Genomic DNA, 144,179 nt, shown 5'->3' with positions numbered 1-144,179 from the left:
ACGTAGATCATGCGTGGAAGTTTCCTAGAAATGATGAGAGCAGCAAACTTTCAGCGAAATAATTATATATTACTATATATAACTGCTGTGAACATTTCCCATGTCAGTCAATGAAATCGATTGATTGAAAAGCGCTGGATGATCAGAGTGTAAAACTTTCTCTATTCCACCTTGATTTCAGGAGACTTGCACACATCAGAAAATTCCGGGAATAATTAGGATGATGTTATTAAAGGCCCCTTTGTGAGTGAATCATTTGGCAACTGGAAAATTTCTAGTAAACTACATTGATCAGTTTTTTTTATAGATCTTTTAGCAGCGCAACTCGAAAGATACTATTTTTTGTGCACATCAGCAAATATTTCTTCTTTCCTCCCTGTTAAGAGAAGTGAATAGGCCAGAGTCAAATAATTTTTTGTTCATCCCATTGTTTTGTCAAGAACAATAAAAATTCAGAGTTAATATATTAACTGGACTGGTCATCCTATCAGCTTCCGCCTCCTATCCATGTTCCCCACAACAACAGATATTAGTCAAGGGACGCCTGACCACTCACAGCTCTCATAGAGGAGTCACTGGAGAGCCAGGAGGCTGGAAGTTTGGTGTGAGGGGTGGATGAGAAATGGGGAGGAGGGATGGAGGAAAAAGGTTAAATGATTGTTGCTCACTTAGCACTGTTGGATTGTTTCGCTCCTACTTGGGACGGTACCGATCTCGCGGAAATTTGTGAGAACCACGCGCAAAGAATAAGGACCTCTTGTTCGTGGCTTGTATTTTGTTGTCGTTCACCGAGGACGCGACAGCCAGAAGGCTTCAAGCACGAGGGAAATAATGAATAACAAGGCTGTTCACGCATGTGCTGAGCGAGTGATAGCTTTTTGAATTTTGCACTCACAGACTTAACGTGATTTTAATCGAATTCCTCCCCTTTCTCCTGGCCCTGCCTCAACTTCCTCACTCCTTTAAAAATGGCGGAGGGGCAAGGGGGAGGCGTGGGGTAGCCGAAAACGAGATCGAACCACCGGTGGTCCTGGAATGGCTTGCATGGGTGCTCGTATCTCCTGCTAGGCTCGTTCACCATTACAAAAATATCGGCATTTTTATGGCGGGGAAGGGGGAAGGATGCGACAGGATCAGCTCATTATCTTTTTCTTCGTCCTCAGCGGCACGCGCATCAAAATTTAAGATAAAGTATTCGCAAATTCCATTTTTATTAATATTCTTTTTGCGACTTAATTTGAACGTTTTTCCCCCAAGTCCCTTCTCTCCCGATTAGGGATCAAAACGTGGAAGACACGATTGTTAGGAGGTGTAGCATAAAGAATAACAGATAGACTGACTTTTTGACTTATAAGTTTACAGATGTACCGGTCCAAAGATCCAACCTTCATCTACAAACAGTACATATTGGTATGAGTTTTTTTTGTTTTTTTTAAAGGGGGATTTATCATAATGAAGGGTGAAATCGAGTGGGGGACAGAGATAAAGAAAGGGACAGGGATCAGAGAGAGAGAAGGGAGGTCAGCTAAGGGTGACAAAATAAGAAACACTTATGCAGAGCCTCGTTTGGACGCGACATGCGTACAGTGGCGCCCACTGGAAGCTTACATGTCCTGACGTTCTGGTATGCTGAGTAGGACTCCCTTGGCGACATGTCCCTCGTGACCAAACCGGCTTTCCTGTCTAGGATGGAAACATCTAGGCGCTGGTACGACAGGTTACAGTGTCACTCAAACTGGCTTGTGGGCCATGCTGCTGTGACGGAGAAAGAGAAAGAAAGAATGAAAGGACAGAAAAATAAAAACAGTTTAAAGAAAAATCGAAATCGTCTAAATCAGCAAGGAGATTAGATGACAACCCAAAGCTCCTTTTCACTAGAAGCAAGTGGAGTTAAGCGGGAAAAAGAAGGAAAAAAAAAAGTTTGGAACGCTTTATGAGAAAACTCAGTCACCCTGTACCCGACATTAAGATATTCGTAAAGAATATACCTGTTTGACTACGCATAATACGATGGACCGCGTGTGTAATCATAGAAAAGCAAAACGTAGAGGAAAATACGAGCCAAGCCTGAGTAATCAGAATGATGATGCTGACGAGGAGGAGGAGGAGGAGGAGACAGAAAAGAAAATACTAGGAGAGAGAGGGAGGAGATGTAGTCAAAGGTAAAGACTCGGGAACCGTGAGAAAGGCTGAAGTTCAACGTTGTGAAAGAACTGTCCAACCCGGGAAACGAACCGCTGTCACGTAGGGCCTAGCAGTTTCTGGACCGATACTTGTTATGGGACCGCCACTAATAATCTCGTTCCCTGCATCCTGCAAGACCACCACAACGAACTTTTCCTCGCCCACTGGATCATTTCACGCCACCGTCACTCGTTGTCTGGCTTCCCCGAGCTGGTAATTTGAGGCCCGTAATTAATAGCGACGCGACGGACCTTTGTTGGAACGGCTGCATTGCCATGTCGCCTTTCTCCCTCCTCCCCCTGCACCACTTTATGCACGATCAATTACGGAGCGCCATGCCGCAAGATGTCGCAGCACGACAGATCACGATGGCTGGAAGGTAGAGGGGTAGAGGGAAGGTGGCTGGGGGAAAATGCGCAAGAGAAACCTGCGTGGAAAGAAGGAAACCAACCGTGACATGTGATTCGTGTTATGGGAGAAACCTTTTGTTCTCTTGCGCGTTTGCACCTTGTTGCATCATTTTCTCTGGCTTGCCGGGGCACGTGTGCATGTCGACAAGTAAAAAAATAAAAAGTTTTATGCGGACATCAAAAAACTGTCAGCAGCAACCTCCCACATACACACACAAATGGCCAGGCTGTGGGGTGGGAGTAGAACTGGGAAGGAGAGAGAGAGAGGGAGGGGGAGTGGAATTTAAAAACCATAGTAAAAGAAAGGCAAGCCACTGTCGAGGCTGTGTGCTTTATGTAACGCAAAGGAAATTGCTTTCAACAGTTTTATAGACAGAATAAAGAAGTAATACTTTGCACTTAACAGATTATGTCATCTGTATATGTGTATTTTAATTATATAAATTTAACAATTAAATACGATGATGCTTCGAGCTACGCAAAAATGTTAAAAATCCCCAAGGCGCCTTATATTGCCTGATACACGAATTAACAGTTTTTCTTTTGGATGCATTTGAACAGGTAGATTATAAAATAAAGCATATAAGAGTTAGAGTTGTAGTGTGTGTGTGTGTAAATAACACACCTGTTCATCATAAGAATGTATTTTGTTACTTTTGGTTTTAATTTTTGGTACCTGTTTCCGCAATCTTGGTTTGTGGAGTAGGGGAGAGAGAGAGGGGGAGAAAGAGACTGGTTAAAAAGAAAGATACTTTCAGCTTACTTTTTTTTTACGTTAGAACACTTCGGTGGCCGAATAAAAAAAAAACTGTTTCACGCTCTCTGTCGTCATGGTGACGAATGTTACACATGGAGAAATGCAGCCTTGACAGTGTGTAGAAGATTGCGAGAAGCTGGACTGTGAAGAAGAGCAGATGTTGGCAAGTGACGTTGGCAGAAATTCTGTTGACGAGTACTTTGTGGTTAATAATAAAATAATTCATTAAAAACAAAACAATTGTAACATCCTGTGCCCCATTAAGTCACAGTTGCTTAATAATTTCTAATGTGATGTAGTACATTGCTTTTAAGACACTGATTTTACAACCTCAGTTCCAATCAGGGGCGGCCTTCGGGATGTACAAACTGCATGTGCACCTGCACAGAGCCGCCACGCCAATATATATTGAATATAAAACAGAAAGAGAAAATTACAACACAGCTGACAGCAATGTGGCCGAAAAACATTGTGTTTCTTGTTTATTAATATGCTTTATTTACTAATGTTGCTATAGTCGGATAGAGAAGTAAGCTATACTTAGTATTATAACGTTTGCGTAATGAGAATATCATGGGCTGCCACTTGGTTTTATAGACATTGGCGGGGGAAGAGGCACCGATTCTTTGCCCAGGGCTGCCCCTGCTCCCATCATCTACTCTCTGCGTATCAGGGTCATTATAATTAGAACGAGGAAGAGAGAGAAATTCGTGGTATAAGAGAAACAACTCTTAAGACGCAGTATTTTGTGCTGCGTTATTACTTCCCTTTTATGCTTCCTCCTAGCATTAGCTACCAAATATCCTTACAACAATTAAAGTGTTATGAAAAGGGAGTAGTCTCATTCTTGCCACATTAATCGGCGTGGTCTATTGGAATAAACATGAAACCCCAAATCTGTGGACTCCTAAAAGAATATTCGTGTCCTGAACGTATTTGCAAATGAAATACTTTGTTAGTCTTTCAGTGCACATTTCCTCCGATATCAAACTTGTAAAATTTCTTGAAATATCAGGCAATCTAAATTAAGTACTGTTGCATTTCACTGATCTGAAAAAAAAAAATTGTACAAAAATTTCTATTTCTAGTAGATAAAAACTTACTTATGAAAAGAAAAAAAATCCATGGTCCTTGAGAATTTATGGTATCTTGTTTTGCATCTATCCTGTCAAGTATCTAGCTCCAATAACCATTTAAATACTTAATCATTTGTGGCATACAGCTGTGTCACCATACAACTAACACGGAGAGCGAGAGAATACAAGCATTTTTGGGTCTCCCGGGAGAGATGTGATATGTGAATGACTTTGTCTGAATTTAGCCATTTATTTAAAAAGTCTCTAAAATAAAAATGGCTAAACCTATCATTTTTTACTAAATGCATTTCCTTCTATGTATATTCAGAACCCTTATTCTTACTTACAGTATACTAATGTGACATTCACTTTTAAAAATAAAGACACAAACATGATGCTAGTCAATACAATTTTCATTGTCAAAGCTAAAGAAACACAATCCATCATTGAGGATTTAAAATCATTCATTTTTATTTCATATTAGAAGATCCTCCCAATTACGAGAATCTCCATTTCTTACATTAAATATAAATGTAAGTTAAACAGGTAAAAAACAATGAACTTTCACCTTCATACATCACTTAGAAAAAGCCACAATTTACTGACAAGTACAGAACACAGTCCGACATCAATATGCAGTTACAAGCACCTTTTAGTCTTACAATGTGAAAAGCACAAATACATGCAACTACATTGAACGTGAAAGTAGCATGATTGCAACAAGGTCCCCCCACTCCCCCACCACAACACACAAGTCGTCATGAGCCTAGATAAGGAATTTTTACTGTATAAAATTCCTGGCCTCAGACTTGAATGTACATACTGTAAGCTTCTTATCATTTGGTTACAGCTACTAGAGACAGGACTAGGTTATAAACTTTTATGATAGCACCCTTTAGTCGCCCAGTGACTTCACTCATGACTATTGAAGCGTACTGAAATCAAGAGAATGAACATGCATCGTAAAAAGTTAAACAACTATTTTGAAATATGCAAGTAGGAGATACTTTCAATAACATTGGTTGCAAATTGTGTGTCTGGCATTGTATTACAAAAATGTAACCTTTAAATGTTTATTCTTCTTAATTCCTAAGCAAACAATCACAAATGTTAGCTCTTGGCAAAATATTTTTGTTGCTATGCCATCTGGTGTGCAATGTGAAAGTGTAGGTAAGGATGAGAAAGACTAACTTCATGATCATAGACATGGTCCAGAAAAACACCTTTAGCAACATCAGCTCAACAACAGAAACTGATCAACTAACCTGAATCTGAAAACTGCCTTAACGTTCATCTACGAAGCAATATATCCTAGAGATATTTATACATGCAGATTCTTAACTTCTGCAATCTTTCATTAAAAGGTAAGAAAGGATTGGTTTGTGAAGAACAATACCTGCTCAAGTGAATATTACTTCTAGCAAACAATATTCCTCAAAAGCACAATTCTGCCATGCATCTCTAAAATATTCATCAAAACCAAGAAAAGGAAAGTCAGAATCAATGATGGATCAAAATATTTGGCCCACAAGCAATATGCTATTGCCAACAAGGATTTAGAAGCCATTTATAATGATGTGATTTTAAAAATGAGGATGTTTGTGCGGAGGTATAAACAATTACAACCAATATTCCCTGTGATCTGTAGCAAGTTTGTAAGCAAAAAATTAGATTTTATGAGAAGCTCTGATCCAAAGCTATTAGACATCTTGTAACAAATTTATGATAAAGTTAACTAGTTATACGTCATCAAATGGCCACAGGAGAAAGAAAAGGACTGATGAATAAAGCTAAACCAACATTCACTTCCTTGGTCTTAACCCTTAAGCATTGTCCTAGAATTTTGTATGAACAGCTAATTCAGGGCAACCTGATTGCAGCATTAAGCCTGGGTAACATTTTGGGTTAACTGTTTTTACAGAAAATTTTGCACAAAGTAATGTTTATTATTAATGCCAATGAGTTTTATAAATGCTTCTTAATACTGAATTTTTTTACATGGTATGCAGCAAGCCCATGTTTTTCTCACAACTCAAGCACAAAATAGTGTGAATAAATACTTATGAATTAATAAAAAAAAAAAAAGTTTAACCTACTACTTTTCAAATAAATAACAATTAAAAATGAGGTAGAAGCAAACAGTGGCAAAATTATAATGACATTCATTCAATGACACTATGATCTGCTCCTCCTTTTTTCCCTGCAGCCACAAAAAAGTTATCATAAAAGCTAGCAATGCATTATTTCAGCTGACGAAAGAACATATTAATCAAGGTGGCAAGGACTAAACTCAGCATGTGCATGTATTATCTGTGCCTGTGGTTCACAATGTCAATATTCCGGCAGACACCAGGTGGCAACCTCTCCAATTTGAACACATCACAACTAAATATAAATTTTATCAAGAGCATCCTTGAGTGCAGGTGCCTGGTACTAAAGTCAGATTTTTTTGGCTCATGGAAGTGACAGGATTAAGACTCAGGGACGATCTGAAACAATCAGATTAAAAGTATTATATGATTATCCCTAATCCGCCTCCCCCTCACCAACCAAAAAAGTAAATCAAACAAAGACAACATGTCAGAGACAGAGAATACTAAGAAACAAAAAAAGAAACCCTTCACATTAACTCATTGTGGATGCTACGGCAAGCCACAGCCTGTGGCTGGCCTTGATTTAAGACGTCACACTATACACGTGTACAATGCTTTTATTATTTTTCTAAATTTGCGAGTGGTTAACAGTACAGGAACAAACAATAGCTCATATTAAAGCTAAATCATTTCTCTATAAGTTACATTCCCTTGCTTTGTATGACAGGACATTAAGTCTTTTTCAAATTTAAATTCTTTATGGCATAGAGAGAGAAATGTGATAGAATACATGAGTCGATGTTCCCCTGTTTTCTGTCAGTTTAGTTGGCAAAATAAACTGTATTCGTATGACTTTCCATGATAATGGATAATATATACATAAGGGATGAAAAAATTTTATGTGCATTAATAACTGGAACTTTTTACGTATATACTGTGCCTGCTCTACTTCCAAAATATGAATCTGAAAGGCAGTTTTGCGGATATGCCGATACATGTAAATTTTCTAGAAAAAAAAAACAAAAATTACCACTTCCTAAAGGTAAAACAGTTCATTTCTGCTAAATGTGATATTTAAAACTAATTCAAAATTATATTTTTGTGACAGTTATTTTTGCACCATTTTTTTTAAATAGCCAAAATATGGCAACTAATGGATACATCCAGTCTGAAAGGAAGGTGACTGTATTGAGTTGAGTATTTTTGCCTAAACTGGATTCTACCATAACAATCTGAGAAGTTAATGAATCCTGCGCTGCAATTTTCATGTTGAGGCTGAACGGTGACGGATAATGGTAGTCATACAAGAGGAGTGAGGCATCCAACACTTAAGCATCAATTCACCTGTTATGTCGAAGATGACTTTTTACTAGATGTCCAGCAGCCAGGGCTGACAAAAGAGACAGTTCACCAGCTAGGACTGTGGCGCACACAATTCGTGCTAACTGCTCTGCATTTGCACCAGGCCTCTCAGGATTGGAACCACGCACACCAAGCATCTGTACACAAATATTTGCACAATAATTCAAGCATATGTACATGTTTGAAAGCTCATCCTGAACAAGGTGTGCAAAATACTCTGTAGCATGCAGTCAACTGCAAGTTATACTTGAAATATGCACCAGCATCTTTATTTCCCTAGTAAGGGAAGTATAAATATAATATGTTTAATGATGAAGCATAACACTAAGTCAACCTTTATGTTAAGAAGTTTTCCTTCAGTCAACCAGTCTGTTTTTTTTTTTTTTTTTTTTTTTTAAAATCAGGCTTACCTCAAGACATGCACCCTGGGGAGACAGTACAGTTCCTCCTCCAACAGTGCCAAGTTCAAGTGATGGCATGGTGCAGGTAATATGCAAGTCTTCACCAGAAATACCTGCAGTCTCCATCAGCGTCATACAGTTGGAGCTGGCAATATTCTGAGCTGGATCCTGTCAGCAACATTAGTCATGCTTTACTGTAGGTGCTAACACAACATTCCATTGGCTGTTGTGAAGGTTGCTGGTGTCTATATTCTCATTCACCTAGGGTGATCTTACAGTAAATGAATTTACAGTTTAAAATAATAACACATTTTCTCAACTGTGAAAATTATTTTATCTGTATTTCAAAACAAATCTGTCTGGAGCCTGCCAATACAATCATGACAGAGAAAAAAAAATTCAAACCAGAAATAACTATGCACAAACTCTCAAGCTTCCACACCTCACAAGTGTGTAAAGAACTCCTGCAGATGTCTGAACACATGTAATATATGCATAGTGTGCTTAAGCGCACACACATACACAAGGAATCAACTGTATGCATCAAAATCCTAACATGTTTGTTCGTAAAAGCCCCTGTCTGGTCCTGAAGTCTTACCTGTCCAGTAGCAATGTAAATAGCAGTCACAATGTTGGCTGCATGAGCATTAAAGCCTCCAATGCTGCCTGCCATGGCAGAACCAACCAGATTTTTCTGGATGTTGAGATCAACCAAAGCTGCTGCTGATGTCTTCAGCACTGACTTGATAATGTGTCCAGAGACTGTTGCTTCGCACACAACAGATTTGCCCCTTCCTTCAATCCTTTGAAAATATATTTTAAGAGTGATTTTGCAGTTCAGAGTGAACAAAACACCTTTTTTTCAATAAATAAGAATGAATCTTGTATGCACATTAGTAATTATGCATTACTTTTGTGGACATATCCTTATCATGGTAAGGCTACTGATGACTTTAAGCAATGAGAATAAAAATAAAAATGTAAGATTATATACAATATAAAAGACCATAACCAACCAGTTTATTGCAGCTGGTTTTTTGTCTGTACAAAAGTTTCCACTGAGGCTTATAATTTCCATGTCTGGGAACTCCTTAGAAAGTTCTTTAAGTGCATTTTCTGATCCCTGAAATAAATGCACACACATGGATACCATGCTCAAGAATATCAAGACACACAGTTGACAAACAGCATTAATGAACCAGTGCTATCAGTTTTCTTTGATAGCCGTACTGAAAACTGCTGTACTTTTTTGTCATCGGACGCCTGGATGTCGCACTAAAAATGTAATTGCATAAGAACCAGATGAGCAGTTGTCTTTTTTAACATTTATGGAGCCAGAAAAACAAGAATATTGAAACTGATTTTACCCCCTATGGCCCATTTTAGGAACTTTAGCCACAGTCTCATTTGCCTGTAAATGAAATAATCTAACAAACCTTAGAAAGCATGTTCATCCCCATAGCATCACCAGTGGTAGACACAAAACGAATATATAGTTGACGACCAGCCAGTACAATGGTCAGATGCTGCAGTCGGGCAAATCTGAGTTTGAAGCACACAGCCAAAACAATTAAGGGGATTTGTCTTCTTTCATACAAGAACTTCATAATTTTAATCAGTTTTCAATTTCCCATCGGGCTGTCATTGTATTTACTGCCTAAAACATCACTTTATCACAGGTATTCATTATGGATACAAATTCCTTATTTATAAAATTATGATAAATTAGTCTTTCTTTTAAGTTATTTAAAATTTTATTAACAACTTTGTTTGGTTTATAACCGTGAAAAACTTATTACACTGACCTGCTTGTAACATCAAACCATTCCTTGACTTTATCAAAGTTGTCACTATCTTGTAACCACTGTTTGACTTCACTGAAACATTTCAAATTCAAAGAATCTATTATTAAGAAATGCAATCATTTAACAAAAGATAAATATATCTACAACACACACACATATAAATATACAAATGAGCATGCACATTTGCTCACACACACACAGAGAATAATAGATTTGATGAAGATTTTCTCCTCCAGGTAAAATGGTGCCTTTTTCTGTTTTCATCCTTCCAACATGAACCAGTAAACTGCCTGCTGCGTAATGCTTAAATACCTTGCTCGTTTTGCTGATGGGAAGCGAATCACAGGGGCTCGTGTCATGCCATCTCCAAACATACAACTTTGTACCCCACCACATTGCTGTCGAGATAAATAAAAGCATCGTAATTCTATGGGGTCTTCTTAAGCAAACAGATACAGCAGTAATAACACCTGGACAAATGTTTATATTTGTATTAACAGAAGCACATACACCAAATACACATAGAATATTTAAAATACTCATAAAAGTCTCAGCCACCTTGAAGATATGCTAGTTTATTTTCTTCTGCATCATACCCACACCCACAGACCCACATGGGTACCTACTCAATCCTGATACTATTCTCTGAAAGGAGACAAATGTAGGATTACCTCTAAAGCTCGACAGCCTCTGTTTGTGCTGGCCACCAAGCATCCCTCTGTTGTTGCCATGGGAACTGTGAATCGTTTGCCATCTAGCAAAAGTGGTCCAGCAAAACCAACAGGAACAGGCATATAGCCAATCACATTTTCACAACAAGCACCATCCACCTGAAATATTCATAATAAAATTGTCAGGAACGCTGTTTTTAAAATCACTCTTTCTCTCTCTACACGCACGCGTCCCCTTGCGTGTTCTTCCAATCACTTATCACCAAGATTTTGTCGTGGGAATCAAAACTTTAAATCCATTAACATTAACTAAATACAAAGTCCATAGGTCTTCCAGTTCCCCAAAACGGACAATCCACTCACTCTAGTTCGCTTCTGATCCTTTCTCCCAACCGTCTCTGTATCCACACGTACAGTTTCTCCCCAACCGTCTCTGTATCCACACGTACAGTTTCTCCCAACAGTCTCTGTATCCACACGTACAGTTTCTCCGCTCCCGTTTTCACTCTTCATCCATTCTTCACTCTCCCCTCCCCCTCTAAAACTACGTCATAAAAATGAAAAACTACGTCATAAAAATGACGTCGGGTTCTGACGCAAAACCATGACGCCGCAAAAAACACTCATATACTGACTGGTAAGCGCAATAATCTCTGAAATCTCTAAACAAAAGACAGAGGCAACAACCCCCTGTTCCTAACAAAAATTTAATGCATCATATAATAGTCTTCACATTTTTGAGTCCATTTTCAATTAAGCAAACAGCTGGCTATGCCCCCAGCAGCTTTGTCTTCTATCCACTAAATGAAATCAAAGTCTTATTAAACAAAATTTAGCCATAGCTCAATACGAAAAGAGCTTCCACACAGGCTGGGTCAGGCTATTGTAAACGTCATGTATTGTAGCATGGTTTGTTTTTTATGCCATGCCAGCGACTAAGGCTGTAACATGGCTATTGTAGCGTGGACAGGTAATGCACACTCACACAAATGAACTTTACCATGTTTACAAATTTATGTTAATTTACTGCTGTCAGCAAGCCAAGATGGGTTTAAAAAAAGAAAAAAGGCTGGACCAGTCTACTTACTAAGCTGTAGTCATAATTAATATAGGGGAGATGATCCAAAACTGATCTGGATGGAAGCTGAAGAAGCAGCATCTGTCGTCTGCAAGAAGAAACTACTTTGGAGTTTAAGTGCAACTTGCATTAATGCTACATTTCTTGACCTAGCTGTAGCCATTCGTATCCCTTTCACTAGCTTAATATCATTTTGTGGAAACTTAATCGCTGACCTGTGATCTAATACTTTGTCTGCATTCTTGTTTTGAATTCAAAACCTTTCCTGCATCCCTTCTTTTCAGATGCTTCCAAGATACTGGTATTCTAGGGTTATTTCATTTATCATAAGCAATTTATTTTCCATGTTGTGCATTAGCTACTTTTCAACTGGAAAACTGTCAAACTCACAACCATTATCATTAAACAGAGACTAAGAAATAACTGCAAATAAGATTTAAAATAAATGGATATGAATCAACAGCAATTAAGAAAACAGTTTCATAGCATACCTAATATGGACACCTCTCTCATAGCTGTTCAGAACCTTTTCTAGTTTATATGATGGTATATGCTTCTTTTGAACCAGCAGCATAACTTCCTCATCTGTTAGTGCTCCAGCTCCCTCCTACATTGCAAGCAACAGACAGCAAAATTACTAGCCAATTAATTTCGATTTTTTTTTTAATACTTTGTTGCAAAATGTACATATAAATTTGAAAGAATATAAAACTCATCAATTTCAGAAATAAAAACTGCAGGGAAAACATTCACTTTTCCAATTATTTCTATGAAAACAAGGATCTTTATAATTAAAACAATAGCCTAGTGAGATAAAAATCAGAATATCTCTTCACAGATTTTTTTAAGTAACCTGCTTTCTGTTACCCAGGTCCCACTACAGAATGAAAAGAAAAAAAATCAACCAAAAACCCTAATATTCAAATTCTGATTTACTGCAAAAGAGAAAATGTTTATTTTGTCAGGCGTTATATTAACTTAAAATCTTGATAAAATCTGTCAATGGTTTCCCAGAACAAGTCAGATCCATTATCATCCACCAACTTCTTTCTGTTTTATGAGTGCTGATCACAGTTTTCTAAAATACATATGGTGTACTACCATTTTGGGGAATCCCACTCAAGCAGTTTAGACTGAAGGAGGAAGGAGTGAGAAACTACAACCCTTACAAAGCAACTCACATCAGAGTTCAATATTTCCAGGCATGTTTCCAAACTGCGGCACACTGATGCTTTGGTGTCCTGCAGGATAGAAGGTGCAATATAACCTTTTGTTTTCTCAGATGATATAGCTGAGTTCTCTGTCTGTACTGCCTTTTCAGCAACGCTCTTCGTATCCTCACCATCACTGTCATCAAGAGTGAACATAGGGGACTTTGTCACAGCAGCTGGTGAAGGGCATACTTCCCTCTTTCCTGTAAAAAATGTTTGTGCTACTTTTGAGGAAAGCAAGACATTGCAATAAAATATCATGACAAAAATATAAAGGCACCGAAAAAAAAAAAAGGTGTGGAAAGTTAGAGATACCAGCCATATATGGTTATGTGGTTGTTTCTTCAAAGAATATGTTCCAAATGCTGCATCATGTCCCAGAAAGCAAACAAATAAAAATCACAGTAACAGCAGTATGGGATTTTTAGTTTATGGTAGGGAGGTTGAAATTATAACTTGCAGATCCTGCGGTGTGAATTCTTTGATACGTAGCATAATCCACTAGCAAGATCAGCCCGTGTATGCACAAACACACGCATAATATTGCAAACCATTCCACGCTGGAGAAGCTCAACTCACCAACATCAAGTGACTGCGGTGAAGGCAAACTGTCTATTTGCTGGTCCACATCATTATCATAGTAAATGTACTTGAGGGTAAGTGCTAGAGCCACAGCCAATGTTATGAAATAGTCAAAGTTTTCATTCAGCATCCTGTCAAGAAAAAAAAAAAAAACATTATCAAATTCACAAATGAAAGGTAATAAAGACACAAAACATAGTCACAAATGAAAGACACAAAAATAAACTTTCTGTCTAGCTTATTCCTTGTTACTCCTTAAGGAGCATAGGGCCGCAACATCTTGCCAGCGGACCTGGTTTTGGGCAGCCCCCCTAATATGGGCCCATGTGATTCTGATGTCTTTTGCCTAACTCTCTACTGTTCTTTTCCAATTCTGCTTTGGTCTCCCAACTCTCCTCTTTTCCTGAGGGTTCCAGTCAAGTGCCTGCTGTACAATGGTGTCAGCTGGTTTGTGCAGGGTGTGTCCTATCCAGCCCCATTTGCGCTTTTAGTGTCTTGGCTAGTGGCATTCTGGTTCTTTTCCACAGGCTGCTGTTGGAGATCTTTTCAGGCCATCTTATTCCCAGAATATGGAATAGACATAGGCATTGGTTGCTAAAGCTAGACCTAACATTTTTAACAGCTACCAACTGTCCATGTTGGATGAGGTATGATTCAAACTAAGTGCTGTGCCCTGAACCCCTAAATTCAATGTGAGTCAGTTGTATGGTTGATCATATCAAATCCCATTGTCAGATGCAATTATGAGATCTTTCACCACTCATTCTAAAGCTGTCCGTGCTGTATGGCTTATATTAGGCTGCCTGGCAAGGTTTGAGATCATTAGCCTCTGCATAACTCATGAGCTGCTGCAGGACAATGCATTCCTTACTATGCAGTATGCATTTCTTATGTTTCCTCTCAGCCTGAAAACCCAGTGCTTGTACACATATGCTTGATTATTTTCATATACATCATATGCAATGCTATCAACTTTATACATGTGTGTGTATATATACTGTTCATGTAGGAAGATGATTATCTATGATATAATTTGTACTCTCTAGATATGTACTCATGAGTTGTGGGCTTAATACCATTGGGTTTTATATACGTGTGGATGGAATGTGCTTGAAGGGACTAACTTTTTAATTAAAAGTTATTTAAGTGCATGCGTGTGAGTTTGGAATGTATGATGAGTGAAGATAAGTGTACAGATGTACAAGTCTATGCCTGTATGTGCAGTACATGTAATTGGTGACAGGATTCTCTGATATGTCCAAGTGCCTGAAATAAGGGTGTGGAGGGTTTTTTGGATGCATTCTTTATTTATTATAATTTTTATGTACAAATGACCAGACGTGACATAATATACTGTAATGTGTGAAATAAATGTTCTAAAAAATTTATTTATTCCAAATTTTCATTCAGAAGCAAACCAATCATTATTTATGCAGAGCAATAAAGACTTGGTCGTAGTTAACTTGCAGCTGTCAGTTCTTACATAATTTACAAATTCTTCTTCTTGTTCCTATTTGCCCCCAGTGGAGCATAGGGCAGCAAATTTACAAATACCTACCCAAAAACATTGCCATGCCAAGATTCCATGTGTTTCTTAGGTTGGTCCTGAGGGTGATCAGGAACAAGTAGCATCCTATCTGAACTTCCCTTTTCAGTGCCCTGTCCTCCCTCGGTGACCAGAAGATTCCGAGCATGAACCAAAAACAAACCTGCTGACTATGTGACACACACAGACAGAGCTTATGAATTAAAAAAAAAATGTTTCATCAGCAATCAAAAACCAATGTTACAAAACTAGTTAATCATTTATTATCACCCATTTTATTTCCCTCTCCCAGCCCTACCACCATCTCAGCTTAAAATTGGTTGTAGAATCAAACCAGATATTTATACATCATCCCTTAAAAATTTATAAACCAGGAATTATCTAGTGTCTAGCCATCAATATAAAATCTGTTTACAATATCAAACCATATTTTCAGCAGTATTTCCTTTATCTAACACATGCAAATTTATACATGCACACAATTGGACATTCCCATTATACACATCCCTCCTCCACACATGCTACGATCCAACAAAAAGCACTAAATAGTGCAGTGGAAACAACGATAAAGGAGATGTTATTTAATTACCATGATTATTTTGACATATTGGTTGACTGGGTTTGGCTTTTCTTCCCGCTCCTCGCTCTGTTGGATGCCTGCTAACTTCTGAAGGTGCTTTAAGGGCTTGCCTTGGTTGCGCTCCCGCAAAATCTATTTCAAGAAAATCAGCAAGGGGGGGGGGGAGGAAGGAGGGACTTTTAACAGCACATTTGTTCTTTTAGAGTATTCAGGAGTGTTTAACACACACACAAAGAGAAAACACCTAGATCTAAGTCAAACTTAACATTCCTATTGGTGCTCTACCCAGTCAGCACGGGGGGAGGGGTGGGAGCCCCAACCATTCCTGATTTATGCTGCTTTACTTTATATAATGCATACCTCCAAGGCAAGTGCCAAAGATGCTGGGTATAGAGTCATGAATGCCAGATAGTAAGCAATGATTGCCAAGCACCCATAGTAACAGAGGACCTCCAGTTGTTTCACACCTATCAGGGAAATGAAAGTAAATGAAAACTGCCAAAGGTACATGTAAAATTGCTGTGTAGTTGTTTCTTCTAAAAACTAGGCAGCAGCTATAATATATGCTATGTCTGATGGAAAGATAATACATTTGTCAAGTTAACTCTCTTCAACAGTCTGAAATGCTGCAATTACATCAGTAATGTTTATGCTGAAAAATATATTCAAACAAAAAGAAGTTAAACATTACAAGTACATTAATTCTAAGGACTGCTTTCATATACATGTATAAATGGTGCATGTGCACACGCACACCTTTTACCACCTTGTTCGTAATCTTAATTCTAGTCCAAGAATTAAGACTACCACCTAACTGGATCCCCAATTTATGGCACATGCAGGCTCTCTCACACACACACACACACTCTCTCACTAAATGCCAATATCCCCTTCATGATAGATGTGTGAACATGTTCATCTCGATCCAAAATTGAAGTGAAAATATGAAGTTTACGTATTAAAAAAAAATCATCATAAAATGTCTTAAAGAAAGGAACAAACAACTTCCTACTACATGCCCTTTTCAATCCAAAGCCCCATGTGCTCAGAAAATATGGACTGAAATGTCAGATCACAATGATGAATAATAATAATAGGCACAAGGTGGCATGATGAAGTCTGGAGTAAAGTACAGGTAAACCCAATCAGCTATGGAACATCTGACTGCATCAAGCCAGGCTAGCTATTTTTGAAGAAATCACACCACTACAGTGGCGGTCCCTATCAAGGCCAAGGCAAAAGAGGGCAAACTACCAAATGTATCTGTTGGACTGATTCTAAGCTCTGTGTCAGCTCCAATATCTGATAAGAATGTCTGATAAAATGGCCAAGAATAGTTTATGCCAACTAATATGTCTATAATATGGACTAGTGAATATTGAATAATATGCACATAGTAAAAATGGATCAAGCATAGTTATTTCCCATAGAAAAAGCTGCTAAAATTGTCTAGCTCTGATCCTTTGCTTACCAGGTTTCTACATTTCTAGCCTTCAGATGTGCTGTTTAGTTTGTAACCAGTTTCAGATCTAGTCATAGCTGTACTTGCTGTCACAATCTTATACCACCATTTCCTGACTTCTTTTTTACATACACATAAGCATTCTCTCCCTCACACACACTGCAAGCTATTTTAAAACTGTGGAGTAATAAGAACACAAACCTGAAAGTGTGCCCACACCAATAAGCAGTGTTTCAACAATAGCATCAAGTGTAATGGCTGGGCCAATCACAGCCATAGCGTGAGCAATATTGGCCTTCACCTCATCCTGTGTTTCTGATCTGAGAGTACAACGAAGGAGAGCACTGGCCCTCCCAACATCCACCAGTAAAAGAAAGACCGTCAATGCTTCACTGTAGGGGAAGGAAAGATGAATTATGTTTTCAATTTAAGATGTAGTGATGCAGTTAATTTCGACACAGCAGACACAAAACTATTCAAAATACAAGAATGGTGTCAGAATGATAATGTGTTAAGACTAGATAACAAGATTTAACATCAGCCTTGGCAGTTAGTTTAAATGTCCTTATCTCAAAACAGGAATGTTCAACAGGTTGCAAGCAACTTCTCTAAATTTTAGTTATATTCTACTTCATGCACTCATTTAGCATTGTCAATGAGATTTTAACATGATTTTGGCAAACTGTTCACCTTAGTCCCCTCAGTTCACTTCCTACCAGCTTCATGAATGCAACACTGAACATGAAACTTGCCAAAATGGTGAACACTCCTACAATACCTGCAAACCAACAAAGGTACTTAATATATACTTATAATCAACTGTGACTGGACAAGTGTAGACATGATTGCCTGCTCATTATTTGAGCATGCTATTCATCTATCATTTTTTAAAAAGAAAATACTAATTATCAATCATTAACAGAAATACTGGTGTAAACTTCCTTAAGCTACAGCCTTTCCGCGCAATTTATTGCTTAAATTGTATAAATATTCTGTCACCTCCATCTTTAGATGGTACAATTTGCATATTCATGATTAATTAGTTGCCCTAATATTTCAGTTTCTATGAATGGCAGCCAACAAGAATCTATCAAAATAAGTATTAAGACTCAAGCATGACATCCATCTTTAAGTCTAATGCATGATTCTGTAATAAAGTTTAACGGTTTTCAACTTTCCCCCATCAGGCAGGACTATTAAAACTGGTATTTCTCTGTGCCTTCACTGTGTTGACATTAAACAATTTCTCGTGGGTGAATAAAAACATGCTACACATTAAATTTTAAATATGTCTGTTAATTAAAAAGCCTAAATATAATTATTCCTTTTTTTCATGATCATTTTTTTTCTTGATAGATAGCTAAACCGTGAAAGTAAACAGAATAGGTAATAACAAAGATTCATGGACCAGACAACATGCAAGTCAAGAAGATTGAAAATACTCAAACCTAGATGTCAAGATTAAGGAAGAAAAAAAGAATTACCTAAAAGGTATTTTGACCCAGGACGTTGCAGATTTCTAAAGTGTAGATAGATGTATAGAACTGCCAGGCATCGTATTACAGTCAATATAACGTTAAAGTTTTGTATTTCCTGAAAAATATAACCAGTGCGCCAGTTTAAATTTGATATTGGGGATTGGGTGGTTGTCAACAGCAGAGGGCACATTTGACTTACACTGCAGTACCAATACTGGGCAGGGATATGGAAATGAGTGATGATATTTTTATACATAAATCATGTAAATGATTTTATTATACAGGCAGTCCTTGACTTACGACGTTGCTCCATTCCTATGTTGCGCTGTAAACCAATTTTTGCTGTAAGTTGGAACATACGTACATACTATACCTAAATAGCATATTGTAAGCACTTATCCTAACACCTATCCTAACACAGAAATTATCAAAAACCACATATAAAATACATTTAATTCTTCACCAAACATGAAGTTTGCGTTACGATGTTTAAGTGGAACCAAGGCTTTATACAGTAAATGGGAGATGTGTTGTAATCACAAAACATTGTAACTTGGGGCTGACGTAACCTGAGGAACGCCTGTACTACTTTGCAATGAGTGGATAATGCAAAGTTGTCTGCTCTTGGAAGATGGAAGCGCATAGAAGCTGTTAAACATTACACAAAAAAAGTGAATTCATTGCATGGTATGTTAACCCTTAAAGGATTTATTTTGAATGAAAAGGCAATGAGACTACGTCTTACTGTCATGGAGGTATCTTTTTAGTTTTCGTGATTGTTGACTAAGTTTGACTAAAAAAAGTGAACAGTTAACCCTTTAACAGGGAGCTAATTGAAAAATTAATCAATTGGAAAAAGCTCCATGGTTTAAAGCTGGGAATAAAAGTTGCAGCGTATAATCTTAAATTTACAGTAATTACATGGACAACATTCTTTTGACTGTTAAGCAATTTACAATTACTAAACAGTAACATGCACAGAAATGTCTATTGGGAAAAGTGAAAGCAAAATTCTAACCTCAGCATTTTCACATACATGGTTCCACCCACATATCTTGTCAATTTCAGGACTAGGGTAAGCACTCACTGACACCAGACTGAGCATGACAGTGAGAGAGATGATGATCACCTCCCACGGGTGAGTTGCACATATTTTTCCATATTCACGGAAAAGCCGTGACAGCACCATGCTGTTATGCGTCAAATATGGAAGAGGAATCAACTGAAAACCAATAAACTTTATAAACAATAAAGCCAAACACTTCCTTAGTATTTTATAGATACATATATACACAAAACTTACACTGACACAAACTGGAAACCATAATCCTTGAAAACACTTTGTCCTTCATTATTCACTGTTACTTAAGAATTTTTTTAAAGTCGGTCAAATTATGAAACCCAAGTGGGTATCAGTGCTACTAAAATTATTTTAAAACTCTTTTCTAGCGAGAAGTAAACTCCAACGTGGCTGGATTTTGTAATAGTTTACCATCCGTTGACTATAATAAACTTTTATAGGTATAGTTAAACATTTAATAAATTAAAAAAACAGTCCTATTTAAGCACACAGTAAGCATACCGAATTAGAAGGCAAATATCTTTAACATACTTTCGCTTAACATAGAAGGCGTTCACTGCGTGTTTATCACCGAGCATCGCCATGTTGATGTTGACTACATCGATGTCAAGTCACCTTACATCAAAGTGACTACACGAGCATGTCTATCAAACATGCTTTTTCGTAACATATATAAGTTTTATGTAAGTGTTTTAAGATTCTTCCATTAAAAAGTTGACAGAAGTATAAAAATTTCGAAACCTCACTATATTAACTCAGCCTTAGCAAGGACGTCATTGGCGGTAGCGGTAAAAATCTAAAAATAGCACATTACTGGAGAGGAACAGTCAGCGGGTTCATTACATATTCCTTTGTTATAACAACTTTCTTGACTTCAGTTAAAAAACGGCGACTGAAATAATTAAACATCTTTTCTTTGAGTTGTTAATGGTAATAACTGTGGAAAACTATGCAACCATGCAGTCAGCTCAAAAGCTAGCTCGCGATGGCACGACGCCGGTTCAAAACCTCATTGGCTGATTTGCTCAGACGACTTCGTGCCCAGCCCTTCGATGTACCATTGTTGACATTTTAAAAACTAGCTTGCTTTATTTTGATTTAGAGGTTTAAGTCAACGTTCCTCGTTGTTGCTGTCATCCTCAATAAAGATAATTTTGCATTAGAACTTCGGTATAGTTCTAGTGATGTCTGTTTTGGTGAAACAGATATTTGACGATGAATAATTAAGATGTGCCGGCTTACATTAGTATCCTGACAAAAGCAGAAAATATATTACCAGAAGTACGCATTCTCAGAAAATACATGTGTATGCACTACTAAGTTGCTTAATAATAAAATTAATCATATACTGAAGTGATAGCCTTTGATCTCTGATCTGTCACTGATTTGGAAATCTGACTAACAGAGATAGCAAAATCTGACCGAACAAGGAAAAAACCTTACCTTGTCGCCTTGAAACATGATTTTCTTGTTATTCACAGACGAATATGAAAACAAGTTGACAACAACGAAAAAGATCTTTACACAAAACTCCTATATCACAAAATCACTATCTCAACACGACTGCTCTATCGTCTGCTTAAATATGCCGAACAAGCTCGAGTTCTCTCCTCTTTATGAAAAAACCTAAAGGGCACGGCCTTGAACCCGTGGATGCAGAAGTGACGATCGAAAGACAGATCGTTGGCCTTAGTCACAGACCCGCCGACCTAAAAAAAAAGGTTTGCTGCTTATTTTAAATGTTTACAGCGTCTTTTTTCTCTTTTCATACGTATAAAGCGGTATAATTTCAAGAGTTAATAATTATTTTCCAGGTGCAAGCAACAAAAAATAAAATAATCAGAATTATATACTGCAAGTTGTAAGACAACCATGAGTTAGCGAAATTTCCTGTAATATTGTCATTGAATATTTCAACTGCATTTGTGATTTTCTATACTTCCACTGCTGTTGTTATCATTATCATTATTTCATCGACTTCAGCAGGGGTCGGGCTGGGCACGCCGCCTTCCTCGAAACTTGGACTCGGCCGCCTGCAGGAGCACGCACCGGCTGTGTGGGTCGTGGTATGGGCGATCAGGCCAGCCGGTGGCGTGATAAACGCTTCAGTTTACCTAAGGACAAGTCGCCTTTACTGTAATTCCTCGACTGAAAATAAGCAACTGTGCAGGTGACACATTTACAGGGGCGTAGAATGACGTCGCTTTAAATGGCGTGATTCTCATGCGTTACTATTGTGAGAAACAACAGCTTATACATTTTTTTTTTTTTTTTTTTTTTTTTTTGAGGAGCAGCATGCGAAAACATGCACTGTTGGAAATTAATAGGTTTCATGCAGCTATTTCTGCTGAGAGGGTAAAAATTAGTTGAAAGGAATCGCAGAATCGCAATACGTTGATTTCAGACGAATTACAATCGGCACTCGCAGGTTTCACTTTTGCGGCTATGATTCTTTGCAGGTTTGCAATCAATAGTTAAACTGGCGGGAAGGGCGGGGTCTTGGAGGGAGGATAGTGGTGTAGTTGAGTTGCTGCCCGTTGGGGAAAACTGCTATAAAAAGCCATGCACAAAGTGTAAGCACCAAAAAAATGCATCGGGGCAAATATTAGTGTCTTGTAACACGAGGCATGTGTTCAGTATTTGTAGTTTAAAAGAAAACCCAACTCATTTGTTGTGTGATTTGTATACGTTGTGAAACTTTATTACTTAAAAAAAGATGCACTTGTATGTAGGCGTAATAAAGTATAAATACATACATCGGATTATAATAGTGTATGTGTGGCATTTACTGCAATATGTCAGTACTTCAAGACAGGGGAGGGGAACCTTTTTGGTGCCAAGGGTCATTTGGAAATTTATAAATCATTCGCAGGCCACAGAAAATTATCAACCTTAAAATTAGCCTGCTAATTTTAGTGCTAACTGAAAGATTAAAAAAATATGGCATCCATCTTACAATCAGTGAGTTCTCTAAATAGTTTTTAAGAATTTAAGTAGTGGGGGACCAACTTAGGACAACAGTTGAAACGTGATTTTGACAGCTTTAAATAAAATGTGAGGACTTCAGTCAATAAGAAATTTAAATCAAAGTTTAGCACATCTGGAATAACTTGTACACATGTGAATGGCTCAAAAATCAAAAGTACTTAAAACATAAATCATAATTTGACATAAAACGTGTAGCACGTGTCAGACCAATTAAAATCAAATCGTCGAGAGTTCTTGGCTAAGTGCGTTAAAAGTCACCAATGCTGATGAGTCAGAAGTACTCTTTTTGCAAAACTTGACGGAAATTCGGGCTAACATCTCGCATGAATGTGCTCGCAAGTCCTTCAGGGCCAGCAGCCATAGAAGAGCCAGGACAAATGGCATCATGCTGATTATACATAAGAGGGTGGCTGATGTGACAATCTCTATCTCGTGTGACGAAAAGAGATTTATTATGAAAGTGTCAAGACCTTTGGCCACAGACACAATGATACAGATTATTGCAGCAGCCACATGCACAGAGGGACCTTCGAGCGTTGTATTCTGGTCTGTAGGACCGCCAATCACTGTCTGTCTTCTGTACACGATGAGGGTAAGTATAACCAAGACGATCATGAGCACGACAGGAATAAATACGATAAAAATACTCAACGTGAATTCGGCCCAACGTTCCATGAAAAAAATACAGAATGAATTGTACCAATAATTATCCATTAGCCTTTGAGGTATCCCACTCAAAGCGATGGAAAAAGTCAGAGGAATCGCTATTATCCACGGTAAAAGCACGAACAGCAGAGAGGCCACGTATTTCTTTGTGCGCGAAGACATGCGCAGAAAGAATGCTGGACCACCGTACGATTTTAGGCGGCAAAGGTAGGAGACGACCAGCAAAACCAACCCCAAGACAATGATGCAGTTATTTGTGTAACGCGAAAACACAGTGTGGGACACAAGAGGGTAACATTCATGAATCCAATCTTGTTTTGTGAATAAATCAACAATAGAAGGAATGTTGAAGATGCCTTCTGTGAGATTTGAGACCGCCATGCTGATCAGCAGTTGGTTGCGAAGGCGACTCCGTAGTGCCGACTTGGAGAGGATGACAACGAGCAGGAAAAGGTTTGTTGCGACGATGAGGACTGCTTGCAAGGAAAGTATTATTTGCAAACTGTTGTATACTGCTCCTCTGAAAGATTCGTACTCGTTTTCTAAGTCCGTGTCGTATTGATATGCTTGGTCAAAGATATTTGTGGAGACTGGGGAGGAGATTAAAGGGTAGTCTGACACCGACATAGCTAAAGTTCAGCGACGATTGTTGTTTCAAGCTGTTTTACAGACGGTCTCTAGTGACCAGCTCAATCCAGTAATCACTTGTTCACAATGTGACTTGAGAAACCGTGAAGTGAACTTCTGTGTGGTGACAACAATCCTGCACTTAAGTTCTTCTCTTTGTTGGTTTTCGATTTTGACTCTTCTGCAAAATCATCTGTAGCCCCTCTGCAAGTACACATGGATCGGAAAATGTTTTCATTGAATCAAAAAATTGTGTGTGAATTTGTCAATGTATATAATGAAATAATAAAAGCTGACTTACGGTAGTATGCTACACCAAATAATAGAAATAATCTCATTTATAGATTTGATGGTCAATACATGAGTTTATCAATATTTAATTTTATAACAAATCCTTAATTTGATGTTGAATTTATATTTTTGTATATTCAAATTACTTTTAATAACTATAGTCTCCTGCTCTATCACACGAGTAAGACTGCCTTGCCTAGTTTGCGAGTGTTTTTAATAAACAAACTTTATACGTGCTATTTAATTATGCTCTATCCTAAGCATGAAAGAAAGAAGAAGAAAAGCTTCGGTAAAGTACAGGGGAGATTTCGAACACGTTTAAACACAATCACGCCCGCACACACGCACGCACACACAGTTTCTTAATTTGTATAAGTGAGTTTCGCCATTAACTTAGTTCTCTGTATCTATATTCCATAGTTCTCTCGCTCTTGTTGTGTTTAGCTTTCCGAACTACAACAGACGGTTTCTCCTAACTACAATATACATTAATGTACATCATACTAAATGTATGACAATATCAATTCTACTAAATACAACAATCGTCACACTCACGAAGTTCAGAAAGCTGCGACCATCACGACTCCGCGAGTGGAATGAACTTGTGGCTGTGTGGCGCTCACGTCGTCGACCTCACTGAAGACGATGTAAGAGAGGAGTTTGTCACTTCAGGAATGCGAAGGTCTAATAAAGGGGCGTAAGAGTACATAGCAAAAAAAAAAAAAAGTAATTGCTATGTAAGAACAAAAACGTGATCCCAATATATCAGTTTCTTTGCGTTAATTGTGGGCGTTGCTGTGCACTCTTCGTTATCCACTTCGTACAAGCGAGTGGAAATAAACAGTGTATTCTAAACGGCTATAGATATTTAAAAGTACAGTATAGAAAGGGTAATGGAAGTGGTTGCTGCCATATGTGAAGAGGAATATTAAAATCATTTTAAGGGTTTTTATTCCTTTAACTTTTTGTAATTTTTATGTTTTTATAAAAAGGTAGTAAGTACTGAAGCTTTCTACCTGATTGGATTTTCCCTAATTGATACGGATTAAGGTGCATTTTCTGTAATCAAAACTACAATTCTTTTTATCATGACAATAAAAAAAGACAGCTGAATGAAAGAAGCAAAAATTAAGTCACTATGTTGTACAAACAGCTAACAAAGCAGGGAGACAACACCAGCAATCGGCAGCTTTGAATCGTTTGCATCAGTACAATTATGACAACTGATAGTTGTCCTCCACTCTCTAAGAAACCAAATGAGAGAAATAATATAAGCTAAGTCCATAAACACTTTAAAACTCTATAGACTGAATAGGAGGGCAAAAGTCTATAAACTACTAAATAATTGAAAACGTAAAAAATACATATGTCAAAGCAGGGCCGGCGCTAGGCTGTGTTGCGCCCTAGGCGAAAGAAAAATTCTGCGCCCCCCCCCCCCCACCTCACAAAAAGTGAACCATGTTATATCATTTATTTTGCAATTTATTTAGTCCTGGTCATGAACTTGATGCTTATAACCTCACTTTTCTTGCTTTTTGCTGAGCAAAACGAGTTATCAGTTCCTTCAGATTGAGTGCATTTGCCAAGTCATGCTCAATAGATATGGTGGCCAGCCCAGTCAGTCTCTCTTGCAACATTGTTGATCTCATATAGTTTTTAATTATTTTTAATTTTGAGAAACTCCGTTCTGCACTGGCAACAGAAATTGGAAGGATCAATAAAATTCTGAGAGACACTACAACATTCGGCACAATATCAAATAGCTTATGTTGGATTATGAATGTTAAGACTTCTTTAGGGTTCATTTTAGGTTTGAGAAGTCTTCTAGCCACAACCTGTAGTTCAGAACAGAGTTCCTCCGCGTCAGTGTCTTTGCTGTCTCTGTGCATTAGTGCCTTTGCCAAGACCTCGCAAGATAGTAGAATGTCGTTCCTTGGTTTTTCAGAAATGCTTTGGATATCATAAAGAAATCCAAATAATGCACTGTGCTGCTGAATCTGTTTAAATCTGTCTTCAATGGACGCAGTTCAAACAAGAAAGCTAGGCTTAAGTATCACCAGTAATGGTTGCGGCGGTTTGTCTCAGAACTCAAAGCGATTGTGATGTGCTAAAGACCACCAGACTGTCACGACCCGTTTGTGCAATCATGAACGTAGATCCCTATCTACGTCCATGGTGCAATGAAAAGTTTTGCAAAAAGTGACACCACCGCTATCGCAACCCGTTGCATCCACACAATCAAAATAAGCACTATAAGAAATAAGGAAATGAAATTAATGTAAAGAAACACATAAATCGTGTTAATAAGATATATACAGCTATGTCACAGTGTATAAAATTCATGCGAACTTATCTGTACAAACTCTCATGAAGTGGCTGTAGACAGTAGCACTGTTCAGTCTGGCACGGCTAAATGCAGTTCACAACCTTTACTGATTCAGCTGTGGAAGGATGATAGCTCCAAGCACCCAAACAAAGTCAATTCAAACAGCAAAACGAGATGTCTGCAGCCGCTCAGAAAAGTGAGGTTTTCACATCGTCCTGTGGGTTTTAAGTTCAAAGTTCAAACTACCTCTTCCCCACTCTGGCTGTCCAGCCCTGGTAATGTGATCTGACTTTCTTTAAAGTGGTAGAGATTTATCTCTACCCTTCTCCACTAAGCTACCCCACTGAGGTCCTTTCAATCTTTCTCTCTTCTCTCTTTCTCATCTCACGGACAACTATCAAGTAACATCGCACCACCTTCTTTGTCCAGTCTTCTAGTCTGATCCTACTGGTCATTAACTGTGACAGATTTATCGCTACCTGTGGGCCTGTCATCGGCAAGTCCTTTCAATCGTTCTCTTCTTTCTCATCTTACAGACGAACTAACAAGTAAAACCGAACTGACTACATGTTTGCTGCTTAAAAATAGTAGAAAAGTGGTTTTCTACACGAACTCATTACGACCAGAGGCGTTAGAACCCAGAAGTGTCAAAGAATGGCTTATAAAATTAAATCTTTTTCGAGAATTTGCTGCAGATTTGATTAATAACTTATAAGTAAGAACTACTTTTTGTCAAGAAAAAAGTACGTCTGTTTTTCAATTGCAGGCGTGCATCATACACACATGGATGCTTGCATGCCTCCCAAATCAGACCTACACTTATGAGTAGGGGATTTCAAACACTCCTGTAAAAGGTTTGATGGAGTGCACACTGATGGAGACAAGAAATGTGTAGCACCTTGCTCTGGTCTTATTTTGCTGTGTGGTCTAAACTCAAGCTATCACAGCTTCCAGCATCTAGACCACCCTGATAGCAGCTACTTTGTTCCCATCCAAAGTCACACCTCACAGGTGGGCGGGGAGCAAGGTCTGTCAAGAGAGAGTCTTCTGGACACTAACAATGCAAAGTTGTAAATCATGGTGTCAGGGCAGCTCCCCAAACACAGTCCAGTGATCAACACTGCGTGGTGTCCAGCATAGGGTTTGTTGAAAACAAGAGAAGTATATAGACTGTAGGTCTTAGTACGCATTATCTCTTAATAACCAATTTCAAATATTCTGTCAATGGAGCATAACAACAAGCTAGCCATTCAAACTGTAGACAAACAGATGCACTCTTAGATAATTAAAATAAACATTACAAATTGACAACTAAATTAAGCCTAAAACACCAATCGAACAGAAATTTAATAATAAGAAAGTTAAATATTCACGACCATGAGTCACAACAGTAAGTACAAGACTATAGGTCATCAGTGTCAGTAAATAGATATGCTAAAAACTTCAAATGGCTCTACCTTGATGTTTGTCTGCTACAGACTTTAATACTCTTATTAACTAAGAACTCGTTGGTGACATTAGGTAAGTTCCTTCGGGTTGAAAGTTCGTAAGTGTAAACAATATTGAGCATAAAACAGTTGTCATAACCACAGAGAAACTCGCGTAGCAAACTCAAGTCAGTGTTGTTGTCCCTGATCTCAGCTGCAGTGTTTTCAATGCATAAGTGTGGAACCTCTTCAATAGTAAGATAGAAGAAAGAAAGGTGAGCTTGGTATTAGTGGAATGTGGTCCACGTAGGGGTCCGCACTGACCAGGCCCCATCCACCAACCCGCCCCTCTGCTGTCTATTCTCCGCCCTCTTCTTCCCCTCTGGTTAGCTCGTCACTTCAAGTGCGCCCTGTAATAATGGGTTTTCCTGTACTACATCACTACATGAACTGAGAAACTCGGTGGTGAAGTCAACCTACAAGCTGAGGAAAAGGTGCCTTCCACCTTTGTCTTCCACCAACGCCGCCCCTCTCAGCGCCCCTCTCCCGCCCCATCCGCCGTCTACTTGCCTACTGGTTAGCTGTGGTCACTGCAAGTGCGCCCTGGGATAATGCGATAATGGGGTTTTCCTGTCATACATGTACTGAGAAACTAGCGTGGTGGTCAGTCGACAAGCAGAGGAAAGGTGTCCTGCTAATATCATTTTGTGAAAATGACATTTTTCCCTAAAATTATTCATTAAAAAAAAAAGCAGGCCATTTTTTCCGCCCCCCTCGGTCGCTGCGCCCTAGGCGATTGCCTAGTTCGCCTAATAGGTAGAACCGGGCCTGTGTCAAAGACCTCTTCAGAGCCAAAACCAATTTCAATGAATTCAATTATCAAAAACCCAAAGGTCCCCCTCCCTCAAGGTTACTGATGTTCCATTACAGGAATCTAATGCAACAGAAGTGGAATCCTGGCCTAAACCTTACATGTACATGCTAACATGTCCTTCGGGACAGACAGCCACAGAAGGTACAGGACGAAGGTGTTCATGTCGCTTGTACAGAAAAGAGACGAAGCTGTCACAAAACAAATACTAATTGAAGCTGCCGAATTACAAAGTAAAGGCAGATGTCTTTGATAATTAACTGAAGTATATACACAGAAAGACAGCTGTAAGATTTTAGGCGGCAAAAAGGAAGTTGAGTAGTAGCACAACTATGCCCAAAACGAAGACACGGTTATGAGTTTAACCAATGGCGTATTTACACTACTTGGCGCCTCTTGGCACCTTTGATGCCGCCGCCCCCTCCTCCAGCTGGGAGGTCTAGGGGAGCGCTTTAAGCTGTCCATATTGTCCGTTAACCTCACCTGCATCCATCTATTCCTTCACCCACCTTCTTTGCAATTATTGTAACCTATTACAAACCAGTTAACTCGTGGCACGCTGGCTTTATAAACAAAACAAAACAAAACAAAACAAAACAAAACAAAACAAATCCCCCGTGCAGTTCTGCCCCCTACCGCACCCAAGGAGTGCCCAGTGTGCCTATTGGGAAATACGCCTCTGAGTGTAACACGATAGTAAAGTGGGTGTTAAGAAGAGGTCAGGTCAGAGAAGCTGTAAACAGGTTTTGCTGCGTCTAGTCATCAAGCAGTTTTGCCACATTACACAAGGTTCATCTCGCTGTCGACATGCACAAACATGAAACTGGACTAAGAGGAATCAGGCGTCAAAAAGAAGGGAATGTTGGTCAACGGATCAGCTTAAGTTGTACAAGTGAATAAAAAAATCAGAATCACAAAACATAGTCCAGCACAATCATTAAGATCACAACAGGTCAAACGATGGACTCCAAAATAAAAAAAATGTCAAATATGGTGCAATGGGTTGACAGGGTAATTGTTTAAACTTTCACTAAAGGTTTCACTATTTCTCATTTTTTTCAGAGTGCTTACTGAAAGGTTTAAAAAATGTGGCATCCATCTTACAATCAGTGAGTTCTCTGAATAGCCTTTAAGAATTTAAGTAGAGGGGGACCAACGTAGGACAACAGTTGAAACGTGATTTTGACAGCTTTAAATAAAATGTGAGGACTTTAGTCAATAAGAAATTCAAAAAAAGTTCAGCACATCTGGAATACCTTGTACACATGTGAATGGCTCAAAAATCAAAAGTACTTAAAACATAAATCATAATTTGTCATAAAACGTGTAGCACGTGTCAGACCAATTAAAATCAAATCGTCAGACTTCTTGGCTAAGTGCGTTAAAAGTCACCAATGCTGATGAGTCAGAAGTACTCTTTTTGCAAAACTTGACGGAAATTCGGGCTAAGATCTCGCATGAATGTGCTCGCAAGTCCTTCAGGGCCAGCAGCCATAGAAGAGCCAGGACCAATGGCATCATGCTGCTTATACAAAAGAGGGTGACCAATGTGACAAAAATCTCATGTGACGGGAAGAGATTTATTATGTAAGTGTCAAGATTTTTGGCCACAGACATAATGATACAGATTATTGCAGCAGCCACATGCACAGAGGGACCTTCGAGCGTTGTATTCTGGTCTGTAGGACCGCCAATCACTGTCTGTCTTCTGTACACGATGAGGGTAAGTATAACCAAGACGATCATGAGCACGGCAGGTATGACTACGATAAAAATACTCAACGTGTATTCGGCCCAACGTTCCACTATAAAGATACATAATGAATTGTACCAATAATCCTTTAGCCTTTGAGGTATCCCACTCAAAGCGATGGAAAAAGTCAGAGGAATCGCTATTATCCACGGTAAAAGCACGAACAGCAGAGAAGCCACGTATTTCTTTGTGCGCGAAGACATGCGCAGAAACAATGCTGGACCACCGTACGATTTTAGGCGGCAAAGGTAGGAGACGACCAGCAAAACCAAACCCCAGACAATGATGCAGTTATTTGTGTAATGCCAAAACACAGAGTGGGCCACAAAAAGGTAACATCCATGAATCCAACGTCGTTTTGAGATTAAATCAACAATAAAAGGAATGTTGAAGATGCCGTCTGTGAGATTTGAGGCCGCCATGCTGATCAGCAGTTGGTTGTGAAGGCGACTCCGTAGTGCCGACTTGGAGAGGATGACAACGAGCAGGAAAAGGTTTGTTGCGACGATGAGGACTGCTTGCAAGGAAAGTATTATTTGCAAACTGTTGAATACTGCTCTTCTGAAAGACTCGTGCTCTTTTTCTAAGTCCGTGTCATATGTATATGTTTGGTCAAAGATATTTGTGGAGACTGGGGAGGAGATTAAAGGGTAGTCTGACACCGACATAGCTAAAGTTCAGCGACGATTGTTGTTTAAAGCTGTTTTACAGACGGTCTCTAGTGACCAGCTCAATCCAGTAATCACTTGTTCACCATGTGACTTGAGAAACCGTGAAGTGAACTTCTGTGTGGTGACGACAATCCTGCACTTAAGTTCTTCTCTTTGTTGGTTTTCGATTTTGATTCTTCTGCAAAATCATCTGTAGCCCCACTGCAAGTACACATGGATCGGAAAATGTTTTCATTGAAAGAAAAAATTATATGTGAATTTATCAATATATATATATGTACATACTGAAATAATAAAAGTTGACTTACGGTAGTATGTTACACCAAATAATAGAAAAATCTCATTTATAGATTTTATGGTCAATACATGAGTTTATCAATATTTAATTTTAGAACAAATCCTTAAGTTGATGTTGAATTTTTATTTTTGTATATTCAAATTACTTTTAATAACTATAGTCTCCTGCTCTATCACACGAGTAAGATTGCCTAGGCTAGTTTGCGAGTGTTTTTAATAAATAAACTTTATACTTGCTATTTAATTATGCTCTATCCTAAGCATGAAAGAAAGAAGAAGAAAAGCTTCGGTAAAGTACAGGGGAGATCTCGAACACGTTTAAACACAATCACCCTCGCACACACGCACACACACAGTTTCTTAATTTGTATAAGTGAGTTTCGCCATTAACTTACAGTGATACCTCGGTTCTCGAACGCCTTGACTTTCGACCAAATCGGTATTCGACCAGGAAATTCGAGAAAATTTTGTCTTGGAATCCGAACAAATATTTGGAACTCGAACATCCGAACGTCCGAGTTGAGCCGAGTTGAGCCGAATGGCGTTCATTTCGGCCCAGCGCGCCTTGCTTGCGTCATCAGTGTGAGTGCAGAGGAGAAAAAACAGCAAACAATTGACAAATTCTTCCGTAAAGAAATCAGACAAGCAACTGCAGAGCAAGATTCTGATTCTCCTCAGCAAAAGATACAGAGAACAGAAACACCCGAAGAGCAGTTACCTCTGTTTTTATTGAAGAGGACTCCCTTCAAAACAATAACATCCTCTTCCTCCTCCCTCACATTCATTCCCTCCTGCCATAAAGTTTGGTACAGGTACAGTAAATGAAACACAATTTACTGTACTGTACAGTACATTTTTTTATTTTTTTGTTTTAATAAATACACTTTTATTTCTTATTTCTTGTTGAGACTCAAGTTTTTCTACATATTATATACAAATTAGGCCAGTAACTAGGCATTTTCTGGGGCTTGGAACGAATTAATCCAGTTTCCATTATTTCCTATGGGTTTCATTGCTTCGGTTCTCGAACAATTTGGTTCTCGACCGTCCTCCCGGAACGAATTATGTTCGAGAACCGAGGTATCACTGTATTTCTCTGTATCTATATTCTATAATTCTCTCTTTCTCTTGTGTTTAGCTTTCCGAACTACAACAGACGGTTTCTCCTAACTACAATATACATTAATGTACATCATACTAAATGTATGACAATATCAATTCTACTAAATACAACAATCGTCACTCACGAAGTTCAGAAAGCTGCGACCATCACGACTCCGCGAGTGGAATGAACTTGTGGCTGTGTGGCGCTCACGTCGTCGACCTCACTGAAGACGATGTAAGAGAGGAGTTTGTCACTTCAGGATGCGAAGGTCTAATAAGGGGGCGTAAGAGTACATAGCAAAAAAAAAAGTGTAATTTCTATGTAAGACCAAACACATGATCCCAATATATCAGTTTATTTGCGTTGATTGTGGGCGTTGCTGTGCACTCTTCGTTATCCACTTCGTACAAGCGAGTGGAAATAAACAGTGTATACTAAACGGCTATAGATATCTAAAAGTACAGTATAGAAAGGGTAATGGAAATGGTTGCTGCTGCATGTGAAGATGAATATTAAAATCATTTCAAGGGTTTTTATTCCTATAACTTTTTGTAACTTTTATGTTTTTATAAAAAGGTAGTAAGTATTGAAGCTTCCTACCTGATTGGATTTTCCCTAATTGATACGGATTAAGGTGCATTTTCTGTAATCAAAACTACAATTCTTTTTATCATGACAATAAAAAAAATGACAGCTGAATAGAAGAAGCAAAAATTAAGTAACTATGTTGTACAAACAGCTAAAATAGCAGGGAGACAACACCAGCAATCGGCAGCTTTGAATCGTTTGCATCAGTATAATTATGACAACTGATAGTTGTCCTCCACTCTCTAAGAAACCAAATGAGAGAAATAATATAAGCTAAGTCCATAAACACTTTAAAACTCTGCAGACTGAATAGGAGGGCAAAAGTCTATGAACTACTAAACAATTGAAAACGTAAAAAATACCTTTTTCAAAGACCTCTTCAGAGCCAAAACCAATTTCAATGAATTCCATTATCAAAGACCCAAAGCTCACCATCCCTCAAGGTTATGGATGTTCCATTACAGGAATCTAATGCAACAGAAGTGGAATCCTGGCCTAAACCTTACATGTACATGCTAACATGTTCTTCTGGAAAGACAGCCACAGAAGGTCCAGGACGAAGGTGTTCATGTCGCTTGTACAGAATAGAGACGAAGCTGTCACAAAACAAACACCAATTGAAGCTGCCGCATTACAAAGTAAAGGCAGATGTCTTTGATAATTAACTGAAGTATATACACAGAAAGACAGCTGTACGATTTTAGGCGGCAAAGGAAGTTGAGTAGTAGCACAACCATGCCCACAACGAAGACACGGTTATGAGTGTAACCAATGGCGTATTTACACTAATTGGCGCCTCTTGGCACCTTTGATGCCGCCGCCCACTCCTTCAGCTGGGAGGTCTAGAGGAGCGCTTTAAGCTGTCCATATTGTCCGTTAACCTCCCCTGCATCGATCTGTTCTTTCACCCACCTTATTTGCAATTATTGTAACCTATTACAAACCAGTTAACTCGTGGCACGCTGGCTTTATAAACAAAACAAAACAAAACAAAACAAAATAAAACCCCGTGCAGTTCTGCCCCCTACCCCACCCAAGGAGTGCCTAGTGTGCCTATTGGGAAATACGCCTCTGAGTGTAACACGATAGTAAAGTGGGTGTTAAGAAGAGGTCAAAGCCAGGAATCCACTGTTCTCCTATGATAAAGTCAATGGCGAAAGGACCGCAGAAGATGGCCTCCATGAGGTTTTACACCGCCATGCTGATGAGTAGATGGTTCCAAAGGCAAATCCGTAGTGACGACTTGGAGAGGAGATCGACGAACAAGAAGGGTTTGTGACGATGATGAAAACTGCTTGCAAGGATATTAGTATTTTGAAATTAATAAATGTATCTCTTATAAAATATTTTTACCATTTTGTAGGTCATATTTGGTAGAGAAATGTAGAAGAGATAACAGTGGAGGGTAACATCAACATAGCTAAAGTTCACTGAAAGTTTACTGATTTGTCATTGTATTTGACAGTCTGTGATGGGGGCCTGTGTGGTGATAGTAATCCTTCAGTTAAGCACGTCTGTTGTTTTGTTCTATATTCTAACTCTTTTGCAAAATCATGTGCTGCCTATCTGCAGACATACAGGTTTAATTTGTCTTTCTCTAATGAAAAGAGTTGTTTTTGTGAGATTTTGCTGTTGTGTGATTTGTTTACGTTGTGAAGCTTTATTACTTAAAAAAAATAACGATACACTTGTATGTATACGCGTACTAAAGTATAAATACACACATCGGATTATAATAGTGTGTGTGTGTGTGCCATTTACTGCTATGACAGTACTTTAAGACAGGGTGGGGAACCATTTTAGTGCTAAGGGCCATTTGGAAATTTATAAATCATTCGCGGGGTCACACAAAATTATCAACTTTAAAATTAGCCTGCATTTTTGTTCAAGCCATAGTTTTACCAGAGTGTGTTAACACATTTGCAACATTTACATTTCTAGCCTACCTGGAATGACTATCTTCTGATTTACCGCAGTGAAGGCAGAGGGACCACGTGATTTGTCTCGGTCATGTAATCTTCTGTGTCCTGTCTGTCCCATAATGGAGTTTCTTGCTTGTCCCTCGAAATTTACGTTATTAATATTATTCATTTAATATACATTGAAGTTGTTTTGAAAAAAAGATTTATCGAATTTCGTGTCCTGCTTGCGGTTGTCTTGACTTGGCCAGACCAAATGATTTCGCGGGACTTACACGGCCTAAGTGCCGGACGTTTCCCATGATTGTTTTTCAAGATAAATACTTGTAATACTGTTCAAAGTAAATGCACTGAAGTTGTTGACATCACCCATATTTCACTTTCGCCTTATGGGATAATGTTCAAATGTAAAATGTAGAACAATACATGCAGTGTGGGATTTATATTTTTGTGTCAAACGACAATTCAAGAAAATCATATACTTCCCACAACTGTCTTCTATTTTATAGCAAACATCCTCATACACATAACACAGTACAAGTAGTACAAAATTGGTAAAACTGGAAAAGTATAGTCGGAAAGCACTTTTTACAAGAATATATGCAATACAGAAAAGACACGATAGATGGTGTTACAGAAAACAAAAGTTAAAAATTTATATAGATGCATTTATCATGGCACTCTATAAAGAAAATAAATTAACAAACAGTTGGTGAAAAGTTACTCACACATTTGTAAAAAGTACTTTAAAAAAATTATAAACACACACACACGAGAAAAAGTGCCAAAGCAATAGCAAGCTGTCTCCAGTCATCAGTATTTTAATTAATATCCAATTACCGTGATGTACGGGATTGTCGGTATTGTTATGTACGGGATTATAAGAAATTGTGGTGTGCTAAATTTTCAGTATGGTGTACAGGATTTAGTATCACGATGTAATGATTATCAGTATAGCGATGTACAGGATTATCAATAAAGTGATGCACGCGATTATCAGTATTGTGATGTACAAGAACTCTTAGAATAAACCTTTCTGCAGGTCAAAGAAGCTGTAAACAGGTTTTGCTGCGTCTAGTCATCAAGCAGTTTTGCCACATTACACAAGGTTCATCTCGCTGTCGACATGCACAAACATGAAACTGGACTAAGAGGAATCTGGCGTCAAAAAGAAGGGAATGTTGGTTAACGGAAGCTTAAGTTGTACAAGTGAATACAAGTATCAAAATCACAAAACACAGTCCAGCACAATCATTAAGATCCCAACAGGTCAAACGATGGACACCAAAATAAAAAATGTCAAATATGGTGCAATGTGATGACAGGGTAATTGTTTAAACTCTGATTAAAGGTTTAACTATTTATAATTTTGTTCAGAGGGCTAACTGAAAGATTAAAAAAATATGGCATCCATCTTACAATCAGTGAGTTCTCTAAATAGTTTTTAAGAATTTAAGTAGTGGGGGACCAACTTAGGACAACAGTTGAAACGTGATTTTGACAGCTTTAAATAAAATGTGAGGACTTCAGTCAGTAAGAAATTTAAATCAAAGTTTAGCACATCTGGAATACCTTGTACACATGTGAATGGCTCAAAAATCAAAAGTACTTAAAACATAAATCATAATTTATCAAAAACGTGTAGCACGTGTCAGACCAATTAAAATCAAATCGTCGAGAGTTCTTCGCTATGTGCGTTAAAAGTCACCAATGCTGATGAGTCAGAAGTACTCTTTTTGCAAAACTTGACGGAAATTCGGGCTAAGATCTCGCATGAATGTGCTCGCAAGTCCTTCAGGGCCAGCAGCCATAGAAGAGCCAGGACAAATGGCATCATGCTGGTTATACATAAGATGGTGACCGATGTGACAATCTCTATCTCGTGTGACCGGAAGAGATTTATTATGAAAGTGTCAAGACCTTTGGCCACAGACACAATGATACAGATTATTGCAGCAGCCACATGCACAGAGGGACCTTCCAGCGTTGTATTCTGGTCTGTAGGACCGCGAATCACTGTCTGTCTTCTGTACACGATGAGGGTAAGTATAACCAAGACGATCATGAGCACGATAGGAATGAATACGATAAAAATACTCAACGTGAATTCGGCCCAACGTTCTAGGAACAAAAAACATAATGAATTGTTCCAATAATCATCCGTTAGCCAATGAGGTATCCCACTCAGACCGATGGAAAAAGTCAGAGGAATCGCTATTATCCACGGTAAAAGCACGAACAGCAGAGAGGCCACGTATTTCTTTGTGCGCGAAGACATGCGCAGAAAGAATGCTGGACCACCGTACGATTTTAGGCGGCAAAGGTAGGAGACGACCAGCAAAACCAACCCAAAGACAATGATGAAATTATTCGTGTAACGCGAAAACACAATGTGGGCCACAAGAACGTAACATCCATGAATCCAATCTTCTTTTGTGACTAAATCAACAATTAAAGGAATGTTGAAGATGCCGTCTGTGAGATTTGAGGCCGCCATGCTGATCAGCAGTTGGTTGCGAAGGCGACTCCGTAGTGCCGACTTGGAAAGGATGACAACGAGCAGGAAAAGGTTTGTTGTGACGATGAGGACTGCTTGCAAGGAAAGTATTATTTGCAAACTGGTGTGTACTGCTCTTTTGAAAGACTCGTACTCTTTTTCTAAGTCCGTGTCGTATTGATATGTTTGGTCAAAGATATTTGTGGAGACTGGGGAGGAGATTAAAGGGTAGTCTGACACCGACATAGCTAAAGTTCAGCGACGATTGTTGTTCAAAGCTGTTTTACAGACGGTCTCTAATGACCAGCTCAATCCAGTAATCACTTGTTCACCATGTGACTTGAGAAACCATGAAGTGAACTTCTGTGTGGTGACAACAATCCTGCACTTAAGTTCTTCTCTTTGTTGGTTTTCGATTTTGACTCTTCTGCAAAATCATCTGTAGCCCCTCTGCAAGTACACATGGATCGGAAAATGCTTTCATTGAATGAAAACATTTGTGTGTTAATTTGTCAATATATATACTGAAATAATAAAAGTTGACTTACGGTAGTATGTTACACGAAATAATAAAAATAATCTCATTTATAGATATGATGGTCAATACATGAGTTTCTCAATATTTATATTTAGAACGAATCCTTAATTTGATGTTAAATTTTTATTTTTATATATTCAAATCACTTTTAATAACTATAGTCTCCTGCTCTATCACACGAGTAAGATTGCCTTGGCTAGATTGCGAGTGTTTTTAATAAACAAACTTTATACTTGCTATTTAATTATGCTCTATCCTAAGCATGAAAGAAAGAAGAAGAAGAATAGTTTCGGTAAAGTACAGGGGAGATCTCGAACACGTTTAAACACAATCACGCACGCACACACACAGTTTCTTAATTTGTATAAGTGAGTTTCGCCATTAACTTAGTTCTCTGTATCTATATTCCATAGTTCTCTCGCCCTTGTTGTGTTTAGCTTTCCGAACTACAACAGACGGTTTCTCCTAACTACAATATACATTAATGTACCTCATACTAACGACAATATCAATCCTACTAAATACAACAATCGTCACACTCACGAAGTTCAGAAAGCTTCGACCATCACGACTCCGCGAGTGGAATGAACTTGTGGCTGTGTGGCGCTCACGTCGTCGACCTCACTGAGGACGATGTAAGAGAGGAGTTTGTCACTTCAGGATGCGAAGATCTAATAAAGGGGCGTAAGAGTACATAGCAAAAAAAAGTGTAATTTCTATGTAAGACCAAACACATGATCCCAATATATCAGTTTCTTTGCGTTAATTGTGGGCGGTGCTGTGCACTCTTCGTTATCCACTTCGTACAAGCGAGTGGAAATAAACAGTGGATACTAAACGGCTATAGATATTTAAAAGTACATTATAGAGAAGATAATGGAAATGGTTGCTGCCATATGTGAAGATGAATATTAAAATCATTTCTAGGGTTTTTATTTCTATAACTTTTTTGTAACTTTTATGTTTTTATAAAAAGTTTGTAAGTACTAAAGCTTCCTACCTGATTGGATTTTCCCTAATTGATACGGATTAAGGTGCATTTTCTGTAATCAAAACTACAATTCTTTTTATCAGGACAATTTAAAAAAAAGACTACTGAATAGAAGAAGCAAAAATTAAGTAACTAACAAAACAAAACAAAACAAAACAAAACAAAACAAAACAAAACAAAACAAAACAAAACAAAACAAAACAAAACAAAACAAAACAAAACAAAAAAAACAAAACAAAAACAAAACAAAACAAAACAAAACAAAACAAAACAAAACAAAACAAAACAAAACAAAACAAAACAAAACAAAACAAAACAAAACAAAACAAAACAAAACAAAACAAAACAAAACAAAACAAAACAAAACAAAACAAAACAAAACCCGCGCAGTTCTGCCCCCTACCCCACCCAAGGAGTGCCTAGTGTGCCTATTGGGAAATACGCCTCTGAGTGTAACACGATAGTAAAGTGGGTGTTAAGAAGAGGTCAAAGCCAGGAATCCACTGTTCTCTTATGATAAAGTCAATGGTGAAAGGACCGCGGAAGATGCCCTCCATGAGGTTTTACACCGCCATGCTGGTCAGTAGTTGGTTGCAAAGGCAAATCCGTAGAGACGACTTGGAGAGGAGATCGACAAACAAGAAAAGGTTTGTGACGATGATGAAAACTGCTTTCAAGGATATTAGTATTTTCTAATTAATAAATGTATCTCTTATAAAATATTTTTACCATTTTGTAGGTCATATTTGGTAGAGTAATGTAGAAGAGATAACAGTGGAGGGTAACATCGACATAGCTAAAGTTCACTGAAAGTTTACTGATTTGTCATTGTATTTGACAGTCTGTGATGGGGGCCTTTGTGGTTATAGTAATCCTTCAGTTAAGCACGTCTGTTGTTTTGTTCTATATTCTGACTCTTTTGCAAAATCATGTGCTGCCTATCTGCAGACATACAGGTTTAATTTGTCTTTCTCTAATGAAAACAGTTGTTTTTGTGGGATTTTGTTGTTGTGTGATTTGTTTACGTTGTGAAGCTTTATTACTTAAAAAATAACGATACACTTGTATGTATACGCGTACTAAAGTATAAATACACACATCGGATTATAATAGTGTGTGTGTGTGCCATTTACTGCTATGACAGTACTTTAAGAAAGGGTGGGGAACCATTTTAGTGCGAAGGGCCATTTGAAATTTATAAATCATTCGCGGGTCACACAAAATTATCAACTTTAAAATTAACCTGCATTTTTGTTCAAGCCATAGTTTTACCAGAGTGTGTTAACACATTTGCAACATTTACATTTCTAGCCTACCTGGAAATGACTATCTTGTGATTTACCGCAGTGAAGGAAGAGGGACCACGTGATTTGTCTGGGTCATGTAATCTATGTGTCCTGTCTCTCCCATAATGGAGTTTCTTACTTGTCCCTCGAAATTTACGTTATTAATATGATTCATTTAATATATATTGAAGTTGTTTTGAAAAAAAGATTTATCGAATTTCGAGTCCTGCTTGCGGTTGTCTTGACTTGGCCAGACCAAATGATTCGCGGGACTTACACGGCCTAAGTGCCGGACGTTTGCGGTTTGCCATGATTGTTTTTCAAGATAAATACTTGTAATACTGTTCAAAGTAAATGCATAAATAATGTTACTTTGTTTCCTCCGAACTTGTACAGATCAAAATTAATCTTTATCAATTAACTGAAGTTGGCACTTTGGCTGCTACTCGGGTCACTGAAGTTGTTGACATCACCCATATTTCACTTTCGCCTTATGGGATAATGTTCAAATGTAAAATGTAGAAGAATGCATGCAGTGTGGGATTTATATTTTTGTGTCAAACGACAATTCAAGAAAATCATATACTTCCCACAACTCTCTTCTACTTTATAGCAAACATCATCATACACATAACACAGTACAAGTAGTACAAAATTGGTAAAACTGGAAACGTATAGTCAGAAAGCACTTTTTACAACAATGTTTGCAATACAGACAAGACACGATAGATGGTGTTATAGAAAACAAAAGTAAAAAATTTATATAGAAGCATTTATCATGGCACTCTATAAAGAAAATAAATTAACAAACAGTTGGTGAAAAGTTACTCACACATTTGTAAAAAAGTACTTTAAAAAAATTATAAACACACACACGAGAAAAAGTGCCAAAGCAATAGCAAGCTGTCTCCAGTCATCAGTATATTAATTAATATCCAATTACCGTGATGCACGGGATTGTCGGTATTGTTATGTACGGAATTATAAGAAACTGTGATGTGCTAAATTTTCAGTATGGTGTACAGGATTAAGTATCGCGATGTAATGATTATCAGTATAGCGATGTACAGGATTAGCAATAAAGTGATGCACGCGATTATCAGTATTGTGATGTACAAGAACGCTTAGAATAAACCTTTCTGCGGGTCAGAAAAACTGTAAACAGGTTTTGCTGCGTCTAGTCATCAAGCAGTTTTGCCACATTACACAAGGTTCATCTCGCTGTCGACATGCACAAACATGAAACTGGACTAAGAGGAATCTGGCGTCAAAAAGAAGGGAATGTTGGTCAACGCATCAGCTTAAGTTGTACAAGTCAATAAAAATATCAGAACCACAAAAAATAGTCCAGCAAAATCATTACGATCACAACAGGTCAAACGATGGACTCCAAAATAAATAATGTCAAATATGGTACAATGTGATGACAGGGTAATTGTTTAAACTTTGATTAAAGGTTTAACTATTTCAAATTTTGTTCAGAGTGCTAACTGAAAGATTTTTAAAAAAATGTGGCATCCATCTTACAATCAGTGAGTTCTCTGAATAGTTTTTAAGAATTTAAGTAGTGGGGGACCAACTATGGACAACAGTTAGAACGTGATTTTGACAGCTTTAAATAAAATGCGAGGACTTCAGTCAATAAGAAATTTAACAACATTCTTTTGACTGCTAAGAAGTTTACAATTACTAAACAATAACATGCACAGAAACGTCTACTGGGAAAAGTGAACGCAAAATTCTAACCTCAGCATTTTCACATACATGGTTCCACCCACATATCTTGTCAATTTCAGGACTTTCAGCACATCTGGAATACCTTGTACACATGTGAATGGCTCAAAAATCAAAAGTACTTAAAACATAAATCATACTTTATCAAAAAAACTTGTAGCACGTGTCAGACCAATTAAAATCAAATCGTCAGACTTCTTGGCTAAGTGCGTTAAAAGTCACCAATGCTGATGAGTCAGAAGTACTCTTTTTGCAAAACTTGACGGAAATTCGGGCTAAGATCTCGCATGAATGTGCTCGCAAGTCCTTCAGGGCCAGCAGCCATAGAAAAGCCAGGACAAATGGCATCATGCTGATTATACATAAGAGGGTGGCCGATGTGACAATCTCTATCTCGTGTGACGGGATAAGATTTATTATGAAAGTGTCAAGACCTTTGGCCACAGACACAATGATACAGATTATTGCAGCAGCCACATGCACAGAGGGACCTTCGAGCGTTGTATTCTGGTCTGTAGGACCGCGAATCACTGTCTGTCTTCTGTACACGATGAGTGTAAGTATAACCAAGACGATCATGAGCACGATAGGAATGAATACGATAAAAATACTCAACGTGAATTCGGCCCAACGTTCCATGAAAAAAATACAGAATGAATTGTACCAATAATTATCCATTAGTCTTTGAGGTATCCCACTCAAAGCGATGGAAAAAGTCAGAGGAATCGCTATTATCCACGGTAAAAGCACGAACAGCAGAGAGGCCACGTATTTCTTTGTGCGCGAAGACATGCGCAGAAACAATGCTGGACCACCGTACGATTTTAGGCGGCAAAGGTAGGAGACGACCAGCAAAACCAACCCCAAGACAATGATGCAGTTATTCGTGTAACGCGAAAACACAGAGTGGGCCACAAGAAGGTAACATTCATGAATCCAATCTTGTTTTGTGAATAAATCAACAAGTAAAGGAATGTTGAAGATGCCGTCTGTGAGATTTGAGGCCGCCATGCTGATCAGCAGTTGGTTGCGAAGGCGACTCCGTAGTGCCGACTTGGAGAGGATGACAACGAGCAGGAAAAGGTTTGTTGCGACGATGAGGACTGCTTGCAAGGAAAGTATTATTTGCAAACTGTTGAATACTGCTCTTCTGAAAGACTCGTACTCGTTTTCTAAGTCCGTGTCGTATTGATATGTTTGGTCAAAGATATTTGTGGAGACTGGGGAGGAGATTAAAGGGTAGTCTGACACCGACATAGCTAAAGTTCAGCGACGATTGTTGTTCAAAGCTGTTTTACAGACGGTCTCTAGTGACCAGCTCAATCCAGTAATCACTTGTTCACCATGTGACTTGAGAAACCGTGAAGTGAACTTCTGTGTGGTGACAACGATCCTGCACTTAAGTTCTTCTCTTTGTTGGTTTTCGATTTTGGCTCTTCTGCAAAATCATCTGTAGCCCCACTGCAAGTACACATGGATCGGAAAATGTTTTCATTGAATGCAAAATATGTGTGTGAATTTGTCAATGTATATAATGAAATAATAAAAGTTGACTTACGGTAGTATGCTACACAAAATAATAGAAATAATATCATTTATAGATTTTATGGTCAATACATGAGTTTATCAATATTTAATTCTATAACAAATCCTTAATTTGATGTTAAATTTTTATTTTTGTATATTCAAATTACTTTTAATAACTATAGTCTCCTGCTCTATCACACGAGTAAGACTGCCTAGGCTAGTTTGCGAGTGTTTTTTAATAAATAAACTTTATAGGTGCTATTTAATTATGCTCTATCCTAAGCATGAAAGAAAGAAGAAGAAGAAAAATTTCGGTAAAGTACAGGGGAGATCTCGAACACGTTTAAGCACAATCACGCACGCACACACACACGCACACAGTTTCTTAATTTGTATAAGTGAGTTCCACCATTAACTTATTTCTCTGTATCTATATTCTAGAATTCTCTCGCTCTTGTTGTGTTTAGCTTTCCGAACTACAACAGACGGTTTCTCCTAACTACAATATACATCAATGTACATCATACTAATGACAATATCAATCCTACTAAATACAACAATCGTCACACTCACGAAGTTCAGAAAGCTGCGACCATCACGACTCCGCGAGTGGAATGAACTTGTGGCTGTGTGGCGCTCACGTCGTCGACCTCACTGAAGACGATGTAAGAGAGGAGTTTGTCACTTCAGGATGCGAAGGTCTAATAAAGGGACGTAAGAGTACATAGCAAAAAAAAAAGTGTAATGTCTATGTAAGAACTAAAACGTGATCCCAATATATCAGTTTCTTTGCGTTAATTGTGGGCGTTGCTGTGCACTCTTCGTGATCCACTTCGTACAAGCGAGTGGAAATAAACAGTGGATACTAAATGGCTATAGATATTTAAAAGTACATTATAGAGAAGATAATGGAAATGGTTGCTGCCATATGTGAAGATGAATATTAAAATCATTTCTAGGGTTTTTATTTCTATAACTTTTTTGTAACTTTTAAGCTTTTATAAAAAGGTAGTAAGTACTAAAGCTTTCTACCTGATTGGATTTTACCTAATTGATACGGATTAAGGTGCATTTTCTGTAATCAAAACTACAATTCTTTTTATCATGACAATAAAAAAAGTGACAGCTGAATGAAAGAAGCAAAAATTAAGTAATTATGTTGTACAAACGGCTAAAAAAGCAGGGAGACAACACCAGCAATCGGCAGCTTTGAATCGTTTGCATCAGTATAATTATGACAACGGATAGTTGTCCTCCACTGTCTAAGAAACCAAATGAGAGAAATAATATAAGCTAAGTCCATAAACACTTTAAAACTCTGCAGACTGAATAGGAGGGCAAAAGTCTATAAACTACTAAACAATTGAAAACGTAAAAAATACATTTGTCAAAGACCTCTTCAGAGCCCAAACCAATTTCAATGAATTCCATTATCAAAGACCCAAAGGTCCCCCTCCCTCAAGGTTACTGATGTTCCATTACAGGAATCTAATGCAACAGAAGTGGAATCCTGGCCTAAACCTTACATGTACATGCTAACATGTCCTTCGGGACAGACAGCCACAGAAGGTCCAGGACGAAGGTGTTCATGTCGCTTGTACACAATAGAGACGAAGCTGTCACAAAACAAACACCAATTGAAGCTGCCGCATTACAAAGTAAAGGCAGATGTCTTTGATAATTAACTGAAGTATATACACAGAAAGACAGCTGTAAGATTTTAGGCGGCAAAGGAAGTTGAGTAGTAGCACAACAATGCCCACAACGAAGACACGGTTATGAGTGTAACCAATGGCGTATTTACACTAATTGGCACCTGTTGGCACATGTGATGCAGCCGCCCCATCCTCCAGCTGAGAGGTCTAGAAGAGTGCTTTAAGCTGTCCATATTGTCCATTAACCTCCCCTGCATCCATCTGTTCTTTCACCCACATTCTTTGCAATAATTGTAACCTATTAAAAACCAGTTAACTCGTGGCACGCTGGCTTTATAAACAAAACAAAACAAAACAAAACAAAACAAAACAAAACAAAACAAAACAAAACAAAACAAAACAAAACAAAACTCCAGCGCAGTTCTGCCCCCTACACCACCCAAGGAGTGCCTAGTGTGCCTATTGGGAAATACGTCTCAGAGTGTAACACGATAGTAAAGAGGGTGTTAAGAAGAGGTCAGGTCAGAGAAGCTGTAAACAGGTTTTGCTGCGTCTAGTCATCAAGCAGTTTTGCCACATTACACAAGGTTCATCTCGCTGTCGACATGCACAAACATGGACTTGGACTAAGAGGAATCTGGCGTCAAAAAGAAGGGAATGTTGGTCAACGGATCAGCTTAAGTTGTACAAGTGAATAAAAATATCAAAATCACAAAACACAGTCCAGCACAATCATTAAGATCACAACAGGTCAAACGATGGACTCCAAAATAAAAAATGTCAAATATGGTGCACTTTGATGACAGGGTAATTGTTTAAACTTTGATTAAAGGTTTAACTATTTCAAATTTTGTTCAGAGTGCTTACTGAAAGATTTAAAAAATGTGGCATCCATCTTACAATCAGTGAGTTCTCTGAATAGATTTTAAGACTTTAAGTAGTGGGGGACCAACTTAGAACAACAGTTGAAACGTGATTTTGACAGCTTTAAATAAAATGTGAGGACTTTAGTCAATAAGAAATTTTTAAAAAGTTCAGCACATCTGGAATACCTTGTACACATGTCAATGGCTCAAAAATCAAAAGTACTTAAAACATTAATCATAATTTGTCATAAAACGTGTAGCACGTGTCAGACCAATTAAAATCAAATCGTCGAGAGTTCTTGGCTATGTGCGTTAAAAGTCACCAATGCTGATGAGTCAGAAGTACTCTTTTTGCAAAACTTGACGGAAATTCGGGCTAAGATCTCGCATGAATGTGCTCGCAAGTCCTTCAGGGCCAGCAGCCATAGAAGAGCTAGGACCAATGGCATCATGCTGCTTATACAAAAGAGGGTGACCAATGTGACAAAAATCTCATGTGACGGGAAGAGATTTATTATGTAAGTGTCAAGATTTTTGGCCACAGACACAATGACACAGATTATTACAGCAGCCACATGCACAGAGGGACCTTCGAGCGTTGTATTCTGGTCTGTAGGACCGCGAATCACTGTCTGTCGTTTGTACACGATGAGGGTAAGTATAACCAAGACGATCATGAGCACGGCAGGAATGACTACGATCAAAATACTCAACGTGAATTCGGCCCAACGTTCCACTATAAAGATACATACTGCATTGTACCAATAATCCTTTATCCTTTGAGGTATCCCACTCAAAGCGATGGAAAAAGTCAGAGGAATCGCTATTATCCACGGTAAAAGCACGAACAGCAGAGAGGCCACATATTTTTTTGTGCGCGAAGACATGCGCAGAAACAATGCTGGACCACCGTACGATTTTAGGCGGCAAAGGTAGGAGACGACCAGCAAAACCAAACCCCAGACAATGATGCAGTTATTCGTGTAATGCCAAAACACTGAGTGGGCCACAAAAAGGTAACATCCATGAATCCAACGTCGTTTTGAGATTAAATCAACAATAAAGGGAATGTTGAAGATGCCGTCTGTGAGATTTGAGACCGCCATGCTGATCAGCAGTTGGTTGCGAAGGCGACTCCGTAGTGCCGACTTGGAAAGGATGACAACGAGCAGGAAAAGGTTTGTTGCGACGATGAGGACTGCTTGCAAGGAAAGTATTATTTGCAAACTGTTGAATACTGCTCTTCTGAAGGACTCGTGCTCTTTTTCTAAGTCCGTGTCATATGTATACGTTTGGTCAAAGATATTTGTGGAGACTGGGGAGGAGATTAAAGGGTAGTCTGACACCGACATAGCTAAAGTTCAGCGACGATTGTTGTTCAAAGCTGTTTTACAGACGGTCTCTAATGACCAGCTCAATCTAGTAATCACTTGTTCACCATGTGACTTGAGAAATCATGAAGTGAACTTCTGTGTGGTGACAACGATCCTTCACTTAAGTTCTTCTCTTTGTTGGTTTTCGATTTTGATTCTCCTGCAAAATCATCTGTAGCCCCACTGCAAGTACACATGGATCGGAAAATGCTTTCATTGAATGAAAAATTTGAGTGTGAATTTATCAATATATATACTGAAATAATAAAAGTTGACTTATGGTAGTGTTACAGCAAATAATAGAAATAATCTCATTTATAGATTTGATGGTCAATACATGAGTTTATCAATATTTAATTTTATAACAAATCCTTAATTTGATGTTAAACTTTTAGTTTTGTATATTCAATTCACTTTTAATAACTATATATTCTCCTGCTCTATCACACGAGTAAGATTGCCTTGGCTAGTTTGCATGTGTTTTTAATAAATAATCTTTATAGGTGCTATTTAATTATGCTCTATCCTAAGCATGAAAGAAAGAAGAAGAAGAAAAGTTTCGGTAAAGTACAGGGGAGATCTCGAACACGTTTAAACACAATCAGCACACACGCACGCACACACAGTTTCTTAATTTGTATAAGTGAGTTCCGCCATTAACTTTTTTCTCTGTATCTATATTCTATAGTTCTCTCGCTCTTGTGTTTAGCTTTCCGAACTACAATATACATTAATGTACATCATACTAACGACAATATCAATCCTACTAAATACAACAATCGTCACACTCACGAAGTTCAGAAAGCTGCGACCATCACGACTCCGCGAGTGGAATGAACTTGTGGCTGCGTGGCGCTCACGTCGTCGACCTCACTGAAGACGATGTAAGAGAGGAGTTTGTCACTTCAGGAATGCGAAGATCTAATAAAGTGGCGTAAGAGTACATAGCAAAAAAAAAAAAAAAAAAGTAATTTCTATGTAAGAACAAAAACGTGATCCCAATATATCAGTTTCTTTGCGTTAATTGTGGGCGTTGCTGTGCACTCTTCGTTATCCACTTCGTACAAGCGAGTGGAAATAAACAGTGTATTCTAAACGGCTATAGATATTTAAAAGTACAGTTTAGAAAGGGTAATGGAAGTGGTTGCTGTCATAAGTGAAGAGGAATATTAAAATCATTTCAAGGGTTCTTATTCCTTTAACTTTTTGTAACTTTTATGTTTTTATAAAAAGGTAGTAATTACTGAAGCTTTCTAGCTGATTGGATTTTCCCTAATTGATACGGATTAAGGTGCATTTTCTGTAATCAAAACTACAATTCTTTTTATCATGACAAGAAAAAAAAAAAAAGACAGCTGAATGCAAGAAGCAAAAATTAAGTAACTATTTTGTACAAACAGCTAAAATAGCAGGGAGACAACACCAGCAATCGGCAGCTTTGAATCGTTTGCATCAGTATAATTATGACAACTGATAGTTGTCCTCCACTCTCTAAGAAACCAAATGAGAGAAAAATATAAGCTAAGTCCATAAACACTTTAAAACTCTACAGACTGAATAGGAGGGCAAAAGTTCATGAACCACTAAACAATTGGAAACGGAAAAAATACATATGTCAAAGACCTCTTCAGAGCCACAACCAATTTCAATGAATTCCATTATCAAAGACCCAAAGGTCCCCCTCCCTCAAGGTTACTGATGTTCCATTACAGGAATCTAATGCAACAGAAGTGGAATCCTGGCCTAAACCTTACATGTACATGCTAACATGTCCTTCTGGACAGACATCCACAGAAGGTCCAGGACGAAGGTGTTCATGTCGCTTGTACAGAATAGAGACGAAGCTGTCACAAAACAAATACTAATTGAAGCTGCCGAATTACAAAGTAAAGGCAGATGTCTTTGATAATTAACTGAAGTATGTACACAGAAAGACAGCTGTAAGATTTTAGGCGGCAAAGGAAGTTGAGTAGTAGCACAACCATTCCCACAACGAAGACACGGTTATGAGTGTAACCAATGGCGTATTTACACTAATTGGCACCTTTGATGCCGCCGCCCCCTCCTCCAGCTGGGAGGTCTAGGGGAGCGCTTTAAGTCCGTTAACCTCCCCTGCATCCATCTGTTCTTTCACCCACCTTCTTTGCAATAATTGTAACCTATTAAAAACCAGTTAACTCGTGGCACGCTGGCTTTATAAACAAAACAAAACAAAACAAAACAAAACAAAACAAAACAAAACAAAACAAAACAAAACAAAACAAAACAAAACAAAACAAAACAAAACAAAACAAAACAAAACAAAACCCCGCGCAGTTCTGCCCCCTACCCCACCCAAGGAGTGCCTTGTGTGCCTATTGGGAAATACGCCTCTGATTGTAACACGATAGTAAAGTGGGTGTTAAGAAGAGGTCAAAGCCAGGATTCCACTGTTCTCTTATGATAAAGTCAATGGCGAAAGTACCGCGGAAGATGGCCTCCATGAGGTTTTACACTGCCATGCTGGTCAGTAGATGGTTCCAAAGGCAAATCCGTAGTGACGACTTCGAGAGGAGATCGACGAATAAGAAGGGGTTTGTGACGATGATGAAAACTGATTGCAAGGATATTAGTATTTTGAAATTAATAAATGCATTTCTTGTAAAAGATTTTTACCATTTTGTAGGTCATATTTGGTAGAGAAATGTAGAAGAGATAACAGTGGAGGGTAACATCGACATAGCTAAAGTTCACTGAAAGTTTACTCATTTGTCATTGTATTTGACAGTCCGTGATGAGGGCCTTTGTGGTGATAGTAATCCTTCAGTTAAGCACGTCTGTTGTTTTGTTCTATATTTTGACTCTTTTGCAAAATCATGTGCTGCCTATCTGCAGACATACAGGTTTAATTTGTCTTTCTCTAATGAAAAGAGTTGTTTTTGTGGGATTTTGCTGTTGTGTGATTTATTTACGTTGTGAAGCTTTATTACTTAAAAAAATAACGATACACTTGTATGTACGCGTACTAAAGTATAAATACACACATCGGATTATAATAGTGTGTGTGTGTGTGCCATTTACTGCAATATGACAGTACATCAAGACAGGGGTGGGGAACCATTTTAGTGCCAAGGGCCATTTGGAAATTTATCAATCATTCGCGGGTCACACAAAATTATCAACTTTAAAATTAACCTGCATTTTTGTTCAAGCCATAGTTTTACAAGAGTGTGTTAACACATTTGCAACATGTACATTTCTAGCCTACCGGGACATGACTATCTTCTGATTTACCGCAGTGAAGGCAGAGGGACCACGTGATTTGTCTCGGTCATGTAATCTTATGTGTCCTGTCTGTCCCATAATGGAGTTTCTTGATTGTCCCTCGAAATTTACCGTATTAATATGATTCATTTAAATTACATTGACGTTGTTTTGAAAAAAAAGATTTTTTGAATTTCGAGTCCTGCTTGCGGTTGTCTTGACCGGGCCAGACCAAATGATTCGCGGGACTTACACGGCCTAAGTGCCGGACGTTTCCCATGATTGTTTTTCAAGATAAATACTTGTAATACAGTTCAAAGTAAATGCAATGAAGTTGTTGACATCACACATATTTCACTTTCGCCTTATGGGAAAATGTTCAAATGTGAAATGTAGAACAATGCATGCAGTGTGGGATTTATATTTTTGTGTCAAACGACAATTCAAGAAAATCTTATACTTCCCACAACTCTCTTCTACTTTATAGCAAACATCTTCATACACAGAACACAGTACAAGTAGTACAAAATTGGTAAAACTGGAAAAGTATAGTCGGAAAGCACTTTTTACAAGAATATATGCAATACAGAAAAGACACGATAGATGGTGTTATAGAAAACAAAAGTTAAAAATGTATATAGAAGCATTTATAACGGTACTCTATAAAGAAAATTAATTAACAAACAGTTGGTGAAAAGTTACTCGCACATTTATAAAAAGTACTTTAAAAAAATTATAAACACACACACACGAGAAAAAGTGCCAAAGCAATAGCAAGCTCTCTCCACTCATCAGCATTTTAATTAATATCCAATTACCGTGATGCACGGGATTGTCGGTATTGTTGTGTACGGGATTATAAGAAACTGTGGTGAGCTAAATTTTCAGTATGGTGTACAGGATTCAGTATCCCGATGTAAAGATGATCAGTATAGCGATGTACATGATTATCAATAAAGTGATGCACGCGATTATCAGTATTGTGATGTACAAGAACGCTTAGAATAAACCTTTCTGCAGGTTAGAGAAGCTGTAAACATGTTTTGCTGCGTCTAGTCATCAAGCAGTTTTGCCATATTACACAAGGTTCATCTCGCTGTCGACATGCACAAACATGAAACTGGACTAAAAGGAATCTGCCGTCAAAAAGAAGGGAATGTTGGTCAACGGATCAGCTTAAGTTGCACAAGTCAATACAAGTATCAAAATCACAAAACATAGTCCAGCACAATCATTAAGATCACAACAGGTCAAACGATGGACTCCAAAATAAAAAATGTCAAATATGGTGCAATGTGATGACAGAGTAATTGTTTAAACTTTTATTTAAGGTTTAACTATTTATAATTTTGTTCAGAGGGCTAACTGAAAGATTAAATAAATATGGCATCCATCTTACAATCAGTGAGTTCTCGAAATAGTTTTTAAGAATTTAAGTAGTGGGGAACCAACTTAGGACAACAGTTAAAACGTGATTTTGACAGCTTTAAATAAAATGCGAGGACTTCAGTCAGTAAGAAATTTAAATCAAAGTTCCGCACATCTGGAATACCTTGTACACATGTGAATGGCTCAAAAATCAAAAGTACTTAAAACATAAATCATAATTTATCAAAAACTTGTAGCACGTGTCAGACCAATTAAAATCAAATCGTCAGACTTCTTGGCTAAGTGCGTTAAAAGTCACCAATGCTGATGTGTCAGAAGTACTCTTTTTGCAAAACTTGACGGAAATTCGGGCTAAGATCTCGCATGAATGTGCTCGCAAGTCCTTCAGGGCCAGCAGCCATAGAAGAGCCAGGACAAATGGCATCATGCTGGTTATACATAAGATGGTGACCGATGTGACAATCTCTATCTCGTGTGACCGGAAGAGATTTATTATGAAAGTGTCAAGACCTTTGGCCACAGACACAATGATACAGATTATTGCAGCAGCCACATGCACAGAGGGACCTTCGGGCGTTGTATTCTGGTCTGTAGGACCGCCAATCACTGTCTGTCTTCTGTACACGATGAGGGTAAGTATAACCAAGACGATCATGAGCACGATAGGAATGAATACGATCAAAATACTCAACGTGAATTCGGCCCAACGTTCTAGGAACAAAAAACATAATGAATTGTTCCAATAATCATCGGTTAGCCAATGAGGTATCCCACTCAGACCGATGGAAAAAGTCAGAGGAATCGCTATTATCCACGGTAAAAGCACGAACAGCAGAGAGGCCACGTATTTCTTTGTGCGCGAAGACATGCGCAGAAAGAATGCTGGACCACCCGTACGATTTTAGGCGGCAAAGGTAGGAGACGACCAGCAAACCAACCCAAAGACAATGTAATGAAATTATTCGTGTAACGCGAAAACACAATGTGGACCACAAGAAACGTAACATCCATGAATCCAATCTTCTTTTGTGACTAAATCAACAATTAAAGGAATGTTGAAGATGCCGTCTGTTGAGATTTGAGGCCGCCATGCTGATTCAGCAGTTGGTTGCGAAGGCGACTCCGTAGTGCCGACTTGGAGAGGGATGACAACGAAGCAGGAAAAGGTTTGTTGTGAACGATGAGGACTGCTTGCAAGGAAAGTATTATTTGCCAAACTGGTGTGTAACTGCTCTTTGAAAGACTCGTACTCTTTTTCTAAGTCCGTGTCGTATTGATATGTTTTGGTCAAAAGATATTTGTGGAGACTGGGGAGGAGATTAAAGGGTAGTCTGACACCGACATATGCTAAAGTTCAGAGACGATTGTTGTTCAAAGCTGTTTTACAGACGGTCTCTAATGACCAGCTCAATCTTGTAATCACTTGTTCACCATGTGACTTGAGAAACCGTGAAGTGATCTTCTGTGTGGTGACAACGATCCTTCACTTAAGTTCTTCTCTTTGTTGGTTTTCGATTTTGACTCTTCTGCAAAAGCCCCACTGCAAGTACACATGGATCGGAAAATGTTTTCATTGAATGAAAAAATTCTATGTGAATTTATCAATATATATACTGAAATAATAAAAGTTGACTTACGGTAGTATGCTACACCAAATAATAGAAAAATCTCATTTATAGATTTTATGGTCAATACATCAGTTTATCAATATTTAATTTTATAACAAATTCCTTAATTTGATGTTGAACATTTTTTATTTTGTATATTCAAATTACTTTTAATAACTATAGTCTCCTGCTCTATCACACGAGTAAGACTGCCTTGGCTAGTTTGCGAGTGTTTTTAATAAATAAACATTATACTTGCTATTTAATTATGCTCTATCCTAAGCATGAAAGAAAGAAGAAGAAAAGCTTCGGTAAAGTACAGGGGAGATCTCGAACACGTTTAAACACACTCACGCACTCACACACGCACGCACACACGCACGCACACACAGTTTCTTACTTTGTATAAGTGAGTTTCGCCATTAACTTATTTCTCTGTATCTATATTCTATAGTTCTTGGTCTCTTGTGTTTAGCTTTCCGAACTACAACAGACGGTTTCTCCTAACTACAATATACATCAATGTACATCATACTAACGACAATATCAATCCTACTAAATACAACAATCGTCACACTCACGAAGTTCAGAAAGCTGCCCATCACGACTCCGCGAGTGGAACCACTTGAACTTGTGGCTGTGTGGCGCTCACGATCGATCGACCTCACTGAAGCGTGTAAGAGAGGAGTTTTGTCCACTTCAGGATGCGAAGGTCTAATAAAGAGGGCGTAGAGTACATAGCAAAAAAAAAAAAAAAAAAAAGAGTGTAATTTCTATGTACAGACCAAAACACATGATCCCAATATATCAGTTTCTTTGCGTTAATTGTGGAGGTGCTGTGCACTCTTTGTTATCCACTTCGTAACAAGCGAGTGGAAATCAACAGTGGATACTAAACGGCTATAGATTTAAAAGTACAGTTTTAGAAAGGGTAATGGGAAGTGGTTGCTGCCATATGTGAAGAGGATATTCAAAATCATTTCAAGGGTTCTTATTCCTTTACTTTTTGTAAACTTTTATGATTTTATGAAAAGGTAGAGTAACTACCTAAAGCTTACTACCTGATTGGATTTTCCATAATTGATACGGATTAATGTGCATTTTCTGTAATCAAAACTACAATTCTTTTTATCATGACAATTAAAAAAAAGACAGCTGAATAGAAGAAGCAAAAACTAAGTAACTAACAAAACAAAACCAAACCCGCGCAGTTCTGCCCCCTACCCCACCAAGGAGTGCCTAGTGCATGCCCCTATTCGGGAAATACGCCTCTGAGCTGTAACACGATAGTTAAGTGGGTGGAGAAGAGGTCAAAGCCAGAATCCACTTTTCTTTTATGATAAAGTCAATGGCGAAAGGACGCGGAAGATGCCTCCATGGGTTTTACACCCATGCTGGTCAGTAGTTGGTTGGCAAAAGCGCAAATCCGGTTAGCTGACGACTTGGAGAGGAGATCGGCGCCGACGAACAAGAAGAGGTTTGTGCACGATGATGAAAACTGCTTGCAAGATATTAGTATTTTCAAATTATCACACTGGCAAGTCTTATTATACAATTCCTTTACCGAATTGCGTGTAGTCATATATTTGGTTAGAGCAATGTAGAAGAGAATCATAAACGTTCGAAGGAGCGTAACATCGACATAGCTAAAGTTCACTGAAAGTTTACTGATTTGTCATTGTATTTGACGTCTGTGGTGGGGGCCGTGTGTGGTTGATAGTAATCCTTCAGTTAAGCCGGTCTGTTGTTTTTGTTCTACTATTCTGACTCTTTTGCAAATCAGGTGCTGCCTATCTGCAAATATAGAGGTTTAATCTGTCTTTCTCTTATGAAAAAAGTTGTATTTGTGAGATTTTGCCAATGTACTTATTGCCTAACCTTATTGTAGCACTTTGCATACATCTACGATATCCAGTCAGTGGTTTAATTTCCATAAATAAATGGACTTGTTGATCTGATAGTAATGTAAATGGCAGTCGATAATCATGTTTACACTTAATTTCTAATTTAATGATAGATTTTGAACTCCCTTTCACTCTGTGTGTGTGTGTGTCACAGTGTGTGTGTGTGTGTGTGAGAGAGAGAGAGAGAGAGAGAGAGAGAGAGAAATTGAAGATGATATATTCTTTGATCATATAGCAAAGGGAAGAATAAAGAAAATGTAGAAACAACTAGAACTGTCTACCAAGCAGACACGGTGTGTCGACCAGAGAGCATAGATCATTTAAGAAAGTCACGGTGGCTTTCTTGTTTTGTTTGTTCCTTTATGTTGTTGGTGTTTTTTTTCCCTCTCTCGCCACCTGAGACTGCTAATTTATTCAACGACTATTTGGTATGTCCGTGTATGCGTCCGTGACAGACAAACGGACTTTGTAGGCAGTGAACTGTAACGGCCTACTGTGACTTGGAGGAATCTTGTCTACATAGATATCCATTGCTGCTGAGAGGGTGGGGAAGTGAACGTTTTGCAAGTAACAGGCCTGATTTAACCTCAAAAATGCTACATTCATATATTTTGAGGCTTTGCACCCTAGATAAAATTCAACATAAAACACACACACGTGCACGCGCACACACTCATACAAAGACACACATTTAGTACAGCTGAATTCGAAAGAAAACAAGACACTTCAAAAATTTTATTACTGGCTAACTTATATGTATCATGAGTCACACACTGTAGATTATTTTACAGTTTATCTTCTACATAATAAATTTTCTTCCATGGATTACCCTTACCAAGACAAATGGATAACGCGCTGGCTGTGGAGACGGCTATGAGAGAAGTCCACTAAAAATACAGCGGGGCTAGTATTGTTGCCTTATAACATGATACATTGTTACTATTCGTAGTTGAAAATAAAAACTACATCCCTTTATGTGTAATTTTATACACTGTGAAGTCTTTATTATTCTTTTGATAAAGACACACATGTGTTGTATGCGTACAAAAGTGTGAATACACACGTTGAATGAGAATAGTCTGCATATAAATATCATTTACAGCTATGCTAATGCTTTAAGATATGATGGGAAACCGTTTTACTGCCAAGGGGTTTTTGGAAAATAATAATATAGTTTTCGGGACATACCAAATTATCAACTCAAAAATTAGCCGCCAAGAATCATACGTATCTCTTTGGGTCATGACACCGCATATGCTGCTGCTGCTGCTGCTGCTGCTGCTGCTGCTGCTGCTGCTGATGATGATGATGATGATGATGATGATGATGATGATGATGATGATGATGATGATGATGATGATTACCAGACTTAAAGTTTGGAGAAAAGATGCTTAACCACATGTGCACACTAGAGCGGTAGCTATGGAACAAAGTCCAGACTTAGAATTCAGGTTTTCTGCTGATCTCCTTCTCCTGCACCCGGCTGCAGTCAGATAATAATCTTTACTTCCAGTTCATAATTGTAGCCTCGTTCAGAGAGCAACACTATTGTCAGGTGGTACATCAGCCTCGTAAACAGCCACCTGTCTATACTTTTAACTCCACTAGGTCCAAGTGATGTAAGATAAAAGAGGAAACTTAATCATCCGAAAGATTTGTGTAGGCTACCGACACTTCAATCGGGGGTTCCGGTTCGACTCTCATTACTTTATTTCGACACGACTTTATCAAATGCCTCGCTTGCTCTTTTATGTCGGAAAACATAAACAGCCACAGAAAAGGTAACACCGTGGACTTCATGTCGACCCAGAACGAGAATGGTCATGACCAAGATGACAAAGACGTCGATGCTCACGTCAATGCTGTTTTGCCCCATGATGAAAGCATGTTTGGCGCCCATCATTACTATAGTAACGAAAGAGGCCACGATGTATGGGCTCAGCGGCTCCTGGTCCGACTCCATGTGCTGGCTTCGTCTTGCCCTTGCTGTTGTTGGTGATGACGTGGAAGTGTCGAGGTCTGATGGCATTGACAGCGTCGGGGGAGCGAATGATAACAGTCCCATCCTTCTGCGGCGACGAATGAGGCAGATGATAGCGATGGTGACGAAAATGACAACGAGAATGCTGATAGGCAGAATGAAGAATAACACGTTGACGAACCTTTCGGCCCATTCAGAAAGATGGATGAAGCAGATTTCATCTGGTTTCATATCTTTCAAGGACACACGTAAACCTACAACGAAGATTGGCACCACGGCTACAATGGACAACAACCATGGCAAAAGCCACCACCAGGACCTTCAAGCGCGAGCTGTAGCCTCCTCGTCCACACGGTCGAGGTCACAACCGACGTCACAACCGCCGTCAGCGGCGAACTGCGCGCAATGCGCACGAGGAGCAAAGCGTCGATGCCGATAATGCCCCAGAGAGACATGAAGCTGAAAGCTACGGCGTTCAAGAACTGGAGGAACAGGAAGAAGTAACAGCCGTGGGCCCAGTTTGGCCGAAAGGAGATGTCGACAGCAAATGGCTGGCATAGGACGTCCACCAAAAAGTCGGCGATGGCCAAGGTTTGCAATCAGCACATTACGCATGTCGTTGCGCAGCTTGCCGGAAGTCAGGATGACCAGGAGCAGAAAAGCGTTTGCCAGGGAACCAATCAAGGTATCCAGAAGTCCGAACGTGGCCTGCACGGTGAGGACGGTGTTGACATCGAAGTTACTTTTTCTGATGTCGCTGAAGTTGACACTTAAGTTGCTATTCAGAACACTGAAGTTGATGAAATCACCCATGTTTCGCTTTCCTTAACCCTGAGAAGTACAACATGAGTTAACTTTTAAATGTAAAATTTAGAACAATGCATTCATGTAACAAGAATATAAATTTTTTAAAATGATATTCTATATATAGAAACATTTTTAAAGGTATTCTAGAGAAAAAAATTGGCAAACAGTGCGTGAAACTCTACTCACAATTTTCGACAACATATATAGTGTAAAACTAAAACATACACACAGAGTAAATCATAACAATGTTAAACTGTTTCAAGTCATCAATATTTGAGTTATTATCCCCAACACCAGTATCAGGAGGTACATGTACAGTGGAACCTCGGTTAACGAACTTAATCCGTTCTGGAAAGCTGTTCATTATTCAATTTTTTTCCATAAGAAATAAAGGAAATAGATTTAAAGCCCCTGTTGACTCGCTAATATTGAAAGTTACTGGCTTTGTAATGAGAACAGTTATAATGCAATATAAATGGAGTTAAATAAACATAAAACATTAACCAAAGCATTTAAAACATAGAAAACTTGCCGTTTTGACGGCGTGGTTGGAAGCAGGTGTGGGGAGGAAGGGGTGGAATACTGCTTTGATTCCCCCTCCATGAGCACACGTGACATTATAAAATCGGGGTTGACTTCCCTTTTTTATAGCTTTGAGGTTAAAGGAAAAAACGTGTCCAGTGTCTGCTCCTTCTGCCTTTCTTTGTAAAACTCTGCGGTAATACGACATCACATATCCGACAGACGCATGCCATCTTCATACTTTGAAATCATTTCCTTTTTCAATTCATTTGCTGGCCGCTTCCTTGTCATTACCTCACTTCTATTGCTCTTAATCTTGTTTGGAGCCATTATTGGGATTATCTTACTAAAATAAAGCACAAAAATCACTAAATAAGAAAGATGCGCATAGATAAGGAACGACCGATCGTAACTGATCGAATGATGACATGCTGGTCGGTCACGTGTTGTTCACGTGGCTGTTCGTTATCCGAAATTTTGTTCGCTATCCGAGACAAACTTTTAACGAAATTCTTGTTCGTTAACCGAAATATTCGCTATCCGAGGCGTTCGCTAACCGAGGTTCCACTGTATTACCAAGTCTGAAGAGACTGGTGTCTGCAAGTATGTACAGTAGGGTGTAGTGATGTCAGCGATTTTTACGCACATTTCAGGTTTTGTGCATTTCACTATCCTGATTTCAAATATGAAAAAAAGATTTTGTTCTGCGATAACATTTTATTTCTACTGCCACGTCAGCGCCATCTTGTTATAACTTACATTTAAATATGTGTATCAGCCGGGTTTCTACAATTGCTCCAGAAAGTTGATGGTGAGCTGTGGCAACAAGCTTTGTGCACAGTAAATGCAGGTGTGATAGACTGACAGTGTGCATCTCTCTGAAATTAGTTTGTGAACAAACTGCAATATATAAATATACTAACTACAACATGTGTCACACTTACGAGGTTTAGAAAGCTGTAGAGTCACGACTGTGCGAGTGGAGGGAACTTGTGGCTGTGTGGTGTTTGCTTTGTCGACCTCACTGAAGGCGTTTGGCAGTTTGTCGACTCGAGAGGCACAGATCGTATGAAGGGGCGTAGCTCGCAAGAGCTCTTTCTTTTTCATTTGTTAAACGAGTGGACTTGGCTGTGTAGGCTCTGGTGACCGTGCGATTACATTTCTCTCAACCCGGCATGGAGTGCGAAGAAAAGATAATAGACCCAGCGCCTGATAATAACGGCTAATTTACCAGGGAGGGTATTGCCGATAGGAAGAGTACATAGAAAAAAAAGCAAAACGTGTAATTGCTTTGGAAGACACGAAAACATGAGCGCAAAATATCAACTATTTTGTTACATATCCCTGTGTTGATTGTAGCACTCACAATGATCCACCAGAAAGATGAAAAGCTGGTTAGGAGAACCACTAATTATATTTTAGAACTACACGAGAAAAGGATGATCTAAAAGAAGTCAGTACATTAATGTGTTCATTAATGTTAAAAAATTTAAATTTTTTAATCCTCCTTTTTATTACATTCTGATAAAGATAGGAAGGCTGAAAAAATGTTACATCAAGATTTTTATTTTGTTGCTATTATATGCTGATGATACTTTGATGTGTCCTAAAAAATTACAGGATTTTATAATACTTTATTTGAATATTTTAATTAATCGATGCTAACATTTAATGTTAAATAAGGGAAGTAGTTTTTTATGTAAAGGGCAAGGAAAGGAGTTTCCTTACGTTTACTTTTGATGGTCTCAACGTAGATGCTGTATTTGGCTCTCAAAAACAGATATTTATTTTAATAAATTTAATATTTCACGCAAGAAATTTAATGACAAAGCTATGTTTGCACTTGTTCAAGGCTGTTATAAATCGATGTAACTACGAGACCTGAATATCTAATTATTTTATCAAATGTCCTTATTCTTTAAAGGGTTATGAAATGCGTTACGCTTCTATCTCTAAGGTGATTTCTAAACTGCAATAGAGATTCCTCAAAATAATTTTTTCGAACTACCACCACAAGTATGATATAGGGAAAACTTAGACATCTTCACATCAGAGATTTAAGAAAAAGGCTGAATGCTCAATTACTGATTAAAATTAATCCAGCAGGATAAGATTAACAAATTTTGTATGTATGTATCGGTTTCTGTTGGACCTTTCTGCCAGCCGGGTAATATCATGACCTACTTGAAAAGTTGTTTTTTGTTGTTGTTTTGTAAGTTAGGTGGAGTTGTTCGATTTTGTCCTGGTGTATGTTGTAGTCGCTCGTCCCCAGCAGCACCATGTTTACAGTCAGAGATTTTAGATAGCAATAAGAATTGACTGATGCATGTTTATTGGGAAATTATTTTTAACATTTATTGTGTATTTTTGTTGATTAAATATAGTTAATATCATTAAATGTATACAGACCTGCAAGAAAAGGCAGAGTTGTTTTGTGAAGAAAAGAATTCGCAAATGTGTACACGAGTGTCTGCGACACTTTCCCATAAAACAAAGTATAAAAACATATGATCTGTTACAGAGGCATCACTCATAAAGGAACTTGGTAAGTGCATTCATTAGTCTTACCTTTTGCTCATTACAGTAACACGTTGCCTCAAAGATACACAACACTGGCCACGAAATATTGAAATTTGCATGATATTTATTACAATTACATATTGTACAAAATGTTTCAAAAATAAGCGATATCTGTTTTGTTAAACAAATTATTTAAAATGTCTCAATTTAGAATCTTGAATCATAAAATATCCATTCAGACTGAGGATTTCAAATATGCCACGCGATGAAAGGTTGTGAAGTCTGTTTGATAATCATGAAATAATAGATGAAGTTGATAATATGTTACAATATAAATATTTTGTCAGTATTAGAAATATTTATATTTCCAGCTATTTCAGTAGAAGCCCAAATATTGAACAAAAATTTTGAATCAATTAAATACTTTCATGCGTGTTATACTGAAAGGAATTAAGTGAAATATTTTCGTTTCATTTCAGGGATTTAAAATAAAACATTTCGTTCTATTTGTTGTGTTTTGTTGTTGTTCTTTTTTTTTTTTTTTTTTTTTGTTCTTCTTGTCTTCCTTAACAAATATGACATCATTTGTCGTTCGGTGGGCAACTGTTGAAATGGACAGGAGGTAAATAAATGTTTTTATACAGATATATACTATAACAAACATCACATTCAGTTGAAACTATTTGCTTCAAAAACAAGCAGCATGAGGTTGTTTTACCGGAATCTATGGTATACTATGATTTAAATTTTACATGTCGACATTTTCTTTTTGTAAATTGAATAGGAAAGCCTTTGTGGAAGGTGATTTTTAAAACCAAATTAATCTTTTTCACCTATTTACAAGGTCAGTCACACCATGGACGAGATGCCCTTGAAGAAGACTTGAGAAACAAGAATGTTTAATTTTAAACTTCTTGTCTTTCTGTGGTACAGTTTGTAATAACTCTAGAAATAACCACCATCTAGCATTTTCCTTGAAAAGGTAGCAAATACACGGGAACTGTTCAGTCATCTTCTCTTTCTTAGCCTTTGCTTTGACATTCAATATGGCGAACGACGAGCACACGATTTTTTGTGATATCATGTTTGTACACTATTCCAGCTTAAGGTAAAAAGCAGTAACTATTAGTCAATGATTAAATCTACGAAGTGTGACATTAAGATAAGACGGTATATCAAAATAACTGATAAAATAAGGGAAAATGTGACTGCATAAAACTCTCATACAGCTTTCACAAACAATCCCAACGTGATGTGAACGTGGTGAATCTGTGAAGTGTACTATATATTACAGAATCTTCTGGTCTCTAACCTTTACTTTCCCGTCCAGTAATGTGGACATGTGTTCATATCCCACATTTGACAAAATGTAGAATAAACCTGGGTGATGATAGCATGTCTATATGTGTAAGTATTTAAACCAAGACACTCAAATCACATCCTACGGAATCACAGGTAACACAAAGTGAATAAATCAAACAAATGTTAATATAGTCACGCGGGGATACAACATTATGCGATTACTCCATATTATTTGCACAGTATTGTCTGTACATTTTAATCCTCTTCACGCAAAGTTTTGAATGTCACTGAAGTTGTGTTAGCTGGGGAGGACTCTCTGGAGGTGTTGACCCTGCAATGCATGACGGGAACCATGGCCAAAATCTCGAGTGCTCGGGCTCGCACGTCCTTCAGAGCCAGCAACCACAGAAGGGCAAGGACAAAGGTGAGAAGATCAGCCAAGGACGACATCGCTTCGAAGATAGCCACACTTCTCTGCCACGAGCCCGAAGAATATTTCAGCGCGTACTTCCCTATTTCCTCGCCAGCCATCATAATTATGCACAATAATGCTGCAGCCACATGCACCCAGGGTCTTTCAGGAACAGGACTCCTGTCGTCCAGGTCATTTCTCGTCTCGGCGTCTCCCAGGATCGTTCCGCTCGCGCTGCGGGTTAACGTCTGCCGTCTGTACACGACGAGGACGACAGCGAGGACGACGACGAGGAGAATGGCAGGCAGTGCAAAAATGATGACTGACATGGTGACCGTGGCCCATGGCTCCAGAAAAATTGGACACCAATTGTTATTCCAACTCTTCAGAACCAAGCGGTGAAGTCCGATTCCCGTCATTGCCCCCGTCAACGAGATCGCGATGATCCAAGGTAAAAGTACGAAGAGGATGGTAACGCATGTTTGCACGCGTGGGGGGAGGCGCAGCAGGACGGCTGGACCGGTATAAGATTTCAGGCGGCAGAGGTAGTTGACGAGCAGCAGGATCATCCCCCACACGACCACGAAATTTTGAACGTACTTTGTCAGAGCAGTGTGGATTATGTGGTAAGAACAGGAGTGCACCCACCGACGTGTCCTGGCGAAGTCCGCGCTTACTGGACAGCCCAGGAGACCGACGATAAGGTTTGAGACCACCAAACTGACCAACAGACGGTTTCGTAGGCAACTCCTGAATGACGGCTTCGACAGAAGAACGACAAGCAGCACGAGGTTCGTGGAGATGATGAGGACTGCTAGCAAAGAATCTACTACTAAGATGCTTGTGACGAGAGCATTTATGAACCTGGCTCCGTCCTGTGGTTCGAAGGGGTCTGATAGTCGAGTTGCGAAAGTACCATTGAAGACATTACCGAAGGTGGTGTTAGTTGAGGATGACATGGCTGATGTGCTTACACAGATAATGTGTTGCCGAAACCAAACTATTTTGTTGGCTGTATGAGTATTAACCTTTGTACCTCACAGCGATATTATTCCATGAATTACATACGATGTAAAGTGAGGGGCTGCAACGGTGCACTGTTCCTTTCCTTCCTCATTGAGGCTGCTCTTGCAAAATTATTTGCTTTGGTATGGTGACAAAACCTGAATTACTGCTTTGCATCCGCAATCTACCTGAAAACACATACGTAGGAAAGTTCACCCAGTACATCAGCTGATTCAGACTTTTTCGCGCGCATTTCTCACGTGATGAGAGGGTTCTTAAGGAAATGAAATGTCGGAAGCTGTCGATGGTCATTTGTTGCTAGCTTTCAGAAGACAAAAGCTTTGTCATCCATATTTTTAAGAGTTGTTTACAAATGCGTGTTTTAAGTTGGCCATGTACGTATGGTGATTAATGTACTGCCATTTAATCAACTGCTGTAAAATTATACTTATATATTAGTATGTATTGTGAAATTTCAATGTTACTGATAAGTGCTACTAATGAAATCATTGCAATATATATATATACTTTCTATATAATCTAGGCAGTAAAGAGGTCAGCAGAAACAAAAGGGTTTGCAATTTTAAGACCACTATGTAGATGTGTGTTAAATATCTAATGTGTGTTTCCCTTGTCTGAACCACAAACATGCCATCTCTTATTCAATACCACTGCATACTCACCGATTTTTCAAAGATGTATAGAAAGTCGGTGATCAGATCGGAGCCTGCGTGACCCTCGTACTCGCAGACGATGCAAGTGCGACAGTTTGTCGATGTCGAGGTAGAAATCTGAAAAGGGGCGTACTCACACCATCGCTTTCTTTCGCTCAGAAGACGAGGCCGATAACATTGGATCACATTTCTGACACCACCAGGCTCCGAGGGGACAACAGACAGCGCATGATAATGCATTTCTAGATTACTGTGAGTTCCCTGTAGTTGGTCTTTTGAGTTCGACTAAAGTCGAACCAAGCAGAATGCAAAATCCCCTTCACCAGTGTTAGAGTGCTTGGCCTCTTTTACAGGAGAAAAAAATTCAAATGTATGCTACGCGCCCCACAAAACAGGCCACAGAGAAGGAAAGAGATTTTTTTCTACAATCTGAGACTGATAGATAAAACACCACAAAAAGACATTCTCATGGTAATGGTGGAATTCAGACGTGAAGGTAGGAGCATACATGTATAGGTTATGAATCCTGCATAGGGAAAAGAGGGAGAGAGAAAGCAATGGACAAATTCGTGTTAATCAGACATTTCTTTGGACAAACATGACGTCATGGATTTGGTGCCTGATGATGCTCGTAGGTTTGTATATTGAGAACTGAAGACCCAGGTTTACTAATAAAATTTTGTCTTATATAGCGCAGTATCTCAGCCTTATTAGTAAGCTCATTGCCCCTTTAAAAATCGCAGTAATAACAGTTGACAAATACAAGACCCTGGACGAATGTTGAATCTATCTGACTTCAGTCCTTTCAATCTTCTTTTTATTTTTACGGACAAGCTGTCAAGTGTCCCGCGCCGAGGCCTTTGCGCGTTAAAGTAGAAAATTTTCTGCAGCTTCTTTGTCCAGTCCTGATAATCTGATCGACTGGTCATTAACTGTGATCCATTTATCGCTACTCTTTCCAGCTAGTACATCGGCAAGTACTTTCAATCGTTCTCTTATCTCTTTCTCATCTTACAGAAGAACCACGAATTTGTTACTGGACAGCTGACAGACGAATTTTGTTTCCAGTTAACTACTAAAACGAGGCAGTTGTGTACAAAGCTTCCGGTTTAGTCATAGTCATTGTTTAGGCTCGCCGAGAATTTTCTCTGTCAAGTCGATTACACACTGATGCAGAAAGAAATCCGCATCACCTTTCTCTAGTAGTATTTTGCTGTTTGGAGTAAAACTCAAGCTATAAAGCTTCTAGCATCTAGACCACCCTTATCGCAGTGCTCCTTGCCGTCCCAAGAGTTACACCTGACAGGTGGGCGGGCGATACGAGGGAAACTTTTCGAGGCGCTAACAATACAAAGAGTCGTAAAGTAAATCGTGGTGTCCAGGTGCAGCCCAAGCAATTTCCAATAGCACTGCTCGCTCATCGTGTCCGGCCTAAGAGTTTGTGGAAAACTAGAGAACTATATAGTCTATATATATATATCTTAAGTATACGCATTCTCTTAATAACCAGTTTCAAATATTATGTCAATATAGAGCATTACAACAAGCTATCCGTTAAAACTGTATGCAAACAAACGCACTTATCATAATCAAAATGAATCAAAATAAACAAACATTACAATTGACAAATAAAGAGTAGTACACCCATTGAACCGAAAATAATACATTTAATAATTAATCAAGAAAGTGAAATACTCACGACATGAGTCACATTGCACTACACAGGTGATAATCTTAATTAGCTTATTGCAATTAAATACATTGTTGCATTGTTAGAATTTGATGCAATTGTAGTAGAAAAAATATCTGTGATATCTTTTCATAATTTTTAATGTTTTAAACTGGTAAAGAGAATATTTACAGCTGTATCTCTAAGTCTATAAAAGACAAAAGTCAAAATCAAAGCAAGAATTTAGCAATTTACACCTTTGTCCTGCCAAGTCATTGCCAAAGAATGGATGGAAACTTAAAGAGTCGGTCCACAGCAAGGCGGAGGCAGCTGGCATGACATGGTCTCAACTGGAAAAGGACGCACAGAAACGGGCCTGAAGACTGGTGTAGTTGTGGCCCTATGCTCCACTGGGGGTGATTAGGAACAAGAAGATATTGTAGGTTCATTGTTCTAGAATACACTGTGCAGAATGTCAGCTCAATTTTTCAAGGGCATTACTAAAAAACATCAAGTCATTGAGTTGTTTTAGGCCAAGTTCGTCCTTGAGGTAGTTAAAGAAGAACTCTGGAGCCTGTATCACAAACATAAAAACATCAAATGTATTGAATATTTATGACAGCATTGATAAAATCAGTTAAAAACCCTTAGTTATCAAACAACCCAACTAGACTTGGGTTGATGGAGCCCAAGTAAACACAGAAATACAATCCTAAGACTAAAAGCCTGAGGACTGTGCTCAACAGCTTTAATCTGGACATCTACCTCCTGGATTATCTCTTAATTAATAATAAAGTGTCAAACAGATGTCAAAGCAGTATGAAATCAATCCATGATATAAGTAATCTGTGTGTGTGCATGCATGTAATTATAACACAGCAAACACAAGCTTTCTGATCTTTGCAACTCACTCTCGGCTGAGCTTGTAAAGGAATTTGAGGTTTGCTCCACTGAGATTTTGTAGACCTTTTCCTAGCCTAGAACACAATGGACACACATTTTCACTGTAACATCTGAATAGTTTTTACAGATCTACCAGGTGCATGACCAGGTCCAGTATTACTAAAAGACAGAATTGTTTAGAGTAGTAAACTGTTTTTTTCAATATTGAAATATTCTCATAAAATTAGCCATTAGTCATTAAAAAGAGGATGTATTTGTAATGCACGCAAAGTTTTTCAATAAAGTTTAGACCCCAAAATGTAATACTCCTTGCAGGAGGGGAGTATAGTTATTTTACTAATTTACAGTTTATAAATTCATCTGAACATGAATCTTTGTGAGAGATTCGAATGAACATCCTTTACAAGATATAAAAGAATTCATTTACTTGCCAAGTGACAGTACACTAGGTATTTGACTTGATGACGGTTGCCACTTATTTGACATACCAATCACACTTGCACCCATACTTGCAGATGCTATGCCTCACACTGTTGTTTATATACTCCCTGAAATTTCCTCCACATATATATGCATGTACATATACACATTCTCTCTCTTTCTCACTTGCTATCTCTTCCTCACTCCTTTCTTTCACATACACATACACTGCCCACTTTGAATTAGCATTACCCACACATTTCAGAATTGCCATAAATACCAAAATACTTATGTGAGTAGGCACACATCGATGCTTACTCGTCCACTTGCACTGAAATGACCCCCACGGCTGCAATTGGACATATTCAACTATTATTTGTTCTGATATGAGCTATGGTGGAGCCCAGGAAGGCTATTTCTTCAGCAAAGAAACTGTTTCTCAATTGGGAATGTCTGTCCTGGACATTTCTATACCTGCCCCCTAGGGCATGAGAAAGAACACGCCAGTGGGTGGGATGCATCATCTCCAATCTTGCATGCCCTGCAGAGACTGTGCTGGGCATAGATTGTGCCCACATGGGGAAGTGTTTTGCTATAAACACTGAAAGCAAAGGATATAATAATCACTACAAAGTTGTGTCAAAATGTTTCACATTTTCCTCTTACCCTTCCAGATGGTTTTTCTTAAGCCAGTTCAAAACATCATTTTGTGACAAGTAGCGACATCTTTTGAAGGGGCACCAGCAAAAACTTGAGAATGTTTGACTGCAACAATCTGGGAATCTACCTCCTGGGTTTTGAAAATAAAATATGTAAAGCAGTAAAATACTTTTAATCCATGTAATAAATCGACAGAGAGTTAATAAACAGACAAAATCATTATCATATCATTTTCATCTGCAGAAGGTTTTAAACAACACACTGCATGTGTTTGCACTTAGACAACAAAATGCATGCAAATAAGGATAATAAGTTTTTGATTTTTATAAATTTATGCTAATTAGAATTAATGAAACTTGCATCTGGTGCTGTGGGTGCTTTCCCTTTATCTCCAAGTTCACGAACAAGCTCCTCAAACTTTCTTGCTAGTGGGTACTTGCCACTGAAGTCAAAGAATAGCTTGGAACCTTTGATAATGCCTAGCCAACCATCAGGTTTGTAGCCACCCTCCATAAGCAAAGGAATGATAGGTTTTCCCAGTTCAAAAGCATACTCAGCTTCTGCAATCATTTGAAAGGTCCAAAACAGTGCTATTTCTCGAACACAGGCATATGAAATTTGAGAAACATGGCAGAAGCTCAAAAGCTTAGAACATAATAATGAAGTAAAACTCCAATGAACTAGTTTTAAGTTTTTTGAACTTAATAATTTATAATATCTTTGTTTGCACTGTACAGCAGTACAATTTTTTGCACATCTTAGTTATACATACAACTGCTGATGAAATTGGCTTGAGCAGCAATGAAATTGTCTTGGAAGATGCTTAAAAATCTCAATAATATCAAATATAACTGAGATTAAATGATAATGATAGATAACTTATAACTAACGAACACATCTAAATAATAATAATCTAAGATGTAAAAAGCAGACACAAAGAAATGTTTTATTTACAAAAAACATTAATAATTAGAACATCCACTTCTTCAGTGATTTTCATATCTGACCCAGGTCTTCTTTTTCTAATATGCATTCATAACAAATAACAAAAATATCGAAGCAGGAATGAGAAAGGGGCAAGCATGGGAGCTGTTTGACCCCTATACCCTCTACAAAAACAAAGAAATACTTAGTTCACTACTAATTAAAGTGCTACACTAGCATAATTCCTCTTATCTGTATTTATTTGATTCATCAATGGCAAAATGCAACACACAACATACAGAGGCATTATGTGAAAGTTATTCAGTGGAAATAGTTTACCTGTTCTGCAGTTTGTACTCTCTTTATAACGCTGTGACATGCATATGAGTACAACAGCAGCTTTTTCAATAGCATCTGCCATAGCTTCTAGGGTTGAACCTTTCATGTTATCAACATCCATCCATACTTGATATTCTCTTTGGCGCAGCATTTCTCGTATCTGTAAGGCATGTTTGGATTGAATATTTTAAAGTTTATTTGCTGCTTATCTTTAAAGAGTTATTTTCTTATTTGCTGCATTAGGTATGATGAAATTTTGTGATACATACAAACAAGTTAATTATATCAAACTAAAACAACACTCTTTTGGTAAAGGTAATGAAAAATAATACTATTCCACTCATTAAACATCTAAAGTTCAAAGCTGATTTTGACTATTTAAATTTGCAAATTACTTTTTTAATGATTTGATAATTCAGAAATAATGATATATTACGACAAACATATTTTTGAGATATGGGAAACAAGTGCTTCTGACTACATAATATTTCAAAACAACTAAGCGATGCAGCTTTTCATACCTGTAGCAAAGTTGATTGGTTGCCCCACTGATAGCTGATCATGATATGGACTGAGGAGGCTTGTGGTTGGGCAAGTGAAATTGAAGGAGGAGAAGGAAGCGCTCCAGAAGTGGTTTGAGGTGGTGGTGGTGGTGGTGGGGGAAAAGGGATATTCTGCATTGATTCTTAAATTCAGAATAAGCAAAAAAATATGATGGTAAAATAATTATGCAATATTTCAACTGATCAAAAACCATAACAAAACACTGCTCAGATAATTATTGTTTCTCAAGAACAATAAAAGAAGTTATTTTCATATATACTGTATTGTATTTTCACTCCTGTCTATTTTGCATTGTCACAGTTTAATTGTCTTCTACTTTGACTCCTTCTATCCTGCATCATAATTTATGAAATGGTCTAAGCATTTAATGTATAAATCTACAAATCAGTACAAAGGGGAAAAACTGCAAGAATCAACTTACTCTATACCCTTAAAAAATGGCTGGGAAAACTAATTGCTGACCTTTCGACACCTTCTTGTCCATTGCAAGCACCCATAATGCTCCAAGTGCACATTCTGCAGTTCCAGATGTTGAAGAGGTTTTTAGTTTCTCCAAAAGCTGCATGATTTCTGAGTCCCCCTGGAAGTCACATGGAAAATTTATGTGATATTTATTTATTAGCACATTTGTCAAATATTTGGTCTTAAATTCATGACATAGTTCTTTTTGAGAAATATTTTCAACCTTTTATAGAAAATTGATTATTATATTTTGCGAAAATATTACTTTTCTGTTTTTATAAATGATCAATCTGAACAAAGTACCAAGCATTAAATGAACCTTAGAAAACTTGTAAATGCATACAGACATCACTCTCTTTGTGTGTGTGTGTTTGCATGCATGTGTATTGTAATACTTTCTCTGTGTCCATGCATGCATGCTGGCAGCTATGCAAAAATTGTTTGATTTGTGTGTCATCATGCAATCATGTTTTAATTTGTATCATCATATTGCTGTCATACTGATAGAACCAGAAAAATTGATGACACCTGAATTTCTTGTCTGTTGTCTTTATCAAATGAGAGTTCCCAAACTATCTTTAATGCTTCCTCTTTTTCTAAGGTTTCTCCATTCTTTAAGATTGGCTTCAGATGATCTAGAACACCTAAAAAAACAAACAATTTTGTTATATATACTTTTATAAAAGTTTCATGTACATATCATACATGCATGCATATACTTATAAAAATACATAAAATAATGAATAATCATAAATAATGAAATAAACATCTACATATATAAATATGTTTAAATATATTTACATGTATACATGTGTGCTACTGATGACAATGTGTCTGTATTTCTAAAATGTGCTTTTTGATTGTTTCCCCCATAACATGTAGTGTTAATGAATAGGTGCAAGTCTTACTGATTCTAATTAAATACTGATTAAATACTGATTATACCTCAAATTTGCACAAGACATACTAATACAAGTGGACTGACTTTTAATGTCTTCTTTAAAATCATGTCGATCAGAAGCATCTAATAACTGTACAAGGAAGTCAAAATATCAAAATTAGAAAAACCAACTGCTTTTCCTACAAGGCCTGTAAAACAGATGCGATGTCTTTAATTTTGTTGACCGAAAGAAAAAAAAAATTTTTTTTGTTAACTGTAGGCTGTGATCTAGTTGCTCTTCAAGATAACAGAAATCTGCTGATTAATCTGAAAATTGAGACAAATGATGACTTCACCTTTCCTCATAAGAAGTTTTTTGTTGACATCATTTTGAGCAAGGTTGCTCAGTCCCTTGAGCAGCTCCCACAAGGAATAACCCTCAAATGTACGATGATCCTCCTCCTCCCAAGCTTCTTCCACCATACTCAGTAGAAACTCAAAGTCAGAGCCATCAGCCAGGAGGAGCTCATTTTCATTTTCGTTAATGATGTATGACAGCGTCAACAGTGTCAAAAGTTTTATGTCTGTTTTATAGATTTAAAAAAAACAAACTTGTATTATATGCCATGTTAGAGAGAGAGGAGGTATATAGAGAAAGAGAGAGAGCTAGAGACTTAACAACAGAGAAGATTGAAAGTGAAAGACATATAATGACACAGAACAAAAGAGAGACAGTAGGCAAACAGTTTTTGGACATGGCAACTTGACCACAGATATAGACCAATATGAAATAGTACATAAATAGACAAATAAATGAGTAGATATAAAATTGTAATGGAAAAAAGATCTAGATTTGTTTTTAAAGATCACCGTATAGCTATTAAACTATCATTACAAACACCTTTATCTGATTCACCTGAAATGATGCTATTTCTCAGTACTTTTATCCTGCAAAGATTCTGACTAAAATCCTTTATTTTTAACTGTAAGAGTCTTAAAACTTACCCCTCTTCTTAGAAAGAAATGGTGTAAGAAGCTGAACCACAGCACTGTCACGGAATCTTTGCTGTAGTTGTTTGTGTCTGGCACTGTTATGAATTATGGTGACTGATGTGTCATAGATAGATGCTTCTATTTTATCTTCCTAACCAAAATGAAGAAAAAGGAACACAATATTATGATCCAAAAACTTATATATTAAGCATAATTACAAAAGTATTATAAGTTAATAAGATGTAATATAAATAGAATATCTTCAAGAAGAACCATATGCTTGATAGATTTGGGAGAATATCAAATGAACTAGTGGTCCAATAAAAGGTTTACTTTAAAATTTAAAATAAGTGAAAGAATATATTCTCTTGAAAATGTTTCATAAATGAATTATTTCTTTGGCAACTAAGAAACAAAATATAGCAAATTTGAAACAAAAGTATCATTCTTATTTGCTTTGACTGCAGTGAAATATTAACTGTTAATGTGTGATCCTTAAGCCTCCTTTATAAAACAAATGCTTTGTGGTGCTATAATTAGTTTAGTTTAGTTTAGTCCTTGTTACTCTTCAAGGACCATAGGGCCACAACAACACCTCGCCAGTGGACCCGGTTTTGGGCAGCCCCCCTCCTCAGTTGGGCCCATATGGTTCCGATGTCCTTTGCCTCGCTTTTTACTGTTCTTTTCCAAGTCTGCTTTGGTCTCTCAACTCTCTAGTGTGTCTCTAGGAGTAGTGTGTCCTATCCAGCCCCATTTGCGCTTTCTGATGTCTTGGCTAGTGGCATTCTGGTTGGTTCTTTTCCACAGGCTGCTGTTGGAGATCTTTTCAGGCCATCTTCATTTCCAGAATATGGCCTAGGCATCGGTTGGTAAAGGTCTGGAGCTTGTTGTTGATGGTGTTTGTCGCTCTCCAGGTTTCAGAATCATACAGTAGGACTGCATTCACATTGGTGTTGAAGATGTGGGTCTAACTGTGGAAGGATAATGCTTGGGAGTTACCAGATGGGGCACAGGCTGTTGAAAACATGCCTGGCCTTGTTGATGCAGCTTTTGATGTCATTGTCTGCTCCACCGTCTTTGTTGACATCCTCAGATACACTAGATACATGAAGCAGTCTGTTTCCTGGATGTTCTCTGCTTGATTGTTGTTGATTCTCATCACTTCGTCTTCTTTCTGTTGACCTTTAAGCCAGTCTTCTCTGGTTCCTCTGTTAGCTTGTACAGTTTGGTTTGTGCATGTTGTTGCTGATGAGATAGGAAACTAATGGCATCTGTAAACTCTAGGTCTTCTAGCTGTTTGATGAAGGTCCACTGGATACAGGTGTTGTTGTTTTGGGTTGTCTTGAGCATAATTCAGTCTATGACCATCAGGAAGATGCTATAATTAGTGTACGGTATTTTGAACAAAACAACAAAGTCCCTGAATGAGTGAAACACATTCAAATAAAGGAAATCATAAGTACCTCATCTTTATTTAGATGTTTTACATCTTCCACTAAGAACTGCAGGAGACCACTCTCCATAAGGCTCATGCAAAAATGCTCGCTGGCATCACTGGCATCAACCCAGTAATGTCGTAACCCACAGATAACTTCAAATGCCTTTATTTTTTCATTTGAAGTGGTTGTATTGCTATTTCTGTCTTCATCTTCATCCTCATTTAGTTCATCATCTGGATTCCAATAAGATTGCAGAAGTTCTCTGGAAATGTAACTGACTCCTAGCTTTTCCATTGCATCAACATATATCACTACAGTTGCTGCTGCACCACCTGTCAGTGCCAAAAAATCTGAAATTACTTTTCTATCATGCTCATTATCCTGACTTCTCAGCTTTGCAACGTACATTGCATACATCTTGGACTGAAAGAGACTCATGAGCTCTATGATGTTTGTGAACTGTCCCTGAAGATCTGGGTGCTTTTTCACAATACTTAATGCTTCTTCAGCATCAAAAGACATCAAAGATGCTGCTGTCTGTATTTTTTCTTCAAGCATATTGACTCTCTCTTTCTTTCCTGGAATAAATTTAGCCCCTGTAAAGATAATAAGCAACAATTAAAAAAAGTATGTGTATAGTTTTCACATTATTTTGCTATTATCTTTGTTGTCTTTATCACCACCCACTGCCTCCATAAAAGCCAGCCCCTTCTGCCTGCCACTATCACAACCACCACCACCACCATAATTTTTTTCACCTCACTTTCCACATTCTTAGCTTTTTAAGATCTTCCACTCCTTGTAGGCAAGGTCAATATATTTTTATTTTTATGTTTAATACTGTTACCACTTCCTGGAAGTAAAATACTGAAGGAAGTATATACAAATGCAGATATCAACACTGTTGTTGTTTTGTCTGTCTACCTGATCTCACCTGCATCATAGAGACTAGTATAAGACTCAGCTCTAGTCAACCTGGACATGATAGCTGCTGGATTGCTTTTGTCTAAAGTCCCTTTATGAGATGGAACTGGCAGTTGTTCAATAAGGGCTTTGCTTGTTCCACATCCCATAACTTGAAACTCCACATATCTTGATGTTCTTGAAGTCTATGTTAATTAACAATGTGAATCTTAGAATGCTATCTTTTTTTCATCAGAATACTGCATCGTTGTCTCAAATATTTAATTAAATAATGGGCTTATTAATGGTGACTACAAAAAGCCGTAAATTCATGTCATTATGTAACATTTTGGTTGCTGAACTGTTATGGAAGAAATTAATTGATCTTGGATATAAATATGGGACTTTTTGGGCATAAATTTACAAGGAAGGAAAGTACTTTAATAATTCAACGGTTTAGGAAAATTTATATTCATATAATTTATACTTCAGATAACAAAAAATTACATATTGGTGGTATTGTAAAAACATATCGCTTGAGCAAAATGATAATGCTGTACTGGGCCACACTAATGAGCTATATATTTATATGCATATACAGTAGAATGAATATTATGGTTCAAAAAATAAAATTTTGAAGATGAATTGTTAGAATTCATAACAAAATTATTAAGCGTTTCCGAAATAAAAGAATTCTAACTGTGTATCGAAAGTGCAAGGTCTATATATGATACATACGTGTAGGAGTGCACATCTACTATAATTACGGTTACAGTTATCATTATTGGCAGCCACAACCGAAAAAAATAACCTCTCCAACCTGTTGTGAAGGAACTTGAAAATGCGTAAATGTTGTCTATAATATGTCTGAGAAATTCAAGGTATCAGTTTTCCTGGCCTTCTGGTCTTTTCCTGCTAAACCTAGGTATCAAGGTAATTTTTCTTTCTTCTGTTAGTTTTATTGAAAATTAAATATGATATATTGTAGGGTATTATATTTCAGAGATATAGTATTAATACAGACAATCTCTAAAATATTTTTAATATGTTACGTAAATATGAAATGTGAGAGTACGGTCTTTTTCTAAGGTAGTCGCAACAACATTTGTTTGTGTTGGTGACCATGCAACTGTAGTTCGAGAGTAGCTTCCCTTATATCGAAATCTCCTCTGTTTTCCTATTTTCCCCCTCCAGACACGGTCACAGTTCGTCCCAAACCCAAAAGACGAATCTATCACCGATGAAACAAGTACCTATTAACCTCAAATATTACCAAAAGAGCCTTACGTCAGTGGTTCTCAAAGTTTTTCGGACCGCGGACCACTTTACTTAAGTAAAAAATATGGCGGACCACCAAGGCCTAAAAATCAGTCTGTACTATGAATTTCAAATTTAAATTGCCGCATTTGTTTCATTTTAATTCAAAACTAAATGTAACTTTTGTAAAAGTAATATAGTAATAAGTTGACATAAAACTACCTACTTCGTTCTTTGTAATTAAAATGTTAATGCGAGGAATGCATCACTTTAAACATCACTTTGCTGACATATGACGACTGTCAGCCGCGGACCACCTGACTTATACACTAGTGGTCCACGGACCACACTTTGAGAACCACTGCCTTACGTTATAAGAACAATATAGACGGGCAAGCTCAGCTGCCTATTCTAAGCAGAACCATGCGAATAAGTTTAACCATCATTTACTAAACAAAAGTAACCGCTTGCCAATACGCATGCAGAGAATGTATTTTACAATTTCAAATAAATGTGATTTTGTCAATTTGATTGTGAACGTGCATTTTGACTTTATTCTTATTATTAGATGCAGAGACTTAATATGCGGATCAGGAAGTCATTTAGTTTGAAGCACGTCATACGACAGTAGTGCACTATAACCCACACCATTGTCAATTGTGAAAGCCGCTTTAAAAAAAAAAAAGAGTTGAAAATGTGCTATTTAAATCCATTAATTTATAGTCATGCTATATTTATTTTAAACCTTCCCTGGCACAAAAGACTGGTCTGGACTGGTATTTATTTGTTCTTTAGTTGGAGATTCGTCGGTACTCGGGTAGTTATTTAATTACCGTCTCTGCCATGTCGCGAGCCCATATTATGTTTGAGGTGGTATGAAAGATTTTCGTCTGTTCGAGAAAAAAATTTACTTATCTGTTTATAATATTGATTTCAATTATCATAATGGCTTCTTTATCAGTGAGAAATCAGAATTGTAGCTAAGAACCCACAGAATTTATGTATGACCACTGAGGTGTTATTGCATATTATTTATGAAAATGTCCTGCAGGAAAGGGAATGGATAACATATGTCTAATGGTTTAAATCCGTGCTTAAATTTTAACACTGTCATCAATATTTTAGTTGTGTTTACCGGCCAGTTAAATAAATCTAGTTAATTAAAAAACCACAAGGTCTAATTAACTGCACTTTCATGGGCATATGCATGTGGGCACACACACACACACACATCCATTGGCTCAAAATAACTGCAAAGTATGTTATAAAGAAAGTGTTTTACTTCTGTCAATCCCTGATAATCCTGTTCTGCATGCAGTAGATTTAAATTGTCACATATCAAGAATAAATGAAAAACAGCTCAGAGTCCATATAAGATGTGGAGGCTCTTATACAGATTATATATTGATTGTACAAGGGGTTAAACAAGGTGATTCATGTAGCACTATATTTTTCTTGATTTTTTTTTAATGAAGTGGCTTAAATTATAAATGATGGAAAAAATGGGGCAGTTTTGCACATGATTTCATAAAAATATTTCTTCTCTTATTTGCAGGCGATATTATATTGATATCAGAAACTGTAATAGGACTACAACATCAATGAAATATCCGACATAAAGCATTAATTTTTAGCACTTAGCCTAAATGTTAATTTAAATAAAAGTCACATTGTTGCTGTTAGAAAAGGGAGATTTTTAGCTACAAATGAGGTGGATCTATGGAAGTGTACAGATGAATGGGTTAAACAATGATAAATAACTATAGGTCTTTATTTACTAGGTTAAGTGTTTACCATGCATCAAAAGATTTAACTGCTAAGGCCAAGAAAGCAGTAGTTTGCAGTTTTAGCACATTATATAGAATAGGCAATCATTACTTAGATGTGTTTACCAAATTATTTGATATGCAAATCATACCAATCTTAAGTTACTTTCACCTAGCTTTTTACAGTACTTCTCAATTAAACAAAATAACCCTGAGCATTATGCAGGATGAGGCACATCAATTGTAATGAGTGATGGTGCTAAGTTTAATTCTGTCATTAAAGTGTATTGGTTATGCCAGCAGTTCTTTTGAAGGATCAGTAGAAGTTTTTATAAGCTATAAGCAGATCTTTCCAGAACTTATTTTTATGCACAGTATGTATTACTACACTGTTTGGGCCATTTTTATTAATATCAATAACTTTAGGGTAACCAGTCCTAAGACAATATTTTTCCATTAGTGTTAACTGTATTTAATCTCCTCACTCAAGAGATTTTAAGTGCTTTTAATATTGTTCTATATTAGGTATACTTAGGCCTCCTTTGCGCAGTTTACCTATTTATTTGGTCAGGTTTCTATCCCAAACAAATTTGTAACATCATTGCTGTAGATCAATATCCTGTTCTGAGGGATTTGGAAGTAATATCCACAAATAAAATAGCTAGTTTAAAATAAGGGATTTAAGAATAGCTACTCTATGGGACGCCGAGATGAATTTTCTTTATTTTCTCTCTCTAGCTACAAAATGAATTTTGTACTTGTACAATTCATTATATAGGTACACAATGTATTTTTTTATTGATGCAATTTAACTTCAAGAACAGACCTCCCTGCAAGAGTTCGGACTCCAGTGCCGGGAGACATGTGCTTGATTAGTTCTGATGACTGATACGGGTCATTAACCCTACCATACACGGTGCCCGGACAGTAAGCAAGGAATTTAAAGCCTAGGCAGTCAAATGGTTTCGACAGCATCACCTGGTCACCAGTGGGAGGTTGTACAGCTTGGATCAAATGAGGCGAGGAAAGCTACAGGTGGAACGCTGCGACGAACCTGGTGTCATATACTGCCACAAATGCCTGCGAAAACGCCGCCGAATTGGCTTTAACGGTGTAGTTATAGAAGTTCGTGCTTTGCCTGTCGCCGCGCGTGAGCTGTCTCCAAATTTTAGAGTGCAAAAATATAATAATCGTCTATAAGAAATAGGCAAAACATTTGCTGAATAACTGCATCTAGGGAGGGGCTCCCTGTCCTCGATGCTCCAGTGTCCACAGTGACCCACCCCTACCTCCTTCGCTAGCGCTGGGAATAGCATACTGCTGTCGTCTGCTTAAAATCTCAAAGTGTACTGCTTTGGATCACTGAGGAATGAATTAAGAACAGACTGTTTCTGGTGACAGTAATTTCAGTTCTGTGATTCTAATAGTTTAGTATGTTGCAATACAGGTGCATCCCGTGTATTGCGTCGATCTCTGCTACTGGTTGGTTTGTTGTTTTTCTTTTTCGATTGTAGAAAAAAAGGTTTGAGAAAACCAGAGATGGAAGTAGGTTATGCATGTGATGATACCGAGACTGATGCTTTGATGGTAAGCGTAAAGTAGCTCTTCTTGGACTGAGAAGATGAAAGAGTGGTGAGCAGGAGTATTTCCCTTTTGTGATTCAGCAGAATTTATGAGAAGACCGTTTGACTCAAGAGTAAAGCGAGAAAACACTGAGCGAGTTTTTGTCGTTGTTATATTTCTATGTACTTGTATATAACACTGCATTTCAAACAGCACTCTCACATTTTCAAAAGGGAGGGGAAATGCAGGCTGCATGCACCTTTTTAAAAGTATAGAGAATCCATTTTTAAAGCTTTTAATTAATGGAATATTGCTTCCATAGCTATTCGAGTTTGCAGTACACCACGCCTCTCTCTCATTACGTCTAACAGATACAAGTAGCCGTAAAATTTTAGTGTTCGTTGTCGCAGTCCTATGTAAAAAAAAATTATTTTGCGAACGTCATTGTTTTGGTATAACTTTTACTATCCATACGTTGTTTTGGTGTTTTTTTGTTTTTATTTTTGGTTGTTTAATTTTTTTAAAAACAAAATAAACCAAAAATGGTCACTAGCCATTTTGTAAGTAACGCTTCGTAGAATAATTCGATAAGAGTTTTTGCCTTCATTAGTGTGGGATTTCTGAAAATGTAGGTGGCTGCAGTGTTTAGACAAGTTCATAGAAAATCATTTATATCAGCGTCAAAGGGCGTAATATTATCATCAACACATAAAATATCGACAATATTGTCACTTTTCTGCATGTTTTATGTGGAAATTTAATCTAGCAGTAGTTGAAGTCTGAAAACTTCATTGTCAAGATATCAGGAAAAAATTCATCATGATCGATAATGAAAAAAAAGACATTGAAATTTAGCATCACCAACAAAACGTCCTCCTCCCATAGCTCACTTTATGTCATGAACGTAATGTCCTCCTCGCATAGCTTACTTTAGGATCATGAACTTAATGACCTTATTCCTTTTGATATAGCTTAACATCATCAACAATAAATGTTTGTGAAGTCAGACACAACCGCCAGGCAGAGCTTTTGGCGTGTATCCAATTAACTCCAAATATGCTCCATAATTTCTTAATTAAGACTATGAAGAAAGTGTGGTATGAGAATATTCGTTTGGATCAGAGATTTCATCGTACTTTCATAAACAAGTACCAGTGCATCCTCCAAATTTCATGAAAATTGAAAACGAAGTCAACACAGTGGGAAAATACTGCAAGTCACTTCAAACTTCTTGCTTCCTCTGACTCCATTTTTCACACTATGCAGTCTGTGTGAGACAATGGCAATGGCAATAGACAAACCATAAGCCATACTGACAAACAGGCATATAGACTATTGCACAGACAAACAGTGTATAGGGGAGGGAAGCCTGAAGGAGTATGATGGGAATGTAGAATGCTTGATCAGAATTCACAGCTATTCGTTGTATCTCATGCGCACACGGGCAAGAACACTACAACTCCAAGTCATGTAAGCTTTTGTCCAAGTTCATGGCATGCAGGGGTTTCCAGTCTGGGTACTTGCAAAAAGCTAGAAAGCTTGCCTTGCTTGCTAAGGGGCCTGACATCGGGTTTGCTGTCCACGGGTCCGGCACTGATGACGCTGGCCCGCCTGACGGCTGATGACGGACGCGAGACCCCTAAAAAGTGGGACAGTGCATTGCTGAGCCGCCGCCCCAGGTGATGGATACCCGACATTCTTGTCCCTTCCGACGCTCCGGTGCCTAGCCGCAGTGAGTTCTGCCGCATGGCCTGAACTACGAGATCCTTCAGGACCCTCTGCGTCTTGTGATGTCTCCAGGCCCGCAGCAGGGTACGAGCAGCCACTTCCTCTTTTTTCCGCTGCAGGGTTGTGGACTTGACGGCCATGCTCTTGCGCGTCGGGAAGACGGCGGAAAACTTCTCCTCCATCTGCTGCTTCAGCTTGCGTAGCTCCTCCGTCTCCTCCACGTCTTGCAGCACGTGTGTCACCAGCGCCCGTAGCACGTCCAGACAGTGCAGGAGGTCGCCCTCTACGATGGGAAGGTTGAAGGAGACCAAAACGATCTCGTTGGGCTTAGGCAGCTGCAACGGCGCTTCCAGGTCGGCTACCAGGTTCGACAGCTGCTCGTACTTGATGAACTGCGTGGCGTGGGGGTCGTAGCGCTCCCACACGTTGTAGAACATGTCGAAGTCGTCCTCCGTGATGCCCACTTCCTCCTGCTGGTGGGCCTGCAGCGTGAGTGAGAAAATGTATTAGCAGTCGAAGAAAACCATAAAACAGATTACGTGACAGCAGCAACATGATGATTGCACAATTATGACATCAATACTATGACATAAACAAAGAACATAATTAAACACAAATAGCAGCAAGTCCAATATCTACACCACATCACTAAAATTAATTATCAAAAAGTAAATGTAGATCTGACGGTAGTAGTGTTGCAATACCAATGTAAAGTAGGTGATGAATAACAGAAACAGTAACCACAAAACCACTATCAGCGCTAGCTCTATTTCTACTACTAGTGATCATAATCGGCTAAAGTACGCCTGTCCATGGCAGTGAAGGCTCTTTTTTGAGTACAGTGGTAAACGTGCATGGGTAATAATATATATATACCAGAAAATGAACAGGTAGATAAAAGATAAAAGTTGTGAAATCAGTAGTTAGGACAACGAGGAGTATCCACTATCATACCAGATGTAAAAGAAACTACATTCGGAAAGGTTTTGCCAAAGCTTTGAAAGTAAGCGATAAGGAAATTGAGAAGAAAAATAACATAAGCATTAAAGAAACAGGCGATTACAACGAATGTTATCGACATCTTAATTTTTTTCAATGAGATTGAAGTTTTTAAGAACCTAGAAATTTCAACTCACCTGGTTAAAATTTTCCAGTATAACAGCAATGTACATGTTGATGACGATGAGAAAGACTATGACGATGTAAGACACCATATAAGGGATGGCCAGCCACGTCAAGCCGCAGTCTCCGTTGGACGACGCCACCTGCGTGCCGTCAGGTAGAGTCTTGTAGGTGGAGTTGCAGTCTGGAGGGCTGAGCATCAGGTTTTCAAGCACGTCGTTCCAGCCTGCTGACGTGGCCAGACGCAACAGCAGCAGGAAGCTATTACCGAAGGTCTGGAAGTTGACGATGTCGTTGAGGCTGTTCATCGGCCGTAAGTCGCCAAACGAAGACATGCCGATAATGGCGTAGATGTAGATGACGAGGAAAAGCAGCGCGGCGATGTTAAAGAGGGCGGGCAGGGAAATGATGAGGGCGAAGAGGAGTTTGCGGATGCCTTTAGCAGCTTTGATAAGGCGCAGAACGCGCCCAACGCGAAAGACCCTCACCACGCGCAGCAAGGTGGGTCTAACGTAAATTCTGGACAAAATGTCTGCCAGGACGATGCCTGCAAAAATAAATATGGTAAAACAATAGTCGAGCTTTGGGAACATATAATCGGAATCATTCAAATACATCCTGATATGTTGCATCAGCTTAGAATACGAATACGCACCCAAACTTACTCTCTCAGTACTCACCCAGGATGGACAAAATAACGATGACAAAGTCGAAGACATTCCAAGCTACTCTGAAGTAGTGCCACCGCAGACCTACAAGCTTCGTGATGGCCTCCAAGGTGAAGACTGCGGTGAAAATGATGTTCATGGTATTCAGGTTTTCCTGCACGGCATCTGCTTGGTTGTAATGCTCGACAGCCATGACGATCATGTTAAAGAAGATAAGAATTACGATTCCGAGCTCAAACTTGGTGTTGGTGGAGATGTCGTAAAAAAAGCACTGAAACTTGTTCTGCAAGCAAATATATTTTTTTTCAGAATAGAGATAAGTTCTTCGATAGATTAAGGAAGATATATGTTAGGTTTTCATTTTCATTTTTAGAAGTATATGTCAAAACGCCAAAAATATGTTGACAAAGCTGCGATGATCATTCTCTTCTCATTCAGGCCCCCCCTCCCAAAAAAAAAACCAAAACAAAACAACAACAACAACAAAACAACAACAACAAAACAAAACAAAACAAAAACAAAAACAAAACAAAACAAAAAACAAAAACAAAATAAAAACTGGGGAAAGTTGTGCTTATATTTACTTTGAAAGAGCATCATAGCTAAAGTATCTAAACTTTCTGTTCTTACCTTTGGTCGTCTGATGGTCTTATGTGGCTTTTTGTTTGCAAGTTTTCGCAGTGTGTTATAGTAGCTCTTTTGATTTGGCGACAAAAAAGCATCAAGATAATTGCCATCATACTGAAAAACAACCCCACCAAATACGAATTAATTATCATGCACATGCACATTTTCGATTGCGCTGACTTTTTTGCAAAAATTCTTTTACTCACCCAACCTGGAATTTTTCACTCTCTTCCACATTCAATAGCTTTGCTGCTCGTTTGTGTATGTGAATTTTTTAAAAATTTCAAGTCACTGTATAGATAGCTACAGCCTTTTCAATGAATCAATCTTTATTTTTAACTTTAAAACAAATTAAAAACACTTCTTTTTTAAATTAATTAAATAGGAGGAAATCAGGAAGGTTCTCCAATGGTGCAGTTAGATTAACAGCAAACATAGTAAATACTAGTATTTACTATGTTTGTTAATATTTTACCTTTTTCTTCAGCGTCTGGAAGTTGTCAATGATCACACCAATGAAGAGGTTGAGCGTGAAGAAAGACCCGAATATAATGAAGACGACAAAATAGAGGTAGCTGTACAGGTTGTTTTCAAAACTAGGCTGTAGATCGACCTAATAATAATAATAATAATAATAATAATAATAATAATAATAATAATAATATCTTTTGTTAAAATGAGTGAAAAGTTTTGGAAGTCCCGACTAATGGAAAATATACAAAATCCGAACAAAGTCCGTTGGAACGAGAGAGAGAGAGGGACAGATCATAAACACTACGAAATATGATTTGGGGGAGTAGGAACCATAGGACATATATAAACAGTATTCTTTTATTTAGGGTAAACAGGTTAAAGTAAATACACAGATACCATTAATCAATAGTAAAAAAAATGTTAAAAAATCGATAAACAAGGAGTATCTCTCAATAGGCAATACATTAAAATATTTAAATAAATATTTAATTTGTTCTAAGTTAAAAATAAAGATTGATTCAATGAATGAGATCACAAGGTAAATTACATACATCAGTAGAGTCAACCGCGTCCACCATTACTTCGATCCAGCCTTCAAACGTGGCCTGAGGCAGAAACAATGGAAGTAAAGCATTTTAATTTAAAAAGGAACAGTAAATATTGTCATATTAAGGTCGTTACCAAGAACACATTTAACAAATACAAAATCAGCTAAACAGCTGTGTAGGACAAAATGCATACATACCACCTGGAAGAGAGCGAGAAAGCCGGAACCGGCGTTGTCAAAGTTGACGTTGGAGTTCACCCAGCTTTGTCCTAAAGCCTGGCACGCGGTTTTGTTTGGCACCACATCAGCAGTGAACTTCTCCCCGGACGTTGAGTTAACACACTTGTAGAATTTGCCTAGATCACGTTTAAAAAAGTAACGAACTGCGAAGATTTTTTTTAAATTCCTTTCTTTTATAATCCGAGGGTGAGCTTTGTAAGCTTAATTTCATCGTGCTCAAATAATAGCATTAACTGAGCAGGAAAATGACAAAAACTAAGATAATACGAGCTCATCTCTTATATCAAGTTTAGAAATTCGATGCTGATGAGTTTAATTGCCGTTGATGTAGGCAATAAAGAAATTATTATCAAACCATTTTTCCCTTTTAGTAAATCCATCTCTTGTGTAATTCTACGATTAGCATTGCAAACATATTTAGGCTTGAAACTGCTTGCTGCTAGACAAAAACTAGTAAATTGATAAACACACTGAAATGTAAGGTTAGTAATCTTGCGTCATAAAAAAATAAAAAAAAAAGAAAACAAACCCGAGAAGTCTTTAAATAATTCAAGCCGATGAGCTTGTCCTGTACACAACAACAACGTGTCTGTGTGTGTGCGCATGTGCGTGTGAGATTTCATATGTTCCTCATGCCTACCTGCGAAGAACTGGACTCCCATGATGCTAAATATGAGCCAGAACACCATGCCCACCAGGAAGACGTTGAAAATGGCCGGAATCGCTCTCATGAGAGAATTAACCACGATCTGCATTATCAAAACAACTGTTTGAATACATTTCTGGCAGTTTGCCAAGAACAGGCTCATTTGTTTTCAAAGGACCATTGTTAGTTTTGTGTTGTCATCTTGGTGAAAGTCAGTTTAGTTTCAGACCATGCAGAATCTTTCTTATTAAATGTAGAAAGATCACGCCAGCTCACGCAGATGTAATCGCATCGTAATTGAAACTTGGTCTGGGTGGTGACCACGCCAATGTCTGCCTTTCCTCGGTAAGCTGACCAAAGTGCGAGGTGTATCTTATTTTTTACCAATAGCACAAACTCACACCACAGGCCAACACCACTCTGTCTTTTTTTATGTCTGCTTCTCTTTCTTTTATTATGTTTGTCTGTCTTCTCACCTTCATTCCCTGCCAACGGGCAATTGCGCGCAGAGGGCGAAGCGAGCGTAAAGTTCGCAAGGATCGAAAGGCAGCAATGTTGGACACTCCCAGAGATTCGCCTATAAGGCTAGCCACTGAAATCTGCAATAAAGAGTTAGAGCGTGCGACGCTATGCTCTTAATGTTGGAGTAAAACACATTACAGAAAATCAGATATTGCAGATTTTGTGATAATAGAATTTAATAATGGTCGGAATGACTAAAGAAGGGGAACGGCTTTACATTTATTACATGTCGGACACACTGACCACAACGATGCAGAAGTCCAGCAAGGTCCAGAAGTTCTTGAAATAGTTGGTGATGCCGCTGGCAACCCACTTCATCAGCATCTCGATACCAAATAAGATACAAAAAATGATGTTCAAAACGTACAGCGCCATCTGCTTCCCTTTGTCCTGATACAGGTAGACATCCTCAAAGGCCTACAACACGAAGCAAAAGTATTTCTTTTCACTATGCATACTGGTTGGAACCATGAAAGTAAACAATCTGTCCTTTCATTATTTACTCTTACTAAAAGTTGGTGGTAAGTATCATAATTATTTCTTGTTGTATTATCAGAAACCCAAAAGAGAACTACTTTATCTATCTTTTAGTGAAGAATATTTTATCACTCTTCAGTTTTATACTGTATTTTTATCCTTTACAATAGTTGTTTTGAGAAAGCACACAACAAAGAAAGCGATATAAGCAATTGAAAAAAATACCTTTTTAACACAAGTAGCTACACTATGGGAGCACACAATTTCTTTGTTTTCGAGACAAGCTTCCATTATCATTATTGTTATCTCAGTGGGTTTTTTAATAACGCTTTGAGCTTGCCTGTGATGGTGGGTAAAACGCTAGATGAAGCAACTAGATAAAGATATTTTCAACTGACCAACGTCAAGCTGCTGCCGAAGATGATGGCTAGCACCACCCACTCAAACAAACTGTGGTCCACTATTTTCATCAACAGTCCACGGAAGGCTGTCCAGTGCTTCCCATGTTTGCTGGCATTGAAGCTATCCAGCATTTGATTCTGCACCAATACAAGGGCGTTGTTTATGTATAACAACGTGCAAGACAATCGTAGTTCTTGTCGTGTATCTATCAAGATCGTAAATAAGAATCAGTAAAAGAACAGGCATGCAAAAACGAATGGTAATAAATCCTGCTTCATGGGCGAATTTGTTTGTATTCTGGACAGGAAACTAATGACAACCATTAACAGCTCAAACGACCCCCCAAAGTCAGTTATCTTTGAGACTGTTAGATGACAAATGAAAAAAGGAATAAATAAATAATGAACAGAGAGACCCAGATACCGAGACAAACAGGCGGACGGACAAACAAAACTAATTCCTGCCTGTTTCGCATCCACCCAGGAAAGCAGCTGGGTGGAATTTTCGGCTCGTGGGCGGTATCCGCCGTGTCGCCTAGCTTGACGTCGTCCACATCGTTGTCGCTGTTATCCTTCTTGCTGTCCTTGGAGATCCTGTCGAACTGAGTTGTGAACCCACCGGGTGAGCCCGTGCTTTTGGAATTCTGGTACAAGCTGGACAGCTGCATTCGTTTCACTGCGCTTTTGAATGCCCCGGGCTTGATCTGTTGAGCATAGACACATACTCCTAAGCATGAAACGTATTTTTGATGCAGATGCAGTTGATCTATCCGTTTATATAGATGCGTGCGTGCGTGCGTGCGCGCGCCTAGCTATGGCGTCAAAACTATCAGAACTAATTACAAGGTAATTATTACTAGGAAACGTATTATTATCTTTGAAGATACCGTTGTTGACCGAATGCGTATCAAATGGTAGAGATTTCTGATTCTGAATAATTTCAGTTGTTAATGTCTTCTGATGTTTACTTGGGACACAACTTTAGCTTCTGGCATCACCTACAATCCAAACTTTCTCACATCAGCTCTCGTACCAGCAAAGTGATGTGTCTATGATAATGCCTCTAAGCAAAACTCCATGGTGTGGCTACAGAATACCTTGCTCACAGAGCCGTTAAGTTTGGAAGTCCCAAGTGTTGCCTTCCCATCGATGAAGCCCACTTTGTTGTTGGCATCATCAGGGACATTTTAAGGTCTGTGTGAAATAGAAAAAAACAAAGTCAGCAGCTGCAGGAAAGTGATCAGAGGTTGAGTTCGACACGGCAATGTGTAGATCTAAAATCTAAGTAACGACAAGATGGCGCAGATGTGACAGTAGAAGTAAAATGGCCCAGGAAAAGACGAAAAGTGGCGCAGACATAAAAATCCACACAAGAACTGTAGAAAATATCGTAACAGATGCACTGATGAACATTAGACACAAAACTTCACGCAGATCTACGGGCAAAAATGAAAGTGAGGGAGAGCACTCACCATCAAGCCAGTTAGGCAAAGGGACATCACTCTTCTCAAGGCAAGGGAGAGGAGAAAGTATTTCTGAATCTTAAAGGCTCACATGATGTTTGTCTTTCCTACGCCGCTTGATGATTATGTTTAGTTTTGTGTATGATGAGCGTTAAACGAGAGGATGCCCATGGAGGCGAAACTATACCACAACTGTCATGTTATCTTTTCAATTTTTTATTTAAGGAGTCCATTTTCTGAGATGGCGCAAACATTTGAACAGTTCCAAAAGTTTGACCTTGTTCTCTCTCTCTCTCACACACACACACACGCACGTGTGCATATTTGTGCTCAACGTATTTTTACTTCTACCGAAGAAAGGTCACTCTCAAAAGGAAAGCATTTTACTTCATGTACTCACTGTTTACTCTTCTCTTGTTTTCCTCAGACTCCTCCCTGTCATCTGAACCTTTTGACGATTGTTTGTTGTCAGGATTCACAGCATTCTTGTTAATGCGCTTGCGACAACAGCAGCAAAGTTTCTTGATTTTTTCGAATGCGAGCTTGATCTTCGACAGTTCCTGGTTTGACTCCGTGTGTTTTTTGATGGAGTCCGTGGCGAAGGCGTTGAGCAGCAAAGCCAGAAAGAGGTTCAGCACCTGTACTAAGAAGGAAAGATCTTTCTGTCGGTATATGAATGCCACACCTTTGTTGCCGTCCATGAAAGAAACTCGAGAGTAGAATAATGCATGATGAGTTGGAAAAGGTTGTAGCTAAAATCAGTAGCCCTGACAGGTAACTCACTTTTAAGTTACTTTAATTTAATTAAATTTATGAAGTCGCCTCTTAAAATGTTGAACACCTGGATTTGTTTGCTTTACTGGGAGAATGTTGCTCATTCAATATGTCATTATTATTATTATTATTATTATTATTATTATTATTATTATTATTATTATTATTATTATTATTATTATTATTATTATTATTATTAAAAAGCCCATTTCCCTAGACTGCGGAGAGCTTAATGCTCTTTGTAAGATGTAAAGGGCGATAGGTATAGTGATGTCGTATGACAGAAAAGCATCCCTATGAGATAATCATGCAGACATGCACAGCTTGCAATCAACTCACAATGAAATTGCCGAGCACAAGAGCAGGCAAGAAGACGACCATGCACAGTTCCCCGGATGATCGCATGCACTGCCAGAGAGGTTGGATCCACTCTCCACACAACACGCGAAAAATCATCATGAACGAGTGAAAAAAGTCCTGGAAGTGCCACCTGCAAAAGGAATGTCTTATGTTCTTCAGGTTTTCCTGCTGTCACTTTTTATGGACATTTTATCAAAGCGTTGTTATTATTATCTCTTCAAGATCTGTTTCAAAAGTACGATCCCTTTATTCGTTTCTTTGTTCCAACAGACGAGTAAGCGCATTCGGGTTACGAAATATTGCAATTTTACTACTGTCAATGTATTTTATTTCTCTTTGGCCCTTTTACCCTAGCCATGGGGCTTAGTATTAAAAGCACCTTACGTTGTAACATAGCACCTCCATTCAATTCCATGCAGAATTGTCTAAGCACCTTAATGAGACTGTATGATCATTATTTCATATAGCCATAGCTGCCAGCTATATTAAAAGCAGTTAAATTACCCCCCTTTACATTCCAGGCAGCCTGCAGAGCTTCCTCGTCGTTTAATGAAGTCATCACTCTTTACCTCACTCCTTCCGTGCCGCTGTAGTCGAAGCTGCCGTATTCCCCTCTGAAGAGCTGCAGGCCGATAACCGCAAAGATGTAGATGACGATGCCGATGATGACTGTGAGGTTGGCCAGGGCTCCAAGCGTGTTGATGATGATGGTGAGGAGCATGCGCATAGTGGGCCAGGCCTGCGCCAGCTTCACGACGCGAAGCTGTAGACGGAAAAATTCACATCGTTACGTCAAAATCTTTACCAACTGTTCATCCATTTTTGTCCGGTTAAGGAAGAAAAACAGCTTTCTGTCTTTGTCGTAAAGGAGGACAAAATGCTTGTTGCTACATCAACACATGTTAGGTCGACACTTCAAATCATTTCACAAAAACAGATCGTTTAGTAATGCCTATCAACTCATGCTACATCAGCAATGCCGTTCAACGTATTTTTACTACAGAACACATTCATCATGAACACGTTGATTACATGTATTCGACATTCCATGAATACATTTCACCGATCCCAGTTTCACCAAAACATTCTACATCAGAACTCACCAAGCGAAAGGTCCTCAACACAGACAGACCCTTGATGTTTTCAACACTCAAGTCGACGATGCTTGCGAGGACAACAATAAGGTCGAAGATGTTCCAGCCCACATAGAAGTAGCCTTGGTGAGAGCCATGATTTTCAACACTGTCTCCAGTATAAATACAGCTGTAAACACCTGAACTCCACAATGGGCAAGTAAAAAAAGTTTTCATATTTTCTTACTAAAACGAAAAAAACGTGAGAAAAATACAAGTTATTTTGGAGAATTGATATTAAATATTAGTAACTCACCTGTGGACTTTTGAGAAATTATACTAGTAGATATATAGAGTCAACTACGCTAATAATATTATCAGTAATATTGTTTTAGAATTTAAACTGTAAGATACCAAAGAAGTACTTTTGCTTTCTTTGAGTATAATGAGAGTCCATCCTTTGAACTTACTTATATTAAACCTTTTACACGTGCAATTAGCGTACAAAGACAAAGGTCTTAGCCAACTTAACAACTTTAAACAGTTACAATCCTGCTCGGCTGCTGACATGAAACTTTTTTTATGTACAACTCCATCAATGCTTCTGTCCATTCATAATCACATACTTCTTCCAATCAACCAAGCAGCCAACTCACCCACCCAGGATGATGATGATGATGATGATGATGATGATGACGACGACAATTATGATGAAGAAAAGGATGATCTTAGCAAGTTAGCGTGCAAAGCACTCACGTAATTAGCAAAGCGCTGCGCGTTCTCCAGACTGGAACTCATGCCATGGTACTGGAGGGCCAGGAAGACAGTGTTGAGGATGATGCAAAGGGTGATGCCCAGGTCGAAGAAAGGGTCTGAGACGAGCGCGTGCACGCGGTTTTGCAGGCGCACCCACAGTACACGAAGCACGCGCAGTACTTGCTGCACGCCCCGCAATTCCTGTCCACTAGCCGTCCGTTCTGGTTGGCAAGGTCTCCTTTCAGGTCTTTCTCTGGAACATAGCGTACAACATGTTGCTAGCTCAGCCTTATAATTTCATTGTTGTGTGTGTTGTGTTCGGAAGTTTCCCGTAATTAAAAAAATTACAACCTGATTGTAAATCAGTTTAATTTGCACAATTACACTTTGATGGATATACTATTCTTTGAAAGATGAACTTTTCGGCAGTTGATGACCAGAACTGAGCAAAACTGTCTCACCTCTAACAATGACAACAGATTCTCGTTTTTTCTTGGACACCAGGTATTCATCACTGGCAGCATTCGATGTCCCCCCTTCTCCAAAACCACATCTGACGACGACACCTGTCCAGGAAGCATTCGTGATGATGACAGCTGTACACTTCGAGAATCCACAAAGTCTTCAAGAACTAGTGGACTTCAACTTTCACAGTTGAACAGTTCTACAATATTTACAATGCTTGCAACAGCCAACAAATATCAACATAGCAGATCTGTATAATTGCACAGTTCAACAATTCTCTATGTTAATTTCTGCATTGGTGTACAAACAAAAATATTGTTAAAAAATTTTTAAGGAAACAAAAATTCCAAGAGAATGTATCTCACTAAGTTTGGCATATTAAAATATTCTTCTGATGAAAAACCTGCAACAAATTGGCAAAGATGAAAACCTCTCATTTAGAAAAAAATTACAACAGTGTGGCATACATCTCTTAAGAAAAGAATATTTATAGGGTACGTACCATTCCTTGGCTTTCCTGTTTGACTAGGGGATTCTTCCTTTCCTTAGACTCCGACACAGAGGCGTCGTCTTTGACAGTCACGTGGGAGCCCATGGTTCCGCTCGTACTTGCCGTTTCAACCTGCTTCGTGCGACCTTTCTCTGACAAACTGATGTCGCTGGCTGTCTTTCCGTCTTCTGTGTTTCGCAAAGTCTCACTACTGCTGTGGTTTACCAGCATTTTCCGCCATCTTGATCTGTAAATAGCTGTCCTTTGTATTTGCATCAAGACGTCGTCTTCGTTTGGTTTCTTTTCCTTGACTTTATCAGAGGTCGCTCGATCAGATGGGAATCCCTGAGAAGGTAGGAAAAAGTTACCGACCCTTAACCCCACATGAACGCATGAAGGAGAAGCTCTACAACTTATTTGTGTTTTTCTGTGAAATACCGATTCATCCATCAATCATCATCAGGTGATCTGCTAGGCGAGTCAGACTAATTACAGGAGATTGTTTCCCTTTTGCTGCCTAACTCAGAACTCTCTTCTCCAGTAATCTCTGACCTGTTCTTTGACCGAAATCCTTTTAGTTTTGAGCGCCAGCATGGTTACATCGCAGGTTAGATTTTTTTTTTCGTATTTGCTATTTTTTATTTTTTTCTGAAATAATGATGATGAATTCTTTTTTAAAAAAGAAACTATAACAGGACATTCAAAGTTATCAAACCCCTCCAGCGAATAAACATACCATGGTGAATTTTAGTCCATTTAAGAAATAAATAGTATTTGTTTTTGACTAATCCACACCTGTCAGCTACAGCTCCTAAAAGTTGGCCTGCTGATAATAGAAAACCAAATCTTGTGCATAAATTCTACCTGCGCACTGAAGATACGTTTGCAATAAATACGAGAGATGTGATTGTATGCTAATTAGGCACGTTTGTGACGTCACCTCGTTCTGCAGACCTTTCAAGGCGTGTATTTCGAGAAAGAACTGAAGCTATTCACGCATATCTTTTACGGGAAAGGTATCTTGTGCCAGCATGGTTAGATCGTTTATTATTTGCTTTTTTCTTGGTATTTGCTAATTTTTATTTTTATTTTTCCTGAAAAAAAACGATAATCAATTTTTTTTATGGGACAGATAAAACCATAATAGGACATTCAAAGTTATCAAACCTCCACCCGTGAACGAAACAGACCAGATTAATTTTACAGTTCACGTAATAATTGAACAGTATTTGTACTCGGCTAATCCACATCCGTCAGCAACAAATCCTATTACTTGTCCTGCTCTTAGTAGGAAATTGGATTTGATGCATATATTCAACCTGCTCACTGAATATAAGTCTGCAATCAATACGAGAGTTGTGACTATATGCTAATTAGGCACGTTCGTGACGACACCTCGTTCTGCAGACCTTTCAAGGCGTGAATTTCGAGAAAGAACTGAAGCTATTCACGCATATCTTTTACGGGGAAGGTATCTTTTGTTGACATAAACCCAATACTTGAAAAAATATATCGGAATCCTGCACACCTTGAAGAAATGGGGTAGACTTGTACAATGGACGGTATATTGATAACGAACTGCAAAGAGTTGCTGATGGGAAAGAGAGGAGGGAAAAAGACATAATAGAGGACTAACATTAAAGCTGGCTAACCACCCTTGCAATACGGAGAACAAACCGGCGAGGTCGAGTTGGACAATCTCAACTCACTTTGCCAGCGCTGAGTGCTTCCTCCTCGTACGACATGGCTACCACGGCAAGCATGAGGTTCAGCAGGTAAAAGGAGCCAAAGAATATGACGATGAGAAAGAAGATCACATTCCAGGGACCGTTCGCTCTAATGACCTGTGACCACAACAAGGGAATTCAGCGTTAAAGCAAATCATAATCTCTTCTTTGTTGTTTTATATGTTATTTTTCTAGCTGTGTGTTCTTTATGACTGTAATATCTCTTGATGTGTTATACTCTTACCTACACCACCGATTGTTAGCAATATCCATGGGCGCAACCAGACAGGATTAGTTACAGATTTTTTATGAGTCATTCTTATTTCCCATTAAAAGAACAAACATCCTCTAGAGCACCATACTTTACCTGAAGCTATATATCAATTTCCTTGACCCAGCATTTTCACGCTTTTTAACCCAACTGAGAATGACAGGAACGCTTGTGTTTTACGGCCAATCGACACTTAAACCTGCTTTACTTGGAGAGAAATTGTATGTGTGTGCGTGTGTGTGTGTGGGGGGGGAATAGATAATAGTCCACAGATAGATGATCATCTTAGTGACGAACATGTTTTACCACTGCTTTGAAAGACAATCCTACGGGGAGAAGAAATAAGAGGGGCACAAGTAAAATGCAGGTGAGGAGAAGTTACACGAGGTCTTTACCTTCTGATAGTTGTCTTCCCAATAGTCCAGTGTCAACAGCTGGAAAGGAGTTGAGCATGGCCCAGCCAAAGTGGTCGTACCCAGTGTACCCGTAATTTGGATTATCACCCACATCTTCCAAGCAGGTGTAGTTCACCTGGCAGGCCCTGTGAAGTAACATGATAGCTTTTACATCATCGTCATCGTCGTCAATTTCTAAATCATAAATATTTTTCATAGACGAATTTGTTTGTATTCCTTCAGTTAGCAAAAATTGCTTTTAGCAAAAATCAAACAAAATTAATGAAACTTGACAAAGAGTAGAGATTTGCTCACCCAGAACCTGATATATTGCCACAAATCTGGAAATTTCCCGAATCGTCCTGCTGCCAGTTTGCTGTTTACAAACACAGGGATTTGAGGGGTGTACTTTTATTCACTATCAACACCGGTATCGTATCAAATGCTGGTAAATATATAAGGTTGCAAAAAACTGTTAAGTGTGAAATCCAGTTGATCTCAATCTGTTAACAATTATACTAGTCTACTAAAATAGAGGGAGAAAGAGAGAAATTGTCTGAAACTTGTGTCTAACTTACATGAGTTTTGAACCCAGGCTTCATAGAACTCACTGTAGATCTCGACTTCATTGTTTGTTTCGTTGTCTATGTTCTTAACACACTTATTCCTCAGCACACCTTTATACATTTGCAAGGCGATGAGGGCAAAGATCATGAGGCAAAACAGTGTCAGTATGATTACTTCCAACAACATCCTGAAAGCTCGTAGCAAAGCGTTCACAATAGTTTTCAGTCCTGCAACACAGTTGCCTTGACTTTCTCAAATCTCATCTTTGATCATCACTTAGAAAATACATATATTTGTACATATAATGTTTAGTAGCATTACGCCATATATTGAGATGTAACAGTATCATGAAACACAGTACTATAAACACCAAAAAGATAATATGGCATTTATCATAAAATAAAGCTTGTGTAATCATTACAATTTTTCTAAATTTGAAAGGTTAAAAGAAAATGATAGTTCCATAATTTTAGTAGGCCACCTTTTTGGAAATGATCTCTTTTCATGGCTAGGTGGGTCATTTATTCATTAACTAGCTGCGTTAACACGGGCAATGAACTGTCTCATGTGCGTGTGTGTGTGCGTTCTAAATGTTCCCTGTGCCGACCTGGCAAGATGGAGACAGTCTTGAGAGCTCGAAGTACTCGGAATGTCCTCATGCCTTGAAGGTTGCCGACCGATATTGTAGAGTCTGCTTGCTCAATGACGATGGTGATGAGGCTGTGGGGAAGAGCATTTATTACTTCAACAGTTTACCCTGTGAGCTAAGGCATGAGACGAGAAAGAAAAACTAAAACGAAGACGGAGAAAGAAAGAGGTGGTTGGTGGAGGAAATAGTTGCATAAATTTACTCCTTAAGTGTGAATTGGTTTAACCCTGTGTCTGTGTCTTTGCGTGCAATATAAAGTTATGAGATCCTGGTTAAAGGGAAAATTTATTTAGCGTTTAGATGTAAAGTTATAACCAAAATAGAAAACTCGCAGATACGACCAAGGATTTGGATACAAAACTCTCACCAAGGGAGCAGAAACAGTATATTTTGTCAGTTTTCTCCTGTACAGCAAAGTCTAGAATCCAGGAAGTATCAAGACCCTAAATATCCAATGGAAGAGGACACATAGTACTCCTGCAGCTTAGCTATTTACTACTGAAAGAGATCGCTTGACTTACGCCGTGAGGATGACAATGAAATCCAGCCAGTTCCATGGGTCTCTCAGGTACGTGTACTTATCAATGAAAAACCCGCGGGCAACAACTTTGACAATCATTTCCACCCCGTAGATTCCGAGAAAGACATATCTGGAAGAGCAAACAAAATCGACAACAATCCGTTTGTTACTTCCATTTTACGATCAGTCTAACACTGCCAAACAGGGCTCTATGGCTTTCATTGCCCAACATTCCGTTATGGATTTTTAGCTGCATTTCATGATTGATGGTGATGATGATTTTGACTGATATTTTTTCTTGGTACCTCCTTTACATATTTTATTATGACTTTCTTGATTTACTGGTTTTTATTATTATAAGTTTTTTTTTTTAGATCCACTGATTTTTATGAGGCAGCAATAATATTAATAATACCTGCATAGCTCAGTATCACACTTGACAACTATGCTCAGTGTGGTTTGACAATACTGTTTAGGGAAAGAGGCCAAAATATGTTGAGTAATATGGTTCATGGACCTCAAACTATATTGATGAAACTATAGTCGGAATTCGACAATTGAACAAACTTACACATGCATAGAAAACAGCAACATATCAAGGTTAGAATGACAGAAGAATAAAATTAACAGGAAGATTATTACGAAATATATTTAAAGGGTTGGAGTTACACTCAGTTACTCACTCTGACTTCTCGATGAAAGACAAGTTGGCATAGCGAGGAAGACGCAGTTGACGAGGATGGTGGCGATGATAAAGTAGTCGAAAAACCGATTTGAGACGAGGTACAGTGTGAGGCGGCGGACTGGGTTCCAGGGTGGGAGAATGAAGAAAGACCTGTTAGCTGAGAACCTATAGATGTATTTCTTGCCGAGCCGCCTGGCGATGATGACAAATGTCTGCAAACGACCGAGAAATGATGATGTTCAATTAATGCAAAGATCTTTCTCGCTGTTTGGACATTCTGAGATTTCTACCTACCTCTCTCTTTCCATCTGTCTTTCTCTCTCTCTCTCACACGAGTCACAAAGACATTAAAAGTACACTGCTCAAGACAGTGGAAAGGCCGTTGTAAAGTCAATCACTACTTTGAGTCAATAACCACACCAGCATTGAATTAAAGCAATTCTTTATTCCTTAAATGTAACATTATTAATAATAATATTTATTTACATAGCGTTTATATAGAATAACACAAACACATCTCATCACCAGACGACACATCGCTGAAGCACACGCAGATCCAGAATCTAATCTACAGAACAGGAAGCAACGTATGTGGTTCATAAATAATAAATTGAAAACGGCATGGTCCACAATGCTGGAACAACTAAAAGTGTCAGTGAAGAAGGCATACAATCCGCTGCAGTCAAAAACTCCAAAGCAAGATGGCAGAACAAGCGACAGAAGCCTTTAGTGGAAGAAGATGTCTTTTGTAAGAAATGACGAAGCACAAGCACTGAAGAAAAATCCACAACAGAAACGAACGGCGCAATAAACATCACAGACGAGTAGAGAAACCAAACATCGATGCAGATCCACAGACGAGACAAAACGACAGAGAGCTGCTCCCCTCCAGCCCGGTAAGGCGAAGGGACATCACTCTCAAATCCAGATCTAACAGGTCCGAAAGTCGTAGAAGAAAACAAAAAGTTAAACAGTCCTACACAGCAACGATGCAACGAAGAAAAAAAAACCTAAAGCATCGGCCTACACAATGGGCACCAAAAACACAACAAACTAATAAAAATACAAAAATTGAGAACAGAGCCGCCTCCCTCAAACCTGCTAGGTGAAGGGACTCCACTCATATTCATTGTCAGCCAATTTCAATGAAGCTAATAACTTTAACAAGAATTCCAGTCTGGACTGATCTAACCCATGGTTTTTAGAATTCAGAAAATTAATCAGAGAAAAAAGAAACTGAATATCGTATGTGTCAACCACTGGCCTGAATGCAGGCAAGGTATCGTTGTCTCATGGACTAAACCAATGTCCTTTGAAGAACTGCCTGCCACTCTTGATGAAGAAACTGGTACATATGAGTGAGGCCAACTGTTGGGGGAGCAGGGGTGGTTGGCTTTAGGTTGGTGGCACAGGACATCCTACAGATGCTTAATTGGATTTAGAGTTAGGTAACAGGCCGGGACAGAACAATGAACCTGTCCTGTTGTCTGGTAGTTAACCGCGGCGTCCGGGGTGTCTTCGATCTGCAACACTTCAGGTTTCATTGTAGCGGTCTTGTAGAGTTTGAATGGCAGAGTGAGCAACTCCCAATCGGCGGCCAATTTCTTGAACGCCCACGCCCTCCTGCAGCCTTGCAGTGACCCTTCCTTCGTCGACCGCACTAAATCGTCCTCTCTGAGGCATGATTATCAAAGACGCATGGATGCCGGAAATGAATACTCTCCCAGGGCTCTAAAATTGCCGAGGTCTTGAAAATGAACAGGGCTGGCACATGAACTACATGTTTTCTATTGTTCAGTTATGCCTTGTTATATATCGTAATTCATGCATTTTTATTTCGATTCAATGACATTTTTTTTTTTTTGCTTCATTACTGTAGTGAGCACGTACAAGACCAAACTAGAACTTGTCATCAAATCCACTTACAAAACAAATTCACTCAAAAAGATTTTAAAGGAATTGCTCACTGTTGCTTTAATCAACATGTCCTTGTTTAATACACGATTTTTAAAAATGTATAAAATATGAAGGTGGCCTTTCCATTATTTTTAGCAGTTTATTTCTGTTAGATATGTTACAGTTTTCTTAAACTGTCTTGGCTATGTCTGATAGTACCACTCCTACCCTCTTAATTTTAATTCAACTAATTTCTACATACGCAGATATTGAGAGACGTTACCGAGAGGAGCTAGTAATTAATCTTTATTCAATTTCAGCCAAACAATCAACGCCCTTAAAAGCTACAGCAAGCGACGGACGATAATCGAACTAAACAACAATGATGTCTACTGTAGTAAAAACTTACTACCACCACTACACGGCTGTTTAAACTGTAAAAATACACTGTAAAGTACACGCACACACACTCACACAGACTCTTCCATCTCCCTCCTTTACGTCCACCCAACACGCGAATCATTTCAGGTAGAAACTTTTGCAAGTCATACCCGATGGCATGGAAATGCTATCGATCACACTGAATAGGAGAACAAAGAGACACCTGCTTTCAGTAAATGTCACAGTCCGGAACGAAATCCATGACTACCTGTACAGCAAAGGACACGGGTGACTGGCCGCTGACAATGTCCCCAGTGAAACTCGTCAGTGTCTCTTTGCTAGACGCGAATACGCGAATTCTCTTGGAGAATTAAACCGCCTGTTCAAATAATTAACTTTTTACAGTTTCTTTTCGAATTCTCTGAAAATAATTCCTACTGTTTCAAAGAAAGTACTCCACATAACGCCAAACACTATTTCGCGTTATTCAACTGTACAGTCTTGCCAACTCTTCCTTTTGAAAAGTAGTGAGGAAAGTCTTGCAAAGAATGACAATATTTTTCAAGTTCGTAGGTCTGTAGAGAATGGCAGTGTTTACAATTCGTTTATGTAACTGTTCTAGATAATTCTCTGACTTGTAAGACAATTACTGTCTCAGAAAGGTGCCAGTACAAACATAAAACATAGTCTGTATAAGAGTGATGTCAGAGAATACCTACTACCCACTTTCTTACATGATGAGCCCCAGGCTTGTCAACAAGCCACCCTAGACCATAACTGGGGCGATTGTTACTTCCCCATTTAAGCTACCACATGTCAAAGGAAATCGAACATTTTGTATTGTTCCTGTCTTTCGAGCAATAAGAAATAAAGAAACAAGACGGAACAATGTCAAAAAAAGATTGACGACGAGGATGTGAAGAAGTAGAAGAAGAAAAGGAAAACAATAAATAAAAGATCGTTACCTTTTCTTTGATGCCTTTGTCGATTTCTTCCAAAGGTCTTCCTAAGTAGGGAGTGGGGAAGATTCCGTATTTGTCCAGCAGCACGTTACCCTCGTGCAAGTCCGGGTTAACCTCGATGACCTCTTTCTCATTCTCCTCACCAGTGCCGAACACCAGCTCGCCGTCCACGAGACGTGCTTCCTGTCTTTTGCTTTCGCGCTGTGCGGTCTTGACCTTTTCGACCTCGGTGCGCTCCACCAGGCGCTGGTATGAGGTCTCGGTGAAGGGATGGAAGGACAGGAGTTTCTTAAGAATCTTCTCGGCGACTTGTCTCTGGTGCTGGCCTCTCGCTTGCTCCGTTTCCATCTTTTGTATCGCCGCGGTCGTCATTGTCGCGGAGGACGTGTCAACGTCTGGCAATGTCGACTGTCGCATTGTTGCACGAACTTTGAGCAGGCGCACTTCCTCGTGGTTGTGACTTCCGCGGGGAGGTGATGGTGATAGTGACGGTATCCTTGTCGTCGTCGGTGCCAGCCGGAGACAGGACATTGTTGTATCCGTTGTCCCTGACATGGCGTGTCTCTCGTTATCCATCTGTTTTGTCACTGACATGACTTGCTTATCTTTGGTCATCCGTTGTCACTGACATGACCTGGTGCCATGTGTTGGTGAACTCACTCCGCAAGACCTGGAAACGTAGTGTCTTGGTGTCTCCGACCGGTGCTCTAAATGACACACTGTAATGAATATTTTATGACACTTTGTCCTACTATTGAACTTTCAGTGACTCTGTACTGATTCTGAAAATCCCTGTTAACTTGATATCTCTTCGAACAGTCTAATGACAAAATGTCGTTTTCTTAAAGACGACCTAACAATCTTGTAATACCATCTTGGTAGTGCTTGTCGATACATTTTTTCTCAACAGCAATTGGTTATAGTTTCTTAAGTTTTTTTCACGCTGTAGTCTGATTTAACATGTTGGTATTTCAAACACCCATAAAATCTCTACCGTCTGCAGTAGAGTTCTTGGCATCAAGAAACAAAACCAGAGCAGCATTGTAATTGAGGCTATGAGTTCACGATGGTGTTGCTGTCTCTTTAAAAGACAAACGTGTCACGAAGTCATCATTCAGCTTCTCTGTTTGTTTGCGATGACAGCATTTCTGGGTGAAGAAAGGTCGACTTTTAGAAAAACTGCAAGAATTTGTTTATGGCCTAATTTTTAATGTAAATGGCAGCAAACAAAATGAGTAGGGGATATATAATTATATCACCTTTCATTCTTTTCTCTTACTTTCTCCCTACTAACAGTTACATAACTTTCTCTCCAGGCTTTTAATCTTTAGGGTCACCTAGCATGTCTGTTAACTGTAAAATATCAATCATATAAACACACAAAGGAAACAAAAACACAACATACGGAAAGAAAACAAACGAAAACAAAATTAAACACGTGGCTTCTTGCCCTAATGTCCCTCAGAAATCTTACGTTCTCTTTAATAACGTTGTATTCCTTCAGAGCCACCAGAGAGAGGATGTTAGATGTTTCCAGACTTCTGCTGACTAGGTGGCTAGGACTGGATGAAATGAGTGAGCTGTGACCTGTGGCGTTAACGATTTGTATCAGGGAAAACAGCCGACACCACGCGCGTGTCACAGGGCTTTCTTTGTCGAGGTCTGTATAGAGCCTGTCCAGAAATGGAAGACTCTTGTTGAGACCTGACTGTTGTTGCCAGGTCAAAGAACTCACAGGACTTCAGAGGTTATGTACAGTGTATGAAAAGGCTTTAAAAAATGATGCTGTCGTGATCAAGGTGATCATTCATTGGCTGAGTGAATAAAACATAGAAGAGTAATATACATAACGTGTTTTCAAAACATTGGATCATTTTTTTAGGACAACTCACATTTACAATAAGTTTGCAGACGAAATATTTCTGTATACTGTCAAAATAGGTTTAATCAACCTTCTTACATGCTAATGCTTATATATTCATATGTTTGTGTGTGGGGTGTGTGTTTTATTTTGGGCTGTGTAGCTAGTGTGTTAAAGCTTCAAAACGTAGGACTGTTTTCACCTTTACACACTCTTAGTAGAATGTATAGAGTAACAGAGCAAGAGAGAAAGTAACGGAGAATAAAAAGAAAACATTAAGATTTAATATTTAAGATTAGCAAATAATTATTGACCCTTACTCGTATACTGTACTCTTTGTCTAAACTATATACATGCTTCCATAGATAGATACAGGTACCTTTTAGAACAGTACTCTGTTCATACACAAACACAGACGCACGTGAATGTGCAAGAACAAGCACGCACACACACACGCATACAGAGTTAGTCACACACAAAACAAACAGTGTAAGAGGAGATTGAAATTTAGCGATTCAAGAATCAGCAGGTATTGCGTCTTGAGAGAAGGGCCACTGACTGGTGGAGAGCATGCAGACCTCACACTTTTTACCAATAAATCGATAATAAAATTCAACTTGTACATCTTTGGTGTTACAGTGTTTATAAAGCCCTTCATTTCTAGGGATCTTAATTTGCCTACATTTATTTATTTACTGGAAAGAAAAACAGAAAAGAGGTAGATTCTACGATTTCAGATCTTGGAACATGGATTCCACAAGAAGAACAATTCAACTGGCTGGCAACCAGTACAACCTGACTATCAATAATTCAAGCTGTAAGAAATAAAGGCCAGATCACATCGCAGATAATATTCTAATCTTTGTGGAGTTTAGAAAATACCGTGCGAGAAACAAAGCAAAGCTGAGATTACAAGAGGGTAGTAGGCTGGGTGGATGTTTGGAGAGGACAACTGCCCATTTCGCGCTGAACGGGCATGACGTAAGCACTTTGTTTTCCATTCTCGCCAGACAGGTCTAACTTGTCCACCTGTTTTCTGTCATTTCTTTATGCTTGACCTTCTGTCTTTATAATGCCTGTTACGCAAATATTGTCAGGGAAGTCCTAGATCAAAGCCTAACGACTCTCCAGGGGTCATCGCTCGATCAAGCTGAAAAAGCCACGAAAAAGCAATGGTAGCTGAGGTAACAGCAACGACTGACCCACTGCTTTTTTCAACGTTGCAATCTGTGAACCTTTTACTCTTGTTTTCCGATTTTGTTGTTTCGTGCTTGCGTTTGAATTTTACTGTGTAGAAACTGGATGATGATGAAAAAAATACAAGTGAGACTCGCGACACATCTGCTGTGTTTCTGGCCCTCTTCTTCAAATCCCCAGTTCGCTGTAAACAGAATCTTAAATGACTTGCCAGGCTCTTGTTCCAGATCGCGGTTGTTTATTCCCGCTTCATGACAACTTTACCCGATAACCTTGATGGCTCACTAAAAGACGAGGAGGGAGCGAACTATGAGAATGAGACAAGAGCAGCATCAGGAGGCTCAACAGAGTGAACGGAAAAGGAATAACTTGATATTTGAACCCTTGAAAAGGCTGACTAGCATAAGAAATTGCATATAATAGTTATTGTGGAATAGAGTGGATAGCTGTCCACCTACTTGTTCTCGCTTATGCCAAAGTCCAGCTTTGGCCCCAGACACAACCTGCTGAACAGACTCGAGTTTTCTGGTCAAAGGACTAGAGTGATGTACACAATTGTTTTCGAATGCTTGGATAAATCTCAATGCAAGATACTATTTCCCCAAATTTGAGTGGATGTCCCTCTTCCGTTCTAGAGATACCTGTCTACAAAAGGCACAATGGACAGCAAGAGATCAACAACATACACGTCAATATTGTACTTGGATACGTTACCGCTGTGAAATCCGTTTGCATAATATAACAGGGCTCCTGTGCAATCATTGTCAGGCCATAAATAAAGCAATCGATTCGTTTACCTTGTCAACAGTTCTCTCCCCCCACCCACCAAAGGCAGCCGACCAGAGGACTGTCAAACACCAACAACGATAGCAACAATCTTTCACCTCCTGTGGTATTCCCTGTGCCATTACACTTCAGCGGCAGACAAGAGATAGATTCTGCGGTTTCAGATTTGGAACATTGATTCCAGAAAAAAGAACAATCCAACTTGCTGGTAACCAATACAGCCTGACTCTATTAATAATTCAAGCTTGTGTGGAAGAGGAGACACGTTCTCACTCGAAGCCAGAACCTACACTTTGAAGAATTCAAGAACTATCCTCCGATGACGAATGTCCATAGGTGGATTTTGAATGTCCACGGATGTCTATCAAGGCTTCCTCCTAATGCTCTTCTTGATCAGACAAAAATTTAAACAAGTTAAATATTTGTCCATATTTATTTCATTAGGAACGGACTTAAGATTAAACGCTTGGCGCAAGACCACAGGCAACGTCCTTATTACCGCGGGCAGTCAATGATGGGGATATGTGTCTCTCTTGTGACAAGAGTCTTGTCATACACTCGTATGTGTTCTGTCCCATAATGAACGTTCCTTGCTTGTCCTAAAAATTTACATTATTAATTTACATTATTAATAGGATCCACTTAATTAAAAATGTTTTGCTATGAAAAAAAGCTAATAGATTTTCTGAAATCTGCGGTTACCTTGACGGTCCGGATGAAATAAATTTGGACGTTTCCCACCCCTGATTTACAGGGTTGGGAAGAGGGGAAGGAAGGGAGAGAAATAAGAGAGAAAAGGCTTACCACGGAACAAATAGTACCCAAAATTGTGATTTAGATCATGCAGGTAAAATATCTTATGTGATTAACCTTATTTTGATGTGCTCTATGCTCTGCTGACCACAAGTCATTTGCAGTAAAATACAAAGAAAGTCTGCTAAGAAGATAACGTTTTAATTCGAGTTACAGGGTCGTCTCTTATACTGTTGATGGATATATATCGGTATCGCACATTTATGAAATCTTTTTTTCAGCCGTATTTATGAGCGAAGAAAATGCATACTTGCCCCAACTCAGAACACCGTTTGGAGAGTGAAGCTTCACGTTTCCTTCCTCAGGTAGGTGCCGGTAAAAGAGTCCCCCCACTCACCTTCGTCTTCCACTTTCTTGTCTGTAGTCTTTTAGTCCTTGTGGACGAGAGTCACATACCGAGCAACGATCGCGTGGACATTGCATTCTGCTGTTCTGTGAACTCAGCGTGCCTGACGTCACAGCGCTGCTGGTCCTGGCACTGTACAAGAGGCTCGATCTGATTGGCGTCCATTGGCAACCCTGACAGCGGGGAGAAGTGGGTGGGGTAAGGTAATGGACTATGGGGATGAAAGACAGAGAAATAGTGTTCTCTAAATCCATACTCTTCTAACATTTTTTAATAGTTTGTGCTGTAATTATGTGGACATGGTAGATGCCATTTAACAATCTCACGAGTGCACAGGTTTAAGAAATTCAGAAAATAATGACATATTTTAAAATTGCTAGGAATGTGCAGAAACCATATCAAAGAATTCATTTTTAGCCTAAGAGCTACACAATTGTTCTGCTTGCCGAGCAGTTCTGATCAACTCTTGTTTACTGAATCAGCAACCCTTTCACTCTCTGTTTTTTCATTTTCTCTCTCTCACGCTCACTCACAAAATTTGCCTTTTTTAAAAAATGGGAGACCATACCTCATATGTCGTGTGGAATACCCTCCCCTTATTCACACCTCAACAGCCGAACCAAATAAAGATATAAGCTTTAACAGTGGCGAAGAGTGAGCAGTAACACCTGTCTAACGCACATAAGAATTAAATAAGAATTAAAATAAAGAATTAAATAACAATAGTGTCTTTATCTATTTTAAGTTGTTCTGATTTTTGTTTCTAAAATACTGAATAAAGGTATTCTCACATGGATTATTTTCGTTTGTTTTGCTGGGTCGCCTTCATGTGATTGGTCACTTTTGTAGTCAGAGGAAAAAATATAAACATGAACGAAGTAATTGTGGAAACTTTGACGAATTAAACAGCTTAGCTTTTGATTGGCGAAGATTCGATTCTAAGGTATATTTGTCTTCCGAAGCGATCATAGACAACGGACTTGTGTACAGGTCCATGCTCATGTTATGGACAAAATGCACGCAGACGACAAGATTTGTTCATTCGGTAGCTAGATAGGTGTCATTACAATGCAGTCACTGCACAAAGACATGATTTCTGCTACATGTCACCAGATTCCAATGATTTATAGTTTTTAATCTACCATGTTTTTGGAACGCAATGAGTTAACATGTAATAACCTTAATTTTTCTCTTTGTTTAGCCTTGTAAGACTAGTACCAGAAACATATACTGTTTTTGTATCTTTATCATAATTGACATATCGCACACATACCAGTTCGAATATCAGGCTAACCAGCGTTTTAGCTATCCGGTACTGTATTGAACAGTCTGCGGATTGATATTTTTCTGTATTGTAAACTGTACTTCCTTTCAACAAACAACATTACAATCCTCTTTCACCTCACCAAATGGCTGCCTCAGTTCTAGTGACAAAATGCATTGTGAAATTTGTGGATAAAACTGCTTTTGAGGAACTTATGTGGCATTCAACCATAGGATTGTCTTGCTTAGTAAAATAGTCTACCCATAAGCAAAAGTGGTAGTTCAAACCATGCCCATTTACTAACTACACCAATGGTGACAGAATAACTGGTCATCCCACACATTTCTTAAAGTTTTTATTTCCTACATTCTTTAGGTCAAAGATTGACACTTTCAGAGGAAACCTTAGGTAGTTAGGCAAACTGCTTCTTTAAGAGCCTTATATATTCTACAATTTTGCAGTATGTCTTAGCATTTCTGAGTAAAACTGTTTTATGTTGATAATTGCGCTAATCTGTGTGACTGATGTCTCATAAGTATAAGGTACCTTTAGATGTATGTTGGGGAGTTATGATTTAGAAATTTTTGTTTATCTCTCTATTGTATGTTTTTCAAAATCTTGTTACTGTACAACATGTACATTTTTATTCTATTGCAATAAATTTAAAAATAATTCTTTATTTTATGTTGCAGACCAAGAAAATGTGTGATTCTGTTGTGCTGGATTTAGAATATTGATTTACAAAAACGAGGTAAAACATCTCATGCATACACTTTAAAGTGGATTCAAGTCAAATAAGTGAACATTATTTTAGTCTGTGACAGTTTTTTTTTAATTCTTAAGAGATGGAAACAGAAAGGATGGACCTACTGGAAGATTGGGTTGCTGTAAAGTGCCTTTGTAAATGAAAGCACACCTCCACAACTAGTTTTTAATTATATCTTGGAATGATGTGGAACACAAGATTGCTATCCGACATTGTGGCTCAGAGGACTGTAACTGTCAATCAACAGCTTTCAATCCTCAAGAACTGTAATCCAAATTACTGCAATCACCTATGGAATATGAAGATCTCCTATCCAAGATGGAAGCAGAGGTTTGGAAAGAATGCATTTGAGATGGTACGTGAAGAAAGAGTGTTGAGGTAAACTTGTAAGATTGTTTATTGTACTAAGTTTCCTTTCTTAAGATCTGTTAAGTTTTCTTGTAAAGGGTAAAAAAGATTTTGTTATGCTCAGCATACACATGTATAAAGATGGCTGATTGATGGAGGATGTGGAGAATGTGTTTTTCCTCTGTCTTATCACTTAGGTAAGTATGCACTGATATTCATGTTTCATTTGTTAGTAGCCACTTAAGTGTGTGAAGGATTAGATTAAAATTTTTTAAAAATATTTTAGTGTTTGTTTTAGAATGTTAAAAAGGTATGCCTTCACAATAAGAGGAGATCAAGCATTAAATATACAGTCTTCTGCTTTATTTAAGAGTTCAGCTTACACACATAATAGATTTGTTGCTCATCTATGCTTCCTGTATTTTAGTAGCTGAAAATATTTTCCGCAATTTTATGATGTAAGAAAGCTGAAAAAAGAAGCTATTTTTATAATGGCATCATTATGGGTTCAGTTTTCGACTAACCACTGCAGATGCAGGCATTTTTTGACTGGCATTAGCCGAATTCTTCACATTGAAAGAAAAGACCTTTAATTTTACAATTTTACTACTATCTTATCCCTATGTTTTTTGCTCTAACAATTTTAAATCCCCCACCCACCCACCCCCTAAAAAACAACAAACCCATTAGTGGCTTAGTTTTTGTGTAAAAACAAAATAAACCCAAGATGGTCGCTAGCCATTTTTTAATTCAAACTTCGTGACATAATTGTATAAGAATTCTTGCCACACTAAGTGGGATTTTTGAAATTGTAGATGGTTGCAGTGTTTAGAAAATTACATAGCAAATTTTTACATATATTTATATCAGCCTCAAAAGGCATAATTTTATCATCAGCGCATAAAAGACTGACAAAAGCATTGACAATATTGTAACCTTTATGTGTGCTTTATGTGGAAATTTAATCTAGTGGTAGCAGAAGTCTGAAAACTTCATTGTCAAGATTTCAAAAAAAAAAAAATCCCCCATGATAGATAATTAATAAGGGCGTTGACATTTAGCATTACCAGCATAATGTCCTCATAGCTTACTCTCTGTCATCAATGTAATCCTCACAGCTTACTTTATGTTATGAACTTAACGTCCTTATTCCTTATTGTATAGCTTAACCTTATCAACAAGAAATGTTTGTGAAATCAGACACAATATATAGCCAGGCAGCAGTTTTGGCATTTCTACTATTATTTACAATTATGCTTTTAACCGATTTCTTCAATTCAGACTATGAACAAAATGTGATTTGGAAATATTTTTTTAGATTAGATAGCTCTTTGTACTTTCATCAAAAAATAGCAGTCCCTCCTAACAGGCAGGAGGCTTTTCGTAAACAAATTGACAAGTTTGACTGGACAGTTATCTTCAAACTGCATGCAAATTAAAAAGAAATCAACATAGTGGAAAATTCATTTGTCCCTTTGAGCTTGTTTCTTCCTCTAATGCCATTTTTCACACAATGCAGCTTGTGTGAACCAAACGATACGAACAGTGACAATGGCAACAGAAAGACAAACCATCAACGGGACAGACAAACAGGCATATAGACTATTGCACAGACAAACAGTGTGTATAGAGCAGTGAGGCCTAAAAGAGCATGATGAGAATATAGAATGCTTGATCTGAGTTCATAGCTATTCGTTGTATCTTAAACGACTTTCAACAGTTTAACGATATTTCCCTTTTGGCACTACTTAACAGCAAAGGCATGGTCAAACTCTTCTTTTGGGAAAGTAACTATTTTTAGTTAAATTCTCATCATCCACACTCTTCATGCACCAGAAGATCCTTGGCAGCGATAGGTGTAAGCGAATGGTCACTCAGCAGTTAAGCGTTAAGGTCTGACAAGGGCAGTGCAGCGTATAGCAGACAGGCCCAAGGTCGTGCCAATGGTGCACACGCGGGCAGGAACACTCACAATTCCAAGTCCTGCAAGCTTTTGTCCAAGTTCATAGCATGCAGGGGTTCCAGTCTGGGCACTTGCAAAAAGTTAGAAAGCTTGCCTTGCTTGCTTAGGGCCCTGACATGGGGTTTGCTGCCCACGGATCCGGCACTGATGATGCTGGCCCGCCTGACGGCTGAAGACGGCCGCGAGACTCCAAAGAAGTGGGACAGGGCATTGCTGAGCCGCCGCCCCAGCTGCTGGATACCCGACATCCTGGTCCCTTCCGACGCGCCGCTGCTTCGCCGCAGTGAGTTCTGCCGCATGGCCAGCTTTGTGATATCCTTCAGGACCTTCTGCGTCTTGTGATGTCTCCAAGCCCTCTGCAGGGTACGAGCAGCCACTTCCTCTTTTTTCCGCTGCATTGTGGTGGACTTGACGGCCATGCTCTCACGTGTCGGGAAGACGGCGGAAAACTTCTCCTCCATCTGCTGCTTCAGCTTGCGTAGCTCCTCCGTCTCCTCCACGTCTTGCAGCACGTGTGTCACCAGCGCCCGCAGCACGTCCAGACAGTGCAGGCGGTCGCCATCAACGATGGGAAGGTTGAAGGAGACCAGAGCGATCTCGTTGGGCTTAGGCAGCTGCAAAGGGGGTTCCAGGTCGGCTACCAGGTTCGACAGCTGCTCGTACTTGATGAACTGCGTGGCGTGGGGGTCGTAGCGCTCCCACACGTTGTAGAACATGTCGAAGTCGTCCTCCGTGATACCCACCTCCTCCTGCTGATGGGCCTGCAGCGCGAACGAGAAAATGTGTTAGCAGTAGAAAAACAAAAAACCCATGAAACAGAGTCGGCGACTAAAGCAACATGATCATCATAACTGCGCCACCATCACATCAATAGTAATGAGACTCCAACACCTACACCACCATCACCAAAGCTAATGATAAAGAAGTCCTGAGATCTTGCGGTAGTAGGGTTATAAGACCAGTCTAAAGAAGGCGATGAACAACAGAAACAGAACCAACATCGCTACTAGCACTACAACAATAAATAATAATACAAAATAAGTTTCAAATTTTTTGAAACATTTTTATTTTAAATGCACTTAAAAGGATAAAATAATTCGTTTTATTGAGTGCTTTTTTGTTTGTTTTTTGTTTTGAGAAAATTGAACAGGTCGAAAAAGGATGGAAGACGACAAAAATTGCATGGTGAGTAGTTAGGATCGAGAAATATCTACTAGCACACCAGATGTAGTAGACACTTCCTCGGCTTTTAAACAAGCTGTGAAAGTGAGCGATAGGAAAATAGTGAAAAAGAATAGCAGACAAACTCACCTGGTTAAAATTTTCTAGAATAACAGCAATGTACATGTTGATGACGATGAGAAAGACTATGACGATGTAAGACACCATATAAGGGATGGCCAGCCACGTCAAGCCGCAGTCTCCGTTGGACGACGCCACCTGCGTGCCGTCAGGTAGAGTCTTGTAGGTGGAGTTGCAGTCTGGAGGGCTGAGCATCAGGTTGTCAAGCACGTCGTTCCAGCCTGCTGACGTGGCCAGACGCAACAGCAGCAGGAAGCTATTACCGAAGGTCTGGAAGTTGACAATGTCGTTGAGGTTACCCATAGGACGCACGTCGCCGAACGAGGACATGCCGATGATGGCGTAGATGTAGATGACGAGGAAAAGCAGCGCGGCGATGTTGAAGATGGCGGGCAGGGAAATGATGAGGGCGAAGAGGAGTTTGCGGATGCCTTTAGCGGCCTTGATAAGGCGCAGAACACGCCCGATGCGAAAGACCCTCACTACACGCAGCAAGGTGGGTGTGACATATATTTTTGACAGAATATCTGCCAGGACGATGCCTACAAAATAAATAAATTTATTATACTTTGATAAAATATCTGCCAAGCTTTGAGAAAATAAGCGCAAATAAGGAGATAATATATAAATATAAACAAACTTATATAAATGAAATGAAACACTTTTGTTTAAGGTGTTTTGAGGCAATAAGCTTCGGATAAATAAAAAAGGGTAGAAAGAGAGAGCATATTTAATTTTAGGAGCTAGATAGGTTTGCAAAACAGGCAGACAATACAGACACACACAGACAGTTAAATACACTAGTGCACCCAAAAGCAGTCACATAAAAACACACAGCGTAATCCTTCAAATACATCCTAAAATGACTCGTGCATCAGGCTTGTAAAGCGAATGCGCATCCAGTACTCACCTAAGATGGACAAAATAACGATGATAAAGTCGAAAACATTCCAAGCTACTCTGAAGTAGTGCCACCGCAGACCTACAAGCTTCAGGATGGCCTCCAGGGTGAACACGGTGGTGAAGATGATGTTCATCATATCCAGGCTCTCCCGCACGGCATCTGTTTGGTGGTAATGCTCGACAGCCATGACGATCATGTTGAGGAATATAAGAATCACGATTCCGAGCTCAAACTTGGTGTTGACAGAGATATCGTAAAAGAACCGCTGAAACTTGTTCTGCAAGCACACGCAATTTTGTTTCACAATAGAAATCTTTTTTTTTTTTATTTGGTAGATTGAGGAAGATAATATTGTGTGTTGGATTTTTAGTATGTTCCATCATAGCTTTCGAAGTATCTGTCAAAACTCCAGAAATATGTTGAAAAAACTGCGATGACCTCCCATTCAGAAACCCCATTTCTCCCTCTCACCAAAAAAAAAAAAAAAAAAAAAAAGCAACAACAACAACAACAAACTGGGAAAAACTGCTTTCCATTAAAGAGTGTCTCAGCTAAAGTACTGTATCTAGACTTTCCGTTTTCACCTTTGGTCGTCTGATGGTCTTCTGTGGCTTTTTGTTTGCAAGTTTTCGGAGTGTGTTATAGTAGTTCCTTTGATTTGGCGACAAAAACGCATCAAGATAATGGCCATCATACTGGAGGACAAAAAACCGGACGAATACGAATTAACAATCATACACGTGCAACAATTTTAGTAATAATAATAGGAACTTATAATGCTCAGCATCACAACCAAGCTAGATCTCACTCTCTTCATTGCAACGAGGTTGCTTTTACCTGGAATTTTATATTTTTGTCAGGTTTCAATTGACTTGTTTGTGTAAATGCACGTTTCCGCTTCGTCACAGTATAGATAGGTTTTTAATGAATTAATCTTTTTTTTAATAATTCTATAAAACAACAGTCTTCTTTATTAATCAAACTAGAGGAAAATGAAAAGAGATTAAATTGATGCCATTAGTTTTACACTTTACCTTTTTCTTCAGCGTCTGGAAGTTGTCAATGATCACACCAATGAAGAGGTTGAGCGTGAAGAAAGACCCGAAGATAATAAAGACGACAAAATAGAGGTAGATGTAGAGGTTGTTTTCAAAACTAGGCTGTAGATCGACCTAATAATAACATTAAAAATATTATCCTTCATTAAATTCATCAAGACTGTTATAAATTTTTATGTTTGCATTGTAGTATGAAAAGTTTAGTAGTATACAAGTTTGGGAGGTCCTGACTTCTGGAAAATAAAAAAAATCCGCACAAAGTCTAATAGAGTGAGAGACTACAGAAAAAAGAGTGTTTGGAATCAAGGATAGGCTTCAACTTGTGGACTAACACAATTTTTTTATTGTAAAAAGGTTAATGTAAATACACAGATACCATTAAGTAATAGTAACAATTGTTGAAATCGACAACATCGGATGATGATTATGAGAAAGATAATGTTGAGAAGAATAAGGAGGAACTGTGAATGGGAAATAAATTGAAATTTTTTAATGTAAACACTTTCCATAAAGTGATTCAATGAATGAGATCACAAGGTAAATTACATACATCAGTAGAGTCAACCGCGTCCGCCATTACTTCCATCCAGCCTTCAAACGTGGCCTGAGGCAGAAACAAGGGAAAAGTATTTTAATTTAAAAAAGGAACCGTAAATATTGTCATATTAAGGTCGTTACCAAGAAAGTTTACAAAATACAAAATCAGTTAAAACCTTTGTAGGACAAAATGTATACATACCACCTGGAAGAGAGCGAGAAAGCCGGAACCGGCGTTGTCAAAGTTGATATTGGAGTTCACCCAGCTTTGTCCTAAAGCCTGGCACGCGGTTTTGTTTGGCACCACATCAGCAGTAAACATCTCCCCGGACGTTGAGTTAACACACTTGTAGAATTTGCCTAAAACCAAAAATAAGATTATTCCAGCTTATTTCTTACATTATTTCGAGACTCCGAAGTTGTCCACTTAATTGGTTTTGTGGTTTTTTTTTTCATTGTTGATGCAGGCAGTGAAGAAGTTATCATCATACCATTCTTCCCTTACCGTATCTCTTGTGTAAATTTACGGTTATCATTTTGAACCTATCTAGGTTTGAAATCGCTCGCTGCTAGACAAAGCAAATTAGTAAAATGATAAACTGAATAGTCATCTTGATTCAAAAACGCACACAAAATCATAAAAGTCTTGAGATAATACAAGCCGATGAGCTTTTCCTGTACACAACAGTAATGTACGTGTGTGTGTGCATGTGCGTGTGAGATTTCATCTGTTTCTCATGCCTACCTGCGAAGAACTGGACTCCCATGATGCTAAATATGAGCCAGAACACCATGCCCACCAGGAAGACGTTGAAAATGGCCGGAATCGCTCTCATGAGAGAATTAACAACGATCTGCATTATCAAAATAACTGTTTGAACACATTTCTGGAAGTTTGCCAAGAAAAGACTCATTTGTTTTCTAAGGACCATTGTTAGCTTTGTGTTTGTCGTCGTAATTTTGATGAAAGTAAGTTTAGTTTCAGACCCGCCCTAGGTAGCCTGACTTTTTATTTGGGGTTTCTAGGTCAGGCAGAGGACTAAGCAGAAAATCACGAGTTTGGATGACATTTGGAGGGTTGAAAAGGTAAGGTGTCAAAGCTTTGGGGTTTTCTTTACTGATTGACTATAATATAACATATATAACATAATTTGTTGATGTGTTTGGTCTTGGGGTATAGTGTCTGCTGATGCATGTTGAAATTGTTTATTCTCCACATTATGTTTTTTTTCTCTGTTTACCACGTGGGCAAATATTTCATATATTTAGAGTTCATTAGCGCATCCGCCCAACAGTAAACTACTCTTACGACTACGATTGTAATTACGCTTTGCGGCCTGATCTCTGTAATTGCTGGCTGTGTGTTTCACACAATTTATCCGATAAAATTGATTTCTTTCAGATTTTACAAAACAGTTTGTATACCTGTATACCTGTATACCTGTATACCTGAGAGACAGATAGACAAAGAGTGGGTTGTGCGTTTGCCATTCAATGCAAGAAAGAAAGAGCATTAGCTGCAATGAAAGGTAACAAGCATATTTTTTAGGGCGAGATATATTGAATTGGGAGGCCGGTACAGATTCACACCACAAGCCAACATCACTCTTTCTTTCTTCCGTCTGTTTCTCTTTCTTTTACTCTGTCTGCCTGTCTTCTCACCTTCATTCCCTGCCAGCGGGAAATTGCACGCAGAGGGCGAAGAGCGCGTAAAGTTCGCAAGGATCGAAAGGCAGCAATGTTAGACACTCCCAGGGATTCGCCTATAAGGCTAGCCACTGAAATCTGCAATAAAGAGTTAGAGCGTGCGACATGCACCACACTTGACCTTTAAGTAGATATTTGCGAATAGTCCAGTCTAGTGCTCTTCATTTGCGTAAAATTAAAGATTTTGTGATAAAAGACATTTAATAATGGTCGGAATGACTAAAGAAGGGGAAGGGCTTTACATTTATTACATGTCGGACACACTGACCACAACGATGCAGAAGTCCAGCAAGGTCCAGAAGTTCTTGAAATAGTTGGTGATGCCGCTGGCAACCCACTTCATCAGCATCTCGATACCAAATAATACACAAAAAATGATGTTTAAAATGTACAGCGCCATCTGCTTCCGTTTGTCCGCATATAGGTACACATCCTCAAAGGCCTACAACACGAAACAAATCAATGTTATTTGCATTTTGCGGTGCAGTGTGTATGCATGTTTGTGTATGTGCGTGTCAGACAGATGCTGAAGAAAGGCGCTATACAAATGTACTTCCTATCAAAGGCACAAAAGAAAGAACAAAGAAACGAATAAAAAAGAAAGACGAAAAACAGAATGACAGAGTGAAAGAAAACGACACGATGGAACTGACCAACGTTAAGCTGCTGCCGAAGATGATGGCTAGCACCACCCACTCAAACCATTTGTGGTCCACTATTTTCATCAACAGTCCACGGAAGGCTGTCCAGCGCTGCCCATGCTTGTTGGCATTGAAGCTATCCAGCCATCGGATTCTGCACCAATACACGCGCGTTGTTTACATATTACCACGTGCAAAGACAATCGTAGTTATCAAGAATGTAAATGAGAATCGGTAAAAAAATAAATAAATAAAAAACAGGCATGGCAAAACCGAATGGTAATAAATCCTGTTTCATTAGCGAATTTGTTTACCTTCTGGACTGGAAACTAAAGACAACAATTAACAGCTCAAACGACCCCAAACTCATTTATCTTTGAGACCATTAGATGACGAATGACAGAAGGAGTGAATAAATAATGAACAGAGAGACCTAGAAACAAACAAGCGTACGGAGAAACAAAACTAATTCCTGCCTGTTTCGCATCCACCCAGGAAAGCAGCTGGGTGGAATTTTCGGCTCGTAAACGGTATCCGCCGTGTCGCCCAGCTTGAGGTCGTCCACATCGTTGTCGCTGCTATCCTTCTTACTGTCTTTGGAGATCCTGTCGAACTGAGTTGCAAACCCACCGGATGAGCCCGTGCTTTTGGGGCTCTGGTAGAAGCTGGACAGCTGCACTCGTTTGACTGCGCTTTTGAATGCCCCGGGCTTGACCTGTTGAACATAGACACAGACTCGTGAGCATAGACACAGACTCGCAAGCATGAAGCGTATTTTCTATGCAGAGGCAGCTGATCTATGTGCGAATATAGGTGCGTGCGCGCTCCTTTATTTATCAAAACTAATGTAAACGTAATAATTGCTATGAAACGGATTAATATATTTAAAGATTCCATTGTTGATCTGGCTAATACAAGAATTTTCAGCATTTCTATTTCAGCTGTTAATGTTTTCTGGTGTTTACGTGGGACACAACTTTAGCTTCTTGCATCACCTTCGATACATCAGCTCTCGTACAAAGTACCAGCAGAGTGATGTGTCTATGATAATGCCACTAATCAAAACGCCTGATGTGTCTATAGAATGGCTCAGAGACTGGCTTACCTTACTCAATGAGCCGTTAAGTTTGGAAGTCCCAAGTCCCTTCCCAGGGATGACGCCCACTTTGTTGTTGGCACCATCAGCGGGCGTTTTAAGGTCTTTATGAAATAGAAAATAATAAAGATCTTTCAGTTAGGAATTATGATTTTGCTATTCACATTATGCTTGCACCTGGGTAATATGCTACAGTAATTTACATTCATCTATTTAAAAGATTTAACAAAGTTTGCTTCTTTGTTTTTTAAATGTGTGCATGAGCTCAAATATTTAGAGTTCAAAAAGTCACTCACTTTTACTAACCTTGCTCTTATATGCAAACACACGTATGTGTGCAATAATTGTGCTCAACGTATCTTCACCCAAGCAAAGATCACACAATTCACTCAGGAAAGCATTTCACTTCATGTACTCACTGTTTACTTTTGTCTTGTTTTCCTCAGACTCCTCCCTGTCATCTTCTCTGTCTGCACCTGAACTTTTTGACGATTGTTCGTTGTCAGGATTCACAGCATTCTTGTTAATGCGCTTGCAACAACAGCAACAAAGTTTCTTGATTTTTTCGAATGCGAGCTTGATCTTCGACAGTTCCTGGTTTGACTCCGTGTGTTTCTTGATGGAGTCCGTGGCGAAGGCATTGAGCAGCAAAGCCAGAAAGAGGTTCAGCACCTGTACTAAGAAGGAAAGATCTTTCTGTCGGTATATGAATGCCACACATTTGTTGCTCTGTCCGTGAAAGAAACTCGAGAGAAGAATAATGCGTGATTAACAGGTAAAAGGACTTTTAAGGTATTTAATTTAATTACATTTATGAAGTCGCCTCTTAAAATGATCACGACTGTTGAACACCTTCTGGATTTGTTTGCTTCACCGTGAGAGTGTTGCTCATTCAAGGTGTCCTTTCTCTACCATGTATGTATAAAAGAACAAATTTCTAAGTAACTGACAAACGTGCACAGCTTGCAGTCAACTCACAATGAAGTTGCCGAGCACAAGAGCAGGCAAGAAGACGACCATGCATAGTTCCCCGGATGATCGCATGCACTGCCAGAGAGGTTGGATCCACTCTCCACACAACACGCGAAAAATCATCATGAAGGAGTGGAAAAAGTCCTGGAAGTGCCACCTGCAATAGTGGCAATGTCTTATGTTCTTCATGCTGTTTTACTGTCACTTTTAATGGACACGTTTTATAAGAGCGTTATTATCATTGTTATTATATTATTGTTATTATATCATCATCATCATTGGTCACAGCTACCAGCTTACTTAAAAGAAGTTGAATTGTCCGCCTTTTTTATTCCCATCAGCCTGTACAACTTCCACGTCCTCTAATGAAGTCATCACTCTTTACCTCACTCCTTCCGTGTCGCTGAAGTCGAAGTTGCCGTAGTCCTCTCTGAAGAGCTGCAGGCCGATGACCGCAAAGATGTAGATGACGATGCCGAGGATGCCTGTGAGGTTGGCCAGGGCTCCAAGCGTGCTGATGATGATGGTGAGCAGCATGCGCATAGTGGGCCAGGCCTGCGCCAGCTTCACTACTCGAAGCTGTAGATGGAATTCACGACAGTTACATATTGAATCAACACTTGCTACATTGACAGATTAATTAGGGCACGCTACATATATTACTAAATCAGCAAATGTTACATCAAATCATTACATAGACACATCAAATAAACAGATGAACACTATCAGCTCGTCCTACATCAGCACATGTTCTTCAACGCATACACCATAGGTTCTTCGTGAACATGTGTTACATCAATGCACGCTTCATTAGTCCATTCTACATCAGAATCTCACCAATCGAAAGGTCCTCAACACAGACAGACCCTTGATGTTTTCAACACTCAAGTCGATGATGCTTGCGAGGACAACGATAAGGTCGAAGATGTTCCATCCCACATAGAAGTAGCCTTTGGTGAGAGCCGTGATTTTCAACACTGCTTCCAGTATAAATACAGCTGTAAACACCTGCACTCCACAAACAAAACTTGAGAAAAAAATCTTTGAAGAAGTGGTATGGAGCATTAGCATATCACCTTTGTAGTTGGAAGAATTATAGTAATATATGTTTTAGTTAACAACGCTAATGTAATATTGTTTCATAATTTAACTGAAAGATACCAAAAGTAGTTTTGTTTAATTGAGAATGAGATTGCATACTTTGGACTTCTATATGTATAATGTAAAATCTTCTCTACTCGTGTAAGTAGCTTAAAAGGATCTTAGCCAATTAGCAGCTAGCGTGCAAAGCACTCACGTAATTAGCAAAGCGCTGCGCGTTCTCCAGACTGGAACTCATGCCATGGTACTGGAGGGCCAGGAAGACAGTGTTGAGGATGATGCAAAGGGTGATGCCCAGGTCGAAGAACGGGTCTGAGATGAGCGCGTGCACGCGGTTTTGCAGGCGCACCCACGGCACAAAGCACGCGCAGTACTTGCTGCACGCCCCGCAGTTCCTGTCCACTAGCCGTCCGTTCTGGTTGGCAAGGTCTCCTTTCAGGTCTTCCTCTGTTATACGGCGTACAACATGTTGCTAGCTCAGCCTTGTAATTTGATTTTGTGTGTGTGTGTTTGAGAGAGATTGCTTGTCTGAGTGTGTTTGAGTATAAGTGCGCTTTTCCAGGTGTGTGTGAGTGTGTGCGCGTGCGCCATGTGTTTCTCAGTGTATATATGTATGCATCTGTGTGCATGTGTGCATACATGTCTTCATTTAATACATTATTTCAGTCCACAGTATAGACAAAAATAGCTAGCATTCAAACAACAGAGACAAACTTGTAAATTATTCCTTAATAAAATTATCCCAAAGCTATCAAATATGTAGACGAAGGAAACCTTTGGTAGTTCATTTAACTAGAACATTACAACCTGATCGTAAATCTTTTTTAATTTGCGTAATGTTCTTTGATTTGATAAACTCTTTTTTAAGAGGAACTTTTCGGCAGTAGATGACCAGGAACTGAACAACACGGTCTCACCTCTAACAATGACAGCAGATTTTCGTTTTTTCTTGGACACCAGGTATTCATCACTAGCAGCACTCGGTGTCCCCTCCTTTTCTAAAATCACACCTGACGACGACACCTGTCCAGGAGCAGTTGCGATTATGACAGTTGTATATTTTTTCAATATTTACAATGCTTGCGATAGCCAGCAAATATCAACATAGCAGATCTGTACAATTGCACAGTTCAACAATGCTATCTGTTAATTGCTTCATTGGGTGTTCTAAAAATAAACATCGTAATTTTCCCTCTTCCGTGTCGTGCCACACACTCGGTAAACTCCATTACAGTCATCTATACGTCGAATTACTATGACATACAGCCTTTCTCTTAGAACTTGCACTTTTAACCTTTACAATAATGTTAATTATTATGCGTTATTCTAAAACCAAAAATAATAAAACTTCATAGTTAATATTTAATAATCTAAGATTTTAAAGTATGGTTTATTTGTTATACTTAATGGGAAAATGGATCCTATCAAAATCCCTATCGAAAGTTAAAATATTGATTAATTGCACAGCTGAAAAGGGCAAAAACAAAACGTTTTAAAAGATAAACAGATAAAAGCCAAAGAACCAAGGAATGAAAATAATTACATGCACACACCTACTAAAAGCATTGTTTGTTGCATTGGACATTCACGCAGTCAGGCTCTATGATGGTTCTTATTTCATTGTTCCATGTAATTGTTTGATAATTTTGTGTTTGGAATGTTGCAGTGTTGCCAATAGCACAGCACAAAGCAATAACAACAAATGACACTGTCGCTCGAATTACTTACTGCTCGCCCTTCTGGGAGCTGCGGAGTCAGAAAATAATACTAGAAATCTTTCACACTGACAGGAATTATTAAGAGATGTGGAGTCAGAAAACAACACAAGTAGCCCTTTACACCAATAGGATTTTTTTTTAGGTTGGTGGGGGGACACAGTCGGCTAAAAAATTTTCCTTCGAAGTAATTACTTTTGGAAGGGACATATTTATTTGCAGACATAAATTATGTACCTGATCAAGAAAAAGACCAAATGTGACATTAAGCAATACTGTTTGTGAACAGCTTACGACAGCAGCTGTTTCCCCCAAACTTTGTCTTTTCACAATGTATTAAATTTTATAACACGTTTCCACCTTTGTATTAAAAGTCATGCTCATTTGTAAAAAAGCAAAGCCCTGTGGTGCACACTTTTTAAGATAAAGGATATTTATACGGTACACACCGTCCCTTGGCTATCCTGCTTGACGAGGGGGTTCTTCCTTTCCTTATACTCCGACACAGAGGCGTCGTCTTTGAAAGTCACGTGGGAGCCCATGGTCCCGCTCGTACTTGCCGTGTCAGCCTGCTTCGTGCGACCTTTGTCCGCCACACTGATGTCACTGGTCGTCTCTGCATCTTCTGGGCTTCGCAAAGTCTCCCTACTGTCTTGGTGTACCAACACTTTTCGCCATCTTGATCTGGCAATGGTGGTCCTCTGGTTGCGTGCCAAGATGTCTTCGCTTGGTTTCTCATCCCTGTCTCCGCCAGAGGTCGCAGGATCTGTTTTGGTTGGGGATCCCTGAGAAGGAAGGCTATCCGCTAAGCGGGGTTTCTCCGAGTCAGAGGAATTGTTGTTTTTTCCTCTTTTGCTGTCTACTCCAGAAGAATTGTCTTCTCCAGTAACCTCTGACCTGTTCTTTGACGACATTCTTTTGGTTTTAAGCGCCAGCATGGTTAGATCGTATATTGGATTTGCTTTTTTCTTGGTATTTGCTAATTTTTCTTTCTCTTTTTCCTGAAAAAAAATGATAATCAATTTTTTATGGGAAAAATAAAACTATAACAGGAAGGTATTTTGATAACGAACTGCAAAGAGTATCCGATGGGAAACGAGAGGAGGGAAAAAGACATAATGGAGGGCGAACTTTAAAGCTGGCTAACCACTCTCAGACAACAAACCAGCGATGTCCGAGTTGGACAATCTCAACTCACTTTGCCAGCGCTCAGTGCTTCCTCCTCGTACGACATGGCTACCACGGCAAGCATGAGGTTCAGCAGGTAAAAGGAGCCAAAGAATATGACGATGAGAAAGAAGATCACATTCCAGGGACCGTTCGCTCTCATGACCTTAAACACAACAAGGGAATTCAGTATTAAAGCAAACGATAATCTCTAATAAATAAAATAAAATGCACAAATACAATGCAGGTGAGGAGAAGCTACACGAGGTCTTTACCTTCTGATAGTTGTCTTCCCAATAGTCCAGTGTCAACAGCTGGAAGGAGTTGAGCATGGCCCAGCCAAAGTTGTCGTACCCAGTGTACCCGTAATTTGGATTCTCACCCACGTCTTCCAAGCAGGTGTAGTTCACCTGGCAGGCCCTGTGAAGTGACATGACATCATCATCATCATCATCATCATCATCATCATCATCATCATCATCATCATCATCGTCGTCGTCGTTGTCGTCATCATCATCATCATCGTCGTCGTCGCCGCCGTCGTCGTCGTCGTCGTATCTTAAAACAGCCGTCGTCTCCTGATTATGCCCACAATGATGTTCGTAAAGGTTCTGGATTCTTTGAAGGAATATTCTCTGAATACGAATTGCTTGTTGCAAAAGTCAAACAGCTAGAAGTAGTGAAAGTGGAAAATGAATAAAGATTTGCTCACCCAGAACCTGTCACATTGCCACAAATCTGGAAATCTCCTGAATCGTCCAGCTGCCAATTTGCTGTTTACAAACACAGGGATTTGAGGGGTGTACTTTCATTTACTATAAACACCGAAGTCGTGTGAAATGTCGATAAATACGTGTGGATGCAATAGACTTTTAAACTTAGAAGTATAGAATGCAATTGATCTTAATTTTTCAATTCCTGCTAATCTTTTTTTTCCTCTGTTTAATGCTAGATGTGTGCATCGTTTTGTTCCTTTTTTGCGTTATCGTTCTGCACTAGACCACCAGCCTATCTCACCACTGTGTTCATTTGTTTTTATTTAGGAATGGTAAGATTCTTCGTGCGTGTGCTTGTGCGTGTGTGTGTGTGAGAGAGATGTTAGTGAATGCATGTTTGATAGACAGATTTTATAGACAATGTTTGTTGCTGTTTAACACCATAGTGTTAAATTAAATAAATATGATTTTAAAGCTATACGTGATTCAAGGTATTATTCTGTTACGAACATCTATGCTAATGCCAAAGAAAATATTTTAAATCTTGCTGGTATTTGTTAATCTATTGCACGATTGTCTGAAGCTTGCGTCAAACTTACATGAATTTCGAACCCAGGCTGCATAGAACTCACTGTAGACCTCGACTTGGTTGTATGTGTCGTTGTCTATGTTCTGAACACATTTATTCCTCAGCACACCTTTATACACTTGCAAGGCGATGAGGGCAAAGATCATGAGGCAAAACAGTGTCAGTATGATTACTTCCAACAACATCCTGAAAGCTCGTAGCAAAGCGTTCACAATAGTTTTCAGTCCTGCAACACAGTTGCCTTGACCTCTGTCAACTCTCATCGCATCCTTGATTGTCACTTAGAAAATACATTTATTTGTACATATAATGTTTAGTAGCATTACGTGATATATTGAGATGTGACAGTATCATGAGACGCAGTACTATACACACCAAAAAGCTAATATTGGCTACTTCAACTTGCAAAAATAAAGCATGTGTAGTCATTACCATTTTCCTATGGCTCGAATAGAAAATGATAGTTCTATAACTTTATAAGGCCAGGTTTGTTTGTTTTTTTGTTAAGGTATCTTTTATTACCTTGCACCCTACTTTATCAGGTAGCTGCATTAATCTGGAAAAATAAGCTTTTCTACACGGGTATAGAACCGTCTCAAGTGCGTGTGTTGTGAATTTTCCCTGTGCTGACCTGGCAAGATGGAGACAGTCTTGAGAGCTCGAAGTACTCGGAATGTCCTCATGCCTTGAAGGTTGCCGACAGACACTGTAGAGTCTACTTGCTCAATGACGATGGTGATGAGGCTGTGGGGAAGAGTATTTATTACATTTATTACAGAATACGTGTCAAAAGGAAACAAGAAAATTAAGTTAATGATGAAACGAATAATAGCTACATCCATTTACAACATACGAACAAGACATACAGTATTCATTCAGACTAGCTATTTCAAAATAAATAAGATCGCTTGACTTACGCCGTGAGAATGACAATGAAATCCAGCCAGTTCCATGGGTCTCTCAGGTACGTGTACTTGTCAATGAAAAACCCGCGGGCAACAACTTTGACAATCATTTCCACCCCGTAGATTCCCAGGAAGACATACCTGGAAAGGAAACACAAATCGACAACAATCCGTTTGTTGTTTCCTTTTACAATCAGCGTAACCCTGCCAAACAGGGTCATTGACTAACATTTTACTGTTATTTGCTGCATTTGATGATGATAATTTGTACACGACAAGCAAATAAACTTAAACAGTCAAGCATATAAAACAGCAGCATATTAAGGTAAGAATGACAGAAGAATATAAGCAACAAGAAGACCATTACGAAATATATTTACAGGGTTGGAGTTACACTCAGTTACTCACTCTGACATCTCGATGAAAGACAAGGTTGGCATAGCTAGGAAGACGCAGTTGACGAGGATGGTGGCGATGATAAAGTAGTCAAAAAACTGATTCGATGCGAGGTACAGTGTTAAGCTGCGGACTGGGTTCCAGGATGGGAAGATGAAGAAAGACCTGTTGGCTGAGAACCTATAGATGTACTTTTTGCCGAGCCGTCTGGCGACGATGACAAATGTCTGCAGCAGACCGGGAAATAGGAATGTTTAACCCATGGAAAAATTCTTTCTGGAAGTTGGGACATGCTGAGATTTACATTTCTTTCTTTCTCTCTTTCCGTCTGTCTTTCTGTGTCTTTCTCTCACACACGCTCGCACGCACAAGAATGTCCGCATGCCAGCTTGCACACAACATCAACATGTTATGTTCTCAGAGTCCTTTGAAGAGCATGCTACTCTTCATGAAGAAACTGGTACAACTGATCGAGGTAAACTGCTGGTGGATGGTTGGCTACCGGGCCATCCCATGGATGCTCAATGTGATGCGTATCTAGGGAACCGGCCAGCCAGTCTATGCAGTTGACTTTGTGATGGCAGTACCAGAGGCTACAGTGTTATTTATGTATGCCACTCCTGTCAGGTTGCCTTGCACCTGTTGGAGGGGAGTTCTGTAGATTGTCTCCATCAAACTCTCGACCATCACAGCCATCACGCGCCATCTCAGTGGGATCGTGTTAAAGTTCACTGTCTCGTCTTCAGACGCTGATTCCTCCATTATTGAAGGACCTGACAAAGTGAGATTCATCAGTAGAGAACCATGACCCACTGTTGCCTTGTCCATACCACATGGCGTTTTGTTCATACAAGACGAGCAGCGTGGTGTGCAGGTGTCAGAACAGGGAGGACAATTGGTCGCATTGAATGAAGATTGCTCACTCCGAGGCGTTTGCGAACCTTCTGGTCAAAAGATTGCTTGTAGCAGTCCCCGAGTGTGGGAGCAGTGACCGTTCTTTGTCCTAGAGCCTACAAAACGATGAACCTGTCCTACTGTCTTTCAGTTGACTGCGAGGGTCCGGAGTGTCTTCCTTCTACAACACTTCCCGTTGCACTGTAGCGGTCTTGTAGAGTTTGAATGACAGAGTGAGCAGCTCTTAATCGGCGGCTAATTTCTCGAACACCAACTCCTCCCTTCAGCTTTGCAATGACCCTTCCTTGGTCGACCGTACTAAATCTTCCTCTCTGAGGAATGATTACAAAAAGACGCATAGAAGCTGGCAATAAATATTCTCCCAGGGCTCTAAAATTACTGAGTTGTGTCGACAATGGACAGGGCTTGTGCGTCCACTACGGGTTTTCTACTGTTCAACCCTGCTTTGTCAGGTGGATATATTGCAATTGGCGCATTTTTGTTTGGATTCAATGACCCTTTTTACTTGACTACTGTGGTGAGCATGCACAAGACCCAACTGGATTGTCATTAAATCCACGTTGACTGCTCACCCACCCGACAGATTCACTAAAAAGATTTTGAAAGACTGTTTTACTATTGGCACAAACACGATTAATAAAAAAAAAATGTAGAAAATACGAAGGTGGCCTTTCCTTACTTTTGAGCAATACATTTGTTAGACATGTTTTCTTGGCTATGTCTGACATTACTCATACTGTTTTGATTTAACTTAAATATCAATTTTAATTCAACTAATTTCTTCACATGCAGATATTTAGAAATGTTACAGAGAGGTATCGATAATTAATCTTTACTCAACGTCAGCCAGAAATAAAATGCATCAGCAGGCGGCTAATAAAATCGAAGTAAACAAAGAAAATTTCTACTGTGGTAGAAAATTAATTCACCAGTAAATGACCTTTCGAACTGTAAAAATACGCGTAAAAGTACAAGTAGACTCGTTCATCCCATCTTTCCGCTGAACCTCCGCCAAACACGAATCATTTCAGGTAGAAACATCTGCGAGTCATACCCGATGGCATGGAATTGTTAACGATCAAAAGAGAACAAAGAGACACCTGCTTTCAGTAAATGTCACAGTCCGGAACGACCTCCATGCCTACCTGTGCAGCAAAGGGCAACAGTAGTCGCTGACAATGTCCACAATGAAACTCGTCAGTGTCATGTCGAGGACTTTTTGCTAGACGCGAATACGCGTATTCTCTGAGAGAATTAACCATCTGTTCAAATAATTAACTTTTTACGATTTCTTTTCGACTTCTTAGGAAAGTAGGAATATAAAAGGAAAAAATAAATTTCGTTACCTTTTCTTTGATGCCTTTGTCGATTTCTTCCAGAGGTTTGCCTAAGTAGCCGTTGGGGAAGATTCCGTATTTGTCCAGCAGCACGTTACCCTCGTGCAAGTCCGGGTTAACCTCGATGACCTCTTTCTCAGTTTCCTCACCCGTGCCGAACACCAGCTCGCCGTCCACGAGATGTGCTTCCTGGCTTTTGCTTTCGCGCTTTTCGGTCTTGACCTTCTCGACCTCGGTGCGCTCCACCAGGCGCTGGTATGAGGTCTCGGTGAATGGATGGAAGGACAGGAGTTTCTTCAGGATCTCCTCGGCGGCCTGTCTCTGGAGCTGGCCCCTCGCTGGCGCCCATTTCGACTTTTGTGTCACCGCGGTCGTCTTTGTCGTGGAGGACGTGTCAACGTCTGGCGCAATGTCGACTGTCGCATTGTCACGCGGACTTTGAGCAGGCGCACTTCCCGTGGCTGTGACTTCCGCGGGGGAGGTGATGGTGATGGTGACGGTGTCCTTGTCGTCGTCAGTGCCAGCTGGAGACAGGACATTGGTTGTATCCGTTGTCAATGACATTTTATTCACCTGTTTGTCAATGACATGACTTTGGTTCTTCGTTCATCTGTTGGCACTGACATGACCCGCCAGATTTAGGTTTTGTCAGCATCCTCCTCTGCTACATCGACACAGCCATTAATAACAGACCGTTAAAATCTCCAGTGCATCCAATAATCAACACGAGTAAGGCAAATGTTAGGAAAAAAACCGATTAAACCTTCAGATAAAAGATCCTAGAGACCTCGCTTCATCAGAACCTAGGATGTCTCTATAAATGGAATGAACTCCTTGCAGCGTGGGTGTCGATCTCTTTGACAGCAGAACAAGTGAACAAAGGTGAACTTCATCACGACTTGAGCTCGATGCTAGAGAGCTCAAGTGCCATGTGTTGGTAAACTCACTGCTCTGAGAGAACAAAGTTGTTATTGTCTCTTTTTAAAAGACAAACATGTCACAAGCTTTCAGCATTTCAGTTTGTTTGCGAGGACAGTGTTTCTGGTCAAGACAGGTACGCGTGTGACACCTTCCACCTTTCTGAAATAAAAGATAACTGCATTAGCTTTGTTGCTGGCTTAAAATTTAATATAGATTATCGAATTCTACCACAGTAAATCCCCAGGGTATGTGTTTTATTATGCAACTTTTCACTCTTTTTTTCTCTCCAATTTGTAGCTAACTTTTACATTAGTATAGGCTTTTAATCAATTGTGTCGCCTAGAATGTCTTGTCAACTGTGACATATCAATCGTACAAAGGAAAGAAAATCACAACATACTCAAAGCAGACAAGCACAAACAAAAATAATACATCACAAACTGTGGCTTCGTACCCTGATATGCTTCATAAACCTTACTGAGGTGTCTCTTTAAGCAAGTTGTATTCCTCTTGTACAACCAGAGATAAGGAGCATTTTAGATGTTTCCAGACTTGGTGGCTTGCACTGAATGAACCGAGTGAGCTCTGACCTTTGTTCACGATTTGTAGTAGAGGAAACAACAGACATCATCCACGTGTCAGAAGACTTGTCTTTGTCGAGGTCTGTATAGAGCCTGTCCAGAAACGGCAAACTATTATTGAGACCTGATTGTTTACGGTTGTTGCTAGGTCGACTCAAAGGACTTCTGAAAGGTTGTGTCAAGAGGATGAAAAGGTGGAAATCTGTCGCGTTTAAAAAATCTATACTGTCAAAATTATATTTTAAGGAGTAATATGCCGAGCTTGCTTTGGAAGCACTTGATCATTCTTCGAGGACAATTCCTTTGACAACTCACATTTACAATCAGTCTACAGATGAGATATTTCTGTATACTGTCAAAATAGCTTTGATCGACTTTTTTGCTTGTTAGTGCTAAGATACTCATCTAAGAGAGTATGTGTGTGCAAAAGAGAGAAAACAACAACAACAACAACAACAACAACATAATAATAATAATAATAATAATAATAATAATAATAATAATAATAATAATAATAATAATAATAATAATAATAATAATAATAATAATAATAATAATAATAATAATAATAATAAAGCATTAAGATTCAAGATTTCAAATAGCAAATAATTATTGACAATTACTGACATCCTATTGGTCTAAACTGTGTAAAGTTTGCATGAGTAGATACATACGGGTGCCATGTAGTGTTCTGCACACACACAAAGGTGCGCCTATTTTGCGTATTGAATGAAGGGACCAGTCTTATGTTACACATTTCTAACAACCCCTAGTATCTTAAAATAGATTAAAAGTTACAAATGACATTTCTACTGAGTTACGGATTCGAGTACACTACCACTCATTCCCCACCCTAGGTATGGTGATCATAAGAACGGCGCCAGGTGCACTGGAGCACATCTACCTCACCTGAAAGGTTAACGACCAACAAAAGCGCCATGTTTCGCCATTCTTTGTGTTCATGCCTCCCTCGAAAATTCCACGGACAAGAATTATCCCCTTGGACAATCAGAATGTTCCTCCTACAAGCATTTTAAGCTTAAGAAAGCATAGTTAAGGAGGTTTTATTTTGAAATTCTCAACTTAAAGAACCATTGATTTGGGGGTGGCACAGTTTTGCGCGGGTTTGCTCGTCGCTAAGATACTCGTTCCATTCATTCTACAACGAAAGACAAATATTTTGACAACCTGGGCACGGTCAAACAGTTGATTAATCCCAGTAGTTCTTGATACACCCGATTAATAATAACAGTGTCTTTGTTCAAGGGAAGAAAGTCTTAGCTTTAGGGTTGAAGTAGAAGATCGTTCAATCGATCACTAGACATTCTAAGACTAATTTCGTCGTACCTGTCCAAAGTATTTTTCGTCTGAAGATGTAAGTGTGAAATGCAGGAATGGAACAAAAACATTTCCTGGAAAATAAAGTGTGCTGTGTGTTGTAATGCGATATGTATAAAACTCAACAAGAAGTAAACGAAGATTTTCTAACTTGCTTTTTCCTTATCTTCTTTCTAGTACACATTCTAATGACACGATCTATTCTGTCAATCGTTCTGTCATGTATGACATATACAGATGTTCTGTATGCCCGTCTGTCTTTCCTACCGTTCAGTTTTCTATTCACTTACCCTTCAAGAAACCAGGTCCTGTGAAGTTTTTGAAACCTTATCCTACTGTCCTCCGCTCCACCCTGGGTTTTCACTCACTGTCTGCACACCGAAAAACCAGTCGTCTGGTGGTGACCAAACACAGTCCCCGTCCTTACATGTCCTGACTCCAATTTTTTTTTAAAAATCCTGTAGTGTATCCGTCCTTTGACCACCGATTCGATCATTTGCTGGAGAGGGTGAAAACTGGAAATACTCTCACGACTCACGCAATCTAGCAGAGGCGTCAGACGTGGCACCAGCAGCAGTCTGGGACTGAAGTTCGATAGTTGGTAGTCGTGAAGGGCCCAGGTTGAGCCGTGGCGAGCAAACCATTCAATGTGTCATTGTGTAGGAGCCAGCAGACCCCGCGGTCGCCTTTGAATGGCGCCTCTGTGAGACGAGGGTAGGTATGTCTACGCCGAGAACAAACGCACCCGTTGCTGCGATCACACCGGCGACAAACGTGACGTCAGGTGTAAATGTTCTCTCTCACACTCTTTCTCTCTCAGAGATACCCTCCCTCACCCATGTCTTTTTCCTCCTTCCCTTGTGACTCTACAAGGACCAGCGCATAAAGGAAAACATTTGAACGACGGAAGAGGTGTGTGGTGTGTGGACGAGCAAACGAGCGAGCGAGACAGAGGGAGATGGGGGTTAGGTGAGAGAAAGGAAGAGAAACCAAATAAAAAAAGTCTTTTCAGCTGTTGTTCACAGACCGACAGTGCTGTGGCAAAGATTGCGGTCAGGTGGCCTTTACCTTCTTTGAGAAGGCCGTCTATAGTTTGCTTGTTGGACGAAGCCTGCACGCAGGTATTTTCTCGCTTTCTCGCTCGTTCAGACAAGTTAATGAACAGGCAATGTGCAGACAGACACAAAAGGAACAAAAAGGAAGAAGGAGAATTTTTCTCAATCACTTGTTGCACGCAAAAGTGTTTTCATTTTATCCATGAAAGGACCAAATGAATCGAAGGACGTTAAACAAAAGAACAAGAATGCAGACGTGTAATTTAAACAGATGTTTATGAAAATAAAAATTTAAAAATCTTTCTTCTAACCCATTTACACGACAGAAGTAGTCTTGTTTTATTTTTGTGGGACGTAGATTGATACAAGACTGCAGATGATAAGAAAACATTAAAAGCTAAAAATGACTAAGACGTTGACGATGGCAATGATGATAACTAGATTAACTAAAAATAGACCTTCATAGTTCTATCACACCAATAGACTACTTAATTTAAGTTCAAGAAACCTACGCTTTTCGCTCAGTCTTGACAGGCGATTAATATTAATTAACCTATTATGGTCAGAAGGCGCAGCTGCTTTGATCGCCCGCAAAGTGACATAGTTGGCTGGGTACTGGCCAGCAGGTGTTAAAAATCGATCCAAGTGATTTTTAAATAATTGTTTTTTTTTATTGTATCTCAACATTCTGATCCTCCAAATTTTTCAGATGAAATCGAACTAAAGAACTCTTCAGTCGTTGCTCAGAGACTGACAGTTCTGTGATGTCAGTGCGATTACTACATATTGGTTCACAATCGACAAAATATCTTTTCGGCCAAAGAGTGATTAACTATTTCTCTTCATCGAGTTTCTCTGTGCAAAGAGGTTAAATTTGTGATGCTCAGTGTTATCCATAGGAATGGGAATCCCATGGGAATCCCATGGGATGGGATGGGATGGGACAGCACACATTTGTATTTCCCATGGTAGTCGATACTTGATATTGTAAAATAAATTTACGCTGAAATTTGCATTGTCAGACTTTTTAAGCACAGGAAAAATACTTTTTTATTCCAGTTTCATTATGCCATGACTTTGTTAACATGTGTGCAATGCGCAGTGTTGTCCATAGGAATGTTAACCATGGGAATCCCATGGGAAACGTCCCATGGGATTGGATGGGATGGGACAGGCATAAATTGCCATGGGATGGGATGGGATAGAAAAATATGTCCCATGGACAACCCTGGTGATGCTATAAACAGCATAATTATTATAGACTCCGAGATCTCGCACTGACTACAAATTTGAGGGCGTGTGTTAAAACCAAGTCAAGAATTTAACCCCTTTCCAACCACATCGTTTTTTTCTACGATTTTTAAAACAAGTAATTTGAACTAAATTGAATCTATTCATTTAAAAATATATTATTTCTTTTACACCTCAATCACACAGAAAGACAGTACCCGGCTCTTCAACTACTATGAAACCAAGATTCTTTTGTTGTATTGTCGATTGTTATGATTACACACAGAGCTGCTTCTAATTGCCCTCTGGGATAAATAAAGTCTTATCTAATATCAGAAGCGGTAGGCGGCACAGTGGCTGCCGCCACGACAGTGAGAATCGGGTGTCCCGGGTTCGTATCTAGGCTCCGACATACCTCTCTCTCAAAAATTAATTCCACTGGGTGAATCTCTGTGCATGTCGCTGCGCTGCGTCACTCAGGTGTCAGAGCCTCTGAGTCAGTCAGGTGTGCAACGGCGAGGACAGAGGTCAAAATACCGCTGCCTCTCGCGTTCTCCACGGTTGAGTGACGATAGTTAAGGCTGTGTTGAGGGTCGCGTGTCCTGAGAAACTTCGTAAGTGCCGTGCCTGGTGCATTCAGTCCCACTTCACCGAAGAGCCGAAAGATTTTTGTTCTGTCTTCTCTTGCTCCCACGTCGGTGCGAGCTGACACAGGTCCAGACCGTCAGGGCTACGCCTCATTCAACACACATCAAAGACGAGACCTCTTTCCAACTTTTATTGCCTGCAATGGAACATTGTTTGCGCCCTGGTCTTTTGAAAGTCCGAACACGCTGACTAGTGTCAGAACTTGCATAAAGCAGCTATTGTGGGTGCAATGGCCATTCCATGGGATAGTCAAAAATCTAGTTTTGTCTCTTTGGAAAGACTGCAAAAAGAGGATGTATTTTATTGTTTATTGTTATTATTAGAATGAATGAACGCATACGCATACGCAAATGGACGTGCATGGCATCTCGATCACGCCATCGATGGGACTCGCTGAGGATCTGTATCCATGGTCCATTGAAAATGCATGAGCGTGGTTCAGACTTGCATTTACTCTATTCACAGCGGGCATAGGCAACTTTAAGAATGTCTTCACCTTTTAAAACGGCTGTTGGCATCAACAACAGAATTTGCTCAACGGAGGGACAATGCAGATCATGTACGGAGAAATTCTAACCCTATTTCTAAGTGAGCAGTAGCGTGCGACTCAAAGAAGTCGGTAATCCAAGGAGGTCGCCGACCTACAATAAAAACTATCGCATTGACAAAAAGAAAAATAGCTGTTACCTGAGATTTTTTTTTCAATTAAGTTTTTGATCGGCCTATGCGACGGCAGCAGAATTGGAGAAATTTTAGAACCGTAACAGAAATGTCAGTGCGTAGAACAAGCTCTAGTTTTCCTGTCCGTTTACCCCTGTTCATTAACTAACAGATCTTCCCCAGTTAATGGGTCTATAACTATATCTAATACATCATAGCCGTTTGGACAATAAGCTGTGCTTTAGTGAGTATGAAACGGCCTGTTTCTTTCTTTTCCTTCAAGATTTCTTTTTAAATGACAGACCGACAAGGAGGGAGGAAGGGAGACAGTCATGAAGGCAAACAGTAAAACAAATAGGCGGTAAGCTATTTGTCAAATCTGTTTGCATAATATAACAGGTCTCCTGTATAATCCGTGTCATGCCATAAATAAAGCAAACGATTCGTTTACCTTGTCAACAGTTCTCTTTTTTTCCCTTTTGTGCCCAACCAGGTATCTTGCAAAGAACGCAAAATGACAAACAGAAACGATAATCTTTCAACTCCTGGAATACCCCACAAGCTACAAAGAACCAGAACGAGGAATAGCCAACAACGATAGCAACAATCTCTCACCTCCTACGGGTATTCCTTGTGCCATTGTACTTCAGCGCCAGACAAGAGGTGGATTCTACGGTTTCAGATCTTGGAACATTGATTCCACAAAAAGAACAATCCAACTTGCTGGCAACCAATACAACCTGACTCTATTAATAATTCAAACTTTAGGAAATGAAGTCCAAATCACATCGCAGATAACATTCTAATCATTGTGGAGTTTTAAAAAATAACCGTGAGAAAAACGAAGGAGAGTGATGATTTTTGTTTTCCTTGTTCACTCGACAGGTCTAACTTGTTCACTTGTTCTCTGTCTTTTCATGGCGATTGATGCTTGACCTTCTATATTTGTAGTTCCTGTTATGTAGATATTGTTATGGAAGTCTTGGATCAAAGCTTAACGACCCCCGAGGGGTCATCGCTCGATCAAGCTGAAAAAGCCAAGTATCTTAGAGCAATGTTGCATCTGTCAACCTTTGACTCTTTTTTTCCGATTTTGCTGTTTCATGCTTGCATTTGCATTTTACTGTTTGACATTTGCAGGTCTGCCAAAGTCGTGTGGCTCATGGCATACGAATTCATTCTTACCGTCAATACATTGTTTGATGTCTTGGAAACATTCAGACTACCGTTTAGAAAACAGCGCTAAAAGGCTGAGCAGTTTTCTCCTGCTTAACTTTTCGAACAGTTTTGCAACCTTTCAGTCATTGGGGAATGAGCTGTAAGACACTAAACATATCTCATGGATTTTTTTTTTTTTCTTTTGCGAAGATGGTGCTCATCCCTTGCTATCTTTCCTTCCTGAACGATTCATCAGCAGGATCAAATCGGGGAAAGCACACTGCACCACACGAGCTTCGAACCAGGTAGAGTGCGCATTTCCAATCTCGGTGTTCTGACCATTGTTTTGCTATATCGATGGAGAACAATACCAGAGGGCTAAACTAACAAAGAATGAAAATATGTTGAAGCTCTAGGGGATGAGGAACGAGATACAATTGAGACTCGCGACACATCTGCTGTGTTTCCGGCCTTCTTCTTCAAATCCTCAATACCCTGTGAACAAAAGTAACCGAATCCTAAATGACTTGACAGGCTCTTGTTCCAGATCCGGGTATTTTCCCACTTCGTGATAACTTTACCAAATAACCTCGATGGATCTCTAAAAGACAGAGGAGGGAACGCATTGGGAGGTTAAGACAAAAACACCATCAGGAGGCTCAACAGAGTGAATGGAAAAGAAATATCCTGACATTGGAAGCTTCGCTTGTGCGAATAAAAAAAAAAAAAAAAAAAAATCGAAGTTGTTTCTTACTGAGTCTAAAGCTAAACGCACACTTTCGAACTCTGAAACTCATTTCGATTTCTTTCTTTTTTTCCCCCTTACCCTCTTGAAAGTGCAGATCATTTACTATTGATCTGCGCGCGCACAAAGCACGCATTCTTCAAGAAACTCACACTTTTTTACCATTTAGCCATCACCTTAACTCCCGAAATATCACGTACAATCGACGAGACAAGAGCAGTAGATAAGACTAAATTATTCAAGCGTTTCCAAGGAGGTCAGAATCGATTCTTAACACTGACTATTTGTGCTATTCACTGAAACATTTATAGAATAATTCTTCTAAAACTATAATTTGTTTGAATTCGTGCCTAGGCACTGATTTGCGTGTGTGTCTGTCATTTACGTGTTTGTTTGCTGACAATGCATATTGTTCTAAAACAACTTTTCCCTTTTAGTTTAAAAATGTACCACATGCGATCGTCCCGCTTCTTTAACTTCTGCTTTTCTTCATCCTCATTTTCCCGATCCACCTTGATGAAAGGTTCGGTGCAAAGTACAATCCCCTGTCCGAAAAACGTGGAGCATTTGAGTGAGAAATTGGTATGAGAAACAAGACAGGTGTGTTGTAACCCTTTGACACTGATTTCCCAACTGCGTGACAACTCGTCTGTGAGGCACTACGAGTATTAGCCAATACTCATTCCTTCCCTCTCACGGTCAGCCCTTTGTGAGTCTTGTGACCGCCCTTCCCTGCTCCCGACTTCTCACCTCCCTCCACTTCCATCCCCACCAGCCCCCTACCACCCCACCCCCCCCAAAAAAAAAAAAAAGAAAAAAAAAGAAACAACAACAAAAATGTCCAGGAGACAAGCGGTAACAATATAATGACGGCAGCTTTTGTCTGTTTCAGCAACTGCGGCCTTTGAGGCTATTTGCATGATGGGATATTAGTAGCTTGATATATATTAGTTCATTTTGAGGAGAAGGCAGCATAGAGAACAGGCAAACCTTACATCAGTGTTTCCTCGCATTCATTTATCAATTCCTCCTTCCCTGCCTCCAAACCCCACACCGCTTAATGCATTAGACCAAAAGCGTACTCGTTCGAATGTTGGCTCTACTAACTGTTCACTCTGATTTCATTACAGGTCTGCAATACTCTTTTGACAAGCAATGACATGCACTATAACCTAGTCGCCAGGGTAAGTGTGATCAAAACTTTTGTCACTAACGAGCCCGTCTGCGACTCGTAGGTGTATGTGTGTTCTCACGAGTGCGTATGTGTGCGTGTGTGCGTGTGCGTTTCACCAAGCAGGTGAGAAATGCATCCCCACGACCTTTTACGCTGCTTTGAGAGGACAGCGCAAACGATGGAGCAGATGATGGAATGCCATCGTCAGTATGCTTTTCGGCACCACGACTGACCTTCATTACCACACGCGAAGGCACCTCATTTGCATATTCCTCAGATTCGCTCGGCAGTCCTCGTGCGGCTTGCAGTTTGAGTTTCCGTCTGCAGGACGGCAGCTCGCGGGGCTCTCGACACTTTAAACGCAGTTTGGGTGTTTTATGGTGGTCTGCGTCTTAGCAATCACTTCATGTGTACTCTCCGAGCACAGTGAACGTTCAAAGACCACGTTCATTCCCAGAAATTTATTTGTATGGAAGAAGAAGAGACACGTCCTCTCTCGGCCAGACTCTACACTTTGAAGACCACAATTACTATCCTCCGATGACGAATGTCCATACGTGGATTATGAATGTCCACGGATGTCTATCAAGGCTCCATCTTAAGGCTCTTCTTAATCAGACAAAAAAAAAATTAAGTTGAACATTTGTCATGTTTATCCCATTAAAAAACGGCATTTAGATTAATGCTTGGCGCAAAACCACAGGCAGCCTCCCATTACTGCAGCGGTTCTCAACCTGTGGGGCGCGACCCCCTGGGGGGTCGCGACGTGGCTACAAGGGGGTCGCGAAGGTGGTCCTTTTTTAAAAGTTTCTTATACCGGTATTAGGGAAATTAGCTTAGATTGTGTAACCGAGTGGTGAGGGCGATCAAACTCCAAATCTCTTCTCCCTATTCAAGTACACTGTCTCGGCAATGCAGTGACTTCTCACTTCCAAAACTCAAAACACAATCCCCCTCTCAACAATTAAGCCTCCAATCTCCCTCCTCTCACCTTTTGCCCTCTCTCTTCCCCAATCTCTCATCGCTGACTCCCCTCTCCCTCTCCAGTCACACCTCTCTTTAAAAAAAAAAAAAACATCTAAAAGGCAGGCACTCAGGAAACGTCCATCATTCACACCCTTTCACCCTCGCACGTGTTCAGTCCTAGTACTCAAGGTCCCTGACAGAAGGCCATGACCAGACAGTGCGGGGTGGGGGCTTAAGAACGACCGATGGCTGCTGCTAATGGCATATTTATCGGACATATTTGAGAATCTGAACGTAGTGAATACTTCTCTGCAAGGGAAAGACACCAACATGTTACAAACAACTGACAAGATGAATGCTTTCGTCCGAAAAATTTCGTTGTGGACGCAAAAGATACTCCAAGAAAATATTTTTGATATGTTTCCGTGCTTGTGTAAGTGCAAGACTGCCGTTAACTTGAATCTTGATCAGGTGAAGAAGGTAATTATTGCCCATCTAAACGGACGGCAAGAAAGGTTTCAGCATTACTTCGCTGAAATTGATGTGACTAAATACGATTGGATTCGTAATCCATTTCTGGCTGATCCTAGCACAAGCGGGTTGTCCACGCAAGAAGAAGAGCAGCTCATCGACCTTTTGAGTGACCCAATCCCTGAAAATGGTCTTCCAAACAACACCAGTGCCAACATTCTGGATTAGCATCAACGGTGAATATCCTCTCCTTTCTGAGAAAGCAATGAAAGTTCTTCTAACATTTTCAACTTCATATATGTGTGAGCAAGGATTTTCAGCATTGGCAGCACTGAAGTCGAAATACAGAAATCGTGTGGACGCAGAGGCTGAGCTGCGAATAGCAGTGGGTACGAACATCACACACAGGTTCGCTTCTCTATGCAACAGCAAGCAGACTCAACCTTCTCATTAATCAAAGTGAGTGTCTAATAAAATAATATTTATTAGCACCGCAGAATTTGCTTTAGTAAAATTTCATTAACAGTTATACTTCTTGCAGATACGAACTTTGTTCTTCCGTTGTTGATTTCCTCGACGCGGCGTTCGAGGTTAGCTAAGGCTCCCCCCTCTTCCACCGACCTAGCTGGCTAAGGGGGTCGCGGACGTACCGGTGTTCGTCAGGGGGGTCGTCACAAGTAAAAGGTTGAGAACCGCTGCATTACTGGGTGAGCAAAGTACAAATGGCTGCCACTTGCTTTCGCGGAAATGTAGGCAGACTGCAATAATACGATTTTTAAAAAAAATCAATATATAATATTAATATGTAATTTTACTGAAATTATTACTCTGTTATATACCCCCTTCTTTCAAATGCAAGCCACGCATGTTTTGGAAGTTGTACAATTTTTTTTAAAAATACTTCTTGTCAGATCTGCTTCTTCACGTAATAGCAGTGTGGGACACCACCTACCATACGTTCACTTTCCACTAAAGCACTCATCTAAAAATATACTGCGATAAGTAGATTCGGCATTCCAATCCCATCATTGGCAAAATCGCAACATCTTAACACTGACGAAAGCAGCTAATTGTAAATATACAGAAAGATTGCAATATGTGACATTTACGATAAGCCTTTTTACCTCAGTCTTAAGATTATAGACTACCTTAAGGTTTGAAATCACCGATTAAACACATCTAGACGACACTTATATGAACTGCGACGAGAGAAACGGTGTGTTTATTCGGTAGATATCCATCACGTCTGAAAAACCGCAAACACGAGTGACACCTCATCTGAACATCAAAATTTAGCATTAAATACACGATTCGTTTATAACTGAAATTTGTAGAACACGGTTAGGTAGAAAGGAAAATGAGTGAGCATAGGGCTAGAATTCGATCAACGTTGAGCAGACAACAGTAGGGCGTGCTCAAAACTAGTGTATTGGTCTATCGGGTAATCTCTGGAACTTGTTGGGCGTTCCCCACCCCTGCTTTACAGGGTTGGGAAGGGATGGGGGAAGGAAGGGAGAGAAACAAGAATGTAAAGGCTTACCACGGAACAAACAGCAACCAAGATTGTGAGTTAGATTGTGCATATCAAATATCTTATCTGATTAAGCTTATATACTGATGTGCTCTATCCTCTGCTGACCACAAGTCATTTGCAGTAAAATACGAAGACGGAAGGAAGGAAAGAAAGAAAGAAACTGCTAAAAAGTTTAAATTCGAGTGAGCAGGGTCGTCTCATACTGTTGATGGATATACATGTACCGGTATCGCATATTAAATTTTTTTTTTCCAGCCGTATTTCTCAACGAAGAAAATGCATACTTGCCCCAACGTATACAATGTAGAACACCGTTTGGAGAGTAAAGCTTCACTCTCTCTTTCTCATGTAGGTGCCAGTGAAAGCGTCGTCTCGCCCTCGTCTTCCTCTTTCTTGTCTGTTGTCTTTTTGTCCTTGTGGACGAGAGTCACATACCGAACGACGATTGCGTCGACATTGCATTCTGCAGTTCTGTGAACACGGCGTGCCTGACGTCACAGCGTTGCTGGTCCTGGCACTGTGCAAGAGGCTCGATCCGATTGGCGTCCATTGGCAACCCTGACTTAGCGGGGGGAAGGGGGTGGGGTAAGGAATGGACTCTGGGGTGAAAGAGTGAGAGAGAAAGAGAGGGTGCTCTCTAAATCCCTAATCTCCCCACATGTTTGAGTGGTTTATGCATAGTGTAAGTCTAAGCTTTTTCCCTAAATTGCGTTGGCAGGGTAGATGTCATTTGGGTAGATGATATTTTCAAATCATTAACCATAAGGCCAAGGCAACTTTTTTCTTTTTTTTTTTTTTTTGGTAACAGCTAGCTTTCTTGAAGACAAATTGTTCCATGTAGACAAACTGTTCAAGTGGTTTCATAAGACATCCACTTTTTGCCATGTAGCAAAGACTGCGAGGACAAGAATAGGAAGGTTGGGATCCAGTTGATAAGGAAATCGACCGTAAACGACGTTCATGGTCATTTAAGAAAGGCATTTCATAAAGGACTGCGAGATTACTTCCCTTACTACGCCGACTGGTTTCAGAATGGGAGATCGAAGTTTTCCAGATTTTGTCAACAGATTGTTGGCACCAAATAGGCATCGAGATGGAAAGCCATTTTCAGATTTATTTTAATTTTTTTTTTTTGGTGGGGGAACAGGGTTCGGGGCGGCTGTCTCCAATTGTACATGTGTACAAGCAATGTGCCGAAATAATGACATTTAAATATTAATAGGAATATGAAAAAATCTTTTCGAAGAATTCATTTTTCGTCTAAGAACTTCACAATAGTTTTGCTTGCCGAGCAGTTCTGATCAACACTTGTGTAATCAACCCCTCCACTATCTGTTTTTCATTTTCTCTCTCACACACCATTCACTTCTATTAATGGGAGATCATACCTCATATACCGTGGGAATACCCTCCCCTTATTCACGCCTCAACAGCCGAACCACTTAAAGATAAAAACTTAACAGTGGGGAAGAGTATGCAGTAACAGCTGTCTAACGCACAATATATGGGAATTGGATAATAACAGTGTCTTCATTTTGTTTTAAGGACCAAGTTGTTCTGTTTCCTTTTGTTTACGCCAAAATACTGAACAAAGGTATTCCCATATGGTTTGTTTTCGTTTGGTTTGATGCGTCGTCTTCATGTGATTGTTTACCTTTGTAATAGAGAGGAAATAAAGTTTGAAGTTTCATAGATGAATGAAATAATTGTGGAAACTTTGACGCAATAGCTTAACTTTTGAAAAGGTAAGATTCGATTCTACGTTACATTAGTCTTCCCAAGCGATTATGAGCAGAACGTATGCAGACTACATAAGATTTGCTCATTCAATATAGCAAGACAATCACTGCAGAAAGACACGATTTTTACTCCATGTAAGGTGACCAGATGTCCCGATTTAGGCTACTTTTGACCGCACGTCCCGCCTGCTCATAAGACGTCGCTGCGGGATGCCCAATATCCCGCTTTCATCTAAAAAAATAGATCAATGTCCCGCTTGTTTACTATACATTGATTCGCATCCGTGCCTTTGGGATTGAATTTTGACTGTCGCCATTTGACTAATAATTTCAAATTTGTCTCCTAATTTACTGCCTTTCAGAAGAAATTTCTCCCTCCCCCTTCCCAGTTTTCGGCGCTCTTTGTCGGTGACAACACCATGATTGGCACACGTCCCGCTTTCGCTCCCGAAAGACAAGCCATGTTAACTACATATGTCACCTGATTCTAATATCCTTTTTCCTACTACCTAATTTTTGAAACGCAATAAAGCAATATATAATAACCTTAATTTTTCTTCTTGCTTAGCCTTGTAAGACCAGTGCCAGGTACATATACTGTTTTTGTATCTTTATCATAAGTGACATATAGAACACATTACCAGTTTGAATATCAGACTAACGCAGCGTTTTAGCTATCATGTACTGTTTGGAACAGACTGCGAATTGATAGTTTTGTGTGTGGTAAACTGTACTTTCTTTCAACAAACAACATTGTGTTAAACTTAAAGTCAATATTACAATCATCCTTCACCTCACAAAATGGCTGACTCAGTTCTAGTGACAAAAGTGCATTGTGAAATTTGTGGATATAACTACTCTTGAGGAGCTTATGTGACATTCAGTCATAGCATTAACTTGCTTTGTAAAATAGTCCACTCATAAACGAAAGTGGTAGTTCAAACCATAATCTATACAGAGGCAGAGGTTTGGTAATCTATAAAGATAATTTAAATTAATATGATTTAGCAAATGCTGTGCTGTTTCTCTCTGTGTTGTATTTTTTTAAAAGTTGTTATGAAACATGTAAATGGTAAAGTTCAACACATGTTGTTAAAATTGAATGACTTTTTTTATTCTATTTGCAATAAATTAAAAAAATATTTTTCTTTACCTTTTGCAGCCAGGAAAATGTGTGCTTCTATCACATTGGATTTAGAATGCTGATAAAAATGAGACCAAACATTTCATGCACATATTTTAAAATTCATTTAATTCAAACAAGCAAACTCTTTTAGCTTTTTTAAAAATTCTTTAGAGATGGAAACAGAGAGAATGGACTCATTGGAAGATTGGGTGGCTGTGAAGGAAAGTGCCTTTGTAGATGAAAGCACACCTCCACGACTTGTTTTTATGGTATCTTGGAATGATGTGGAACACAAGATTGCTGTTACTTGTCGTGCCCGAAGTCGAGTGGCTCGAGATACAGAGGATTGTAGCAGTCGATCAACAGCTTTCAGTATTCAAGAACTGAAGGGTATCATGCAAGTGCTGTCTCTTGTGCATCCTACTTTGGCAAATTACTTTCCACACTTTCCAGATGAACCTCGAGGAATCTGGGCAATATTTTCCACCCCAAAGACACCTGAAAATGCTGCTCAGATCTGTCAGGATTTAGAGAAGTTTTTCTTCTTGGCACTGGATGTTTGCAAAGAAAGATTACTGATGGCAACACTTTTTGAAGAACCAGACACTAAAGAATATTTCGAAAGTATGGGAGAGCTGCGTAAGCAAGGTCTTCTTGAGGAAATGCGTAATGCTGAAGAAGAGCTGAAGAACTTAGAATTTGAAAGGGAACAGTGCACAGCCATGAAGGACTATGCTGAGTTGTATGTACGAGAGGATGTTTCTCTAAATAAACTACTAGAAGCACTAGCTCATTTTTACAACTGGGAACTGCAGCCTTTTTTAGACCTTCGTGAGGTATGTTATGGTTGTGTTTTTTCTTTAATTTTTTTATATGCCCTTTAATGTTTTAAGAAAAAAGAAAATAATAGAAACATTACAGTTTTTTAAAAAAGGATTTTATTTGAGTTTTCCTTTCAAATGCATAAGATAATGGTAACACACAGTTGACCACATTGACTGAAGTGCTGACAGTTAAACAGATTTAGTGGCCATGATGCCACCATAAATATCAGTAACTTATTATTTCATCATCATTTATGAAAATGATACCAGTTAATCAAGAAAGATGTTACATTTTCAGGAAAGGAAGATCTTTAATGTGTGAAAAATGTTTGAAAGCATTTTATTTATAGATGATAAATGGTTCACTGGCTTTTGTCTGGGCTATGGGACTCTTGAGGTTCCATTTGTTTTTGGATGCCACCTATTTATATACACGTGAAAACAAAAATAATATGTAACATTAATTTTGAGCAATTAAACTAAGGTTAAATAGTGTGAGTGCAGTTATATATTTGAAATTTATTTTTATTTTACAACAAGATGGCACTCAAGAAGGCTCAAAATGCCAAGGACATGTTGCAAAACCCAGATGTTGGCAACCGAGTGAAAGAAGAAAGTAAGAAAGCATTCACAGAGTGGCAAGCAGAACATGTTCGTGCTCTAGATGTGATTCAAGACTTGTACATAGTGTATTATTCTCGTACATCAGATTTGTACAGAGGTAAGAAACCTTCAGTTCTTCAGGTTCTGTTTAGGGTGGGTGTGAATGTGGATATCTGTGTTTGCGTGTGTGGACTTATGAGCCTCTGACTAATCATCTTCATGATTATTGTCTGGCAA

The 144,179-nt window shown here is 39.0% G+C and overlaps 10 protein-coding genes and 2 long non-coding RNA genes across 19 annotated transcripts in view; 3 read left to right on the top strand and 9 right to left on the bottom strand.

The window, feature by feature from the left end:
- Positions 1-4,873: 4,873 nt before the first annotated feature.
- On the bottom strand, positions 4,874-21,381 carry LOC112553957 (3-hydroxy-3-methylglutaryl-coenzyme A reductase-like). 4 transcript variants are annotated; one of them, XM_025221488.1, is made up of 21 exons: positions 21,221-21,381; positions 19,715-19,918; positions 18,703-18,811; positions 17,909-17,996; positions 17,420-17,610; positions 16,117-16,223; positions 15,766-15,888; positions 15,189-15,346; positions 13,628-13,761; positions 13,019-13,251; positions 12,329-12,444; positions 11,847-11,925; positions 10,760-10,918; positions 10,401-10,486; positions 10,089-10,160; positions 9,720-9,825; positions 9,300-9,406; positions 8,882-9,086; positions 8,293-8,451; positions 7,865-8,019; positions 4,874-6,916 (listed from the first exon to the last, which is right to left on the bottom strand). In XM_025221488.1, exons 1-21 carry the CDS (start codon positions 21,236-21,238, stop codon positions 6,829-6,831), a joined length of 2,697 nt encoding a protein of 898 aa, XP_025077273.1. In that variant the 5' UTR covers positions 21,239-21,381; the 3' UTR covers positions 4,874-6,828. The 4 variants fall into 4 exon arrangements, with proteins under 4 accessions (XP_025077273.1, XP_025077275.1, XP_025077276.1 ...); XM_025221490.1 differs by lacking the exon at positions 21,221-21,381 and adding an exon at positions 20,349-21,057; XM_025221491.1 differs by lacking the exon at positions 21,221-21,381 and adding an exon at positions 20,524-21,057.
- Positions 21,382-21,629: 248 nt separating this feature from the next.
- Positions 21,630-33,207, bottom strand: LOC112553958. 2 transcript variants are annotated; one of them, XM_025221492.1, is made up of 4 exons: positions 32,942-33,201; positions 31,481-31,598; positions 24,905-24,985; positions 21,630-24,262 (listed from the first exon to the last, which is right to left on the bottom strand). In XM_025221492.1, exon 4 carries the CDS (start codon positions 24,056-24,058, stop codon positions 22,982-22,984), a length of 1,077 nt encoding a protein of 358 aa, XP_025077277.1. In that variant the 5' UTR covers positions 24,059-24,262; positions 24,905-24,985; positions 31,481-31,598; positions 32,942-33,201; the 3' UTR covers positions 21,630-22,981. The 2 variants fall into 2 exon arrangements, with proteins under 2 accessions (XP_025077277.1, XP_025077278.1); XM_025221493.1 differs by lacking the exons at positions 21,630-24,262; positions 24,905-24,985 and having other exon boundaries at positions 30,089-31,598; positions 32,942-33,207.
- A 7,324-nt stretch (positions 33,208-40,531) lies between these two features.
- Positions 40,532-44,739, bottom strand: LOC112554599. Its single transcript, XM_025222469.1, has 2 exons — positions 44,453-44,739; positions 40,532-43,813 (listed from the first exon to the last, which is right to left on the bottom strand). The coding sequence occupies exon 2, from the start codon at positions 43,607-43,609 to the stop codon at positions 42,542-42,544; it is 1,068 nt and encodes a 355-aa protein (XP_025078254.1). The 5' UTR covers positions 43,610-43,813; positions 44,453-44,739; the 3' UTR covers positions 40,532-42,541.
- Positions 44,740-44,879: 140 nt separating this feature from the next.
- On the bottom strand, positions 44,880-50,054 carry LOC112554598 (atypical chemokine receptor 2-like). The gene is made up of 2 exons (XM_025222468.1): positions 48,566-50,054; positions 44,880-47,956 (listed from the first exon to the last, which is right to left on the bottom strand). Exon 2 carries the CDS (start codon positions 47,750-47,752, stop codon positions 46,682-46,684), a length of 1,071 nt encoding a protein of 356 aa, XP_025078253.1. The 5' UTR covers positions 47,753-47,956; positions 48,566-50,054; the 3' UTR covers positions 44,880-46,681.
- Positions 50,055-56,750: 6,696 nt separating this feature from the next.
- On the bottom strand, positions 56,751-60,610 carry LOC112554687. The gene is made up of 2 exons (XM_025222633.1): positions 60,171-60,610; positions 56,751-58,728 (listed from the first exon to the last, which is right to left on the bottom strand). The coding sequence occupies exon 2, from the start codon at positions 58,708-58,710 to the stop codon at positions 58,219-58,221; it is 492 nt and encodes a 163-aa protein (XP_025078418.1). The 5' UTR covers positions 58,711-58,728; positions 60,171-60,610; the 3' UTR covers positions 56,751-58,218.
- A 1,673-nt stretch (positions 60,611-62,283) lies between these two features.
- Positions 62,284-65,414, bottom strand: LOC112554631. Its single transcript, XM_025222540.1, has 2 exons — positions 65,149-65,414; positions 62,284-64,653 (listed from the first exon to the last, which is right to left on the bottom strand). Exon 2 carries the CDS (start codon positions 64,417-64,419, stop codon positions 63,304-63,306), a length of 1,116 nt encoding a protein of 371 aa, XP_025078325.1. The 5' UTR covers positions 64,420-64,653; positions 65,149-65,414; the 3' UTR covers positions 62,284-63,303.
- A 1,372-nt stretch (positions 65,415-66,786) lies between these two features.
- LOC112554629 lies at positions 66,787-76,428 on the bottom strand. Of its 2 annotated transcripts, none has more exons than XM_025222537.1 (13): positions 76,107-76,428; positions 75,327-75,501; positions 74,417-74,988; positions 72,966-73,104; positions 72,317-72,544; positions 71,609-71,724; positions 71,081-71,198; positions 70,576-70,739; positions 70,055-70,214; positions 69,152-69,351; positions 68,798-68,921; positions 67,720-67,785; positions 66,787-67,382 (listed from the first exon to the last, which is right to left on the bottom strand). In XM_025222537.1, exons 2-11 carry the CDS (start codon positions 75,463-75,465, stop codon positions 68,826-68,828), a joined length of 1,932 nt encoding a protein of 643 aa, XP_025078322.1. In that variant the 5' UTR covers positions 75,466-75,501; positions 76,107-76,428; the 3' UTR covers positions 66,787-67,382; positions 67,720-67,785; positions 68,798-68,825. The 2 variants fall into 2 exon arrangements, with proteins under 2 accessions (XP_025078322.1, XP_025078324.1); XM_025222539.1 differs by having other exon boundaries at positions 76,116-76,428.
- Positions 76,429-80,615: 4,187 nt separating this feature from the next.
- LOC112554145 (sodium channel protein 1 brain-like) lies at positions 80,616-101,484 on the bottom strand. The gene is given in 27 exon segments (XM_025221766.1): positions 80,616-82,091; positions 82,746-83,278; positions 83,412-83,682; positions 84,030-84,140; positions 84,502-84,639; positions 85,052-85,105; positions 85,246-85,403; positions 85,928-86,036; positions 86,410-86,532; positions 86,699-86,872; positions 87,331-87,454; positions 89,226-89,434; positions 89,910-90,060; positions 90,500-90,693; positions 91,034-91,146; positions 91,149-91,203; positions 91,760-91,927; positions 91,930-92,010; positions 94,433-94,558; positions 95,108-95,152; positions 95,154-95,253; positions 95,423-95,483; positions 95,686-95,901; positions 96,282-96,394; positions 96,845-96,973; positions 97,523-97,740; positions 100,771-101,484. Coding segments are annotated over 27 exon segments (5,130 nt in total). The 5' UTR covers positions 101,383-101,484; the 3' UTR covers positions 80,616-81,347.
- Positions 101,485-106,567: 5,083 nt separating this feature from the next.
- On the top strand, positions 106,568-111,374 carry LOC112554146. Its single transcript, XR_003097208.1, has 3 exons — positions 106,568-106,713; positions 107,727-108,345; positions 111,250-111,374. It is a non-coding gene; the product is annotated as an uncharacterized LOC112554146 (long non-coding RNA).
- On the bottom strand, positions 110,087-130,826 carry LOC112554143 (sodium channel protein 1 brain-like). 3 transcript variants are annotated; one of them, XM_025221763.1, is made up of 30 exons: positions 130,300-130,826; positions 127,179-128,249; positions 124,930-125,144; positions 124,534-124,662; positions 124,248-124,360; positions 123,627-123,842; positions 123,024-123,084; positions 122,587-122,731; positions 122,343-122,477; positions 121,594-122,145; positions 121,158-121,175; positions 120,347-120,452; positions 119,626-119,876; positions 119,166-119,336; positions 118,714-118,907; positions 118,335-118,485; positions 117,776-118,028; positions 117,366-117,460; positions 116,737-116,975; positions 116,273-116,414; positions 115,888-116,061; positions 115,575-115,697; positions 114,658-114,766; positions 114,115-114,272; positions 113,926-113,979; positions 113,352-113,489; positions 112,902-113,012; positions 112,324-112,594; positions 111,423-111,955; positions 110,087-110,872 (listed from the first exon to the last, which is right to left on the bottom strand). In XM_025221763.1, exons 2-30 carry the CDS (start codon positions 127,731-127,733, stop codon positions 110,117-110,119), a joined length of 6,168 nt encoding a protein of 2,055 aa, XP_025077548.1. In that variant the 5' UTR covers positions 127,734-128,249; positions 130,300-130,826; the 3' UTR covers positions 110,087-110,116. The 3 variants fall into 3 exon arrangements, with proteins under 3 accessions (XP_025077548.1, XP_025077549.1, XP_025077550.1); XM_025221764.1 differs by having other exon boundaries at positions 127,179-128,245; XM_025221765.1 differs by lacking the exon at positions 121,158-121,175 and having other exon boundaries at positions 130,300-130,825.
- On the top strand, positions 117,342-120,520 carry LOC112554147. The gene is made up of 5 exons (XR_003097209.1): positions 117,342-117,458; positions 117,803-118,131; positions 118,670-118,854; positions 119,656-119,868; positions 120,390-120,520. It is a non-coding gene; the product is annotated as an uncharacterized LOC112554147 (long non-coding RNA).
- Positions 130,827-142,550: 11,724 nt separating the features above from the next.
- The window catches only part of LOC112554160 (junction-mediating and -regulatory protein-like), a 9,234-nt gene continuing 7,605 nt past the window's right edge, over positions 142,551-144,179 (top strand). Inside the window, exons 1-2 of the mRNA XM_025221785.1 lie at positions 142,551-143,351; positions 143,880-144,060. Of these exons, the coding sequence (XP_025077570.1) occupies positions 142,689-143,351; positions 143,880-144,060 (844 nt within the window). The 5' untranslated portion in view covers positions 142,551-142,688. The remainder of the gene's footprint in view (positions 143,352-143,879; positions 144,061-144,179) is intronic.

The sequence above is a fragment of the Pomacea canaliculata genome, linkage group LG13 (assembly GCF_003073045.1).
Source record: "Pomacea canaliculata isolate SZHN2017 linkage group LG13, ASM307304v1, whole genome shotgun sequence".
Taxonomy (NCBI): domain Eukaryota; kingdom Metazoa; phylum Mollusca; class Gastropoda; order Architaenioglossa; family Ampullariidae; genus Pomacea; species Pomacea canaliculata.
Note: the sequence above shows the minus strand (reverse complement) of the source record. Positions and strands in the feature narration are given on the sequence as shown.

Excerpts from the sequence above, each read along its gene's own strand:
- LOC112553958 (XM_025221492.1), bottom strand. The coding sequence starts at position 24,058 with ATGTCGGTGTCAGACTACCCTTTAATCTCCTCCCCAGTCTCCACAAAT.
- LOC112554598 (XM_025222468.1), bottom strand. The coding sequence starts at position 47,752 with ATGTCGGTGTCAGACTACCCTTTAATCTCCTCCCCAGTCTCCACAAAT.
- LOC112554687 (XM_025222633.1), bottom strand. The coding sequence starts at position 58,710 with ATGGGTGATTTCATCAACTTCAGTGTTCTGAATAGCAACTTAAGTGTC.
- LOC112554631 (XM_025222540.1), bottom strand. The coding sequence starts at position 64,419 with ATGTCATCCTCAACTAACACCACCTTCGGTAATGTCTTCAATGGTACT.
- LOC112554143 (XM_025221763.1), bottom strand. The coding sequence starts at position 127,733 with ATGTCATTGACAACGGATACAACCAATGTCCTGTCTCCAGCTGGCACT. Across the intron at positions 124,663-124,929 it reads TCTTTCATCGAGATGTCAGA|GTATGTCTTCCTGGGAATCT; the intron begins GTGAGTAACTGA and ends TTTCCTTTCCAG. Across the intron at positions 122,732-123,023 it reads GGCAATGTGACAGGTTCTGG|GGCCTGCCAGGTGAACTACA; the intron begins GTGAGCAAATCT and ends GTCACTTCACAG.
- LOC112554599 (XM_025222469.1), bottom strand. The coding sequence starts at position 43,609 with ATGTCGGTGTCAGACTACCCTTTAATCTCCTCCCCAGTCTCCACAAAT.
- LOC112553957 (XM_025221488.1), bottom strand. Across the intron at positions 15,347-15,765 it reads AATATGTCAAAATAATCATG|TCAGCAGGTTTGTTTTTGGT; the intron begins GTAATTAAATAA and ends TGTGTCACATAG. Across the intron at positions 12,445-13,018 it reads TGGAAATATTGAACTCTGAT|GAGGGAGCTGGAGCACTAAC; the intron begins GTGAGTTGCTTT and ends CTTGCAATGTAG.
- LOC112554629 (XM_025222537.1), bottom strand. The coding sequence starts at position 75,465 with ATGGGATGTGGAACAAGCAAAGCCCTTATTGAACAACTGCCAGTTCCA. Across the intron at positions 72,545-72,965 it reads ATTTCTTTCTAAGAAGAGGG|ACATAAAACTTTTGACACTG; the intron begins GTAAGTTTTAAG and ends TCTATAAAACAG. Across the intron at positions 68,922-69,151 it reads AAGCACCCACAGCACCAGAT|GAGGTAGATTCCCAGATTGT; the intron begins GCAAGTTTCATT and ends TTCAAAACCCAG.